This window comes from Cydia amplana, chromosome 22 (assembly GCF_948474715.1).
Source record: "Cydia amplana chromosome 22, ilCydAmpl1.1, whole genome shotgun sequence".
Taxonomy (NCBI): Eukaryota; Metazoa; Arthropoda; class Insecta; order Lepidoptera; family Tortricidae; genus Cydia; species Cydia amplana.
Genome location: NC_086090.1, coordinates 1,686,063 through 1,800,686, shown reverse-complemented (window position 1 = coordinate 1,800,686; position 114,624 = coordinate 1,686,063). Strand labels below are relative to the sequence as shown.

General features: G+C 37.9%; 2 protein-coding genes across 4 annotated transcripts; both read left to right on the top strand.

Moving 5' to 3' along the window:
- The first annotated feature begins 6,034 nt into the window (after positions 1-6,034).
- Positions 6,035-108,713, top strand: LOC134658378 (potassium voltage-gated channel protein Shal). Of its 3 annotated transcripts, XM_063514050.1 has the most exons (7): positions 6,035-7,249; positions 95,677-95,839; positions 97,340-97,528; positions 100,793-100,945; positions 102,168-102,230; positions 104,593-104,706; positions 108,536-108,713. In XM_063514050.1, the coding sequence occupies exons 1-7, from the start codon at positions 6,135-6,137 to the stop codon at positions 108,632-108,634; spliced, it is 1,896 nt and encodes a 631-aa protein (XP_063370120.1). In that variant the 5' UTR covers positions 6,035-6,134; the 3' UTR covers positions 108,635-108,713. The 3 variants fall into 3 exon arrangements, with proteins under 3 accessions (XP_063370120.1, XP_063370121.1, XP_063370122.1); XM_063514051.1 differs by lacking the exon at positions 102,168-102,230; XM_063514052.1 differs by lacking the exons at positions 102,168-102,230; positions 104,593-104,706.
- LOC134658414 (uncharacterized) lies at positions 50,571-52,218 on the top strand. The gene has a single exon (XM_063514097.1). It carries the CDS (start codon positions 50,620-50,622, stop codon positions 52,123-52,125), a length of 1,506 nt encoding a protein of 501 aa, XP_063370167.1. The 5' UTR covers positions 50,571-50,619; the 3' UTR covers positions 52,126-52,218.
- Positions 108,714-114,624: the final 5,911 nt, after the last annotated feature.

The window sequence follows — 114,624 nt, the reverse complement described above, 5'->3', positions numbered from 1 at the left end:
ATAGGATAGTAAAGGGTTTTGCGATAGGTCGCCTAAAGAACGCAAAGGATAGATTATGATCTCTTATGTCGAACGTTTCTAGTCAAACGTATTCAAATAGGTTAATAAGTTCTAATATAATTGTTCTGCGGTAATTTTAGCCAAAATGTGTATTTTTATTTTTGTTTTAGAAACAAACTTAGTCACTTGGATACACTACAAAATACCGTGTTTTTTATAATAAAAATATGTCGATGAGTATATGAAACCAATTAAAACAAAATTCAATTTTATACAAAAAATGTTTCTTAATAAAGCCACGAGAAGCCTTCTTATTTATTTAATAATTGAAAATAATAGTGTGTTCAAGTGACATTACTAAGCTTCAAATAGTTAATAGGAACAATACGCAAAAAATACACCAGAAGTATGGAGCTAGTATTTTTGTAGTTTGTACAGCGACATCTAATTACAAGTAGCAAAAATATCCGATTAAATCGGATCTGAATAGAAAAAAAAAACACTTAATTTATTTAGTATAAATGATGACACTCGCATTTTGACGCATAATATAATGATTAAAAATATACGCAAAGTTACTTTTTTAAGCAATAGGAGTTCATATGGAACTTATTTCGTGTCAAGAAAATGTCAATATTTGAACCTTTGAAGTTGACAATCGCAAAAACAAAAAAAAAAAAAGATTTTATGACAAAAACGTTTTCGTACCTTGGGAAATAAAAACTTAACCGCGCTAGTTTTTAGTGTTCCGTACAAACTTTGTTCACGGAACACTTATGCCTTGAAAAATCAGTTAAATGCGTTTTTCTCAGAGACCGTTCGACGCAGATACCTAAAATTTGGAACAGTTATAGCAATTACCGCCACTAATATTATTTGATGAATGCGAGTGTCAAAAAGCTCATTATTAATAATTGTTTCTCTAGTCACGAGATCTCAATCGATACATTCCACTGCGACAGAACGTCGGGCAGCGTGATATTACTTAAACTATACAAATAACTAGTCATAACAATCGTGTAAGAAAATCTTCTCTAGTCCCAATGTCCTTTCAAAAGGACAAAATCTAATCGAGTTTTAAACCATAGTGGAACAAAAGTAGGTTCCAAGTTCAAAACTGCAAAAATTTGTCTGGGACTTAGGAGGCTAAAACTAAAGAGAAATTGAACCTAGTCCGAGTTGTGCAAAGTAGGAAATAGATAAATAAATATCAGTAAAGCTTAATGTATGTTTTGTAACAAGATAAGACTCTTATGACGTATGTACTTAAACATCTTTTCAAAATAATAAAACTTGTTGCAATAATAATGTTGCAAGAAACATCTTTCCAAAATAATAAAACTTGTTGCAATAATAATGTTGCAAAAAGTAATTTTAAGATTATTTACATCGTTTAATTTAAGTACTTAATTTAATTTTAAATAACTTATTTATTTGATTTAAGCTAGTCGACTTTTTACCTTTTACCACCAAAGATATAATAGTGATGTGCAATTCGTGTTATTATTAAAAGAGAAATAATTTGTTTAAAAGACGTTGGAAGATGAGTAGAAAAATAATAAATTGATGTCTGTATAGACAAACTGTGTCTCGATACACTTATAAATAAACATTATTATTTTATTTATCATAGTACTTAATAATAAACGCGCATTTTTTGTTTTGTATTTAATGAAATGCGCACAATAAGTATTATTAATAATTATTGTAATGAAAAGAACTGTTTCAGCTAGTGTTTTCTGGATTATTTCGGTACAGAATGGATATTTTTGTCGATATATAGTGCGCTTTCAAATGTACATAGTACGTGAACATAATGTTAAGATTAAATGTACATTTTACAAAGAGTCTTGTTGTTTCTTTTCTTCTCAATTCCACAAGGAACTGTGTTGCTTTTGTTATGGTATTTAATAAATAAAAGTAGAATATTCTAGGTCAGACAAAAAAAGTCTGCAACGATTTCGATAGCATACGCAGTTTACACAGTGCCAGTGTTATTTATACGTCATAATTTCATAGAAATTTGACATTTAAAATAACACTTGCACTGCGTGTGCTACCAAAATTGTTGCAGACTTATCTTGGTCTAACTCTTATTTCCATTTCCAACCCTCTAACGTTTCATCCTACGTATTTCACTTCGCATTACGTATTTTACGTGCGTTTCTGGTTGAAGAGATGTCATTTTTGACACTGACATATCATATCCACAACTAATCCAAATCTAAAACCTATTATTAAAAGTAATAGAATACGCCTGATTGTGGTTAAAATACTTTTAAAGTACTTATTCTTCGCTTGACCATCTTTTCAGGGTAGATTGGGCTTGATAAGGACCTAACAGTATTTTGAGTTGCTCCCCTTATGGTTTTATATTGAAAACCAAAGAGAATTAAATCACTATTGAAAACAACAATTAATTTTAGGAGAAAGTAAAACCCTGTAGATATAGTCCTACGAGAAATTGTAGAAATTTAAAAGTGGCAATATTGTAGTGTCGTGCTGTATTTTTAGATTGATTTGAAAGGGACAACACTACAGTGTTGCCACTTTTTAATTTCTACAATTTCTTGTCGGACTGTAAATATATTATTATGCGGTTTTTGCCCTAGACGATCTGAATTAAGATATGACTATTGGCGCCATCTGACGTTTAGTTTGGAAAGCATTAATCTGTCTTACGTTGAAACGACTAGATGTCACTACTGAAAACAAAAGGTTATTTTTAGTGCCATCTATCAGCTGTCTGGGAAACTAAATTGTTACTAAGCTAGCTATTAAGAAGGTACCTGTGATGGTGTAATAATAACTGTTGGGCTCGTTATCTGTATAGTATTCCGAACACAATTTTTTTTTCCGAATATTATTTTAGAATTTTTTGAAAATTAATTTGGCATTTAGAGTTAGACCAAGATAAGTCTGCAACGATTTTGATAGCAGTGCAAGTGTTATTTTGAACGTCAAACTTCTATGAAATTATGACGTTTTTAAATAACTAACACTTGCACTGCGTATGATATCAAAATCGTTGCACACTTCTCATGGTCCAACACTAGCAGCTCATGTGCTTCTTATTACTATGACATTTCTATTCAAACGATATCTACCACAATTTAAGTTTAAACTATATTTATTACTTAGCTAATTAATTAACATTTTATCATTACCCTAAATTACACTAGGTAACATATATTTTGTTTTGCAATATAATTTATATCGTTTTATGTTGTTTATTTAAGGCACACTTGCGCCATCCCACTAACCCGGGCTTAAGCGTTTAAACCTTTAACCCAATGTCCAATTGTACTGGTAACCACGGTAACTCCAGGTTTAACCAGTTATCCCCGGTTGAACTACTTTCTTTATCTAACCCAGAAATTTAAAAAAAAATGCGCCTCACTGGGACCAATATAAAATATTGCCTTATCTATGTAAATTTCGTATCGCATTAAAAAATAAACTTTAAGCAGTTGTGTTAATGTTGCTTTTACATTGTAAAGTAAAGCAAGATATGAGAATTAGAAATTAAGTTAACCACAAGAAAATCGCGCTACGGCGGCGAAGCTCGTTTTACTCGCTGATAGGACCTGCTCTTTATATTGCATTGAAAATTGAACGCTAAATAAAACTTAATAAGGTTGATTTTAACGCGTAAAATACAGAAACATAGGAGGTTGTCAAATTAAGCTAGAATCAAATGAACATCGCTGTGCGACTGTGCGTCGATAACGCTTTTAAATTTGAACGTTAATTTAAAAGTAATAAGGTTGATTTTAAACTGTAAGTTAGTATAGTATGATAAGAGTTTAAAAATCTAAGGTGAAGTAACAAGTCGCATTTTAGTTTTATTTAAAAAGGTCTTAAGTAGCATAGCATTTTGACGATACTTAAGACTCTTTAGTAATTTTAGAGTTGAGTTGAAATCGATGCCCTACATTTAGTGCAGATTTATTAACTGCAGGTCTATCAGATTTAGTTTGTTACACTTTGATAAGGCGAGTCATTGTGGAGACCCTCACAGGCTCTTACCTATCTAGTATTTAAATAAATAAATAAGGTGAATGATTACACCAAACCCCATTGATATATAATGTAGCTGATTTTGCAATTTATTGAAAATCGGAATTGGCAAACCTCTAACTTCACCGTTGGTGCCCAACTTCGCCAAAATAAAATAATTTACCGAGAAACAGATATCCATTCAATTTATAAAAAAAAACTGCGTAAAAATAAAAAAATCTAAAATAACGTACCACGCGTCCTCAATATCGCTTTACATTTTTTCATACTACAACTAATTCCAAATCCTAAATGCTGAATACGCCCATGAAACCCATGTTACAGTTACGTCTGAAAATATACGTATATTATGGACAAAGTGACAAAAATATGTACATATTTACATTCTACTTACATCCATAACTTAGGAATAATTAATATATCTGTGATACATACATAAGTCGCACAACTAAATGCATGCACTTACCGGGATTCGAACCCGGGACTTCCTGATCCGAAGGCATGGTCACTACCTATGCTAGAAGGTCGTATATAAATATTTGCGCATTAGAATTTGAACCCGGAACCTCTAGTATTTAAGTTAGGTGCCTATTTTTACTGCGCCAAATTAATACGCGTCCTTGATCAGTCCAAAAATAAACATTCTAAATCACACAATATTAAAAGCTATATAAAGGTAACCCCTCTACTCAGTTGAATAACTTAGAAAAAAAAACAATTAAAAAATAAATATTTGTTTTAATGACCCTAAAAATTTGGGCAACACTTTAAAATCAGTGCGGCCTCCGGCAACAGCCTTTACAGACCAAACAAAAAGCCTTTTCACACTTTAAAGGAGTGAAAAATATACAAAAGGTCACTGGAGCTTTGAGGTGTGCGAGCGAGATGGGGTATTGGGAGAAAGGGGTGTGGGAGAGGGATGGGTAGCTGAAAATCAATTTATTAGGCAGTGACGTAGCGGGCGGCGCATGCGTGGTGCGAGAGTTCCCGGGCGTGGGTTGCCAGCGGTGGAGAAAATTGTGGAAATTCGATTATAGTGGAGTCCAGACGCGGACAATTTTTCGCCAATCTCATGAAATTGTCCGATCGAATCAGGCCGTACGGACGCAAACGCCAATTTGATTCCCCGATCAAATCAGCGGGTGCGTACACAAAAAAGCCAATTTTCGAAGTTAGTATCTATGGAATGCAAATTGGTGATTAAATTGTGTTTATGTGGATGCTAGATGAGATTGGCGCTAATTATCTTCCTGATCAAATCGGTCGATTTGCCCAGCTCGTCTGGATACGGCTTAAAAAAGGAATAAAATGACTAGAGTCTGTTCGGTAAGAGAAGAGCCTTGGAATGTATTGGGCCCGATACATTCCACAACTCTTCTCTTTCCGCACACATTACGGTACTTACTTTGATTTTTAAAAGTGATTTTTGGTACCTACCATAAGATTGCGACTTTAACCATAGAGAAATAAGCAAGCTTAAAAAGCTCTCTCTATACATAGATAAACATCGGAATACCTATATTAATAATTGATACAAATAAATAAATATAAAATATCTAAGAAAGGATTATAGTCAAGTTCATACACAAACAATGTCTTTTCAACGATTAGCCATACTCTTCGAAATCATATTTGATTATTAGGACTGTATAATTACATATATAATTATTCGCAATTTCTCTTATATTAAGGAGTACTATGAAGGAATGTATTTTATGGTCCTGAGTGTCCTGTACGGGCTATAGGTATTACATATACTTATAGTCAGTACAGGAGACTAATATAATCTTATATTACTCATTATACAAATTAGTAATACGTATTTTCCTTTTGTAAACTACTAAACTAAACAAACAATTAAGGTGATATTAGGCTAAAGCACATTAATTATGTAGGTAAATAATGAATAAAATTAAGATAGCTATTCTATTTTAAATCCCACACGCTATTATTTTAATCTCTACCCCCTTAAACCAGCAGACCAAATATTCACATAAGAAACCTCACTCGTATTATTTTAATCTCCACTGTAGCAACCCTGATCTGGGCGGGCGGCTCGAAATAGCCGTGGGGGGCTTCAGTAGCCACGCCGCCGCGGCCGCGACCAGCGAGCCATGGCGTCGGTCGCCGCGTGGTTGCCCTTCGCTCGCGCCGCCGCGATCGGCTGGGTGCCCATCGCCACGCACCCCCTCCCGCCCCCACCCGTCCCCAAAGACCGCCGGCGGGCAGAAGACGAAAAACTCCTCATCAACGTCTCCGGAAGACGGTTCGAAACCTGGAGAAACACACTCGAAAAATACCCCGATTCGTTGCTAGGATCCACAGAAAGGGAATTCTTCTACGATGAAGACAGCAGGGAATACTTCTTCGACAGAGACCCTGATATATTCAGGCATATACTTAATTATTATAGGACAGGGAAGCTCCATTATCCAAAACACGAATGCCTCACAGGTTACGATGAGGAGCTAGCGTTCTTTGGAATACTACCTGATGTGATAGGCGATTGTTGCTATGAGGACTATAGGGATAGGAAACGTGAGAATGCCGAACGGCTGATGGATGATAAGCTGAGTGAGGCAGGGGACCAGAGTTTGCCGCAGTTGACGGATTTGAGGCAGAAGATGTGGAGGGCGTTCGAGAACCCTCACACGTCGACTGCCGCTTTAGTATTTTATTATGTGACCGGGTTTTTCATCGCGGTGTCCGTGATGGCTAACGTGGTTGAGACAGTACCTTGTGGGCATCGGCCGGGGCGCGCGGGGACTCTTCCATGCGGGGAGCGATATAAGATAGTGTTCTTCTGCTTGGACACGGCTTGTGTCATGATATTCACGGCCGAGTATCTTCTCCGCCTCTTTGCAGCGCCGGACCGTTGCAAATTCGTGCGTTCCGTCATGTCAATCATTGACGTGGTAGCCATCTTGCCATACTACATTGGCTTGGGGATTACTGACAACGACGACGTGTCTGGAGCTTTTGTGACCCTCAGGGTGTTCAGGGTGTTCCGTATCTTCAAGTTCTCCAGGCACTCCCAGGGTCTCAGGATCCTTGGTTACACCCTGAAGAGCTGTGCCAGCGAGCTGGGATTCCTGGTGTTCTCGCTGGCCATGGCCATCATCATCTTCGCCACGGTTATGTTCTACGCGGAGAAGAATGAGCAAGACACGAATTTCACTTCCATTCCTGCTGCCTTCTGGTACACTATTGTCACCATGACGACGCTGGGGTAAGTTTTTCTTTGTTCCCATACAAAATAGTAAATATTAAAACCATAGTATAGTAGTATAGGTATATATTGAAATTGTAGCTTGATAGGGATCTATTTTCTAGGCTGGGGGCCTAGCCAAAATGACAATTGTTGATAGGAAACACCAATCAAAATTAAGTAATGTATAAATAGTCACGTTACGTTTCGTAGCATCTGTAATTTCGGTACATGTTTTATTTTTGTTTAGCGCTTGTCGATGTACGATTATCATCTTAGCTAGGTCCTTAGGTCAGAGGGGCTACCGCAAAAACCGAATTTTGCAAATTGCGGGCATTTTTTTCTGTCACTCTAATTACGCCTTCATTGGAGTAAAAGAGAAAGATTCCCGCAATTTGCGAAATTCGGTTTTCGCGGTAGCCCCTCTGTATCGACTACAAAGTTTTTTGTCTACGTCTGTTTTGTTTACATTCAACAAATAACATCCCTTAAGGGGATAAGTTCGCCTTTGTACACATTTACTATATTCTCTCTGTGTTATGTAGGTACCTACTTGTTTTGTACAATAAAGTGTTTACTACTACTATAACAAGAAAATATCTGGGAGACAGAGAGAAACATATAAAAACTCAAAAATGAGCGTTTTCCCAGAGATAAGACCTAGCTAGATCGATTTTTTGCTCCCGAAAATCCCCATATACCAAATTTCATCCTAATTGTTAGAGCCGTTTCCGAGATGAGTAAATATAAATAAATAAACAAACAAGAATTGTTCGTTTAAAGGTATAAGAAATATTACGAAATAATAAAACCATAAAGCATTAAAGTAGCACTCCAAGCAACAGAATTATGACAGAGTCTGTGCGGAAAGAGAAGAGTCGTGGAATGGATTGGGCCCCATATATTCCACGGCTTTTTTCTTTCCGCACTGACTCTACTTTTCTAACATCAAAAGTCATTCGCACTATATCGTGAAAATCCCTTATCTATTTAATTAAAGAAACAATTTAAATCGCGTGAAAAGATTAGATATTAACGTTTGTTACTGACACTTCTGACAAAAAATTATCAGATGTTTTCACTTCTATTTTTATGCGACTAAGGCCCACTAGCCCAGGGTTAACCGGTTAAACCTGGAGTTACCATGGTTACCAGTACAATTTGACAGTTGGTAAACGGTTTAACCCCGGGTTAGTGATGGGATGGTGCAAGTGGGCCTAATATTGTCATGTTTTTAACTTAATCATCATCATCTTCCTCGCGTTGTCCCGGCTTTTGCCACGGCTTATGGGAGCCTGGGGTCCGCTTGGCAACTAATCCCGAGAATTGGCATAGGCACTAGTTTTTACGAAAGCGATTGCCATCTGACCTTCCAACCCAGAGGGTAAACTAGACCTTATTGGGATTAGTCCGGTTTCCTCACTGGCGATGTTTTCCTTCACCGAAAAGCGACTAGTAAATATCAATAGTTATTTGTACAACAAGAGATCAAAGTTTGATATTTCTTCGAGTGCTTATTTTGAGTCCCGTGCAAGCGAAAGATTCTATACTATCTAATTTAGAATCTTGAGCGTAGTAAGGGACTCAAAAGCGCACGAGATGTAAATAACTTTGATCTCGTGTAGTTCACAAAACTTTTCACCTCAGCAGTGAGAACATATTAGAGAACCCGAAAAATGTATTCCTTCTTCATCACTTACCTATTCACTCATGTTTTCTTAAGATATACCAACAATTAAGTTATCACCTCAGCAGCTCGAACAAGAGTACTTTGCTACTTAAAAACAGTGAGCAAAATCGCATTTTGCTCATTTAGTCTCACTCAGTGAGCAAAATGCGATTTTGTTCACTGTTTTTAAGTAGCAAAGTACCCTTGTTCGAGCTGCTGAGGTGAAAATGATATTTCGTACATACTTAAGTTCCGAAAAACTCATTGGTACGAGCCGGATTTCGAACTCGCGATTGAAATTCGCACGCTCTTACCGCTAGACCACCAACTGAAAAATACCCAAACATAAAACCTGGATAAACCATTGTGTAAAACACCTGTCGCCTTTTAAAATGGACGTTCACTGTCGCGCAGATTGCCTCCATTAAAAGGTTACCTCGAATAATTGATGCTTACACTTTTGACCATTGGTCGACCTTATTTTCTTTAGAATAGGGTATACAATATGTCAGTTAAGTGTGTGGACGATGCACGATTTTTTTGACCAAGTTTAGACCTTAAGTCTTGCTAGTAAGGTTTATAAATAGTCAATTGTGTGTACACGCTTTTAATTTCTGTTTCGTTGCAGCGTGAAGCATAAAACGTTTGTAACGTATGGTGCCGTTTTGGATTTAATAGTACCATCGCTAACAGTGTTAACTGTACATCGGTGGACCTTATTACAAAACGCATAAGGTCTACAGATGTACAGTTAGGAGTGTCGCTGTTTTTACTGCGTATTTCTGTGTAACGAAAGTGTTGTTTTCACGCAAAAGGTACACTTGTGTGAATCTATTAGGGACTGGGGTTGATTAGAGCTGAGGAAAGCATATGATTTGGGTTTTTAGTAGATTGTTAACCAAGGGATGGAAGGCACCCATTTCGAGGTAGTTTAGCGCTCGAAGGCAGTGAGAGCGTCAATAGTCCGAGACTAAAAAGCGCCTTTCACCCGAGTTAAATATTCTACTTTTCATTTCGAATACGAGGAAAGTAAAATACATGTGTATTTAAAAAAAATATGACTAAGTATAAACTTTTATAGTATTTTTTGAGGGCACTTTCAATTAACAATTTAGGTGAAAGTATCGTTATTTGTGGAATAAGGAGTTAAATATCAGAAAGGAAATTTTACAACAAATCCATTTAAAACCAAAATTTAATTACTTATTGAAAAAAAAAAATCTTAGAAATAAAAATATTTATACACCGTTTTATCTTCATAAGCGGTGATAATAATAGTAATTTATGATCCCACGATCCCATATCAGTCCCTTGTGACGGATAAGAACAAGAACCCCATTCTTTCCCTCGGGGGTTGTATTGTAAAGACGATTAGGGGTTTTGGGGTAGTGTTCGTTGGAAAGTTAAGATGTGCTATAGTCTGCGGCGCGGCGTTAGAATGGTCGCGTTTTTATCGCCTAGCGTGTCTTGCGTCACTTTCTGACTTACATATAAAATACTTATTAGAACGTGAAAAACATGGCGATAGACGATAAATAAAGAGGTGGCCATAGTAATGTCGCTGCATGGCATGTATAAAGTATGGCAATGAATGTAATCATTCATGTCTATGAAAATAAATAAATAAATAAATAAATATTATAGGACATTATTACACAAATTGACTAAGCCCCACGGTAAGCTCAAGAAAGCTTGTGTTGTGGGTACTCAGCCAACGATATATATAATATACAAATACTTAAATACATAGAAAACAACCATGACTCAGGAACAAATATCTGTGCTCATCGCACAAATAAATGCCCTTACTGGGATTCGAACCCAGGACCGCGGCTTCACAGGCAGGGTCACTACCCACTAGGCCAGACCGGTCGTCAAATATATATATTATGACATTTATAATGACATCTCACTTTGTTGTGTTCATGTCTGTGCTAAGTGGATAAGACGGACTCTTTTATAGTATTAAACATACTAGTCTAATGCTATACTATACTGCATAGAACATTTATATTTAAAATTAAATAATAATAATAAAAACACCACATTTGACACAAATTATTACAGTGCACACACACACGCGCACAGCGCACACACACACACACACACACACGCACACACGCACACATACAATACACACACACACACACTCACTATTTGATATTGATATGTAGGTGGCGATACTAGGGTTGTAAAAAAACGGTTTTTTTTCTGACTTGAAAAAAAAACATGAAAAGAAACCGTAAAAAAAAACCGTTTTTTTTCTGGAGTACGTTTTTTTTTCAAAAGTATGAAAACTCAAAATTTGCAAGGCAGTTAATACTTTTATACGGTTGTTTTACTTGTTTTAGACTTTATGTTAACCATTAAACCAATTTAATTTAACAACTTTGATTAATAACAACATAAATGAAATCTGTAGTGGTAGTTATCGCAATTTACTGTTGGCAACACCAACGCCTCTCGTCGCCGCATCGGGGAATTCAGGGATTCCGGATACTGTACTGACATACTTACTTTAATGTACTTAGTTTTAAGTTACTTATATAAATAAATCACGAAAAACCGTTATTGTGGCATATTTTTGTTCATCTGAAAAAAAACCTAATTTAGAAAAAAAACCATGGTGCCAGGTTTTTTTTCATGTTTTTTTTCATAAATTTGAAAAAAAAAAACATTTGTTTTTTTTTTCTATTTGCAACCCTAGGCGATACCCTCCATGAAAATTATACAGTTTCCCAGGACCTGTCATACAAAGTTTCTATACATGGAGGTGTACGAAACTTGGCCATTAGCTGGCACGTCACGCCCGATTCATCAAGTTATGAAAACTTCTATTAGTCTTCATTATAGAGCCTTCACTAGCTGACACGAGATGAATGTAAACATACGTAAGGTCAATGTGGCTAATTCCGTCATAGGGACTATTCCGTCTTCTAGCGTTTTTCTCGAACAATGAACGAAATCGATAATTTCATCGACAAAGCAGCGATTGGTATTATTTAAAGCAGATGGTTTTTTATCTAAGAAATATGTATACGCTCCTGGACGGAATAGTCCTTATGACGGAATTAGCCACAATGTGACCTTACTCGCACTATTTTTTCTTTGTTTTTCAAACATTAGAAACGCTCTTTTTCTGGATCAATTTTGACCCAAATAACAAACAATTTATTGCACACACATACACTTAGGTAAAATCACAAAGTCCCTATAAAACCTCTTCTTGCTAACCTTTTGGGATTTCAGTAGAACACGTAGACTGTTTCCGGCAGTAATTTCTGAATCAACCCTTATCTTCAGGTAAAGATCGTATAAAATTTCTACTCGCTTTATTTTCTTTGTGTAGGTAACAATTTTATATTTTGGCTAGAAAACTAAGCGCCACTTGCACCAACCGACTAACCCGAGGTTAAGCGGTTAAACCGTTAACCCAGTGTCAAATTGTACTTGTAACCATGGTAACTCCAGGTTTAACCGGTTAACCCTGGGTTAGTGAATGGTGCAAGTGGGCCTAAGTAACTTTACGATTATTAGGTACATTCAAGCGGATGCTATAAGCTCAAAAGTGGTGACGTTTTTAGGGTTCCGTACCCAAAGGGTAAAAAACGGGACCCTATTACTAAGACTTCGCTGTCCGTCCGTCCGTCCGTCCGTCTGTCACCAGGCTGTATCTCATGAACCGCGATAGCTAGACAGTTGAAATTTTCACAAATGATGTATAACATGTTGCTGCTATAACAACAAATACTAAAAATAAAATCTAATAAATATTTAAGGGGGCTCCCATACAACAAACACGATTTTTTTGCTCTATTTTTTGTTGATGGTGCGGAACCCTTCGTGCGCGAGTCCTACTCGCACTTGGCCGGTTTTTTTAATTATTATATTATATTATATTATACAGAGCCCACTGTGTCCCACTGCTGGGCAAAGGCCTCCCCCCTCTCCTTCCAGTTTTTTAATTATTTGCGGTCTAACTCTACCGCACTGTTCATGTACAGTAAGCTGCAGAGATAACTACCCCCCTTAACTTCTATCTACTTCCATATTACATATTTGTTTCCCTTGGTTCCTAGTTATTATACATATACCTTTTTTGGTTTTATCTTTTACTTTTATACCAGCTGGTTTTGAGACAAAGTAGTAGTTCTAACATGTTTATCCTGATCTATTTACAGAAATTACTCAGGACGCTCTTACTTAATAAGTAAATATAGCAAAATGTCAAGGAACAAGACTGAAGGACACTTCTGTATAACGGTCTTTATACAAATACCTATACAGCTCACGGCCTATACTATTATGATCATACTAACTAGGGTTAACACGTTAGTTTTCCGGTTTTACCGGACAGTCTCGTTTAAAATTCGGGGCTGTAGGCTAAAACTCTAGATACATAATGCATTATGTTGTAATTAATTAATATCAATATATTGGAGAAATATGGCGAACCTTCTGGGCATCTTACCCATTGACAGCAATTTGGCTAAAATTGTTTACGTTTAGGTTAATCTCTTATTAAGCTTATGTATTTTTATTTTATTAGCCTATATGAGTGTCCCACCGCTGGGCAAAGGCCTCTCCCCTTGATTTCCACGACTCCTGATTTGGTGTTTCCTCCGGCCAGTTGTTCAGGAAGTTGTCCAGGTCGTCCCGCCATCTCCGTTTGGGTCTGCCCATTATGTTTGTTAATTTCTTCATTGTCAATAAACCCTGTATATATTAACAATATCATCAACATCTTTACTTATCATTATCACTCATATGAATTTGCCTATTTGCGGTATTCGTAATCAAGAAAGTCTATTTCTCTATATTTTATGGAGACTTTTTTTGGATACAGGATTTTTTTATGCTTCGGTGCTTAAGTAATGATAATTCAAGTCAATTCGAGACAACGTTTCAGTCAGTCAGTTTTGTAAAATTTTTGGACATGGCCAAATTCAGTACTTGAAAATGGGACGTCTCGGAAAACTCGGGACGTTTGGTCACCCGAACAGCGTAGCTAACTGGCTAGTGGAGCAAACTTGATTAGCTGGTAATGGCTTCTGGAAACTACGTTTTGCCTGTTAGTGTTTTGCCTCGACGAGTGAGCACTGGATGCCTCGACACTTCTGAAATGGGTCGTACCAAGAAAAAAGGGGACAGCCGCTTCTCCATACAAACGTAATCCCCATTTTCCTCTCTAGATATTGACACTGTAGGAATAGTTACAAACAGACAGTAATTGTACAACAAGCGAGCAAAGTTTGATATTTCTTCGAGTAGCTATTTTGAGTCCCGTGCAAGCGAAAGATTCTATAATAGAGTCTAATCTAATTTAGAATCTTGAGCGTAGTAAGGGACTCAAAAGCGCATGAGATGTAAATAACTTTGATCGAGTGTAGTACACACAACTTTGCACCTCAGTAGTGAGAACATATTAGACAACCTGAATTTGAGGCCGCGGCGGGTCGCTAATTACTTATAAAGAAAGTCCATACGCGTGACTTTACATAATTTTTACCTGAATTACGAAACAATTAAAAGGGTCCAATATTCCAACTGCCGTATTCGAACTTCAAGATATTCACAAGAGACGACCCGTACTAGATCCATTCTAGATACGTTATAGTTTAGATTTCAACTAGTTCTCTTTTGCAGCGCAATTCGGGCAACCAATGTCACTTTTACATGCTTTTACGATAGATCGTGTTAGATATCTATTAGACGTGAATTAGATCTCTAAGTAATATCTTGTGGAAATCGTTCAAGAGTATCTCCAGAATCGCGGAAATGTCAATTTTGACAGGATAGATCTTAAACATATCGTTATCGTATCTTGGCGATGTCTAAAAGATATCTAATAGATGTCTATTACAAAATCCGAATCGGGCCCCAAGTGTTCCAACCTTGGCGTCTGACGTGCACCTAGACATTGACCCACATGTTATCGGTGACACAAACAGACAGAAAAATGGATTTATGACATAATACTAATCGTCTTTGAGTGTTGGCACGCGCCAAGAGGCGATGATTGCTATGACTAAAACGTTATTTTCGCTGGACATAAGTACGCATAAGTGTAAGTAAGGCCTGAGTGCACGCTCGAGTTTGGCGTGCAGCGGGGCGGGGCGTGCGGCGTGCATGTTAAACAAATGCAAACGTATAGGAGCGGCCTTAGTGTACGCTGCTCAAATCCCTCGTGAGCCCGACGCCACGCTGCACGCCCCGCCGAACGCTCCGCTTCGAGCGTCCACTCAGGCCTTACACTAAGGCGTATGTGTAAAACGATTCAACGGAGCCACGCTGTCCTATCGCCAAAATTGTGTTTAAGTTTATGAAATTTATAATGTATATGTATATGGACTTTCATCGATATTAAACTTTCGTGAGACATATTTTAAACTGAGCCTGAGGATGGACCCCCGAAGGGCCCGAAACATGTCGCCAATAGCGACTAAAAATTCAAGTGAGTGAAACCGTTGTCGTATAAACAGTTTAGTATGGACTTTGTTGCCTGAATTTAATTTTAAAATAAAGAAATAAAAGCAGCGTCAGCCATTGGAAAACTAGTTTAAAGGAATTTCAATTTTAAAGGATCTTTAATCTGGAAAAAGAGATGACTAATTTGGATTGAATCCTTAAGAGTGGCATAATAATGTGCTACTATAAACTTAATGATTTCTTGGAAGATAAAAATGATCACGAATGTTATTAGTTTTAATTATTACTCATTTTATAATTTTATCTCATCTATTTTTTAACCACTATTATTAAATATTGTGTGACATAAAATTTCTTATTCTTGACATGACTATTAAATAAATAAATTAATATTATATGAGTTTTCCAATGAGTTTTTCGGAACTTATGTACGAAATATAATTTGATATTTACCACTAGCTTTTCGGTGAAGGAAAACATCGTGAGGAAACCTGCATACATCTGCGAAGAAATTCAAAGGTGTATGTGAAGTCCCCAATCCGCATTGGGCTAGCGTGGGGACTATAGCCCGAGCCCTTTCGCGCATGAAAGGAGGCCTGTGCCCAGCAGTGGGACGTATATAGGCTCAAATTATTATTATTATTACTCTTTTATTTATTTCTCTTCTTAGGTTGGTTTTTTACAATATGGATATAAAAATAAAATACAAAAACACTTACAAAAACAATACAAAATACTTATAAACATATTATAAAAAACCTAACCTAGGGTGCCGCCAGCAGCGGGGCAAGACCCAAGCTGCCGGTGGTCAGGGCTGCAGAGAGAAGAACCGGCGGACTATCCGCGCCGTGTCCAAGATCACCGCCTTCTGCATCTGACCCTTGATCCAACCACCTAGCGAGAGTCTCTCAAGATGTCGCTATTAGACCGTTATTATTATTATTATTAATATTATATACTTACCCTATAATTTCAATGTTAATTTTAATTATCAATAATATTTCCTAGACATTCATTGCTATAACATTTTAAATTACCGTCTCTTAACCATTGTTAAAAGACCTAATTTTATAATTACTATATAAATATACTGTCGAATACCTAGCATAATTTAGATTTAAGACTATTGCTGTGCCCTACCAGGGTCCATGTGAAACTCACTTTCACTATGTAACACCAATGTAACAACCATGGATGCAATAAATCAATTATGAATTATGAATTATGTGGTATGTACAAATTTTGAGTTGTTTCCTCGTGTTGATTGACAGAATTCGGAAATATAAATAATATATAAAGTTATCTAGTAATTTTAAATCTTTATTGCACAGTGATAGCAGGTACAAACGGCGGAATTCTTGAAGGCATTCTCCACCAGTAAACCAATGTGGCTAAGCCAGAAAGATTAAGTATCCATATACAACCTTCGAATCGAAAACTAAATGCAAATACCTTAACCTCGGTATTACCGCTTGTCCTGAACGCTGTTTAATCTCGGATTATTAAGCCGTAATCCCGCTAAGTCCGCGGCCACTTGCTTCGATCGATGCTGAATTTGTACTATATGTATACCCAATGATATTATGTATAGGTAGCTATGTATATCGGGTGGAACAGAACGAAGGACTTTTACGCAAACTGGGAATCGTTAAGGCTACGTACTTTATTTTTCACTTATTTAATCACGTTAATATTTCTGACGTTTTTTGAGATACAGTTTAACATTAGTGCGAAAATCTGCATGTTTCAACCCTAGCAAGTAGATCCTATTGGATCCTAGTGTAAATTTAAAATGTAAATAACTTTGTAGGGTTGTCACTGATATAACATTATTTCTTTTTAATGATTTCGTTTTACTTTTAAATCCAGCTTTGCGATTATTAATAACTTAGATAACATCCTTTCAGCTCAGTCTCTAGAAATGTTCCATCCTGTATACAAAACAATCTTAAGGGTCATACATGAACCTAGACACCGCCATATAAGACACCGTCAAATCTTGCAAGTTAAATTTGACCGACTTCCCGACTGGAAGAAGCTGAATATTTGCATGTTACATAATGTAAGTCTGGTGACAATGGAATATTATGATACCATCAAGCTGATCTGATGATGGAGACAGGAGGTGGCCATAGGAACTATATAAAACAAGGCAACCTAATTGTGTTTGGGGTTTTTAGGGTTGTCTCGATGAGTATTAGTTGCCCGTGGAAAAAAAGTACAGTCAGCGATAAAACCTTGTACCAAAAATGAAAGTTTTGCCAAAAACTTATTTAACAATGTGGAAGGTGGTACGAAGCATGTGCTGCTGCAGTTTTGGTCAGTATGAAATCCGTAGATTTAATAAAACGTCGGTATAAATTGTTCTACTGGACCGTATTGCAGGTGCAACAGATGCTGCATTTTATTTAGTGCTGCAGTGCTTTTACGCTATACAAAGGTTGAAGGTTATTTTGTCAGTAGCCCATTTTTTTTAAATCTGAAGTAGGTATAATACAACCCAACACGTAGTTTTAAAATGAGAACGAGACTCCGTTGGTATGGGAAGGTGAAATTCTGCCAAGCTTGCCGGGCACTCTTAAAACATAATCCCACCTTTCTCAGTCGGTCAAACATGCCAAGTTCACCTAATTAAACCTTTTCCCTTTAATAAACATTAAATTACTCACGCATACAAACTCCAAAAACAACCTTAAATACACTTAAACTCTATAGCATATACACCTTTTAGAATGGGAACCAATCGGTTGACATTGCGTGTTAAGTATGTTGATTTCATCTCACGGCAATGAGATTAGGTATGCTATTTGATTTATAGTTGCTAGTTTTTAACGCATTGCAGTATATTTAGCCGAATTTACAAATAGTGAAAGAGAATTAAAGCGATATTATTTCGATATTTATGACCTTAAATTAATATCAGAAGAAGGCATAATAGAATAACAGAAAATAACTTAAATAAATATACCAATTTGAATTGTTAATATAATTCTATTTAGTATTTAATACTTTCTCGTTTTGAACACATATTAACTCAAAGTTATAGACGGGTCTATCGCGAATGTATTAGCAGCGACAACGACCAGTGAAACCTGTGTCAAAACGTCGGTAAATAAAGGTAATAAAATAAATTCGCGATAGACCCGTCTATAAATGTGAGTTAATATGAACTCTATTAAGGTAAGTTGAAAAAACAGGGTAGGTTACTAGTTCTAAAAACAGGCATAAATACGATGTTTCTTAACTACTGCCAGGAGAAAATAGCACATTCTCAATGTTCTCAACATACTGATTATTAATTAGTACTTTTCACAAGCTTTTATTTAACTTAAGTAATTAGGTACAGCGGCTACCTCACTGTAACAAGAAATCCGATTAACGGCCAAAATTTACAGCGGGTCACTCACGCAATACAAGTGGCCAAAATTATATGAGTTACCCTGACCCGTTATAAATATTATTATTTTATTAATATTTATAATGCTATACTGTTATAAGTATGAAATGAATTGTTTCATTGTATTTTAAGATTCATTAGGCACTTTTCAACACTACTCTAACGACTTTAGAATGACGTTGGAATCGTGGAATGCATTTAACTATAGTAATAGCTTCTATTTATAATATGTCGTTTCCCGAGTGTTACAAGTTTATTTACAAAGTAAAACGTAGTAAATAATTACAGGTTTTCTTGGAACTATGTTTATTTGACTCTTGTGTTAATATTTCGACGCACTTCGTCAAAGTAAAGCTTCATAAATAAACTAGATTTGAGAAATTCGTGTTGTAATATTTGTAATACATTGGGTTAAATTAGGGCAAATATAATGAAGTTAACAAAGTTGAGTTGTTTTCTTGATCGAGCGAATGCTGACGTGTCTTTCTATGGAACTTGCTAACTATGTAAACAAAAGTCATTAGTAAGTTGACATTCAGAGACAATCTTAATATGGCAGTTTGTTTACATAGTTAGCAAGTTCCATAGAATGGCACTTTAAGTGCGAGCGAATGTCCCCGTTTCAGCTTTGAAAAATACTTCCGAATATACTGCTTTTCGACACCCGTGTTTGGGAAAAAAAATCAATTTTATCATTAACAGTGATATACCTCTACTTTGGTTTCAATTAATTTCTACAGGGTACATTTTTCACCGATTTTCTGTATATTTTGTAAGCAGATTCGATAAATATAAGCATTTATTTGTCGACTGAGCATTTGGAATATGTAAATGGCGATGGCGGATCATGTCATGGGTAGGTTAAAATGTTCGATGAAATAGATTTGTTAGTATTTACAAATAGGCATAACTCGCATCAAAATGACAACATAACAACTAATTTACACTTCTTTCTCCATTCTGTTCTTAAAATATGTACACGCGTTATCTAATTATATTGAGGTTTTTCACTCGATATTGGCGGAGACCCTGTCTAAAACTGAGAAATTCGTGTACAGTTTTTGATATAGAAACTCTGTAATGTAGAGATTGTAGAGGCCCAACGGAGCCGACATGTCTCATTGATAAAGGCTTCTTTTAAATATGTAAATTAAAAAAAAAACCTAATTAATTTAATGTCGAAGCATTTACCCGAATACCGGCTAATATCCAAAGATTTATTCCCACTTTTTAAACAGCTGCTGCTGTCTGGCACGTGTCCAAATTGTCACACAAGTTCATTATTACTACATTTGTAGAACGTTGTAAGTAAGTTGTGTTTTGGTGTGTTTAAGTCGTTTTAAATGGCTTAAAAGTGGGTTAAGGATCGAACAAGGTCGTCGTTGTTTGGTGTGAAAATTTGCCTGTTCTAAGTTTTCGTCTATAGGTATATTATGATAAGGATCGTACGGCTACCATCAGTTTGGCACTGACATAAACGCCGTCGAGAACGTAATTTACTTTCTATACATCTCGCTCGTACTCGTATATTAGTGCAAACGAGATGTATATAAAGTAAATTACGTTCTCGATAGCGTAAATGTCAGTTTTGACACTGTCAGTGACTCATGGTACGGGCTCTGGTCGTATTTTTAGTAAGATTTTTGCATTTTGTTTTCAGAAACGATTTTATCTGCTCTAAAATACACTATACAGCACAATCGAGGTTTGAATCTACTATTATTCACAGGTGGCTAAAAATTAACTGCATTCCCGTTGTTGCCAGGGAGCTAGGTTTTGGGATTCTACTGAACAACATATTTACCATGGGAATGGGACCAACCCCGAAATCCCTATACCTCCCTGGCAACGGGAATGCAGTAATTTTTTTGCCATTCTGTACCTATATGTAAGGTTAAGGGCCACTGGTTAACCGATTAAACCTGGAGTTACAATGGTTACCAGTACAAATTTTCACTCTGTTAACGGTTTAATCGGTTAACCCCGGGTTAGTGGGTTGGTGCAAGTGGCTCTAAGTATACGTTCAATATAATGCATCAGCAGCCGCCCGTCAGTTGTTTACCTCTGGCGTCCGCGGCTCGCAAACACGACGGTTTACGATCCAACCTAAATATTCACACAATAATGGACGTGAACGTGGCTATTTAGTCATACGGACGTCAAGAGAGCTATTCGACATGTTACAATATTTTGTCGTGATATGGAATGTCATGTCACCAATGGGTGTGACACTGAAACGCCTAAAAATATGGCTGTCTGTTTACGGACTCGGAGGAATAATTCCGAGGTTTACGGACGATAATTTTGCGTGATAAAGTCATAAGAAAACATTAATGAAAAATTGCATACTTTTATACGTTAACATGGAGATCTGTCCATAACGTTACCATGGAGATCTGTCCACAACGTGACACCTTTTCGTGCATGCTACCGGTGTTCATCGATTTATAAGACGCTATCACGTCAAAAATAAATATGACGACCATGTTTATAAAAAAACATGTCAATCTTTATCTAGAGGGCCGTAAAAGAGATAAAAATTAAAAATTAAAAGTGAATAGAAACAAAAAAGGCACCGTACTGTAAGTGAAGGACTATGAAAAAAAAGGACGAAGAATAATGTATTAATAAGTAATTGATTTCACTTCATAAAACATCGGTTTACCCTATTTTCTAAACATTTCTTTGCCTAGACTCTTCTGTGAACTTTTCACGCTTGATTACGTTTATAATATAAGTTGGGCGAAACATTTTATTTTTAAAGCGTTTTGTAACTATTTTTTACGGCAGTTTTACCTACCTATTATACTCGACTAAACAATAATCTATTTCAACAACATGTCTTTTTAAAGGGCTCATTTTTGTATGGTGTCTATTGAGAAATGGAAAAGACTCTCCTCAGCCCTGCTAAGTTTATCTTACTACAAAGATAATATATGTTTAGGAATTCTATCTTACATTACACGTCTTCACAGAAGTTGCCAAATATGTACTTATATCTCACTTCATTGCAAGCGGAATATATAATTATAACTCGCAACAAAATACCTACATAAGAAATGAATGTAAGTATCTAAGGTGCACGCAACTTCACCCAATATTATGAACTGAGAGGTGTCATTTAGGGTGACTTAACAATAAGGCTTCAATTTGCTTTTTTCTTTCTGATTTGTTAGAAGTGGCCAACTACTACATAGTGGCCAATGACTAGCAGTCACCAGTGTTGGTCGAACGTTACTTGCAATTGACCATTAACCAGTACAAATTGAACCGTAAACCGTAACGGACGAATACAGTTTACGGTTCAATTTATAATGGTTAATGGTCAAAAATGGTCAATTGCATTAACGTTTCGGCCAACACTGGCAGTCACCCTACACGAAATAAAAAGTGACCTAGTCCTCCGGTACAGTCACCTGCAATAATAATGTTACTCTTCGAAGGCCGCAAAAATATGTGACACGCTCTTATGACTCTACAAAAAAACGTGTCGATAATTTTGCGACCTTCGTTGTGTAATATATTATTGCAGGTGACTGTACCCACCTTATATACCTTTTTGACCTTTATATACCGATACTTGATACCTTATACACCGGCTTTATATACCTTTTGTGCAATGTTCACAACAGAAATCTAGTCAGCTGCGCAATAGAATGACCTAAAGCGAATCCCACAAATGAGTCATCGAACGTAAAAAAATAGTAAACATTGGCACGACGTGCAGACGGCTTCTACGAGATAATATTTAGGTTGCTTTCTGTAAACAATCGTATTCGCGATTCGTCTACAGCTAGTCTGTCGATTTCGGATGTGACATGGATTTGACACTGTTGTCGAGACAACTTTATACATTTAGAGGTCAAACTGCAACCGTGCCTTCCATAAAGGCACGGTAGCAGTTACTTCCATAAAGGAAGAATTCCGGCACGGACACGGCCCGGTCTAACGTGAGTCATCCTTAAATCAACAATGTAGGTACAAGACTGCCTGACTAATATGTGTAAACGACCTGACTATGATAAGTAAAGGTAAAATACTGGACTTTTAAAATACTTTATTTTAATCAAATTAATTACAAAATACGTTATAATTTACACTTTAAGTAAACCTATCGACAGTCGCTGGATCAAGAGAGCTCTGAAGGTCGTGCAGCCCCTTTTATAGGCTCGGTATCCCCGCCGAAGTCTGCTGCCATTCCAGGTAGGCGGGGCGGCGGCTACCTGGTCCTATGATGCAGCTCTCCGATAGGTGGCGCTGTAGCGGCTCCTCGTAGTGTCTTCGTAAGCCGCTAGGTGGCGCTTTCAGCGCTTGGCGCCATGGTTGCCAACACGGCCCTCCTGCACGGGGCCCGCCTCGGGCACCTCACGAGTTAAGATGAAATGCTGTAACATACAAAAATAATAATTAGCATATATTGTACATTTATTTGACGGAAAACATCTCGGCTAGCAAATTTTCCTCATTACTCCATTCAAGTCCCGAATTCCAGGCACCGACTAAAGGGCTGTAGCCGCACTTAGTTTTTAGGCCTTTATACATCGGAATAACTTGCACTTAAAGGGCATTTCGCCGCACTTAAGATTTTCAAGCTTAACTTGGATGGCAGTTATGATAGAAATATTTGCACGTCTTAATGATCCCGTAAACAATGCATTTTATCTTGACTCGCCCTAAAATATATAATTTTAAGTTGAACTGAAGAAATAAAGTTTCTATTTATTTTATTAGAATCGTTTTATTTTCCTTGCCAACACGGCAAATCAAAACAAAAACACATTACAGTTACTCTCGTATCTTGGAATAATCGCGTTTGTAAAATATTGTAAATCTTAGGAGCCGAACAAAACTTTAAAAACAAAAAATTAAAAATATATATAAAAATTATTAGACAATAAATGGCCACAATACATACTTTTCATTTGATTAAGCTAGGTCCCATTCATCAATTTTTATCCATGGTTTTATATTCCCTGCCGACGTAATGCCAGTGTACTTTTTAGCGGTTCTCTCACTACCTTTTACATCCGTCACCTCATATCTATCGTTACCCACTACTTTCTTAACTTGAAATGGACCTTTGAATGTAGGTAACAGCTTTCTACTTTTGCCATCATTATTTTGACTTTGGATTTTGATTAAAACCAAATCACCCTCAGTATACTTTCGTGCTTTGATTCTTGATCGGTCGAATCTCTGCTTTTGTGCTTCAGCGTCAGCTCTAATATTTTCATCAACTTTCTCGCGCAACTTAGTCACGTCTAATAATTGTTGAGAGTCATTATCCGGGGCTAAACTATCACTATCCATGCGCAATCGGTAACCGAAAAATACCTCGCTCGGGACCGCTTTAATTGTCTTATGGAATGTAGTATTCAAGCCCTGCTGTAAAGCTTTGATATACTGGTCCCACCTATCATCTGACGTATCCGCGCCGATTGTTTTTAAGGCCTCTAAAATTGTTTTATTGAAACGTTCCACTTGTCCGTTTGAACGTGGCATCCCTGTTGCTATAGTGTGCAAATGGATGTTTTTACTTAAACAATATTCAACGAATTCGTTCGAAGTGAAACATGACCCAGCATCCGTTATTATTCTCTTAGGGTTACCGAACGATTTTGAAATGTTTTCTAACTCTTTAATTGCACAAGATGATTTTGTCGATTTCACAGCAGAGATAAAAACAAATTTTGTAAACGCGTCAACGACTACCAGTAAATACTCATTTTTAGTTTTAGTTTTCACAAAAGGGCCTAGGTGGTCTAGATGTAGTGTGTGGAACGGTTGAGCGTATTTGGGAAGTGGATATAATTCTCCTTCTTTAGGTCCGCCTTTGTTTTTATAATAAATGCAGTTTAAACAATTCTTTATGTATTTTTTTACAACGTGTCTCATTCTTGCAAACCAATATTGATTTCCTATTCGCTCAACCGTTTTGTCTAGAGAGAAATGCCCCAGGTCGTCGTGATTACATTTAATTATTTGCCAAATACATTTTTTTGGCACAACCCATCGACGACCGTGGGCAGTTCTTCTGTACACTTTTCCACCTAGCAATTCATATTGGGAAAAAATAGTTTTATTGCTAGCCAAGTCACCCGATTCAATAATGCTTTTAATTTTTTGTAATTCTGGATCCTGTAATTGTACCGAAAGCAACCAATCTGATTCCGTTATAGACATAATAACCTCAGTTTCCGATTTTTCTCCGGATGGCACTGGGTTGCGACTTAATGCATCCACGTGTTGCATCCGAGTTCCTTCGCGATGCACGATATCAAATGAAAATTCTTGCGTGGATAGCACCCAACGGGCAATCCGGGGAATTATTTCTTTTTTTGACAGGGCGAATCTAACTGCATTGCAATCGGTGACAATTTTAAAAGTTGACCCCAATAGGTATAGCCGGAATTTTTGCAAGGAACAAACGATCGCCAAAAGTTCCAATTCGAAAGAATGGAATTTTTTTTCATCTAAAGTAGTCTGTCTACTATAAAAATGTACAGGTTTTTCACCTTCGTTTGTAACTTGCATTAGTATTCCTGCGATGCCATCTCTACTCGCATCTGTGTACAATACGTTTTCTTTGTTAGGGTCGAACATTGCTAAAACGCTATCTGACGTTAATCTACTTTTAAGCAACTGAAACGTCTCATCATGAACTGACTTCCACTCCCAAGTAGTGTCATTTTTCAATAATTTAGTTAATGGGGCCGAAATTAAAGCACAGTCTTTAATGAATTTCCTGAAATAATTTATCAAACCGAGAAATTGCCGCAGTTGATGGACGGTTTTAGGAACGGCAAATTTGTGTACAGCTTCTAACTTCTTCTCATTCGGCATAACGCAATCTGGTTTAATTTTATATCCGAGAAAATCAATCTCTTTTTTAAAGAAATGACACTTCTTTAGGTTTAAAGTCAGTCCGTTTTCTTTAAATATTTTTAGAACCTCCTCTAGAAGTTTTAAATTTTCCTCAACTGTTTCAGTTACTAAATAAACGTCATCTAAGTAAAGAATAACATTTCCGAACCGTAAATTCCCCAAAACCTTATTCATCATGCTTTGAAAACAGCTAGGTGCATTGGCCAGCCCGAACGGGAGCCTTAAAAACTCATAATGCCCGTCTTCTGTAACGAATGCGCTTTTAGGAATTGATTCCTCACTCATCGCGATTTGATAATATCCGCTTTTCAGATCTAAACTTGTAAAACATTTATGGCCTTGAAGTCTGTCTATCAGTTCCTCAATCCGTGGCATGGGATACTTGTCCTTAACTGTAATTTTATTCAAAGCCCGATAGTCAATGCAAAGCCTTTTTTCTCCGCTTTTCTTGTTAACAAGCAAAGCTGGGCTTGCATACGGTGATTTACTTTCACGAATAATATTATTTTCCAAAAGTTCATTTACCATCTCCCGAATTATTTTTCGATCTGGAATAGAGGCTCGAAAAGGCCTGCATTGAACTGGTTGAGGACTGGTTACATTTATTGTCATTTCATGACCGTTGACTTTACCTAATTCTTTAATGTTTGACGCAATACAACCGTCATACTTTCTGAAAAGCGCTATCAATTCGTTCTGGTGAGAATCAGCATCTAACTCAAGATCGGTCACTGTATTACAGAATTCCTTAAATGAAGACGCATAATCAAACTTCAATGAATTCCCTACTCGTGAATACATTAAATCATCGCGTTCGGTCACGTTCCTACCAATCAGTATGTCATAATCTGCTAAATCGTCCATAATGTAAAAATCTATTCCTGTCAAACAAACCGCATCGATTTTCAGATCAACTGTTATCTTGTGCGTAACTGTATCTGTATTTTGCATTTTATAGCCATGCAATGTAACAGGCAAGGGCAGCTTAATTATCTTTATATTCTGTTTTTTAACCAAACATGCAGAAATGAGTGAACAACTACTACCCGCGTCGACAAAAGCTTCGTGTTCAAAATCGTTAATACGAATATTCTTTATAAATTTGTTCCGCGGATTAGAGGTAGACACGAATTTTGTTTCATGTTTCTCTATTTTAACTGCATTCTTTTTATGATAACATTCAGATTCAGAGTGTCCTTGCTTGTTACAGTAACTGCATTGCTTTTTATTTGCAATCTTATTAACAACAACATCACAATTTGCTTTTGTATGATTACCGCCACAGTTATAACATTTGATCTGTTTTCGTTGCTGCGTGTTATTATTACGCGCGGTGGTGGATCGCTCAGATACATTAGGTGAAACTGAAGACCCAGATGAAGAAACGTTCTGACTTGTCGACGACTGTGTTTCACTTTTTGGTGGAACGTCACGAGAAATCGCGCCTACATTTTTCGCGTTTTTAGATGGTTTATACACGCGACCATGTAAATAACTTGCTAAATTGTCACTAGTTCCGAAATTGGTAGCTTCGATAGCTGCTCCTATACCGCAATCTCCTATATTACCCACAATAATAGAAATTATATCTTGTTCCGAAAAACCCAACGATAACCTATCAATTTTGCATTTCTGTTCGAAAAAGAACTCATAAAGAGATTGATTATCGTTTGGTTTATTCTCTACAATTTCCTTTAATAAGTCGAACATGTTTCGACGCCGTTGAAAACTAGATGTTAACTTTCTATTCCAATCCTCCCATTTCCACGAGGGCCAAGAACAATCGGTGCGCAAGAGAGAATCGTACCATACTTTCGCGGGACCTTTTAATTTGTTTAAAGCCTGATACCGGATCATCTCATCCTTCCATGAAAAAGTTCGCGCGTAGTTCATGATTATATTGAGCCAAGCAGACACGTCATCATTTAGTGGATTAAACTCTGGTATCATATTATTCAAGGTAGGAACATTATTTGTACTCACTGTTTGGATATCAGCTTTACGTGATACCTTAATTCTCTTTGGTGGTGGAGGTGACGGAGTCCTCCCGGTAGACACGCTAATGACGCTCGAAGAACTCGAACTTGACCGTTGCCGCTTCCGTTTAGCTTTAGAGCGTTTACTACGCTTACCCATTTGGACGAAGGTAAGAACACTTCTGATGTAAACGACCTGACTATGATAAGTAAAGGTAAAATACTGGACTTTTAAAATACTTTATTTTAATCAAATTAATTACAAAATACGTTATAATTTACACTTTAAGTAAACCTATCGACAGTCGCTGGATCAAGAGAGCTCTGAAGGTCGTGCAGCCCCTTTTATAGGCTCGGTATCCCCGCCGAAGTCTGCTGCCATTCCAGGTAGGCGGGGCGGCGGCTACCTGGTCCTATGATGCAGCTCTCCGATAGGTGGCGCTGTAGCGGCTCCTCGTAGTGTCTTCGTAAGCCGCTAGGTGGCGCTTTCAGCGCTTGGCGCCATGGTTGCCAACATATGAAAAATATTTGCGATGTCTGCAACAAGTCTGAACAACGATGGATATGACATCGATGTCACGTTTGAAAACTTTGCTATTAATAGCAGACTTTCAAACATTCCAGCAACTTTTTTAAACAAAAAAATCATTCAATCGTAATATAAGGTAGGTAAGGTAAACGTACCGGTGCTCGACGCGGTCCCAGTACATGTCATCTTGAAACTTAAGTCATTGTCAATAGAGGTGACAGCAGGGTGTCATCTATTGGGCATTAGCATGTCCAGCACTAGTACGTTTACCTTACATGTGAAAATATTAAGAGGCATTGTTGATGATAGTACCTATTCGATAGGCAATACACACAATTTAGATATATGCCTAGGTCCTAGACGTGTGACTCGTTATGAGTTTGATAATTAGGTACAAATGCTTATGGTAGGTATTAGTGCTTGAGAAAGTAGACCTAGGCTCTCTGAAACATGTCGCGCGAGTGACTCTAACAAGTGAGTCTAAACCGCAAAATTATTCAATGTTAGTATGTCTCCCAACAGTTTAAATTCGAGTTACAAATGAGCATTGTACCGAAGATGTTTGCATCATTTCTTCGTTGGATTATTAGACTGATATACGATACCTACCTATTATAAATATCATAATCAATTTAATATTTCTCAAATTAAACGATGATACCTAGTCATTAATCATTTATTAAGGCCTGAATTAAACGCAAGATTAATTAAAGTTTGAAATACGATTCAATTTTCAAACAATTTCGAAACTTGGTTCAAGTTGCTCGGACTCATTAATTTGTTTAGGTTCTTTATGTATGTATACTGCGTCATCAACCCATCACAGGTAACATAAATAAAATCATTTATTTACATAATTAAATACCAGATGGTACGTAGTTCTAAATTCCAATTATAGAGCAGCGGTTCTCAATCTTTTTTTTTTGACGGAACCCTTTTCGAAAGCGAAATACTTGATGGAACCCTACAATAAAACAATAGTTTTTAGAAGTGTATTTTTTTATTAATAAGCATAATAATTATGCTTATTTTATTATTCTAAATTATTCTAAATTCTTGCGGAACCCCTGCAGGGGTGTCGCGGAACCCTAGGGTTTCGCGGAACACACTTTGAGACTGGCTGTTATAGAGGTTCCATAATTTCCATTATAGAGGGTTTTTGGTCTCAAGGGACCGGGACCGCCTATCAACTTTCAATCGAGAGTTAATCGAGAAATGTAATCGATTAATATTCAGATTAATTCAATTTCAATCGTATGTTAGGTCGACTAAATTAATCGCGATTAAATTCATCGACGATTTGTGACGATTTTATTTTTAACTTTTTAATCGATTAATGCCCATCTCTCGTTTTAAATACTCAACTGTAGCTGCTTAAAATGTTAATTAAATTTATAATAGCATAAACAACACACAGACAACAGAAATCTCCTTTGAATAGACACATGTCCCGTGCACATGATGTATTTCCGTCACAAACGGAGGGCTAAAAATAACAGGCTAATATAGATTGAAATGCTATTGCTGCCGTTTGGAATGAAGCTTTGTTCGGACATTACTAGACTCATATATAGAGAAATAAGTTTCGAGCAACACCGGCTTCCGACACGTCGGAAGGGAGGGGCCCAAGCGATATCTTACCGTACAAATCTTTCTGCCATTTTTTTCCGGGGAAAGGTGCACACAGTCGCACTTCTCACATACTTACATACAAAATCCAATCTGTAATGATGACACAAATAATAATAAATAAATATTATAGGACATTATTACACAAATTGACTAAGCCCCACGGTAAGCTCAAGAAAGCTTGTGTTGTACACAAATACATAGAAAATGACACCCTACATAGACAAATCTTGCACACCTCAATCTGTTTTTGTGTACGGACGAGTCACAAGTGTCACAACACGCACACTAACACATTTTCGTCGAAGAAAATCTCAGTCGTTTTCTGAGAGATGAGAAGTCGGATTTATCGCTCGACCGATCCGCAATTTGTACTGGGCGAGCAAAATCGAAAATCCCACAATTACATGAGACTAAAGTATAATATGTAATTGTGTTTAAATGTAATTAATAAAAATAAAAAATAAAAATAAATAAAAATAAAAATCGTTTATTTCAGATCATTGATCCATAGCGTTATTAGTAGGTATAATCTTAAAAACTATGTTAATTACTAAAAATAATAGAACGAAATAAAAATATGTATAATATAAAAATAAAAACTTATGACTAAAAACTAAAAGCTACGTATTTGGCAGATGTGTGGCCATTGCGAGACGAGGAGCGCAGGTTGCCATGCTCTATTTAGCTCTCCCAATTGCCACCTCCACCCAAAACTTTGTAACCGGGCAGTCGAGGCGCTCGGCCAACACCCTGAGAAGACTGTTGCTGCTGCCGCGCACCCGTCTCAGCATGGAGGCGATTCTTTTCCGCCTAATGGCGAAAAAGTCATCTACTCGCGCCTCAGCGAACATGCCGGACGCACTGCAGTGCTTCGGCAGCCGCAACAGCATCCTCAAGATGTTATTATATTGAACGCGCAATGCGTTATAGGCTCGTTGTGTAAACTTCACCCACAGGCTGCACGTGTAGAATGTCTGACAGTAAGCTCTAAAGAAACGTATTAAACGTATGATACTAAACGTATTAAACGTATGATACGTAAAAAAATATTACTTACATGTGAAATGTAACACCTTCTTTTTGTAAATTTGATTGGATTTTACAACAAAAAAGCGAGCAATTAGGCATTTTTTCTGCTACTGTGTTCACTCGCGCATCTGGTCTGGACTCGGTCTAGTTTAAAATCCGAGTGCAACTAGTTTTATTACCCGCGCTAGATCAGTTGATCTTGTACCTAGGCCACAGACAAGACATCCTCTAGACTGAGCATAGTAACGCTACCCTCTCTGCCACTATATACGGTAGTTTTACTCCGTCTTCGAGTCAAAGTGTCAGAATCCCGTGCCGTGATTGGTCCGTGTCTTTGAACGGACCAATCACGGCACGGGATTCGCTCACCTCGTCCCCCCGCACCCCCGTATTTTTGGCAGCATCGGTTTCATGAAATAATTGCTCTAAACTCCGTCTAGAGGATTCCTAGTCTATGACCTAGGCAGAGGGGAAATAGTGCGAATGCCGCCTCCCTTCCGTGTTGCTCGAAGGAAATAAGTAAGCATAGAGTGCTCTTTACATACAAAAAAAAGCGCATTTAAAAAAGCGCTGGTGGCCTAGCGGTAAGAGCGTGCGACTTGCAATCCGGAGGTCGCGGGTTCGAACCCCGGCTCGTACCAATGAGTTTTTCGAAACTTATGTACGAAATATCATTTTAATCATTTAATATTTACTAGTCGCTTTTCGGTGAAGGAAAACATCGTGAGGAAACCCGACTAATCCCATACGGGCCTAGTTTACCCTCTGGGTTGGAAGGTCAGATGGCAGTCGCTTTCGTAAAAACTAGTGCCCACGCTAATTACTGGGATTAGTTGCCAAGCGGACCCCAGGCTCCCATGAGCCGTGGCAAAATGCCGGGACAACGCGAGGAAGATGATGAGAGTGCTCTTTACATCATATTCTTACCAAAACTTATTTTTGTAGTCGACATCTAGCGTTAAGTAGCGGATTTATCAGTGGGAGCGATATTCTCTGCGATAGCCCCCCCCTTCTCAGCACCCATCTAGACTGCCGCCTTGGACTAGGCCCAGGCCTAATGGGTCTTACGTCCTGGCCACGACATTGCGCGACTGGCTTCGGCTACGGCGAAAACCATAGGTGGGAATGAAAGGTCCGATCGCTGTGTCTCGCTTCAACCTATGGTTGTCGCCTTAGCCGAAACCGGTCGCGCAATGTCACGACATTGCCGCGGCCACGGCTACCACGGCTAGGCCGTAAGTGTAAGGCCTGAGTGGACGCTCGAAGCGGAGCGTTCGGCGGGGCGTGCAGCGTGGCGTCGGGCTCACAAGTGATGTGAGTAGCGTGCACTAAGGCCGCTCCTATACGCTTGCATTTATTTAACATGCCAACTCCCAACTCGAGCATCCACTCAGGCCTTACACTAAAATCTGCCACTGGGTGGAAGCCACATGTTCAATTGGAACTCACGACATCGGACTTTAATAAAAAAAATTAAGTAATTAAAATGTTCCAGCCAGACCAGCAAATCCTAGCCTGAGACCCTGAATATTCATACAATTCTGGATTTAATTTAGTCGCTGCATTCGAGCTATTTCAATATGGCCGCTGATTTCGTTAAAACCGCATTTATTACAGCTTTTAAACGACATTCGAATATGGAACTTACAGCGCTGAGTTAAGAGCTAGTTTTAAGTGTAGAGCAGTTTTGCTGCACTATTTCTTTGTTTAGTTTAGAGTGGAAAGCTTAGTTACTTAACCAGACAATTTGTAAGGCAAGTTTTGGTTTTTTAAACTGCAAGCTTTTCATTTTTCTTTACTTCATACTCGTATTATCTGATTGTGAGTTAGCTAGTTAGCTGTGTGGAAAGAATTATACTTACGCACTAAATCACTAATCACGTTTTTTTACTATTGACTGAAATATTTAAAAAAATTGAAACTGAACAATGTAGAGAAACAGTTGGAATAGTATTTAAAAAAAACCTACAATAGTTTTGTAAAAAATCTTGTTACAGTTATGAGAATAAATTTAACTCATAGAGATTCTTTACAGTCAAATCAAATATCAAATTAATTAAAACAATTTTAATTTAATTAATTTTACCCTTTCATGGATAAAATAAACGTGTTTGAACGTATGAAAGACTTAAAATGTATAAAGGGTTGGTAATGCTTAAAGACGTGACATTAATTAGTCGTTCTGCGTTCGTGGTTAATTACTGTAAAAAAAACCCCCCTACCTACATTAATATACTCGTTGCATTTTATGTTGTTTTCTCCTTTTATTTTGCCACAAGAAAACGCTCTCTATTCTATTCTATTCTAATTAGCAGAGAAAACTGGAGCGATATTCCATATTCCATAATAAACATAATCATCATCACTATAGCTCAAAAGCACCGTTAAATCTGCAGTAGCACAATCCCGAGCCGCAGCAAACGAACATTTCTACGATAGGCTGGAAAAGGCAGAAAACGCAAACACTATATACAAAACTGCCCGTCAGCGACATAGACAGACACTAGATGTCAAATGCAACAAGTATATAAAGAACGCCCAAGGTACCCTGCTAACAGCGGACAAAGACATCACAAAAAGGTGGAAAGAGTACTATGAACAACTTACGAATGAGGAATTTCCCAGTGAGCCAATGCCCCATATACCACCAATCGAAGGACCCATAGATGCTATAACCCTGGAAGAAACCAGAAAAGCAGTTGCAAAAATGAAATACCACAAGGCAGTTGGCCCCGACCAGATCCCAGCCGACATTTGGAAGAAATTAGGAGCCGCAGCTCTACCGTGGTTAACAAAGCTTTTCAACCATATTCTAAATGAGGGAAAGATACCATTGTCCTGGCGCAGGAGCACACTGTGCCCCATATTTAAGAACAAGGGAGATATAGCTCAATGTGGTAACTATCGGGGTATAAAGCTTACTTCGCACACCCTCAAGGTATGGGAAAGAATCATTGGCAGACGCATAACAGATACCAGTAGTATAACAGAAAATCAATTTGGTTTCGTAGCCGGCAAATCCACAATTGACGCAATCCAGGCCATCCGAATCCTTATGGAAAAACATCGCGCAAATAAAGAGAACCTACATCTACTCTTCATCGACCTAGAGAAGGCCTTCGATCGAGTTCCTCGGAAGCTCGTCTGGCAGTCCTTGAGAGCACACGCGATCCCAGAACGATACGTGCTGATGGTCCAAGATATGTACAGCAATACCACAACTTGTGTTAAAAGTCCCGCAGGGCTAAGTGGATCGTTTCCGGTTAAAGTGGGAGTGCACCAGGGCTCAGCATTGAGCCCCCTCCTATTTAACCTATGCATGGACTATATAACACGTGACATACAGGAACCTACCCCGTGGTGCATGCTCTATGCGGATGACATCGCGCTATTAAGCAAATCCGCCACTGGCCTTCAAGAATCACTTAATAAATGGGTAGAGAAAATAGAAAAGCACGGACTACGCGTTAGCCGCAGTAAGACGGAATACATGGTGTGCAATCATGGAGTAACAGCAGACGTAGATACTGACGTATGCATAGACGGTACACCACTGCCCAAAGTAGAAAGGTTCAAGTACCTCGGGTCCGTCATAACACCCGATGCCAATGTTGATAAAGATGTCAATCATCGAATAAATACTGCTTGGCTCAAATGGCGGTCACTAACCGGTGTTCTGTGCGACCCCAAAATGCCCGTTAAGATCAAGGGAAAAGTATATAAGACAGTGGTGCGACCAGCCTTAACATACGGAGCAGAATGCTGGACTATGAAAAAAGCCCACCAACAACAACTGCACACGAATGAAATGAAAATGTTGAGATGGGCTGGCGGTGTGACACGCCTCGCCTGGATAAAGTCCGCAACGAGCATATCAGAGGTTCCTTCAAAGTAGCTCCTATCGTAGAAAAAGTGAAAGAAAGTCGCTTACGTTGGTATGGCCATATCCAAAGACGCGAAGACGACTATGTGATTAAGAAAGTACTCAACATACCAAATTCGGCCAGGGGAAAAGGCAGGCCACCCGCCACTTGGTGGAATAACATTAAGAAAGAGATGGACCAGGACAACCTTACTACTCAGACAACCCAGAATAGAGTTCTCTGGCGCAAATGTACAGGGAGACCCGACCCCAGATAAACTGGGAACATGGGTTGGACAAAGAAGAGATCATCACTATAGCTTAATTATTGTCATATTCATCATATAATTTTATTACTACAGCTTTACTATAACATGTTTAATTTTACAGCGCATTGGCGCCCCTAGCTGTTATCCCTGAATAAATATCAATATGAATAGTAAACTAGGTGACAAAGGAGAATCACTTTCACGTATAGTGCGACATAAAATAGTAGAAATTAAATAAAATGGAACTAAAAAATTCCCGTACTAAATTGTTGCCATGTTTAAGCATTTTACGTCAAAAATGTGACGTTACTACGTAGGAAGTGGCGCCCTCATTTATTTTATATAAATTCTTGTGGGACTGTAAAATTTACCAAATTGAAATCGGTCGGTTGTATTGAGGCCTCCTAAGGCCCAGCCATACAAACGTAACATCCAAAATTTGCCACTGAAACTTGAACCTAAATTGTAGGAAATAGAGTTGATTTTGCTTTGTTTGAAAATTGAACGAAACAAAGCAAAAGCGACTCTGTTCCATTTGAACATGGGTTTAAATTACATCGAATTGAATAGGTACCTACTATAGGTAGGACCGTAGGCCTTAGGAGGATATAGCTATGATGCCACATACTGACACACATACAGACATTGGCGTCAAACTAATAAGCCTCTTTTTGCGTCGGGGGTCAAAAAATAGCTATTTTACAAATCGCAAACACGTCTGTGGTCTCACCGATTTCCCGACGTTATTTTCTCATGTCTAAATAGTTTCCCTCAGGCCTAGAATAACTTGGGTCCAATTAAGTTGGCGTCTGCGAGGGCCCTCCACAACTGGGTCGCTGTGAAATATGGCTGCTGAGCGAATACGGAGAAATGGAAGTTATTGGGCGTTGGAGGGATTTCTAGTATTCTCTTCTTCATATTTAAGAGGCAACAAGAGTGGTCATTTCTCCATACAAACGTACTCGACTGTTTCCTCCGTGGGTTTTGAGGCTAGGGCAATGATTTTTTCAACACAGATTAATAATGTCAATATCTGTGTTGGACCGTTTTGCTTTTTTTTGATATATTTGTTTTTTAAGGCGCTAGAGCCCTTCAAAAATGGCCAAAATGGCCTAATTGAGTATGCCGCAATGAGAGGCGTGGTATTCAAAACTGATATCAATTAGCCAAAAAAGCAAAACGGTCCGACACAGATAATTTCATAATCATTTATATTTCCAAATTTGGTTACGATTGGTTAAGTTTTGGAGGAGGAAACAGTCGAGTACGAAACCTCGATTTTTGAGATTTTTACGCAGGATTTTTCGCCTTGTCGTTATCGCACTAGTTTTAGGAGCCGCTTCCGTTAGCGAGACGGGCCTATTTACCTAAAATATTTAAAACTCAGCTCCTGTTTCGTCTTAAGAGCCCATCATCAATCATGATTATTTAAATTTTACGAAATACGTTTAAAAAGGGGGGCCGCTAAGTACTGTATCTTGTATTAAAGTACCTTTTGAATACATCAAACTAGTTTCTATGTTGCTGCATTCGTCAATCTATGCGTCCAAAGTTAAAACGGCCGTTTTAGTTTTGAGTTCCTAAAAAAAACAGTTTAAAACCAAATTGTTAAATTAGAATTGACCTCCTGATTCTTTTTTAAAATCTTCAGTGAATAGGTTAACATTTTCCTTGAATATAATGAAAAAAGATTCAAATAATAAAGCGGAACTACACTAATAGTAGAACGTAGCTACACATGTTTTGTTACAGTGTATCATTAAAATCATTAAAATACCCGTGTATCATTTCCCATCGAACGAGTGGCGCATAAAGGTGACATTCCATTTCCAACTGCAGCTGCACTACTGCTCCGGCATTACTGCGGCGGCCTGAACGCGTCGGTGTGATTGTCAATTTCCATAGTAAATTGAATGACAATACCGACTGCATGTAATATGGTCATTTTAACGTATTTCCGACCGCAGCTGCACTACTGCTCCGACACTACTGCGGCGGCCTGAACGCTTCGGTCTAACTGTCAAATTCCATAGTAAAATGAATGACAAGTCGGACTGCACGCAGCATGGTGATTTTCGCGCATTTGGTGTATTCTTGCAACTGCGACTGCAGACCGCACGTCAAATCTGTCACTGCACTGAAATGTCTTGGTCACAGATATCAGTAGTTCTAAGCAAAGAGGATATAACCAACTACATTCTAATATAAGAGGTCTAATCATTTTATTAAAACAACGGTATGTGTGATAAAAATACATTTATTTGGCACAATGAATATAATCTCTTTGAGCCTGATTAACCACACGCACGCGACAGTAGGTATACACTTAGACACATACTATAATTATTATCTCGGGTTCTCACAAAACAAAACGAACTGACCTGCTCACAATTCAAATACCTTCTACCATTTTTAATATTGATCGACCTTATCGTTCGAACGTCACCCCACGAATGATCGTTCAATATTCAAGATGGAGGGATCGATCACGTGACCATTCACGTGATCGATCATTACAAATACTTTTAAAAGTCACTTAGCTTATTTAATCTAGAAAAATGTTTTATAAGTACTAAAAATCTATATAAACCACACAGTATCCTTACACTAAGGAGTTTATAACACCCAAGGATAAACAATCCCGATAGTAGAGTCTGTTCGGAAAGAGAAGAGTCGTGGAATGTATTGGGCAACATACATTTCACGACTTCTCTTTCCGCACAGATTCTACCTACTGTTAATTTTTTGCTAATCTATATTAAGCCATATCACAAAGCAAGGTAGGAAACCAGAAAGAGAGCGTCAAATCCGGAGAGTTAACTTATAGTCTGGCAAACCCAATTTGCCAGTAAATATGAACAAAGAAAACTCTACTCATCGATTTCTTTTCGGTGTTAGTACTAGCCTAAGACAAATATAATATGCTTCTCTCTGTCTATGTTTGAAATGAGACAGTCCCTGACCAAACTATATTTTCCTAGGTATTAGGGGCAAAGCTTTGTTTAAAACCAAATTGATTCACGAGATAAGCAAATGGTTGAAAAAAATAAAATATTGACAGTTGCGGTGGTTTCAAGGCTTGAAGGTTAAATAAATTTTGCAGAGTACCTACAACACGGATCATCACACCAACACGAGGAAAATATTTATTATTCAGATTAATTTATTAAAAGTTATTTATATCAGCCAAAGTCAACGAAATAGCTTTCTTCATAAAGGATTTCTTGTCTGGCCCGTCAAATTTTACATGGTCTGGTCATTAACTGTTACTGTCAAGAGCGCCATCTCCCATGGTCACCTGCAACACAAGAGCAATTATAAGATTTCAATTTGCGACTGGACTATAAAATATGAAGTGTAAATTGCTCAATTATAGCATTTACAAATGCATTTATTAATTTACAGTACATATGGCCCTATTTTCACGCACTAGTGCGTAAAATAGCACTTTTCGTGCGATGTCAAAAATTTAAAGGGCCATATGTATTGTAAAACGTTGTTCGATACACGTGCGAATAGGTAATTCGCAACTCGTGTCGATTTAAAACACTCCCTTCGGTCGTGTTTTAATTTATCGCCACTCGTTTCGAATTTCCTCTTTTTACACGACTGCCCAAACAAAAAGAGTGTATTGTTTTCAGCGTTCATGTTTGTATGTATATATGTATGTGAGTTTCTTTATTCCACGATAACTTCAGAATGCCTTAACCGATTTAGATGTATGATATATCATTAGAATCCTTACGTCATCCCGGGTGACATAGGCTATGTGACGTCATTACAAAATCAATATGGCGGACTTAATACGCCATATTACGCAACCTTAAGAAAAAAATATCTTGAAAACCCATCGAGTAGGGCATCAAAATGAAGCGCTTTGAAAGACGATCAATAATATATACAATATGAGGGTTTAAGTCCAATTTTAAGAAAGTAAGAATTTACAAAATATATTAAGAAAAGCTAATCTCATAAAACCAAATATTCCTATTGTTGGGATATTAAAATGAAATGGTTTGACCGTTGATCATAAAAAAAAATTATACATAGGTATTATATTAATCATATTTTACTTGTTTTGAAACCAAGCCAATATGTTCTAAATTGCGCTAAGGGAATAGAAAAGTGTAAATAAGTTCTTTGTAGAGAGTCTGAGATTGTAGAGTCCGTCTTCAGATACAACTCTGCACCGACTTTGACGGAACAAAGTGTGAAAGTGTCATTATAACTGTATATTTTTATACGTAATTTTTATATAAAGCCCGAGATACACTTGTAAGTTTTACTTACGTAAGTAGGGACAAAGCTATTTGTTAGAATGAGATAATGATATTCATCTCTCATTCTGTAGTATAGCTGTGTCCGTACGTAGTAAGTACGTAAGTAAAACTTAAGACAGATGGGCTCTTCCTGCAACTTCCCCGAGTATTTTAATTACGAAGGCCGAAGGCCGAACTCCGCATAGGGCCGACGGTCCGAAGCGTAAGGCAGGTGCGTGCTTCCTGTAACATCCCCAAGTATCCTAATTGCGAAGGCCGAATGCCGAGCTTCGCGTAGGGCCGAATGCCCGGAGCGTAAGAAAGGTGCACGCTTTCTGCAGCTTCCCCAAGTATCTTAATTGCGAAGGCCGAAGGCCGAGCTTCGCGTAGGGCCGAAGGCCCGGACCGTAAGAAAGGTACACGCTCTCTGAAGCTTCCTCAAGTTTCTTAATTACGAAAGCCGAAGGCCGAGCTTCGCGTAGGGCCGAAGGCCCGGAGCGTAAGAAAGGTGCACGCATTCTGCAGGTTCCCCAAGTATCTTAATTGCGAAGGCCGAAGGCCGAGCTTCGCGTAGGGCCGAAGGCCCGGACCGTAAGAAAAGTGCACGCTCTCTGCAGGTTCCTCAAGTTTCTTAATTTCGAAAGCCGAAGGCCGAGCTTCGCGTAGGGCCGAAGGCCCGGAGCGTAAGAAAGGTGCACGCTTTCTGCAGCTTCCCCAAATTTCTTAATTGCGACGGCCGAAGGCCGAGCTTCGCGTAGGGCCGAAGGCCCGCGGCGTAAGAAAGGTGCACGCTTTCTGCTGCTTCCCCAAGTATCTTAATTGCGAAGGGCGAAGGCCGAGCTTCGCGTAGGGCCGAAGGCCTGGAGTGTAAGAAAGATGCACGCTTTCTGCAGCTTCCCCAAGTATCTTAATTGCGAAGGCCGAAGGCCGAACTTCGCGCAGAAAGGTGCACGCTTTCTGCAGCTTCCCCAAGTATCTTAATTGCGAAGGCCGAAGGCCGAACTTCGCGTAGGGCCGAAGGCCTGGAGCGTAAGAAAGATGCACGCTTTCTGCAGCTTCCCCAAGTATCTTAATTGCGAAGGCCGAAGGCCGAACTTCGCGTAGGGCCGAAGGCCCGGAGCATAAGAAAGGTGCACGCTTTCTGCAGCTTCCCCAAGTATCTTAATTGCGAAGCCCGAAAGCCAACTAATAGGAAATAATTATGTAGTTGCAGAGATATTAAGCCATATAGCACTTTTCAATACGTCTGGTTTTTGGGTCAGACCTAGTTAGGTTTTTAAGCACGTTTTATGCTAACATATCAAAGATCAACGTGATGAAATTTCCTTGAAGCAACTAAATTGTCTTAAATCATAAAAAATGTGGTTGGTTTGTATGGTCACTAAAATGTATAAAGTAAAATTAATTAATTAAAAATTAAAAAACACGACTGCAGTTTAAAAGCGAACTGAAAAGCTAGAAATAATTTTTAGTTATGTTAGGTACTCAACTTAATGAATGTAAAATAGAATATAAGTGTTCAGTCAGGGTCATAAACAGCAATCGGGAAAGTTTAGGCTCATTTAGGATCGTGACTGTACCTGCATATTTTATTTCGATTGCAGTCGGGGACCTTGATATATTGAAATTTTCCCATTCACAGGTCCCCGACTGCAATCGAAATAAAATATGCAGGTACAGTCACGATCCTAAATGAGCCTAAATTTAATTTATTTTTTTATTTAATTTAATTTTTAATTAATTTATTTTTTCGCACTTGTATCGAAAATAACTATTATACCTTTATACCTTTAGGTACCTGAAGAAAGTAAAATTGCTTTAATATTGAACCTCAGAAAGATAAATCTGTAATATTTTGCTAATACCGAACGACGTGTCACATCGCCTTCTCCGGAACCCACGAATCACTTTGCAAAAACCAATGAAAGACCTGATAAAAGATCCTACCAGGGGACGTTTATCGTAGACTTCTAAATCCAGCCGGCAGTGTCCGCACGTTTCTGATGGCCGAGTACCTACTCTCCACTGACTGACACTGCCGGCTGGATTTGGCTGGATCACGTACCTACGTGATGTAGGTGGATTAAGTGCACACCCCGTATACTTCACAAGCTACATGAGTCCCGCTCACGTCGGGTTGCTGTGTGCTGTTGCGGTCGTCACGCATTTAGCCAAGAAGATGGGGAAGATAATTTCAAAATGTTAGCTTACCTTAAGTAATTTTTTCCTCTGCATTAATTTCATTTGGGTAATTTGGGTGTATTTAGTCAATTATTAAGCCTCAAACACCGTTGAATTGCTTTTCATTTAATCGGTAATATTCCCAACGACAATTCAATATCAGATTTTATTGGTAGCTGCCTTGGACTGCCTCTGACTCCCGTAGAAAGGCAATCTGGTCTTCTTTTTCGTTATCATGTAGCATTATTGTAACTTGCTTTTTCTTGTAAAATATACGAAAGTAAATTAGTATTTTTATTTATACGTCTGACACTGACATTGATTGACAAGCAACACGAAAGCTGCTGCGACTGCACGACGCAACAGCAGCAGTCGCCGCCGCTGTCGCCGCTGCAGTAATGTCGCACCAGTAACGCCGCAGCGGTAGTGCAGCTGCAGTTGGAAATGGACTGTCACCTTAATAAGTAATGAGTTATTGATTAATGATTAAACTGTCAGTCTCATTAGTCGCTGGTCAAGAAATATCGTGTTTTAGAATAAATTGTCGTTCCACCTTTTATAAATTTTACTCACAACTTTCACTTCATTTCGCATGCACCAATCAGCGAGAGCGATATTCAAGGTCGTATCAAAATCGTAACAAAGTTGTTAAATCTAAATAGTAAAGGCTTGGCCAGACACAGAGCGCGACGCAGCGCCGCGTGATGCCGACGCGATGACTGTTCAAACAGGGCGCGCGCGGACTGCGCTCTCAACACGCCCTCATTGCGCGCGCGAACGCGGCGCGGCCGCGCGGGAACGCGGCGCGGCCGCGCGCCACCGCTCGCTGCCTAACGTCCGATCCGACTGATGTGACCCAGCGCGACGCGGCGGCCCGCCGCGTCCGCGCGGCGCAGCGCTGCGCGGACGCAAGGGGCCGCGCGGCGCGGGGCGCGACAGAAGCGGGGCGTGATACCGGCGGGACGCAGTCTGTTTGACGTCGGTAACCTGTTAGCATGTGCCGCGGTCGCGCGGCGCGGACGCGGTGCTGCGTCGCGCTCTGTGTCTGGCCAAGCCTTAAGGTAAGTCAGCTAAGCTCTGTCTATGTTACCTCTTCACGCTTAAATCGCTAAACCGATTTTGATGAAATGTGTTGCGGACCGGGAAAGGACATAGATAGGATAGTTCTTTATCAATTACTTATTATCTTTTCACACAGACAAAGTCGCAGGCTAAAGCTAGTCATACATACATGAAATCTATTTTCACAAGCTTTAATTTAACTCGCACTGTTAAATAGTAGGTATGGATGTACAATACATAATTTTTTATGTTATTTTGTTAGTGTGGGTCAAATCTTGGAAGCTAAATTTGACCCACTTCCCGATTTCCGATTGAGCTGAAATTTTGCATACATAATTATGTCAATCGGATAACAATGTAATATTATGTACCCATGGAACTGATTTGATGATGGAGACAGGAGTTGGCCTTAGGAACTCGGTGATAAAATGACGCAAACTAATTTGTGTTTCAGGTTGTTAGAATTGTCTCGATGAGTATTTTATTTATTGTATGTGGAAAGAAAAGTAGTCAGAGATAAAAGCTTGTCCCAAAAATTCAATTTTTGCTAAAAACTTATTTTAGATAAACTCATGACACCTCGGTGCTTTTCCCAGTATATATTTTCCTGTTGTTTTTCGGCGGCAACTAACTACTGCATCTCTCATTCACCCTTCCACCCCTTTCTCCCCTATATAAGGGTAATTAATGACATGTCGTTAGCAGTTTACGGTTCAGGGGCCGCAAAAGGGTGAAGCGGGGTTTGAGCGCCATTTGGAAATTGAGTAAAGGTTTTTTTAGCGAATTGCAAATTGAAAAGGGCCACGAGATTTTCGTATGTTGTTTTGGTCGTGAAATATCTTACAAATCCTTTTTATTGGACAACCTCAGAATAAATGTACATGGAAACACAAATAATACATGAAGACAGAGGTAAACAACAGGCGGCCTTATCGCTCTTTAGCGAATCTTTGGCCTTGGAATTTTCTTGAAATATCTTGAAATTTTCTGATTTTTAGTGAGACATACAAATATTGACTCTCGGGCGTATTCGATTTTAATAACGGGTTGAAAATTAGATCTGGATTAGATATATTATGACGTATCTGACGAATCAGTGTAAAAAGTGACGTTTTTGGTCGAAGAAATGTCACTTTTGACACTGATAGATCAGATCCATATCTTAACCAGTTATAAATATGGGAATACGCCTGTCTGTCTTGTACATATATTACAAAAAACTATAGGTATACATGATAAACCTACGTTTATCAGGAAAACATCCTTCACGACGACCAATCTGTCGGTAGTGACCCTGCCTATGAAGCCTGGTCCTGGATTCGAATCCCATAAGGGTATTTATTTGTGTGACGGGCACAGATATTTGTTCCTGAATCATGGGTGGTTCCTATGTGTATAAGTATGTATACATAATTATTATAGGTCTAGGTTTACAAACGTGAAGACATTTGTAAAATGACGACGTCGTTTGTAAACGGCGGATTCCTACAATTTACCTGCGACATATATATATCATAACAAACTTGAAGGTTACAATACTTGAAGGTTACAGGTCCCATCATCTTCCTCGCGTTGTCCCGGCATTTTGCCACGGCTCATGGGAGCCTGGGGTCCGCTTGGCAACTAATCCCAGCCAGTAATTGGCGTGGGCACTAGTTTTCACGGAAGCGACTGCCATCTGACCTTCCAACCCAGAGGGTAAACTAGGCCCGTATTGGGATTAGTCCGGTTTCCTCACGATGTTTTCCTTCACCGAAAAGCGACTCGTAAATATCAAATGATATTTCGTACATAAGTTCCGAAAAACTCCTTGGTACGAGCCGGGGTTCGACCCGCGACCTCCGGATTGCAAGTCGCACGCTCTTACCGCTAGGCCACCAGCGCTTCAAGGTTACAGGTCCCGTTCAGCCGTAACCACAATGTGGATCTATACAGAAGCCGTATAGTGAAAAGACAGTGAAATCCTGTTATCATGCAGATTTAAGCAATTTACATATGTCATATGTATTACCAACCTTGTTTTATATAAGGATTTCCGGGTTTAAAACAAAGTAAGTTTTGGCTTAAATTTCATTTTTGGTACAAGCTTTTATCGCTGACTGTACTCTTCATTACACAGGCAAATAATAGTTAACGAGACAATTCTAACAATCCCAAACACAATTTTATAGTTTGCGTTGTTTATGACAGTGTTCCCATGGCCACTTTCTGTCTCCATCATCAGATCAGCACCATGTCATCATAATATTGCATTGTCATTCGATCCTGTATGCAAAATTTCAGCTCAATCGGAAATTGGGAAGTGGACTAAATTTAGCTTCCAAGATGACCCACACCACAGAATAAATAATAGTACTAAGTACAGAAGACTCACTTTCTCACAAAACGCGTCTGTTACGATCAGCACAGATATGGCCGCTAGGTGGCGACAGCGCCACGCGCGGCTTATGGCTTTCCCCAAAATTGGGGCCGAACGGATGTACTTTTAGCTACCTGTAGCAAAGCGACGAAATCGCGGAGTGAGACACGCCTGCCCACACTAACTAACATACAGTCAGCAGCAATAGTTCCTAAGCGGGCGAGATGTTCAAAATGATCTTGCCGCGACTTTATTGTCACGGTAAGAGCGCGTTAAGGTAATTTTAAACACCTCGTCCGCTTAGTTACTTCTGCTGCTGACTGTACATAAATCGTAATAATAAGTAAAAGCTTGTGGGCATTGCCCCGCTGCTGGCGGCACCCTAGGTTAGGTTTTTTATAATGTGTTTATATGTATTTTTTATTGTTTTTTAAGTGTTTTTATATTTTACTTTTATATTCATATTATAAATCACCTAGCCTAAGAGTTCAAGTAAATAAAGAGAAAGTAAAAGCTTGGAAAAACCTAACTAAAGCTTGAAAAAATCACCCATTAAAATTTTCTGTACCAGATAGGTAAGATATCGCCGCCGGCCTCTCGCGGGCGTCAGCGAAAATGAAGGGGCCGAGATAATGGCCACTCCATGCCTCTTCACTTGAAACGAGTCTACAAGTCCCTTGGAATGAAAACGACGTAATTGTTGAGGAAAATATTGGCTTATACGACCTTTTGAAGGTAGATTATCAGACTGAAATGGGGTACAGTGTGTAATTGTGTATATAGAAGTTTTAAATAAAATTAAGTCGGTTTTATTACTGTTTACAGAAGACTTTGCTACTAAATATAGTAGTTGACCGCAGTAAAATCAGTTTATTTTTTTGAACTGTAAAAACGACTAGCCACTATGGAATCTCTATGAAATACAGAACAATATATGACGTCACGGTCAAGTTAGCTACTCTTTATAGTAGTAATCATGCATACAACACAGGTTTACACAAATAAATTATAGTAATGGAAATACAAAGGCGAACTTATCCCTATTAGGGATTATAAGATAGTTTGAGACTCGGTGAAAAACATAGGATAGTTTTTAATCAATCATCATTATCATCATCACACGCAGGGGGAGTCGCGGGCAGAATCTCTATGTAGCTCATATAAATATATGTGGCTTCCATCAGAAGGGTCCTTATTCTTCATGTGGATGAGGACCCTTCTCTGATGGAAAGCCACATAACATCATTACACGGTATTCAATATCAATATCATTTGTTATACTTACTCTTATTTGTGTAATATTGGATGTCAATGCAAAAATTTATATAAAACCAATACGCTAATGATGATGACATTAATCAAACATCAATATAATGTCATAGCACAACACAATAGCTACAATTATCCGTATTTAGGTCAACCATCTAACAATTCGGACAGGCTAATTGTGTAATTAATGAATAGGAGAACGATTCATATTGAACATTTTGGTTATGGTTTTGATACGACGTTGGCGATAGTCTTGGTGATTGGACCGCATGTCGAGCCACCTTCAAGGTTGTTGCGGCTCCTACCAACGAAGGGGAAGCGGGGACCGTACACCACTAAACCAGTTGGCCCATCAGCCGCGCCCCCCGCCGTCTCTATAGACGCCTAGCGAGCCATTAGGCTCTGAGATACACGCTCATGTGCGCGTCACACACGCAAAATATATTTTTTCATACAATGTAATCTTAAGTACCTCTGTGGAACCAGAATTAGAAGCTTTTTAAGTATCTGCGATTTTTATTTAATACTCAAGACTCCAAGCTTGAACATGGTGACCCATCGACGTGATTAATACGCAACGATTGCTTCTGCCCGAGTCGAACGGAATTTCTACGTGTGAAGAGAGCAAAGGTCCCGACAGCTACAACGTGGCAGAAATTGGACATCCCGGCGTCAACGCAGTATTCTGGACTTACGACGCCTATTGTACCTATCTACGACGCCAGTTGAACTGTACAAATATATATTCGGAGATTTACGACGCCATTTTAGAAGCTGCAGACACCCTTACTTCAAGCCCGCCGCCGGTCAGAACTACGCCGCCGCAGCCAAGGTTTAGCAAGGGAAGTGCACCATTCCTTCATATTTCCTATTTTTCTGCTCGTACTATCCTCCACCTACTTGACTATTTAGCTTTGCCGTCTTCACCCTTTGCCGTGCTTAAGTTTAATTGTATGCCATTTTATTGCACTAGTGACGTAAACATTTTTTAGCACGTATCCTCATTTAATAGCTAGTGTCAGTGAAATAATCTGATCGCTGCTTTATAGCCAAACTTAAAACCTATAGTCTTTCACGACAATTTAAGAACTTAAAACTATTAAAGAACAGAACGCTTATTTGAGTGACATTCTTATTAGTTAATTTCTTCAACTTAATTTAAACATTCCGTTATTTCATAAAGCATACTCCCACTTTGTGCTATATAGAATACTGTCTAGCGATTTTACTAATTACGCACAGTTAAATCTCAACGCAAAAAATTCCATTGCATTCCATAGTAACACAAGTGTTCACCGTGTTACAGATAAGAACCGGTCGCATCGCTCCCGGCAACAGCCACTACTCAGCTGCAGCTGCGGTGCGTTTTCCGCTGACTCCTGCATTCCGCATAGCACTGTTGCCGACCGAGCCAACCACTGTGACTGTGAACATAGGCCGGAAAAATTTACGTATTTATTCCAATATTTTATTTTTGATTTCTCATTTCCTCATTCGCTGTTTTTAATTGAAATCGGATCTTTTTCATATAATGGCTACGTTGATTCCTACTAGAACGTCCATTAAGGGGCGTATTACTAAATTTAAAAATTACATTGTGGAATTGAATGCTCAGGAAAATATTTCCTCGAAAGATGTAGACGAACTTTCGTTGAAGTTGGATCGTTTTCGTAATATGTTCACACAATTCGACCAGATCCAAACTCAAATAGAAATTGCGACTACATCTGATATGCAGTCCGAAATTGACATAAGAGAAGAGATGGAAAATGATTTTATTTCTCTTATTGCAACGGCGCAGAAAATTATTGATAAGATAGCCGAAAGATCTGATTTCGCCAGCGTAAAGTCTGAAGTTCAAAGTAACTGTGGTCATGACAATGTATGCAACGGTTTAAATTTTCGTTTGCCTGTGATTAAAATCGCTAGTTTCGATGGTTCGTATTTTAAATGGCTCGAATTTAGAGACACATTTGATTCACTCATTCACAGTTCCGACCACATCAAGCCGATTCACAAATTTCACTATCTAAATTCTTATTTGGACGGTGAAGCGGCTCAGGTGATAAGTAATTTAGAAGTGTCGGACAATAATTACGCTGAGGCATGGCGTCTACTCTGCGAGAGATATGACAACAAAAAACAGCTGATTAGCAACCATTTAAACTCATTGTTTAACTTACAACAGATTGGTCGCGAATCGGCAAAGTCCTTGCGCTATTTAGTGGATCATGTGTCCAAAAACCTACGGGCTTTAAATACGTTGGGCCAGCCCACTGATAAGTGGGACACGCTTCTTATACATATGGTCGCGAATAAACTTGATAATCTAGTAATCCGGAGCGCTGCTTTGTGCAAATTCGGTCTAAACATGATAAAAAATCCAAATTCGATATCGCATGTTTAGCGCTGCCTGTAATTAATAGCTCTTTGCCACTAGAGTATATCGATGTGTCGAGCGTCAAGTTGCCGCGTAATAAAACACTCGCTGATCCTAATTTTAATCAGCCCGGACCTGTAGATATTTTACTTGGCGGTGACGTTTTTTGGAGTCTGGTTGAAGGCCAGCAAATTGATATAGGGCACGATTCGCTTGTTTTGCGCAAATCGAAACTAGGTTGGTTAGTGGTCAGTAAGTACAATGCATTTTCAATGTTAAACGATAAGTCGTTCAATTCCTCTTTACAATGCAATCACTTGTACACAAGTGATATTCTCGACGACTCGCTTACTAAATTCTGGCAGCTGGAGCAGGTGCCCCAACCTAGTCAACCGTTTACCGATTTAGAGGCGGAATGTGAGCAACACTTTGTCACTCACACTTATCGTGACGATAACGGTAGGTTTCACGTGCGTTTGCCATTAGTTACGGAACCCGATTGTTTAGGGGATTCGTATCGATTTGCTAAAAAACGGTTCTTTGCATTAGAGAAACGATTCAAACGCAACCCTGATTTGAAAACAGCTTACCAGCAATTTATAAATGAATATGCCGAATTAGGCCATCTCTCTGTGTCCGATTCTGACATTCCGGATCCTTCTTTTTTTGTGTCACATCATTCTGTGCAAAAGCCCTCCAGCGAATCTACAAAATTAAGGGTCGTTTTCAATGGCAGTGCCCCCACCACGTCTGGCTATTCTATAAACGACCTACAGATGGTTGGGCCGACGATCCAAGATTCGTTGTTTAACATTCTTCTGAGGTTTCGTACTTACAAATATGTTTTAACTGGGGATGTCGCTAAGATGTATCGGCAGGTCCTGGTTCAGGAATGCGACCGCGATTTACAATTAATCCTCTGGCGCTCCAATGAGAACGAACCTTTAAAGACTTTAAGGCTTAACACGGTCACTTACGGATTTTCAAGTGCTAGTTTTTTGAGTACACGCTGTTTGTGGCAGTTGGGCGAGGAATGTGCAGATGAAAAAATTAAGACCATCATTCAAAATGATTTTTTAGTTGACGATTTATTAACGGGATCAGACACAGAGGAGGAATTGCGTTATATTAAAGAGTCGGTTGAGCGTGCGCTGGCAGCTGGTTGTTTTCCCTTGCGCAAATATCGCACAAATTTACCGTCAATTTTGCATGACTCACAAAACGATAGTGTAGGTGAAAATAAAGGTAGCTTGATCATTAGCTCGTCGTCGCACACGCTAGGAGTGGGCTGGGACTCTGAGGCAGATGTCATTCATTTTCCTACTCAATACTCTGCCAAGGACGGCCACCCTACGAAACGTTCAATTTTATCGGACTCGTGTAAAATATTTGATCCCCTAGGCCTCTTGTGTTTGCTGACGATTATACCTAAAGTTTTAATTCAAAAATTATGGATTGAAAAAATCGACTGGGATGTTCCCGTGCCGAGTTACATAAACGAGTCTTGGCAGGACTTTGTTAACGGGTTAGCGTCTTTAACTTCGCTCCAAATACCTCGTAATGTACTTTGCGACTCGCCGACGCATATCGAGATGCACGTCTTTTGTGATGCAAGCTCAGTTGCATACGCGGCCTGTATTTATTTAAAGTCCACTAATGAGAGGGGCGATGTTGTAGTCAGGTTGCTGTGCGCCAAGGCCAAGGTCGCGCCGGTCCAGGCTACGACTATTCCGCGATTGGAATTATGCGCTTGCCTTCTAGGCGCGCAGCTCGCGTCAGCTGTTTCTAAGACGTTGCGCTGCCAGATTGCGCAGAAATTTTATTGGACTGACTCGTCAATTGTAATCGCATGGCTTAAAACTAATCAAACCAAATTAAAAACGTTTGTTGCCAATCGCGTGGCTCATATTTTAGAACTCACCGATTGCAGTGAGTTTCGTCACGTTCCAACCGCGTTAAATCCGGCTGACTACCCATCTAGAGGGGTCGAAGCGCGTCGCTTACCTGATTTGCACATGTGGTGGACCGGGCCATCTTTCTTATACGAGCCACAAAATAACTGGCCTCAGTTTTCCGCAAACTCGGAACTCGATTTACCCGAGCTAAAGGTTAACGTCGCGATTACTGACGACTCGCAAAAAACCAATGTTATTGATTTCGATCGATATTCGAAACTTACACATTTACAACGTGCGGTAGCTTATATGCTTAGGTTTGCGCATAACTGCCGCCCTTCATCCAATAAAACTACGGGTGTGCTACAACCTGAGGAGCTCGAGGTTTCGTTCAAAAAACTGGTCGCTTTGTCACAACAGGCTAGTTTCCCCCTTGAATTGAATTTGTTGCGTGACAAGCAACCTCTAGGCCCTAAAAGCCCTATTTTATCATTGAACCCATTTTACGATGAAGACGACAAGCTTCTCAGAGTTGGTGGACGTCTGTCCTCGTCGTTTTATCCATTTGACAAACGCCACCCAATGCTGTTACACTCTAAACATAGATTGACTAGATTGCTGTTTCAACAGGAACACATCCGTCTCCTGCACGCTCCTCCTCAGCTGCTTCTAGCCGCCGTTCGCGAGACGGTATGGCCCGTATCGGGGCGCACGCTTGCGCGCACCGTATCGCAACAATGCGTCACCTGTCGCCGCGCAGCTGGCAACACTTCTGCTCCTTTGATGGGCGCTCTGCCTTCTCAGCGCGTAACGCCTGATTTTCCTTTCCTTAGTGTCGGCGTAGACTTCGCCGGTCCCTTTATGATTACGGACAGGCATGGCAGAGGTTGCAAAATAACAAAGTGCTATTTAGCTATATTTGTTTGTTTCCGGTACAAATGTTTGCATTTAGAGGCAGTAAGCACGCTGTCGACGGATTCGTTCATACTTTCACTGCGACGTTTTATCTCTCGTAGAGGGCGACCTCGCGAAATATTCTGCGATAATGGACGTAATTTTGTAGGAGCGGCCAAGGAAATTAGCGATTATCTTACTTCAAACTCAGACACGGTTTGCAATTTTGCAGCAAATGAGGGAATACAATTTAAATTCCAACCGGCATATGCTCCTCACTTTGGTGGTTTGTGGGAAGCAGGAGTCAAATCGGCAAAATTTCACCTCAATCGTATATTAGGTAACGCTCATTTAACCTATGAAGAATTGGCAACTCTCTTTAGTCAGGTAGAATCTATCCTTAACAGTCGTCCTTTATGTCCTTTGTCGTCCTCACCAAACGATTTCCAACCCTTAACCCCAGGTCACTTCATCATCGGCCGCGCGCTCACTTCGTTGCCGTCGCCCCACCTCGCGGATATAAACCCAAACCGTTTAGATAGGTTTCAGAGGCTCGAGGCATTAAGACAGCACTTCTGGCGGCGCTGGCAATTGGAATACGTCTGCGAGCTCCAACAACGGACGAAGTGGCGTGTTCCAGGACGAGCTCTTCAACTGGGTGACCTGGTCCTCATCAAGGAAGAGAATACTCCTCCCCTACACTGGCGGCTTGGACGAATCGCCAAATTGTTTCCTGGCGCCGACGGGATTTCGCGAGTGGCCGAAGTTGCCACAGTAACGGGCACTTATAAACGAGGTGTGAAGTACCTCTGCCCACTGCTGGACGACACTTATGAAGCCTTGAAGGCTGACGCCTCCAAGGGCCCCCAGGATGTTGCGGCTCCTACCAACGAAGGGGAAGCGGGGACCGTACACCACTAAACCAGTTGGCCCATCAGCCGCGCCCCCCGCCGTCTCTATAGACGCCTAGCGAGCCATTAGGCTCTGAGATACACGCTCATGTGCGCGTCACACACGCAAAATATATTTTTCCATACAATTTAATCTTAAGTACCTCTGTAGAACAGAATTAGAAGCTTTTTTAAGTATCTGCGATTTTTATTTAATACTCAAGACATCCAAGCTTGAACAAAGGTCATACCAAAATATTATCAAAATAGTAACAGGTTGTCAAATCTGAATTGGGCTCCAGGATGATAACTGGTAGAGGGGTAAAATATGTAGTACTTAAAATACCTGAGTAGGTATTAGGTATATTATACTTGAACTTACATGACAGTATCGCCTAAACGGGACTAGTCCGGTTTCCATGTATTAGCAAGGGGTATTGAAAACTTAATATCTTCACTATATTTTTTTTGAAATTCACAATACAGTTTATAAATGTATTTTTCAAGATTTCACGTAGTGTAAACAAAAATATTTTTTGGGTTAATGCATGATAGTAAATGACAAGTTTTATATATACATACTTACAATTGGACTGGGTTTCCTAATGGTATGTAAACATTTTATGTATATTATTATATATTTTAAGTAGATGCTACATACCGTATATACAGTATACATACCTACTGTATTGTCTTCTATAATTTTTTTATTAAAGAAAAAAAAATAGAAAAATATTATTTTGACGAGACGTATCTGCTTGATAAAACATAAATTTCCTTAATTTTTTAAAATATTTTAACTATAGTATATAATTTACGTACAAAATTTAAGCAAATAAACAAATTAGGACGTCAAATTCAGTCACTGACCAAATATTTCAACAAATGTGTATTTACATACACGAAACCTTGTCTCTATTAAAAGGTTTCTTGTGCAGGCCCTAATTCCAGTTGACACAGTGATATATCACTGCGTTATTGGAAAGAAAAATGGCTGCCATTTTTAAAGCGCCACGTTGCGTGGCCGTATTTCTGCTGAGAGTGCTAGCCTTATTCTCATTGCTAACGAGAATCGAAATCTTGGGTGAACTTGGAGGCCTCCTCTGATTATAAAACAGGTTATGAATTTGATCTGCAGTGGTATCATGGTCGCGTTTTTATCACCCCTGTCATGTCATGCGTCAATTTCGCACTTACATACTTGTTAGAACGTGACAGGCATGGTGACAAATGATAAAGAGCCGGCCATCTTAGGCCTTCTGGATTTGTTATGGATAAGATCTGTCAAACTTTCACTGTTTCTGGTTGTAGAAATGTCACTTTTAGACACTACTGTTTACGTACCTCGAAATATTGTACGAAGTTGTAAATTCACCTTCGCTCGGCAAGCGCCTGCAATAAGGCCCGGGTGCGGTTTTTAATGGCTTTGATTTAGTGCAAAGGGCCTTATTTTAATGAGCAAGGTCAATAGGTCAAAGCTGTATACTTAAGTGTATGTGTAAAATTTTGGGGCACAACTACGAGAGGCTGATTTACCTAAACTTAAATAGGAGGTAGTATCTCGCGAGATACTGTCTGTGTGTTAAATATTACTTTTTTCTTCAAATAATTATTATGGATAAATATAGGTATTTAGCTTAATAAACATGTTGTAGGTATGTACTTCAAAAACAAACAATAATTATTTGTTTTCTTTTTCAGGTAAGATACGAGAAATCATATATCAACTTCTAAGTAAGTGGCAAGTACTTAAATTAGAAAATAACTAGTTAAGGTGCATAGCGGTAATTCTGAAAATTTTTGGAATCACCCGACAAAATATATCTGAGCGACTGTGATAAATTTGTTTAGAATCTTTACCACATCAGCGGTTTGTATGATACACAAACTCCTATAATAAAATTCCTCACTGTATTATTTAATTTACATAAGAAACAGCATTAACAAGTATTCCCAAGTAAAAACACATAAACACTCGAGATGTGTAATTATATTTTTAATGCAAACCGCTGGCAGCGCGCCATCGGCTGTCGAATGTATCGATCTGGGATAAAAAACTATGCCAAGATTTAACTTCCTTTCTGTTTTAAATTAAGGGCTGCATTTGTTAGTAATGGCATGCGAAAGGCTGCGTTTCCACCATGTTTATTTATGGGATGGATTTATGGGATGTTTGTTAAGAACCAATTCACTTCATTTGTTTTCCTCGGTCAGCGTGTAGTGATTCTATTGGTTCTTAACACATCCCTCGCTATGTATCCTCGCATATCTCTGGTGGAAGCGCAGCCCAAGAAATGGTCAAAGGGGTTGATTCTGTTTACAAAAATAGATATAAGCTCAATACAGGTAAGTGTTGCATACGAGTACCTATATTGTGGCTGGCCTTGAAATCGGGGCCTGTTTAATGGGTCTCTACTGTTTCCCAAAAAGTTTTAAGTCATAATGTATTGTTTGCCTGCATTTTCGTTAGTCATAATTCATTTGGTTCAGAAACGCTGCACTTTTCAGGATTGCCATAAAACAAACCTAACCTATCCTAACCTATCTATAGGATAACCTTACGAAGATCCTGAAAAGTTAACGGTTTCAGTTTTATGACTAATGATAATATGACAAACAATACATTATGACTTAAAACTTTATAAAAAACAAAGGGACCCCCATACATTTACGCCTTGCGTTTAGTGACATATGTACCTACCTACCTATATGAACTCGCATTAAACACGTATCAATTGGTTAATAAGGCCCAACATGAAGAAAAGACAGAGTACCTCGCCAGAAACACTTACCTACCCATATTGACCTTGAGATTTTCATTTTATTTTGATACTACCTGTCAGTGTGCAATCAGTACAAAACCTGACCAAGCCCATAGCGCCAAAATGCTTATTAATAGGTCTTATGTTATATAGATAACAAAAAAAACAACGGGTTGCACTCCGGGAGTGCCGGCAGAAGTGAAAACTCAATTACCTACTACTGCAAAATGTCTGCAGCACTATGTATAATTGAGGTTAACGCCATCTAGCGTTATTTTGTCGCATTACTTGAAACCCCTAAGCACATCACTGTTAGTACTCGAGTTATATTAATACCAGTTAGAGCGAAACTCACTAGATTGCATTTAAATGAATAAAGAAAAACTCAATGACATCACATGTAACCGTTTTTCGATCAGGTCACGTGTACGTCTTACGCTGTCTCGAGTTTAACATTTTTTCCCCACCTCAAAAAGTGCACAGCGCCGCTAAAGAAGTTTTCACTTCAATAAACACTATCAAGATAACAGTTTTGAATAATTCACGGTTAGTTTCACTAGTCTTATATAGACCGGGATATGAACCGTGATTACCTTTAGTATTGTTTTCGAGCTCCCGATGATATTTCGACGCCGAAGTTATATGCATCTTGTTCATCGGGAGCTCTAAAACAATACTAAAGTTAATCACGGTTCATATCCCGGTCTACACATGACTATCAAGATAACCTTCTGAGCTCCTATAAACTTTAATCAATCTGTCACGGATGAGACTTCAATAATGATTGATGGGCGGGACGCCTCGAACTTTGTCTAATCATACTGATGGGCTCAGTCGGAAATCGGGTTTTGTAGGTGTTTGCTTGAAATGTAATGTTTTTGTGCATATATGTACCTATTAGATAGGTACCTTCAGGCGTATTATGGTCTTATGTTATACTAGAGACCCGCTTCGGCTTTGCACGGGTTACATAAAACTTTTACAAACTATACTCTATTGATAGGTATATTATGTGGAAACCGCATGAAAATCCGCATTTATGAACATATGTACATACATACTATTAAAATCAAACCACTGTTTCACTGTCTATAATTATAATTATATTTTCAATTTCAACCACAAGCACACAGTCATAGTTTTTCGCAGTCGACGCCATATTGGCCGCCTCCAAAAACAAACCTTTTAGCTTACGCCCTATGATAACTATTTAACGAAGATTACATTTATTACCTCTTTTGTTCATTCGTAAAATCTGATCTTGTTATCAAATGAATTATGGTGTATGTTCAACTTGCATAACTTTAGTGATTCTTTTAATAAGTATTAACTAAAACATAGAATTCTATACCGGATGCCTCAGTGCAATCCTGTGTTAAAATGCTACTCAATGACCTTATTTTGTTTAAAATTTAGAAGTCTAATCAAAATAGAAATTATTTAATGGCAAAAGGAGTGTTTTACTAATAATATTGCATGTCAATTAAGCAGCATTTCTAACAATCGGCCATCCTGAGCTTTGCCTGACCCTAGGCAACTCGAATAAAAGAGATAGAAACAAAATATTTCCTAAAAAAAAATATCTAATACAATGACTTTGATCATGACTCACTAGGTATGCTGAACAAGTAATAACAATACATAACCTATTGTTTACAAATGCCCTAATACATTTTAAGAGAAAACTAAATGTTAATGGGTAATTATCACATTTTTTTTTTTATTTTTTTCGTAAAAACGAGTAATAATCTGAAATTACACTTAAACAACGCTGTGCATAAATAGTTTGTTTTAACATTCATATAACAAGCTTATTTTTACATTCATTGGCATCCGAGAATAACAAAAAAAAAAACAACTCAACAAATTTACTTATGACATTTTCGGCCATCCTACATCTACATTGGATGTCCTCATTCAATTATTTTTATTGTTATTAGTTACATATTAATAATTATAACATTGACTAATTATTTAAAATTTTGGTATGTATGCTTGGCAATCACTTATTACGCACCACCCCCATAAAATAATTGTCTTTCGTTTCATGGTGAACGGCGGTTTTGTACTTTTCAAATCCCTCACTTTCACTTATACACAAACTGGTGACGACTCCTCCGAGTTGTTGCTAACTTCATGTAAATACTCCCAGATGTCGCGTCTAGTAAATTGCCATCTTGTGTCCGGTACACGCACCAGATCCAGCATCCTCCGGTATGTTATACACGTACAGGATGTAACGGCGTCAGATAATTCGTCTTCTCGCATAGTGCATGCCCTTGGTGTAACTTCATTTGAAAAGTAGTCTTCTTATCACGTGTCACACACACAGGATGTAACACTGTTCGGTCAGTTGCCGTCGAGCAGTAAAAATATTTGAAGTTTCCATCATGTCATATGTCACACATACAGTGTTTGGTAAGTTATTCTGTCGCATAATACACACACAGGGTGTAAGAAAGAACCTTGTCATGGCATACCCACACAGGGAGCATCCATCTTTAGACAAGCATAGTTGGTGCTGCTTGTTACCGCGTTCTCACACAGGGAGCTATCGGCCTCAAGCGAGCTTATTGGGTGACCCCTGTTACCGCGTTCTCACACAAGGAGCTATCGGCCTCAGAGGGTCCTAACGCTTGTTACCGCGTACCCACACAGGGGGTATCGGCCTCAAGCAAGCGTTTCAAGTAGATGATGCCGCGTACGCACACTGGACGTAGCAGCCTCAGCCGAACTAAGTGCTGTGAAGTGGTGGTGATTTATCTTCTTGTTGCCGCGTACACACACAGGGTGTATCGACCTCCAGACGCCACCACGTCGCCTCAGCGCTCGGACGTATGCACTCAGTTTCGGAATATAAATCGTTATACTTTTATATATACCATGAATATGAGTATAGATATGTGTACATATTATATATATATATATATTAGACTTTGTGTGAAATTAAGATTAGATACATTATCTTTATATGTTAACTACTATGTAAGTATTACGTGGCGAATAATAATTTTATGTATATAAGGGAAAACGTACGTGTCTAAAAGTATAATTAGCGAGAAATAACTATTTATTCGTTATCCGAGTAACAACTTTCGTTTTCTGCATCAGATTCAGTAATAGGGCCTAGCCTTATCCAAGGTTTTATTTTATCCGCGGAGTACACGTTTTTATATTTTCTAGTCGAGAACCCATCTACACTACTAACTTCGTAACGGTCATTACCCAATACCGCGGTTACCTTGTATGGGCCACTATAGGGTGGGACTAGTTTGTTGCTACCCCCAATGTTGCGAGAGCTCTTTAAAACCATAACTAAGTCTCCCTTTTTATATTGTTTGGCTGAGCAGCGTTTGTCGTCGAATCGAGCCTTCATAGATTCTTGCTGTTTTTGTATGTGCGCAGACACCTGTTCCCGTGTAGTGTTAATATTTTCGTTCAGCGTTAGTTGTTCCGAAATGTCGTGTAAATGGTTTTCTGACAAGTTTACTGTTTCTTTACCGAATACTACTTGCACTGGTGTTTTCCCTATACCTTTGTTAAGGGTATTATTGAGGCTCCATTGAACCTTGTTAAGGTCTCTGTCCCAGTTACGATCATCTTTATCAATATTTAGAGCGGTCAAAGAGCTTAGTATGGATCTATTATAACGCTCAATTTGACCGTTCGCACGAGGTGTTGCTACAGCATTCTTCACATGTCTGATCTGATTAGATTCGATAAATCGTTTAAACTCAGCCGAAGTAAAACTGGTTCCACGGTCCGATACAATCACTTTAGGAGAACCAAACAATCCAACAAATTCACTCATGATTTGAATTGTTGTCCTACTTTTGGTGTTTCTAACTGCTCGCAAAACGATAAATTTGGTAAAAGAATCTATAATTCCTAAAATATAGGTATTTCCGCTTTTACTTTTGACAAAAGGACCAACATGGTCTATGTGTACGCATTCGAATGGTGTACTTGGCTTAGGAATAGGGTGTAGAAAACCTTGCTTTTTACCGGCTGGGTCCTTTGCATAGGCACACGGGATGCAAGCGCGAACATATTTACGGACAAAATGGGCCATGGCTGGAAACCAATAGTCTCTGCGCATTTTTTCTAACGTTTTCTCGAATGAAAAGTGACCACTTTCGTCATGACATAGCTGACAGATTTTCCATCGAGCATCACGTGGTACCACCCACTTCCATTCGACCCCAACCTTCCTGTATATTTTACCATCTTTCAATGAGTAATTCTCTCTTATGTCTTTCGCTTCGGTACAGTTTTTATCTAGGACGCTCTTGATTAGTTTCAGTCTAGGATCGCTCAATTGTGCAGCTATTAGAGAGTGCTCTTCAGTGACGATACTCATTATGCCAAGTTCCGTAATATTGTTGCTTTCGTTGGGTAATGGATTTCGACTCAAGCAGTCTGCATGTTGCATTTGTGTGCCTGGTCGGTATTCAATTACAAAATCGTAGTCTTGGACTAAAAGCCACCACCTAGCTATGCGGGGAATAAGATCACGTTTCGTGAGGGTCGTACGTATCGCATTACAATCCGTCAATATCTTGAACTGAATGCCCAGCAAGTATACACGAAAGCGATTTAAAGACATTACGACTGCTAAAGTTTCCAGCTCGAACGAATGCATATGCTGCTCTTCCGTGGAAGTTTGTCTGCTAAAATACGCAACGGCCTTGAGTGGTGATTTCTCATGTTCCTTCTGTAGTAACACGCCACCAATTCCCAACTGACTCGCATCCGTGTGAAGTTCGGTCAAGTTCTTGGGATCATATATAGCTAAAACCGGTCTGGTAGTAAGAATTTCTTTGATTAGACTAAAAGCTTTAATTTGATCTTCACCCCATACCCACGGTGTATTGGCCTTTGTTAGGGATGTTAAAGGTTTAGCTATCGTTGCAAAATTCTGGACAAATCTCCTAAAGAAGCTAGCCAATCCAATAAATTGACGAACCTCATGGCAGTTTTTGGGTACGGGAAAAGAAGCAACAGCTTCCGTTTTACGCGAACCCGGCCGTACTCCGTCTGAGGATATTTCAAAACCTAAATATTCAATTGTCGTTTTGAAAAAATGACATTTACTCAAATTCAGCGTCAAATGTGCCTCTCGTATTATTTCTAACACGCGGTGAAGCTTCTCGATGCCTTCTTCGAGTGTCTTAGAACCTATGATGATATCGTCCATATAAGCTAATACACCTGGCAATTTATTTTTATTTAACAATGACTGGACCATTCTTTGAAAGACGGCCGGCGCATTAGATAACCCGAACGGCATTCTGTTATATTCAAAATGCCCATCTGGGGTAATAAAAGCTGTCAGATGCTTTGAGTCCTCAGATACTGGTATTTGGTGATATCCTTGTGTTAGGTCCAACGTGGTAAAATAGCATTGTCCCTGTAGATTATCTATTTGATCGTCAATAAGAGGCATCGGATATTTGTCTTTGACGGTCTTTCGATTAAGAGCTCGATAGTCTACACAGAGACGTAACTCTCCATTCTTCTTAGCTACCAAAATTATGGGACTCGCGTATTCCGAGCTTGATTCGCGTATTATGTCGTTAGATAGAAGTTCGTTAATAATGGTGTTTACTTTTTCTCTCTCGGACAGGGATAATCTGTAAGGCCGATATGTTACCGGGGTTTTATCATGCAGCTTAATACGCAATTCCGCAAGTGAGGTCTTCCCCAATTCACTAGTCGAAAAGGCAAAACAATCCCTGTGGCTATTTAGTAACCTATGTAACTCAGATTTGACCTCCGATGTTAAATTAATGTCAACATTTATTTGATCGCTTGTAATCGCAGCGGCGTCGTTTTGAATACGTCTCACATTAACTATAAAAGAATCGTCATTTTCTGTAGACACTACCACTCTGGGTACTCCTATACCTCTAGCTAAAATTTTGTTTTTAGGTATCACTACTTCTTGGTTGTTTAGACTGATTGCAATCAAACGTCCTACACCGTTAACAAAGGGGTAAAGTCCTGGTAGTACTAAATATTCACGACCTTCGTCCAGTCTTATGTCTGGGTTAATGCTAACAAACCCATTATAGTCTCGTGAAGAGATCACCTCTACTATAGTGTCGCTTTTAATTCTGGTTTCGTTAATAGTTTTTAACACGATGGAATTAGATTCGTTGGACGTAACTTGATACAACGTTAACTCCTTGTCAGTCTTAAAAGCCCTAACGGATGGGAGCTCAGTAAGTGTTTGCCCTATTAGAATATCACTTGATAATAGTGAAGCCGGTACTACGTAAGCGACTACCTGTACGTCAACAAAGTCTACTATGACTCTAATTTGAGTTTTAGCACCCGGAGTAATTGAACTATGGCCAAATCCTCGTAGCTTCGGCAAGTCGTCTGTACTCAGATTAAGGCATAATTCTTTGCATTTCTCTTCAGTAATTAAGGTACACTCGCTGCCAAAATCAATGTACCCGGTCAATTCCACATTATTGACTTTGACTTGTTTATAATATTTAGAATCACTGTTGTAGGTACTTGCTATAAGAAAAACTTTTTTTGACGTGCTATTGTCATTGGCATTAGATGATCTTTGAGTTGTGCAATTGTTTTCTAGGTGGCCATATTTATTGCACTTGGTGCACTTAACAATACCTTTGGGGCATTTAGGTACCATATGCCCGGGCTCTCCGCAATTGTAACAAGTTACCGAACGGTTCTTTTGATTTGACGTATTGTCTTTTGAAGACTTATTATCAGACTTCCTGGAGGAGTCTTGGTAACGATCTGAATTAGTCTTTTTGAAAGTGGAACTATCACTGTTCTTATGTGTAATGTTTCGGAAATATTCAAGGACCTGATTGGGGTCATCGTAGTGAGCCCCTTCCACGTGCATACGAATATTATAATCATAAATACCGTGACTTAAACAATCCACTGCTTGACGACCCTTAAGTTGACACCGATTTATGAGCATAATTTTGTCGTAAAAATACTCGACTAGAGTTTCATTACGCCTACTCTTGCGGTTCAACATTTCTACTAGCTGATCAGCATAATTTTGGTCGTCTGGAAACGCCTTTAGTAAGTTTTGTTGCCACTCTGCCCAATTGTATTTAACTGTAGTCAGCCCATCGTACCACTTCTTTGCTAATCCCTTAAGTTTCGGTAAAGCATAATATGTAGTTTGGCGCTCAGACCAGCCGTATATTTCTGCTGTCTCGTTAACTTTTGTAAGCCAATTTTTCATGGTTTGGTTTCTCGAGTTAGGGTCAAACTCTGTAATAATATTTTGTGCTCCAGGGATATGCGGAGCGTTCCCACGCACACCTCCATTTTGTAACATGCTGATTAGTTTTTCTACTATTGAATCGCTCGTCACCTCTGTACATTTGTCTTTACTGTCCGAAGAATGTACTGATTTCGAGCTATTTAATGAAGAAGCCCGGTGGCTTTCATTTCGTGCAATCCGCGAGGACGAACGTGGCGAACGAGTTGCATTCCGTCCTTCTTTAATAGTGGCCATATTACTGCGTTCTTGATTAGATCGGTCAATCACACGCGAACGGCTTCTTTCAGGCGATGGAGTATCTATGCGCGACCTGCGCTCTGTAGGTGCTTTACGTGAAGGAGAGCGGCTCCTAATTACTCTAGGTGACAATGACTTACTAAGATTCCGACGCGACCGGATTCGGCTCGTTCTTGTTGTCGGTGATTGTGAAACATCGCGGGAATACCATGATCGCAATGTAGAACGAGAACGCTTGATTGATGACGCCGAATGTGTGTCGCGTGAAGAGTACGACTCGCGTCTCAATCGTCGATTACGACGTTCACGGGTACGACGACGTGACTCTCTAGACTCCTTGGAGTCGTGGTTGCGTGAGCGTCGTCGCCGCCTTTTACGTGTTGAATGATCAGAGTTTTGTCGTTCACAGGACGTGTCTGTGCGCATAGGAACAGGGCCCGAAGGCGTGAAGCCTCGATCTGACATCTTACTTATAATAATAAACTATGTGTTTAAGTTAACAGTATGAAGCAATCACAACAATTATTTAATCAGGAATTTTTTTGTTAGATCAGGTAAGAGTAATTGAATGAGTTCTTGACTGCACGACTGTACGTGGCAATTTTCTATTAAAATGTTAAGAGTAGTTGTAACACGAGAGAAGGAATAATAGCTAAGGTAACGTAATCGTTCTGTATTAGGTACAGGCAATAAACATTAAATATTAAAACTAATAACTCTTAACTAAATCGACTAAGATATTTACACTATTGTACATATAATACAACCGAAACCGAGCCATATATATGCCTTCTGGAATTAAAAGTTTTATTTTAATTCATGTATAGTCATTTGTGATTCCCAAAATAATACCAAAGAATAAGTAAGTACTTAGTGTTAGTAGTTGGGGCACTATTGCCTTATTATTTCAACTGGATCTCTTATCAACTGACATAGGTATTAAACTTTATTTTTTTTTTCAATAAAACTTGAAATATATTACTATGAATAAACTATTTGATCAATGAAATGCATATAGATTAGGAAATGGTTATCAGTAAAAGTAACATTCATAAAATATTGTTTTAGGCAGGTACAATACAATACTGCATGCACTTAAGCGGATAGTTCTTAAAAAAAAAACAATATTGAACAAATTTCATTAATAATGCCGGCTGTACCTTTTATGCACAATCTTACCAGAAGTCAAACAATTTCAAAATCTTCAACTAGGTAAAGTTGAAGCAGTTCAACTCCATATAGATGCACGCTGAGCTAAATTCAAGGTTATTAACAACACTATACTTATATGATATTTAGGTATATAACTAGATAAAACTTTTATCAAAATGAAATTTCATTTTTATGCCTAGTTTACTATTTTATAAATAAGTTTATATATATATATATATTGTGTGTAAGGTCCGCTCCATAGCAAGCGAACACTCAATAACCATAAGCTTTTGCAACTTCAAAATTGACTGCCCACGGAAAGAATGCAGTGCACATACCCCGCTGTCAGCAATGTTTAAGTTCACCCATTTACAATGCATGGAAAAACTTCAAACAATATTAAACGATCAGTCCACGTAAAATGAGTAACGTGATCTGTCTCAATCGCTTAACCATGATAGGTACTGCCCGCATGTCATTATGCAAGCAAAACTAAATGTATCAAAATTTGTAACTCGAACAACAATTTTGACCCGAGACAGATTAGTGGATCCGCCTCCTCAATGAATTATGTACACTAAAGATTAATGCAAAATAAATAAATAGACTTAGAACATACCATGTATAATGTCATGCGAAGTCAAAACTGCGATTGTTCTAATATCAAAATTATTTGACATTGTAACTTGAACCCTCCGGTCACAGCAATAAGATTCCTATTTCAGACTCAAGCTAAATTCGGCTGAGCGAATTAGTTTACAAAATTGGAACTGTCAATACGTTGCAGTTTGGTAAATATGCAAATAACTATGTAGCTTCAATTAGGTCTACTATAATTTCATGAACACTTGAACAGACAGTTTACAAAGAACGATTAGACCAACATAGCATTTTCCGAAATAAAGCTCGATAACATTTTCCGAAATAAACAAAAGGAAACATTATCACAACTGTATTTTAGATAATGAAATAAAATTGTATCTTTAATCAGCATATTAATTGAAAACAAATACTTATCAAACACTAGAAGGAGGGAAAAAGGTTGGTCGTTTTCGGTTGAACTAGCCGGTAGCCGGTTCATAGAAACGTAAACATAAACAATACAATTGTCACTTACCGGTCAAGACGCGGTTAATCTGCAAATACGTACGTGGACGTAGATGTTCCTTGTCACTTCTGATTTATTAAAATCAAACCACTGTTTCACTGTCTATAATTATAATTATATTTTCAATTTCAACCACAAGCACACAGTCATAGTTTTTCGCAGTCGACGCCATATTGGCCGCCTCCAAAAACAAACCTTTTAGCTTACGCCCTATGATAACTATTTAACGAAGATTACATTTATTACCTCTTTTGTTCATTCGTAAAATCTGATCTTGTTATCAAATGAATTATGGTGTATGTTCAACTTGCATAACTTTAGTGATTCTTTTAATAAGTATTAACTAAAACATAGAATTCTATACCGGATGCCTCAGTGCAATCCTGTGTTAAAATGCTACTCAATGACCTTATTTTGTTTAAAATTTAGAAGTCTAATCAAAATAGAAATTATTTAATGGCAAAAGGAGTGTTTTACTAATAATATTGCATGTCAATTAAGCAGCATTTCTAACAATACTTACACACAAACGTCACAAACAGAAAGACGCGGCGGGGGACTTTGTTTTATAAAGTGTAGTGATTGATCAATTTGATGTCAAAATGTAGGTTAGAATTGACCTCTTGGTGATAAAACTTTTCTCAATCTGTGACCCATTACTATTTCAAATGTAAATAAATTTCACATTTCCACTAACAGTATTATTAATAGCCAGTAATTGCGAACATTCGCATCTAATTCAAGCGCACGCGTCCAAATGGTAACATGCAGTTTTAGTGCACTCGATTTATCGTCTGTCGCCGGCCTATGACGTCAATGCAACTGTAGGTAGGTACAGTTTAATGCAATTTCGGAGAATATTTAATTATAGTGTAATCAAATATGCACGGCGAATACCAGTAATCGAGTAGATTTATAGGTAATAATACAAGCACTGATTTAAACTTTCATGATCTAAACACTATTATTAGCTAAATAAAACGGGACTGAATAGATACTAATATAAATGCGAAAGTGTGTCTGTCTGTGTCCGGGAGGTACTTAAGTCATGCGCTAACGCATGTCCTCAGAGTTGGGAAGTCCTAATTGAGCCAAACAATACTCGTGGCGTCTTTATTACCAATTTTCGGTTTCGCCTCAAATTGTTACTCATGCCCATAGTCTAATACAACATGGTCTTCTCTTCCCAGAGTGACACAAGACTACGTCACAATAACATTGCCATTTTATATAGCGCTATCGCATATTATCATATAGCTCTGTCGCATAATGACGTAGACTTGTGTCAGTCACGTGGTCGCATCGTGGTCGGAAGAGAGTACCAGGCGGAGTATATTATTATACCATGCTCACGCCACTCGCCTTTTTTGACCTCTAAAACGGTTGCATAAAATACTATATTTTATAGGACTTGCTATAAAAAATGAATAGACATAGACAAAAGATATTATCTTATATCGCTAATAATAGGAATCCCTATTTAGATCGTAATAATCATATATCGATATTCGTGTCCCAATTTTAGCCCACTAAATATAACCATCGCCGCTGACGTCAGCATTGTACAGTTCGCTGCATTTAAAGTGCAGCAAATATCGGAAATAGCGGAATGTTTTTAGAGTAAAGCTTTTGCTATTATTAAAATAGCGGTTTCATTAATTTTATTGCGATGCGCTTTGGTTAAGAGACCAACACGTAGTGCGGTTAATGGTTGAGTTATTTTTATCATTTCATCTGTATTTTAACCCCCTGTGGCCACGTAGTCCGACTGCTTTGCCTTACTAGTCGGACGACGTGGATTTATTTTTCCCGTTGGTTCGTCTATCGGAGTTGTTTTGTTATGTTAAATTATTCAGTTAGATATATATATAACAATAAAAAAATGAATGAATAATGACTTTATGGTGAGAGTTTCTAGTCCGATTAATCGATCTAACAGGAAAAAAAGGCCAGGTAGACCGATCACTCGAACTAAGCAGAATTGCAAATCCATGCAGGCCGATTAGTCGATCTAACAGGAATTAAAGAGGCCAGATAGACCGATCACTCGGGTGACATGGAATTGCGATTCCATGCAGTCCGATAGACGAACCAACGGGAAAAATAAATCCACGTCGTCCGACTAGTAGGACAAAGCAGTCGGACTACGTGGCCACAGGGTTTTAACCTGTGTAAGTATATTAATATCAATTAGTTGGTAGTGTGTACCTAAACCTAAAGGATTTTGATTTTGAAGTATTGAACTGTACTTCCCAAACAATGTAACTATGTAAGACATATCCTTTGATATTTTTGCTAGTCACTCTGAAATAAGGGCCTCGCCCTACATGCATCCGACGCACCGTCACGGCAGAAGTGACCTACAAACTTAATGATTTACTGAAATCTAAATTCGATCGTCAACGGCAAGCGAAAATCGTTATCGTCGTTACACTTTACACTCATTTAACTGGCAATAAACTAGTGTTTGTATTTTGCGCTCAAACGCAATGGAAGTTAGGGTTAGTTTTTATGATGATTTCCGTAAGTCTTGAAGGTCGTAGTCGTTGAGGTCAAGGTCGTCATATTTATCACTACATACTTAGTATAAAACAAAGTCGCTTTCCGCTGTCTGTCTGTCCCTATGTATGCTTAGATCTATAAAAATACGCAACGGATATTAATACGGTTTTTTTTAATAGATAGTGATTCAAGAGGAAGGTTTACGTATAATTTGTTAACCCGTGCGAAGCCGGGGCGGGTCGCTAGTTTATACATATACCTACTTGCATAGAGCTGCCCTCTTATGAACGCCATATTGGGGATGAGCATCCGCAGTGCGGTACAGGACCGACAGCAAAACATGTTTATTGAGCTCATAAATATGGCAACACATGTCGTTCGTACTTGTTCATCTGTGTACGTTTTTGAATATTGATGTTATAAGAAGAAAACGGGTTTTATTTCAACTGTTACAATATTAACGATTTGAGTACAATTTACTATTGGCTTTCATCATAGGTATAGTTTTTAATAAGTAGAAGATTTATTTCAGCTGACTGCATGTATCTAAACCCATTAACGGTCAAAATAAAATAAAATAAACCGGCGAAGTGCAAGTCGGACTCGCGTTCCAAGGGTTCCGTACATTAAGTCCGAGTCACGCTTGACTGCACATTTCTAATAGGTTTTCTTGTCATCTATAGGGAAAGAACTATATTTTGTGTATTTTTTTTCAAAATTTTAGACCCAGTAGTTGCGGAGATAAAGGGGGGAGAATGGACAGACAGACAGACCCACGAGTGATCCTATAAGGGTTCCGTTTTTTCCTTTTGAGGTACGAAATCTTAATTAAACTCAATTTGAGCCTCATAGTCAACTTGAAGTCCAAAAAATTCAGAATAGGAAAAAGTACAAAAATATGATGTTATATGGTAGTCATTTTTACCTTATAATGTGCCCTATAAAGGGTTAAATAAAAAAAACGTAATCCAAACAAAGCTTATAAAAATGTACCTACAGATTGTTCCCCCATTAGGTCAGAACAATTAGTCCGCGTCAGGACAATTTGATTGGTTGTTAATTGGCCAATTATTGATGGTCTGTGTGAACCGTGTTCCATTTACCCCAGTAATGGGGTAAAATTGACTGATTATTGCAAAATGGACCTTTTTTAAGGGTTTATTTTAATTTTAATTAATATTGCTAACGTACGTACATGTAAGTAAGAATTGTATCTAAATATAATAATGAAAATGGATAAGGGCTGTTTCATATTACAATTACCTATGTAATTTATTTAATTTTTACACGACGGTTTGTGTTTAGTTATGTAATCGGTTATATTTTTAAGTATCCAATTGGGTATCTATGTAAGTTTTTAAATGTAAAAGTAAAAATATACTTACTGTCAAATTAAACTTTATCATTTTTGATAAAAAAAAATCATACAAAAATATTTCGTTGTTGACCGTACCAGGAATGGGTTAATTAACTTACGAGGGTTTTAATTGAAAGGAAAATCCGTCGTTTCGTTAACGGCTCATATTTTATAAAGTCCATTTCCTATCAAAATAAAAAGCGAAATTCAAAACCCATGGTATCACGTTAAAAATGCACGCCATATCTGTAGAAACGCTGTAGGCACAAACCCTTTTTGGTAAACAATATGGCGACGAATACATGATCTATTTATGCGTAAATGAGGTGGATAAATAATAAAGTTCATTTTTTTACATATTTTAATGCCAAATATGTTCGCTTTTTGTATAAGTACATTAAGTTATTCTTTTGTGCAATAGGTACTTTGTAAATACATAGGTACTAATATAATAAATGCGAAAGTGTGTCTGTCTGTTACCCCTTCACACTTAAACCTAAAGAGTAAAGTAAGTATATCTTAAACCGCAGAACCGATTTACTTGAATTTTGGTATACAGACACTTTGAGTTCCGGGAAAGGATAATGTTTATCCCAGAACTCACCCCTCAAGGGGGTGAAAGGGGGGTGGAAATTTGTATGGGGGATCAATAACCGCTGAACCGATTTAGATGAAACTGGGTATGCGGATAGTTTGAGCTGTTGGGAAGGATATAGAATAATAATTCCCGAAATCATCCCTTAAGGGTGTAAAAAGTGGGGTGGAAATTTATAGAGTGGACCATTTTCGGGATGAATAAAAAACAGATTTGTTTGAAAAGTAAGGTACCCAAATTACTTATTCCACGCAGACGAAGGCGCGGAAAAAACTAGTAAATATATAATAGCTACTAAACATATACTGATATAATCATTTATTTACAAACAAGATATATACAGTGTATTACTAAAATAAATTAAAAACTAGCTTAAATCTAAAATAGGCCCTTGAGGCATTGTACCAAGGATGCTGGCGACATTTCCTCGCTGTATCGCAATGCTGATACGTGGTGCGAGGTAGCCGCCAGCTCTTCGGTCACCAGTTACGTCAACTAGACGCTTCGCGATTTCTGCGAACAACTTATGCGCGCTGGGACCCCATGGACCTAGAGTTTCAACTCCAAATGGTACAAAATGGTACTCTCTGCCGAGGCTCTTATACTACATAAAATATGCACACAACTCAATTAAGTGTCACGGCTCAAGAATAAAAGGTAAAGAAAACGCCTACCTTACTACCTTTCTAAAAATTCTACCTTAAACCTTTTAGAATAATTTATGCTGTCGTCAAATGGATATACAGTCAGTAGCAGAAGTTGCTAAGCGGGCGAGGTGTTCAAAATTACCGTGACACGCTCTTATTCTCTTAACAATAAAGTCGCGTCAAGATCATTTTGAACATCTCGTCCGCTTAGCAACTTCTGCTGACTGTACATAGTGTAGCTTATAACAACTGTTTATATTTGTGAAAATAAGTAGAAAAACAATATTTCATGCATAGTGAATTGACTTAATCTGATATATGTATTATACATACTTACTGTCTCCGTCGCACTAATATGGAAGAATGATAGAGAGATATAATGACTACATTGACTACTCTACGCTACGAACATAAACGATTGGCACTTTGGCTAGGCACCCTGGAGTTGCAGGCTTCCTTAGGCTACGGAGACAGCTTACCATCACGCGGGCCGTAGGCTTGTTTGCCACCAACGTAGTATTAAACTTAAAAACCTATAATAATATCTTGAATTGAAAAAATAAAAATAAAACAATTCAAGTAGGTACCTACTCGTACTTAACAGAAAAAATCCCTAGAATGTACTAACATCATACAAAAACTTTAAGAATATTGAATCATACAAAGAAAATTGACAAAGTAATCCTAATAGACGATAGTATTGCAAGCTTTCTATTACGTTCCTATCGCCAGCTGAGAATACGTTTGGTGCCATATCCATTTTTGAGCAAAACCGTTTTTAGGGTTCCGTACCCAAAGGGTAAAAACGGGACCCTATTACTGAGACTCCGCTGTCCGTCCGTCCCTCCGTCTGTCACCAGGCTGTATCTCACGAAACGTGATAGCTAGACAGTTGAAATTTTCACAGATGATGTATTTCTGTTGCCGCTATAACAACAAATACTAAAAACAGAATAAAATAAAGATTTAAGTGGGGCTCCCATACAACAAACGTGATTTTTGACCGAAGTTAAGCAACGTCGGGCGGGGTCAGTACTTGGATGGGTGACCGTTTTTTTGCTTGTTTTGCTCTATTTTTTGTTGATGGTGCGGAACCCTCCGTGCGCGAGACCCACTCGCACTTGGCCGGTTTTTTGTGATTTCTAAAATAACAATAAATAAGCTATAATTAACACTAATCGGTTATTGAAAAATAACATATTTCAAAAATGTTTAGCCATATCCGCATTTTACTATATTTACACTCTGTTAACAGAAAATTATCACAAAAGTGTGACATATCCAAAACTTTTGTGTCATATCATACATTGTAAGATTAACATCAAAAACGATGCTTTTATTTTCTAAGAAATATTCCTTTTTTGTTACCACATTTCCTTACACATTTGGTAACAAAAAAGGAATGTTTCTTAGAAACTTTCTGGGACATTTTGGGAAATGTAGTGGAAGTTGTTCAGCTTCATGTACTTTACCAGAATACTTACCAATTTTTATAGAAATCTAAGATGTGATCGAAATGTACAAACTTTTTGAGAATTGCTCATTATTGATTTCCATATGTGTATAAATAGTAAACATATGTGCCTAAACGATGTATAAGTTAAATACTTAAATACGTATGGCACAAACGTATTCTCATCCTACGCTATAGTACCTATAAAGTCTATTTTTTTATTCGGTAGACTAAAATGACATTTCGTAGTATGAACATCATGTGTCATTTCATACTATGAAATGTCATTTTAGTCTACCGAATAAAAAAATAGACTTTAGTTTCACCCTGTATACAATTTGGAACAGGCTGCATGACATGCGAATAACGTCCATATATCGTCTATTGTGTTATAAATACCTAATGCTTTGCATAGACGAAGGCTTTTCGGCCATTGAGAAATGGGGCGCTATTTGTTCAATATGTCCTATAATAACAGTTTTATGTTATTCTAGTTATTATGTTCTCATGACATTTGTGTTATTATAAGAAACTAGCTTTTGCCCGCGATTTCGTCTGCAAGGAATTAGTTCCAGCAGTAATAAGTATATCGCCTGGACAAAATCTAATAGCAATAATTTTAAGCATAATGTTTTATTGCTTACACCAATTAACAGGCAATTCATTAATTTTCTCATTTCCACTTTCCACCCCCATTTTTGACCTCTTTAGGGATGACTTCCGATATAAAAAGTATCCTATATCCTTCCCCGGGACTCAAACTATCTCTATGCCTTTAAACTAAAACCGTTCAGCGGTTTAAGCGTCAAGAGGTAACAGACAGACAGACAGACACACTTCCGCAGTTATAATCACTATACATAGTATGAAACAAAGTCGCTTCCTGCTGTCTGTCTGTCCCTATGTATGCTTAGATCTTTAAAACTACGCAACTGATTTTGAAGCGTTTTTTAAAAATAGGTAGATAGAGTGATCAATCCTCACCTTCAAGAGGAAGGTTTATGTATAACTTGTTAACCCGTGCGAAGCCCGGGCGGGACGCTAATATTATATTATAATATGGATACGCTATTCAGCTATACCCCGAAAACCATTACGTACCGTATGAACTTTACTTTGTCGCCGTTCTTTTTTTTGTAAGTTTAATTTATGTGTTATTAGATGTAGTAACTTAAGTTTTGCTTTATTATTAATATGTTTGATTAATATTTTAATTTGATAATTCGTACATATAGTATAACTTTATGTACTTATCTGTCTGCGACATCACGGATAAATTACCTACTTACGCTTTTAATTTCTCTTCGAATTATTAGTGTACTAGTTTTTGCCCGCGACTTCGTCTGCGTGGAATTAGTTCCAGCAGTTAAAGTATAGCGTCTAGATAAAATCTAATAGCAATAATTTTGAGAATAATGCTTTATTGCTTACACCAATTAACAGGCAATTAATTTATTTTCTCACTTCCACACCCTCTTTATGGATGATTTCCGACATAAAAACTATCCTATGTCCTTTCCTGGGACTAAAACTCTCTCTGCCACATTTCAACTAAATCGTGCACCAGCGCCGGTGCTACACCGCGCGAGCGGGACAGTTCCTATCGACAAAGTTTGTTATGCAGTGTTGTTAAGTCCCCGTACAAAATTTCACCCCTTTAAAAGATGATTTCTGGGATAAAAACTATCCTATGTCCTTCCTCAGGACTCAAACAATCTCTATACCCATCTAAATCGGTTCAGCGGTTTAAGCCTGAAGAGGTAACAGACAGACAGACTTCGTTTTATAATTTTAATAGTATGGATTTTTGTCCAGATATGGATTGTAGTCTAATAGTGCTTTATCTTGTGTATTATGTAAAATTACTTACCTATTTAGTTATTAAAACAAAGGTCTACATCACTATTAAACAATCAAATAAAATCACTGAAAACCAGAACAAAATATAAAACGCTGATTCCAAGAATATAATTCCCCCCTATCCCCATAAAGCGCATCCCATTTCCCCCTATCATAAAGCATGCAACGTAAAATACTGCCAAGTTAAGAAGTTTATTTAAAAATAGCTAACAAAGTTGCGCGGGCGAAGTTCATTTTGATCTGGAAACTTTGGAGATACGCGAGGCCTTTTATTATTGTCCCATTTTACAGAAATTGTGCAAAATACGGGCCACAATTGTGTAGGAGTGCTCTAGATTTGTTTGATATGTATATTCATACTAGGTACTTGTAATATGATTACGCTACTATATTGGATTATAGGATTTTGACATTGAAAGATCAGATTCATATCTAATCCATCTTTATTTACAAACAAGATATATATAGTGGTATTACTAAAAGAAATTAAAAACTAGCTTAAATCCAAAATAGGCCCTTGAGGCATTGTACCAAGGATGCTGGCGACATTTCCTCGCTGTATCGCAATGCTGATACGTTATGCGAGGTAGCCGCCAGCTCTTCGGTCACCAGTTACGTCAACCAGACGCTTCGCGATTTCTGCGAACAACTTATGCGCGCTGGGACCCCAATGTTTGGGATGGGATTCACATCCTATCACCAAAATTAGAATACGCCTGCTAGTGGGGGTCCCGTCTGGATTGTGTCCAACGTTTTAACATCTAATCCCGATCACTACTCATCGAATTACAATGTCCGCCGGAGTTAGGGAAGTTGATTGATTCATTTATATTGATTGAATATTTAAGGTTATTGGTCTACTGAACCTATACATACATATATATAGTGTTAAAAGTGACGTTTTTGGTTGAAGAAACGTCACTTTGTCATGTCATACTGACAGATCGAATTCATATCGTAAAATCTGTCTAAGCTAATAAAAAAATATACGAGTATAATCATTTATTTCAAGCTTTTGCTCATATCACACTTACATAATATTAACATTATAAAATTCGGACGAAATTTGACACACGTAGGTAAGTTAACATAGGTACTAACATTAAAATAGAAAAAAATAATAATTGAGTGATATTAAAATTAAAAATAAATCAGGTCTCATTAAATGTCATTTATCGTAATTTACAAACGACGCATGCGACTTTGCCCAGTGGCCAATTAAGTATGGGGCTGTCATTCATTACATTAGCCTCGGCGATCGTCCTTAGAAGGCTTTTGGCGCTGCCAACAATAATAAATGACATTTATTTTTAAACATTCATTCCAAACACACAGACATTCCAAAAACAATATACGTATGTTTCCAAACATTCCTCCCGTATTCCGTGTAAAGGAGAAATAGTCGAAGTTGCCCCGCAGTTGCCCCGAAGTTGCCTCGAAGTTGCCCAAAACTTTGTATCGCGCAGCAACTTATTGCCGCCGCTTTGAAATTGGGTTACGGTTTAGTTTTCTACCATTATTGTATTGTATGATATTTGATATCATGCAATTAAGTTTAATTAAGACTCAGAGGCAAAATATAAGTAGCTTTGTTTTACAAACATTGGAAATTATGTGCATGTTTACCTAGTCGGAGCAAATTTATTTCAAAACGTGGTAAAAAGTAAATAGGTAGGTACTTAAGTGTATTGTTATACCTATTATTTACCACTGTCGTACCTACGATAAACTTATTCTCTGTAAAATTGTTATTAACTAAAAATTAGTATGTTATGTAAGTACATACCTAATATAGTATTTTATGCAACCGTTGTTTAAGAGAGGTTAAAAAAGGCGAGTGGCGTGAGTAACAATTTGAGGCGAAGCCGAAAATTGTTAATAAAGACGCCACGAGTATTTTTTGACTCAGTTAAACAACGTTGCATACAATACTTTTTCTACGACCAAGCATTTACTTTGAAAAAAAATTGTAAATTTAACAAATATTTTTCATTCAACAAAAATAATACTTTAAACAAGTGGAATCATATAGGACATATATGTAGGTAAACAAACCAAAAGTTTACAGCTAAGATACGCGACCCGGCCACCGTGCCCCGCGCCCCACGGCCGGTTGGTCAGCGACACCTTCTTGTAACTCATGAGGCCCTGGTACTTGCTCTTAGTTAAATTACAATTTTGGACAGTTTTTTTCTCGATTTTGGCCACAGTAGCCTATGGAGACTAACAAGCAACGCTATGCGGTGTTTGTAGTCTATGGATCTTGCTATATTACGGGTGTCACATGCGCGTTTCTGACTTCTGAAGCAATTTTATTGTTTCTACTAGACTCATCTGTCAGAGATGTCAATTAAAATTAGGTTGGCAACAATGTATTTCATACAATATTTTTTAAGTGGTGATTACACGAAGTATCGTATAAGTACCAAAAAGATACTGCGTGTATGCATTAATACTTTTGGGGAATAGACTAAACACTTGTCTTGACAACTATAACATAGGGGTTTAAAGGTGTGTGTACGACCTTTTAAATGACAAATAAAAGTACGGGAGTAGAAAAAATCAATAAAGTAGATTCGGACCACGTCAAAAATTTTTTATGCAAAGTTTCAAGCATCTACCTAATACCTACCGAAAGTGCTCGATATGCATGCTTATAAAACATATGATTGCCGGCTCTCATCTCTATTGACAATGACCTATGTTTAAAGATTTTACTTTCTCTACCAACATATATAGCCAACATATTTAGGTTTTCGCCACTGGGGGAACTTCCTCTTATATAAAAACTTGTACCAAGTCATGATCGCTTGGTAGGGCGCCCAAAAGACTTGCCGCATATATTACCCCTCTGGATAACAACATATTGGTTTGCAAGATATATTATTGCAAGAAAATTATAGATATTAACTTGAGGAGCCACCGTTCAAATTTTTGCTTTATTTCAGGCAATCGTAAAATCATATTAGTACCTATGTCTGTATACCTAGCAAATTAAAAGTACAAAAGACAAAAGCACTATAAAACAATAAAGAAAGAGAGGGGGCACATTAAAAATGCGTAAACAATTGTCTCTGTCTAATTATACGCCTGTTTGTTCTTGTTTACGGCGGTTTTACGACTGGTCGGTCTATAACTAGAAATAAGCGCCACTGAGACTTGCATATTGTACTCGTGCGTGCATATAAACTTTCCATTGTCTGTGGTACTACGGTAGAAGCGATGGTGGCCTAGCGGTAAGAGCGTGCGACTTGCAATCCGGAGGTCGCGGGTTCAAACCCCTGGACGCCGTTAGGTAGTACACAAATCACACAACAGCGCGCTAATTTATTTATTGTTAAAACCTATAAATTTGTTGAAGGAATTTTTAATTGGTAGTGCGAGACCTTTGTAAGCTACATTTAAAGACTCAATAAAGTACTCTGCTAAGGACTTAAAAGACTCGGAAGTATTTTAAACGCCTAGTTCTTCAAATTTTGACTCAAAAGACTCAAGTTCCTAACACTGCCTATATGCCTGTTTACAAACAACATAACATTTTGTGCTCAAAAAACAAAGCATCAGTATTAATCAGAGCAGCAGCCGACGTGTTAATAATTAACCCGTTAAACATCGCGTAATTAGCAATTTGCGAGTACACCTGCTGGCTTAATTACACGGCCTGGACAAAGTGTATACCGACTAGGCTGTGATGGCTGTTTGCTGAAACTGTGTCAATTTTCAGCCAGATTTAAAATTTAAACTATACAGCGAGGAAATGTCGCCAGCATCCATCCATATAGCTTGTTTGTAAATAAATGATTTTAACCATTAATAAAAAACTATCCAAGTGCCAATTAGGCTCACTTGCACCATTCCACTAACCCGAGTTAATCGGTTAAACCTGGGGTTACCATGGTTACCAGTGCAATTTGACACTGGGTTAATGCTTTAACCGCTTAACCCCGGGTTAGTGGGATGGTGCAAGCCTAGGCCCACTTGCACCATCCCATTACCGGGTTAATCGGTTAAAGCTGGGGTTACCATGGTTACCAGTGCAATTTGACACGGGTTAATGCTTTAAGCGCTGAACCCCGGGTTAGTGGGATGGTGCAAGCCTACTGGCCTACCGCTTGTCTCCAGTGGTTGGTAAAGAGGTTGCGCAGTGATTGTTAAGTAGGTACATTACATACTTAATTTTCTTGCTACCCAAAGGTTGTCTGGAAGAGATCGCTTTTTAGCGATAAGACCGCCTGTTGTTGCACAGTTTTCTTCTTCTATTTCGTTTTCTGTGTATTTTTTACTTTATGGTTCACAATAAAGAATATTTACTTGCTTACTTACTATATAGTTACTTACAAATGAATTATAAACCTGCCAAAACTTACAAGTCAAGTTACTAGTCGGGCGAGCGCCGAACTAACTAATAATAGGAGTCGAAGTGGTCGCCATGGCCGAAATAAGCTGGAAGGACCATCATCATCATCATCAGTTGCACCCAGGCCAGTGGTTGATAGTGGGTCACTAAAAGATACATCGAAAAGTCACGTCATTTCCACCAAATTTCGAATGGCGTTTTTATAAGCGGTCCCCCTAGTTAATAACGTAAGTTTTAGGTAAGGTTAGTACATAGGTACATTTATTTCATGCATATTTACGTCACACATTGAATCCTTTGTCTCACGAATACATTTTTGTGACATCTGAACGTTTCTGGGTCACGCAAACAATGGAAGGCAAAATATTAGACGCACGTACTGCCAGGGGAGGCTTATGAAAAATCGGGGGCGGAGACGAGATGCGGCCCCAGAGGGCCTCTCTTGCCTCTCTGTCGCACTTGTAAATTCGTACGTAAGTGTGACAGGGAGGTAACACGTCGAACGTGGTTCGCGGTAGGCCCTCTGATTGTGACAGCCACGTAGGCATGTTTTGACATTCTTAAAACTTTGAGAAATGGCAGCGAAATCGCTGTAGGTACCTTTTTTTAACCGACTTTTGGCGTAGGGACTCCATATTAAATTTATGTTAAAATTATTTATATTACATGTACCTAATTAAAAGGGTATTGCGATTTAGACGTGTAATGTTTGTTGCCGTATTTTGAAGATTAGCTTTGATAATAAATAAATAAAAAATTGTAGAATCTTAAGTACTATAAATACAAACCAATAGTATAAAAAATAAAAAATAACTACAACTAAAATAGTTTAGTTCATTTTTGAGTTAATTCAACTTGTTATTATGATCGTGTGCTGACCAGCTATCATGGTCGCATTTTTATCACCTGTCATGCCATGCGTCACTTTCGCACTTACATATTTGTTAGAACGTGACAGCCATGGTGACAAATGATAAAGAGTCGGCCATCTTAGCCCTACTGTAATGTTTAGATAGTAAATGTTGTGTTAAATATCTGTTAAATTATAATTTAATTTAAAAAGCTGATTGCTAAATCTAAAAATAAATAATACTAATCTTAAAATAAAATACTAAAAAAGCGGCCAAGTGCGAGTCGGACTCGCCCATGAAGGGTTCCGTATTTAGGCGATTTATGACGTATTAAAAAAACTACTTACTAGATCTCGTTCAAACCAATTTTCGGTGGAAGTTTACACGGTAATGTACATCATATATTTTTTTTAGTTTTATTATTCTGTTATTTTAGAAGTTACAGGGGGGGGGGGGACACACATTTTACCACTTTGGAAGTGTCTCTCGCGCAAACTATTCAGTTTAGAAAAAAATGATATTAGAAACCTCAATATCATTTTTGAAGACCTATCCATAGATACCCCACACGTATAGGTTTGATGAAAAAAAAAATTTTTGAGTTTCAGCTCTAAGTATAGGGAACCCCAAAAATTTATTGTTTTTTTTCTATTTTTGTGTGAAAATCTTAATGCGGTTCACAGAATACATCTGCTTACCAAGTTTCAACAGTATAGTTCTTATAGTTTCGGAGAAAAGTGACTGTGACATACACGGACAGACGGACAGACAGACAGACAGACAGACAGACATGACGAATCTATAAGGGTTCCGTTTTTTGCCATTTGGCTACGGAACCCTAAAAATATCCCCCTGCGGCATGGTGCCGTAGATGTTGGCAGCATTTCCACGCTGTACCGCAAGACTAATTCTTTGAGCGAGGAAGCTGCCAGCTCTGCGGTCACCGGTGACCTCTACTAACCTTTTAGATAGTAATAAAAGCTGGATTTCAAAGATCATATCCGAAATGGTGGATAGAATAAAAGTTGCGTTCAACTATAAGAACACTATTAGTGTTTGCATTATGAATTTCGAAACGGCGAATAATTACGTAAAAATATAAAACTATGCGCTCGCTTGATTTTTTTATGTAATATTTTAAGATTTTCCTAAATAATAGAATAACCTATTATACTGTATGTTTTTTATTCTTACGAAAAACTAAAAAGGCACCTAGATATAGTTACAATTACCTACATTAAAAACATGTCGAAATTGTTGCCAAACGAAACAGTTGGCTAAAGATTTGTTGATCTAGTCACCGAATCCTGCTACTATTCTGCCACAAAATACCTACAATACACAGTGATGGATTTTTGCTCCACAAGAAATTTAATATTCTATCTCAGTATTTAATGCGTTTTAATTGCGTGCAAGAAGTTTTAATTCCATTCCAAAATGTAGCACAGAGAAAATGTTGCATCCACAAAGAGTAGACGTATAGAATGTAGATTACTATCACTACACTTTATAAAACAAAGTCCTCCGCTGCGTCTGTCTGTTTGTGTGTAGGTATGTATGTTCGCGATACACTAAAAAACTACTGAACGGATTTTCATGTGGTTTTCACATATCATCAGAGTGATTATTGAGGAAGATTTAAGTATATTTTACGATTTTGATCTTATTTTGATACGACCTTGAAAATCGCTCACGCTGATTGGTGCATGCGAAGTGAAGTGCAATTCGTGCGTGAGATGCGCGCCAATCACTAAGACGATCGTCAATGTCTTATCAAAACCAATTGAAAACCATAACAAATAATTAAATTGGAATCGATCGATACTTAAGTACGTCTACATAGATAAAAGTGCCATTATTCTGTCTTTTAAAATATGTTCAATTTCGCTGTAAAGTCTCTGTTTATATTTCTGTCAATTGGTCGGTTAAAATATCCGGTCCTCGCCCCGAACGAGTCAACATCTCAATCATTCGGTTAGCTGTTGAATGAATGTCTAAATCCTACGCTCTTGCACACGTGTTCTCTTGTAGTGGATACGATCTAGACGGGTCTAGATATTGTCGTAGCTCATGCCAAGATATTAAGAATCATTCGTAATTTGGTTGGATTATGATAGTCATAGCCATAGTACAAGCTTTACTTAGTTTGGGGCTGGTTCATCTGTGTAAGATGTCCCCTGATGCCTGATATTTATTTAAGTATAGCGACCTGCCCCGGCTTTGCACGGGTTAACAAATTTGCACGGGTTAGCAATACATAGGTAAACTTTCCTCTTGAATTACTCTATCTATTTAAAAAAACCGCATCAAAATACGTTGCGTAGTTTTTAAGATTCAAGCATACGGGACAGACAGACAGTGGGAAGCGACTTTGTTTTATACTATGTAGTGATGATAGTTATACTCGTATAAAATACGTAGATTGTGCAAGTATTATATTATTATTGCTATCAAATATAGCCGGTCAAACAACTTTGTCAGTAGAAAAAGGTCAGATCAAATTTTCTACGGGAAGATAACCCTTCGCGCCTACATTTTTTTAAATCGCCGCTTTTTTCTACTGACGGAAATGGCTTGCTATGTCAAGTCCACAGACTTGTCATTTTCGAGCTCATGGTCAAGTCAATAGTCTGACTATGTCAGGGTCAGGATAAATCGAAATAGTGAAATTTCACCTCTCTATCACTCTTGCGCATCACACTCATACAAAAGGATACTAGCGATGCTTTTTCTTCAGAAATCCAACAAACACACAGGAAAACGGAAAAGTCACGTGTTACAACGTGGTCTCCGTCACAAAATGGTGTTTTCGTGAAGTGGCCATGTTTTATCCGCGGCGATAAACTCCTCTGTTTATTGTTGCGTAGATTTAGTGCCGTATTTATGACCGGCGTAACGCTTTTGAGGTCGTCGTATCTATGTTTAATTTTTTCGTGTCGAACGTTATACTTTCGTTTTGGTTTCTGTAAGAAAATCTACATACGAAAAACCAAGGTACATTTATGGTTCACAAGTACAATACGTAATTAAATATGAATAACAATGTTATTTTTTGGTTTTATCTGTGTTAAAATTTTAAAAAATAGTATGTACTGCCAACTTTATCACGTCACAGCAACTACCCCCACCACTTTCGCGCTTGTCATCTCATATATTTGTGTTCAGGGCATTACCTAAACTGAATGCATCGACACCATATTCACTCATATCCGAGACGACATGAGCGAAAACAAACCTAAAGCCTGTGCGGCCGGCTACTAATAGACTTGTCACGTGAAGCCCTATGCTTGCTATGCTTTTAACTAGCTAGCTTATCATTTATCAAATTCAGTTTAGTCACCTCTCGCCCCGAGGAATCATGGCGCTGCCAACATCAACAGTTTTCGACATCGATATGTTTGTCGTCCGTCACATCAGGCGCGACTTTGTTTTTGTAAGTTTTGGAGGTGTCGAGTTGTTTTTGATATATTTATGTATTTCGTAAAACTATCTAATAATGAAGAATAAGTCTTGAAACGCGTTTAACCGTTCTTTAGGCAATACCCGACAATCCAATCGTTGCTCCAAAATTGTCTCCAAAATTAGACCAATATTTTTTAAATTTAAAATTATTCAGTAGGTACCTATATCGTGGTAGGTATATTATTATTATACTATCAGGTCTTAGATTTGCATCACTACCTACTATCACATTGTAACACTTAAATGAAGTTGTGATATAGGTAGTTTACATACATACCTATGTAAAAACTGTAGAAGCCTAATTACCCAGTGGGGAGCAAAGTAAGGAAATAGGCTACATGACAAATTTTCATTTATGGTATCAATCAATCAGGTTTGTTTTTAGAATCAAATGTCTCTATGGGACCCATTGCATTAAAGCAATACGAAAGTCAGAAATGATAGTCAAAGTCCGACAGTAGAACTTCACTCGCGAAACGCCTTCAACAAATTGATATGTGAATGTGACGTCCAAGTCACTGAGAGCGCATCTTGAAGTATGAACAAAACAAGAAAATTGCATTTTTGTCGGTGAAATATTGCGTTTATGTATATGGTTGCTATACAATCTTTTTTGGGTAAAGGTGTGAGGAATCGAATGGTATCCTTACTTATTTCGTTTTTGGAAGTTAAAAAAAAATTAAATTTTGAAACTTTCAGGTGCTGTATTTTTGTATTATTTCCATATATTTTTTAAATTTCCACAATGTTGTGATTAATTGCTCATTTGCTATCTATTTTAATAGATTTTGTTATAAAATTCAACATGTGTCATCATCCCTATTTTATGGCATGTGCTTTTTGCCACCGTTGTGGTTAAACATGGGTAAACAAGATATAAAGTTTAGTTTGTCATTTCTCGCCAACGTCAATATGTTTCGTCACCGATACATTCCGACAGTCATACCTATAAGCTACTATTTATTTTCACAGCATCTCGCTACGACGGGCTGTTCTAGAAATATTTATTACCCGATAGGTTGACGGCTTTTACGATTTAAAACGAGATTTGTAAAGACGTAAAAATGAAAGAATGAAAGTCTCGGAGACATAATTTATTTTTCACCTCAGCAGCTCAAACAAGGGTACTTTGCTACTTAAAAACAGTGAGCAAAATCGCATTTTGCTCACTGTTTTTAAGTAGCAAAGTATCCTTGTTCGAGCTTCTGAGGTGAATACTTAATTATTGGTATATCTTAAGAAAACATGAGTGAATAGAGGTAAGTGATGAAGAAGGAATACATTTTTCGGGTTCTCTAATATGTTCTCACTGCTGAGGTGAAAAGTTTTGTGAACTACACGAGATCAAAGTTATTTACATCTCTTGCGCTTTTGAGTCCCTTACTACGCTCAAGATTCTAAATTAGATTCACTCGCTACGCTCGTGAATCTAGTATAGAATCTTTCGCTTGCACGGGACTCAAAATAAGCACTCGAAGAAATATTAAACTTTGATCTCTTGTTGTACAAATAACTATTATAGGGCTTACATGCCTCGGGGTCGTTAGTTGGGCCTATTAGGGTATTTCGTCTTCCTCGCGTTATCCCGGCATTTTTATCACGGCTCATGGGAGCCTGGGGCCCGTTTGACCAATAATTCCGAGAATTGGCGTAGGAACTAGTTTTTACGTAAGCGACTGCCAGACAGTCATCTGAACTTCCTACCCAGAGGGGAAACTAGGCCCTTTGGGATTAGTACTGATTGGGATTAGTCCTGTTTCCTCAGCATGTTATCCTTCACCGAAAAGAGACTGGTAATTATCAAATGATATTCCGTACATAAGTTCCGAAAAACTCATTGGTATGAGCCGGGGTTATATCTGTGGTCATCACACAAATAAACGCCCTTACCGGGATTCAAACCCAGGACTAGCGGCTTCTCAGGCAGGGTCATGAACTCAGGATGAAAGAAAACTAAGTACTTAAACGGATATTTCGTATAATAAATTTAAAAACCCTTTACAGTATTCGTGGTCAACAGGAGCCTACTCTTTGGTCTTAAATAATTAACCAACCATCTAAAAATAGACAGTCCCACTACCCATATAATATGTATTATTTTATTACCTATACCCATCTTAAACTTTTCCTTCTTAGACATTCTTTTTTATATAAGTTCCCCATTATCCCTAAGAGGACGTGCCCCATTTCTGGATAAAAGTTATGATGGAAGTGATAAAAACTAAAGTTTGCTAAGCCATCGATTTGACCCCCATGTTAAGTACTTTAGTAGTTCAGTCGTCCACATATCGCTCTATATTGTAGCACACTATCGTGGTAAAATATGTAACTTTTGATCGTCCATTTGAATTTGTTCGATTACTGAATGTTTCTTCTGTATTAGCAGAGTAGCAAATAGCCTCTCTTGTATTGAAATTAGGTTAAGTGAGCCACTGTTCTCGCCTTGACCCTAACAATTTATTATTTATTTAAAAGTAAAAAAAAATATCGTTAAGTAGACAAATATTGAGCAAAGACACGTGATGATTTCCAAACATTATCCCTTATCTACATAATAATACTGAAGAAAGGCCTGGGGCCTTACCATGATGTCCTTATTGCGATTCTGTTTAAACTTCATGGTAAGGCCTCAGGTCAAGAGCACCCTAAACCGGCGAGCGTGTATGAGGAATGTTATGAAAGTAACGGAAGCGAAAGAGATATGTCAGGATCGTAGCAAGTGGAAATCCGTGGTCTCTGCCTACCCCTCCGGGAAATAGGCATGATTATATGTATGTATGTATGTACTTATTGGGGTTAACGATTAACTATTGTAACCTTGGCTACTCTCTTAGAACTTCTTAAATATGAACTATTATACAGTTAAAAGGCATTTCCCGCATTTTGACGAAGCACAACCGGAAATGCTGGGGCTGGTCGGAGCGAGTGTAAACATCTGAAAAATGCGCGCTCATAAACAAACCGGCTTATCGACTCATAACTGTATATGTGCGCGATTGATGAAAGAGGAACGATGTGTTAACTATACACCTTAACCCTTAAAGTGGTAGAAAAGGGTTCATTGGTTCAGGCATGTACCTACGGGACTTAAGAGAAATGTGACATAACTAATTTGGTTCGAAAAAAAAGCGTATAATATAAACAGATTCGGTGAAACATCATCATCTTCCTCGCGTTGTCCCGGCTTTTTGCCACGGCTCATGGGAACCTGGGGTCCGCTTGGTAACCAATCCCAGGAATTGGCGTGGACACTAGTTTTTACGAAAGCGACTGCCATCTGACCTTCCAACCCAGAGGGTAAACTAGGCCCTTATTGGGATTAGTCCGGTTTCCTCACGATGTTTTCCTTCACCGAAAAGCGACCGGTAAATATCAAATGATATTTCGTACATAAGTTCCGAAAAACTCATTGGTACGAGCCGGGGTTTGAACCCGCGACCTCCGGATTGCAAGTCGCATGCTCTTTTACCGCTAGGCCACCACCGCTTTTCTGAAACATATCTAGTAACATTATTTTAAACGGGTTATTAACGTTATATTAAGTCGAATATATATACACTCGACTTATTTCGATTAGTTTCTGAGAATTTTCAACTGGAGCCCTGACTGCACCGGCTCTATCTGCTCTATCGCGCGACGTTTACTCAAAAAAGTGTATTCGTTTATGAAATTTTATATGGAGATAATTTGAGGACCAAGGAAGGACATAGGATACTTTTTATCAATCATCATCATCATTATTCCACTCAGATAAAGTCACGGGCAGAAGCTTATCGTACTTGTAAATATAACGGGTGGCCTGTGGAGGAGCAAAATATTAAACTGTAGGCTGTACTCCTCAAACTGGCCAATTTTTGTTCAGCTACTTTTAAAATAGTTAACTTGTGCGTTTATTTTTAGCTCACTTTAAAGTTTTTGAAGTTGTTGAACAAAAGTGTCATTTTTTGTTGCTCATGTTACAAGCCCCATCCGGCTTATACATAATTATACATAGCTATCCGTAATTTCGTATCAAGTGCGTTCTTCACATGCTGATCCGATGTTTGACTTTTCAATAGCCCACATATCCGCTGAAGTTTCTTCCCGCCCCCAGCCATGACGCATGCAACTGCGTTTGTTGTCTATGATAAACAATATGCCATTTACGCTATAATTTATCCCAATCATCCGGTAGATAATTAACCTGTCAGATCCCAGTGGCTCCAATATGAGCCGGAATTGTATGGATTTGAGAGGTCCTGGGAAACGAGGGGTTAATGATGGAACAGTGTTATTACGAGGGAGTGAGAAGAATTTCTGTAACAGTTCAATTCTAGTAACCAGTTATGTTTGCAAAATACGTCAAAGACTAAAGGAGGGGGAGGGCATATGGCTAGTTTTAGTGTCACGCGGACCGTCCGTGCGGATTGCCAAATTATATGAGAAAGCTGGGACCACTCTAAAACGCTCCCTGAACTTAATACATATTGGTCCGGTGCGGAGCGATCCGCACGGACGGTCCGCGTGACACTAAAACCTATAGAAATGTTAACCTTGTTCGAATTTGGAGGTTCTTAACTCAACTGGGGAAGTACCTTAACCTTAGACCAGGTTACACTCACTTGAATTTTTAGTCGCCATTGGCGACATGTTTCGGGCCCGTCAGGGGGTGTGTGGCTACCGCCAGTTTGGCACTGATATAAACGCCGAGAACGTAATTAGTACGAGCGAGATGTATAGAAAGTAAATTACGTTCTCGATAGCGTGTATGTCATTTTTCACATTGACAGTGAATCATGGTACGGGCATGGCGGGCACAATAAATAAGATGATATTTTTTTTGTTGATAATTATCAGAAAGTGTGCGTTTGTATATCAAAGATTAATCAGGATATTTCGAAGATAATTCGTTTTTTTTAGTTAACTGAGTGTAATTTAAATTTTTAATGACATTTTGTTAAGAAACATTTAAGCTATAAATGAACGTATTTTTGAGCCACCCTTTATACATATTTTCCAACGTGGTATAAAACCTTGGTTTAAAAGCGATTACCAAAATTGTATCCGGTATGTCTTAAAGTTCTTACAAACTGTTATCTCATTGAGTTCATAGCGTAAGGCTATTTATAACAAGTTATTTCTTTTTGATCCTCTTGAAGATCGCCCTTGACTCCGCAGTAAACACGGTATAGGTATTCGTTATTGATACGGCTATGGTGATGATCAAGGCTATTCATGTCATCGCGCCAGTTAAGTAATTTAAAAAATAATAGTACCTATTATGAGTCCAAATATTATTATGTGGAAATACACTATGCATTATGGTATGGGAGACACTAGCTGGTGACCGTCCACAGTCATGTGGAGGCATATTGTGCAGACGCACGTGCGTGAATTTGAAGCCAGGCGACGCTCAGAACTCGACACTAAGCGTGACGAGCTAAAGGCCAGACCACCTGTGGTCATCACCACAGAATAAATAATAGTACTAGGTACAGAAGACTCACTCTCTAACAAAACGCGTCTGTTACGATCAGCACAGATATGGCCGCTAGGTGGCGACAGCGCCACGCGCGACTTATGGCTTTCCCCAAAATTGGGGCGGAACGGATGTACTTTTAGCTATCTGTAGCAAAGCGACAAAATCGCGGAGTGAGCCACGCCTGCCATCACATATAATTACGTCGGAGGGGTGCTGACCAGCAGCGAGTGTGGCCGCACATTTGCTGCAAAGATTGGCTACGTCAGTCACCTGAGAGCGCACCAGCGACGCTCTCAGCGGTAGAAAGCAGTCGCTGTGACCGAAAACGACTAGGAGATGATGATGATGATGAAGTGTACTTATACAAAACAGCCGGCCGATTCACTGACGAAAGGTGAATTTTAATATAAAACTGATAAATGATCTAACAGAGAGATCCACAGTCATAGATTAATTACTCAAACCAGTTCTACGTTAAACTTGACCTATACCCGGGAAGCCATACTATCAACAGCATATGAAAATTCCTCGCTCAACTCCAACGTAATAATAAACACATCTAAAGTCGCATAAACAACATAATTTAAGGCCTGTGCACACCGACTTGCGTGTGCGTGACGTGCACGTGCGCGTGCGCTAAAATGTTGGAGCCGCACACGCACACGTCACGCAAGCAGTGTGCCGTCTCTCATAAGGATCTGTATACTACAACGCTGCACGCGCACGTGCACGTCACGCACTAGCAGCCGGTGTGCACATGCCTTTAAGCCACATATGTAAACAAATTTAACACTTTTACCTATTTTAATTTTGAACTCTATTGAAATTGGAATAAGGCTTATTTTAGCCTGGTTGGTAAAAGTTTAACCTTGGTAGGGTTCATCTGAAAATATACAGAATGATGAAGTGTTATTTTTACATAATAAATTTAGCTGTCAATGTTTTTCAAGAGTTATTTTAAGTGTGTGTTTATTATTATACTAGTGGCATTGTGAACTGTAGACCTAGCGTCTTAGCGAACATAACTTAAGAGTTATTAACTGTAAGGCTCTGCCATTTCGAAAAAAAATCCAAAATTAGGATCGGATTTGCTCAAAGTGAAAGGTTGACCTTCACTACTAAGGCTCGGTTAATAAATAGAAAAGACTGACCAAGGATGTTATTAACATTTTAGTTATTTATGTAGGTACGTGTGAAATCCTTATACCTACTAATTATACTACTAAATATAAGTTATTTATTTCGGGCCCATGCCCGATTCGGATTTTGTAATAGATATCTATTAGACATCGCCAAGATACGATAACGATATGTTTAAGATCTAACCTGTCAAATTTGACATTTCCGCGATTCTGGAGATACTTTTAAACGGTTTCCACAAGATATTACTTAGAGATCTAATTCACATCTAATAGATATCTAACACGATCTATCGTAAAAGTGACATTGGTTGCCCGAATTGCGCTGCAAAAGAGAACTAGTTGAAATCTAAACTATAACGTATCTAGAATGGATCTAGTACGTGTCGTCTCTTGTGAATATCTTAAAGTTCGAATACGGCAGTATCTTGCCAGCTTGAATATGCACAAAAATAGATTGAAAACATAATAAAGAAGTTACCAAATCGATTTCAAATTAAGTATAAAATGTTTAAAACCAATTATTAATAGCCATAGCAATGCATGCATATTTTTTTGTGTTTCCCTACACACTCATAAGAGTCATAAGTATTACCGTCAAAGTATAAAACTTTGCCCTTTAAACATAACTTTGCCCACCGCGTCACAGATCAGTAAAAGCGAAATAACTTAAAAGTACCTAGTTACAGACACACTTTCTGAAGAAAGTGTAACTGTTACGCGGTGATCAAAGTTATGGTAAAGGGCAAAGTTTTATACTTTCACGGTACTATTATAACAACCGTGCCCACGCTAAATAATGCACAGCCGATGACAGGATCGAACTATAATGGACCTGAATTGCGACTGCACCGCAATTGCTGCATTTATGCATTATCCGCAGTTGACGTAATGGCATTGCTGCAAGAATGTTGCTATTGATTGCTATCGGAATGCAGTACACCTATTTTTTACAAGCTTTTATTTAACTTGCTATGTTTGTATGTATTTATGTTCAGCAGACGACGCCCAAATTGCCAAGTGTCGCAAATATGCATTCATGAAAACGAATTATGTATTTGCGGCACTTGCAATTGAAACTCTCGGTCCTTGGTCGTCAGACACCAAAAAACTAGTAAAAGAAATTTCTACCAAACTAGTCTGGGTGTCTGGCGACCTATGAGCTGGCGCATTTTTTGTACACAAACTCAGCCTCACTGTGCAGAGGGGGAACGCGGCAAGTGTCCTGGATACAATGCCCCAGGCAAGTTTAGGGCTAGATTTTTGAAGTAATCATTTTGTTATTCAAATTTACCATGTAAATATGAAGCGTTAAATTGACTAAATATAAATGATGTATGTTCGAGTCAAATCCAAGTATTGTCCAAATATTTATAAATAAACATGTCCCGGTTTTATAAATAAATTACAGTGTCAACTGCACATTCTGTTGTATTCTGCTTCGGTTTTGTTGTTATGTTCTGGGGGCCGATTTTTGGATTTCGATCGCTCGATTTCGTCACTCGAAAATCGGTGGAAAACGGCGAAATGCTAATTTTTGAAATACGAGCGATCGAAATTTGGAATCTATTGGTATTGACCACTCGATTTCAATTCTTTTAGTAGAATTTTAATGCCTAGTAGTGGAGATATTACGTAATTAACGAAATACACGAAATCGAGTGGTCGAAATTCAAAAATCGGCCCCCTGTGTTGTTTTGTGTTTGTTTTAAGTGTCAATGGGTACACTGAAAATCAGCGTCGTAACACAACTCATGTGCTACGACACATGCTGAGTGTTATCCTTTTCTGGAACCCCTCGCAACATTGTTACTTACCTACTAATTTACCTAGATTTAAGCCTATCTTAGTGTTGTTGTGTATGTGTGTTTCGAATAAATTATCATTCATTCATTCATTCATTCAAATCTTGCAAGCTAAATTAGATTCCCATTATTCGATTAAGCGGAAACTTCACATCACTACATAGTATAAAACAAAGTCGCTTCCTGCTGTCTGTCTGTCCCTATGTATGCTTAGATCTTAGATTTACCTGTGGAAACTTGTAATTGGCTCACTGTTTCCACTCATGTAAGTGTTCCTAACAAATAAAATAAAAATAAATCTTTAAAAGTACGCAACGGATTTTGATGCGGTTTTGTTAATAGATAGATTGATTCAAGAGGAAGGCTTATGTGTAATTTGTTAACCCGTGCGAAGCCGGGGCAGGTTGCTAGTATGAGGAGTATGTATATATAAGTAAGGTGGGTGGCCATGCAATATTATGGTATGCTATTATTAATATCTAATCTGATGATGGACAGGGACACAGAAGGTGGCCATAGGAACTCTGTGATAAAACAACGCAACCTAATTGTGTTTTGATTTGTTAGAATTAATTCGATGAGTATTTAGTTGCCTGTCGAAAGAAAAGTACAGTCAGCGATAAAAGCTAGTAAAAATATGAAATTTTTGAGAAAAAAATATTACATTTAGAAGTAAACTGGGATAGTAAAGACGATTTCATGATACCAATGAACGTACAAGTTTTCCCTTCATTCGGCAATGTCTAGAATATAATTATTATATCCTCAGGTGATAAGCAAAACTCACTAATTACTAAAAAAAGTTTTAACACTATGGCTATGAACTTGTGGTGGTAATTCACTAATTACCTCCTGAGGTCAGGTGACAAGCAAAACTCACTAGTTTTGCTTGTCACCTGACGATATTTGATCCTCTTTTTGTATTTTTTCATAATAAGTACGTATACACTTATTTAGAACTTTTGACGCTGTAAGGGTTAAAATCTTCTAGTGATTGTTAAATTTCAAATTATATTTAAAAATCATCATCATCGTCAGTATAATCAGTATTTCTTTTACTATGATATAAAATGTTAAAATAAGTAACCAAGAAAAATTCTCTCAAGGTACCTACCTATAGTAAAACCATCACATACACTAAATTTACAGTAGTAGGTAATAAAAAAACATTTCTGATAAGAGATAACAAAATCCTTGAAGGCTAACCAAAATACACCCGGAAGCATATTTTATCACCAATAAAAACTTTTAGAGTATACCCAAAATCTTTTCCCATCTACCGACGCATACGAAAAATACCATTATGAAGGATTTCCCTACGTAAGTCTTTAGAAACAAGGTACAACTCGGAGTTTTTAAGCGGCAAAAATAAGTTTGTAGAGTTTAAGCTGTTGCAAGATTTTAGCTCTGAATTGGTGTGAAAACTTTTTTAAATTTTAGTGCTTATGTCTTTAAGTTTGAGTAGGTTTTTGGCTGGCACAGTTAGTTTTGTACTAATGTCGGATTATGGAGAAACTGGTATAACCGAGTTAGCAAACTAGAGGACTTTTGAATCGATTAAACGACTTTGATATTCAGGAAGTTTTTTACGCAAAAAGATCGTAGCCGGGTATGAGCCGGGTTCAATTTTTTTCAAAGGATCCCACACAATAAATTTAATAATACTTGGTACAGAAGATTCACTCTCTAACAAAACGCTCATTTTCGACAGATATGACCGCTAGATGGCGCAAGCTCGAGCACGCGTCCGTTCTGTAGCGGTGCGCGGCAACTACCATGCAACTACTATGGCTAGGCACCAAAATTGGTGTGGGCCGCATGTACTTGTAGCGACGCAACGAAATCGCGGAGTGAGCCACGCCTGACAATGTCAAAGCTTTCAATAATGTACGTTTTTTAGGGTTCCGTAGCCAAATGGCAAAAAACGGAACCCTTATGGATTCGTCATGTCTGTCTGTCTGTCTGTCTGTCCGTCCGTATGTCACAGCCACTTTTTTCCGAAACTATAAGAACTATATCTACTGTTGAAACTTGGTAAGTAGATGTATTCTGTGAACCGCATTAAGATTTTCACACAAAAATAGAAAAAAAAACCAATACATTTTGGGGGTTCCCCATACTTAGAACTGAAACTCATAATTTTTTTTTCATCAAACCCAATACGTGTGGGGTGTCTATAGGGATAGGTCTTCAAAAATGATATTGAGGTTTCTAATGTAATTTTTTTCTAAACTGAATAGTTTGCGCGGGAGACACTTCCAAAGTGGTAAAATGTGTCCTTCCCCTGTAACTTCTAAAATAAGAGAATGATAAAACTAAAAAAAATTATGTACATTACCATGCAAACTTCCACCGAAAATTGGTTTGAACGAGATCTAGTAAGTAGTTTTTTTTTAATACGTCGTAAAACGTAAACCGCAATTTACCTTCTTGCTGCTACGGAACCCTTCACGAGCGAGTCCGACTCGCACTTGGCCGCTTTTTAAACCCCGTCGCGCAAATCCTTGTTATTTTTGACGTTCTCAAATCTAGACCAGGTAAACACAAAAACACCTTAACACCACCAATCGTAAATTCCTTGACGTCAATGAAATGTAAACAGAGTTGGAACAAACACTGGGAACGAAGGATTTGTTTACTAAGCAAACGCTAGTAAGTTAGCTTTAGGGTTTAGAATCGTGAAATTATAAAGTTAACTTTGCGTTTTGTTACGACTTTTGGCATAGACGTTTACTACTCAACATTGATAGATACAATTGATAAATATACTGAGACAATTTTAAAATAATATAAATGAAAATGATTAGTAGGTACGTGTTGTACAAATTTTCTAAAACATTTTTTTTTCAGTAGGTTGTTTTTGAGTTTATCGCGAACATATATACAAACAGACAAACACGGCGGAGGACATTGTTTTATAAGGTGAAAAAGTGATTTATTTACCTTTCTTTATGTCATTATTACCTCGTTCATTGTAATATTTTAACTTATCTTCCGCCTTTTTAAGAAAATCTTCTTCAAAAACAAACAGCAAATAAGTATTGCCATCCAGTGGAGCAATGCGGCCAGCCTTATGGGCACCCTACCTAATTTTTTTATTTAAACTTTTTAATTTAAGCGTTTTTATTATTATGTTTTGCGGGGTATGACTATATTTTAAGAATAACTCTGTATTTTATTAAATAAATAAATAATAATAAAAATGTTTTACAATAACAAGCAAACAATCCGTAAATTTCCGGAATGAAACGAGAAACGGAACTCGATTCCGGATTCTTTCAAAGTAGGTAATCAACTCTCTCTGGCAGCCGGCCAAATGAACCCGCGATTGATGTGACAAGTTCCACAACTTCTGACAACGCACGTGTAAAACTTACGAGATGAGACACAAACACAACAAATGTTGGATACCTGATGAAATGTTGACGGTTTGGACATGTAGCATGACTTGATTGGTAATCTCGTTGTACTCGTATTTTGCTGGCATCGTTATTAAGTTAAAAAAATATGGTTGCCCGTAAAGTCGGTTTACGGACGATAATTTTGCGTGATAACGTCATAAGAAAACATTGATGAAAAATTGCATACTTTTATACGTTACCATGGAGATCTGTCCACAACGTTACCATGGCGATCTGTCCACAACGTGACACTTTTTCGTGCATGCTACCGGTGTTCATCGAATTATAAGACGTTATCACGTCAAAATATGTATGGCTAATTTTAGTTTACTTGATTAGTTCCAGTAAATAACCTTTTTTGGATCTTAATGTAATGGCCCACTTTTAAAAAGGAGTACAAATTCAGGGAATCAACGTTTGTCTGCATAATACACAGCCCGACCAAAAACAATGGAAAACACTAATTAACGATAGACTATTTAGAAACAAGAGATTATCAGAAGAATCATAATTTGTATAATAAAAGCGTTAGTAGACACGAGTTTACTGTCACTATGACATAATGGAGGTGAGATGAAGCTATAAATTTTGTATAATACGCTCCCGAATATTTAAAACTCGAATAAAATGGAACAATTCTTAATTTTTAAATAAGTTGACTAGTTTCATTGTGTTGTCAAAATATTTAGTATTCTTTTTTGACGTTAATCTCCGAGGAGACATTAAAAGTCAGTGGCATAGAATAGAATAAATTTGTATTACAGTAGGTAACGTTTATATGTATATAAAACTAGACGGGCCCGCAGCTCCGCTCGCGTCAAATGAAATAAAGAGTTTGTCTTATGTTTAGTTATATAAATACCGATATTATTATGTATTGAACCTTGCCAGGGTTTATAACTGTGGTAGGGACTTTCTATTTGTAACCGATAGGTATTTGGATAACTAATTCGCAAATTTCTCAAAAAATTATGTGATTTGATAAAAGGCAAGATTGTATTTTTTCATCTACGTAGGTATTTATTTAAAACTTGTTTCAACATAAAATTATTATTAATTTTTATAAGCCCAATTGCAAAAACGTTCATTAGATTAATTTCCGATATATATATCTGATGGTGACTGTTCAGCAAGAAGAAAAAATCCTACCTGATCGAGTCGTATCGTATTACGCGAGAAAACAGTTCCCGAATTGCTTATATCTGTAAAGTCATTAAAGTATAATTAACATACACACATTATTACGGGCTGGTGCCCGTGGTATCCCTTGAACTGATGGGCTTCATATTAACATTAACTTGCTATCAACTTTGTATTTTTGATTTTGGCCCATCTCGGCAGCCCGTTCCCCGGACGAATGGCAATGTTTGCCGAAGCCGTGAGAGTCAATCTGAATAAGATAACTCAAAAAGAAATTTAAAATAATAAAATACAAATTATTAACACGATAATCATACGATAATACTAATTTGATTGATAAGTCATATATGGCATAAGTCACTCGGATGGGCATAGACTAAGGTTGAGGTTGACAGCACTTTTTATTTTATTTCGTATAAGAAAACACCGCAATAACTGTATACCAACATGACAAACATAAACATTTGGTATGTCTGTCCACATCAAATAATTTTGTCTGTAGCACCACCGAAACGAAAGCAACCGAATGTTGCCGAAAATGGTCGATCATCGTAAAATGAAGATTGTTATGAAAATTTCTTTTGGTTATTGTAAATTAAATACGCATCGTAAGCGATAGTTTTTATGCTCTAGTTCTATTCTCGTATTTAGATAATAGATTTAAACAGTTTTTTCTTATCATACGTGCGTCGTATTCGAGAAACGTGTCAAAAACTTTTTTAGAAATTTGTAAGGCGCCATCTCGCTTCTTCCCTCGTTTTTTATCCCGTTCTGGTTTTTCAATTTTATATATATAGATGAGGAATCTTTAAGAATTTTAAAACTAGGCTTTTGATTATTTACATAGGTAAACCACATCATAGGTCATATGTAAATTATAGAATTTAAAGATACTTATTCTCAGGATTGCGATAAAAAATCAGGACAATTATAAAGATTGTTGCTTTATGGACACCGTTAGGTACAGTTGAACTCAATAACTATACAAATCTAACCATAACCCTTCTTTTCCAGATACGGCGACATGGTCCCCGGCACGATCGCGGGCAAGATCGTAGGCGGCGTATGCTCGCTGTCTGGAGTGCTCGTGATCGCTCTGCCTGTGCCGGTCATCGTGTCCAACTTCTCACGGATCTACCATCAGAACCAGAGAGCTGATAAAAGGAAGGCGCAGCGGGTAAGAACGAACATACTCGTGCGATTATCTTATCCAGGCGCCCCTGAAAGTATGTTTAAGAAGTTGGCGCATTGGCCAGACTTGTGGACATTTTAATTTTGAATTTCGTAATGTCCTTTAATTGTTTAATCATAATAAACTCCCTGTCAGTGTGTCTACCTTCTCAAGGATCTACCATCAGAACCAGAGAGCTGATAAGAGGAAGGCGCAGCGGGTAAGACTCATCATTGGTCTTCTCATTCAAACTCCCTAAACGCGTGTCGTTAGCAAGAAGGGATATCTGTTGAACCAACGGTACTTTTTTGGAATTCGTAATGTCCTTTGAATGTGACGTGGTTAAAATATGTTGGAAGTGAAATCCAACATAATAATCGTAATAGTCAGTAATAGTCACTGTGTCTACCTTCTCAAGGATCTTAGAACCAGAAAGCTGATAAGAGGAAGGCGCAACGGGTAAAAATCTTCATTGGCCTTCTCCCATTCAAACGTCCTAAAACGCGTGTCGTTAGCAAGGGATATTGGTTGAACCAAAGGTCATTTTTAGGAATACGTAATGTCTTTCGATTTTTGAACTGTCATCTAAATTTTGATATGATGCATTCTACAATCATAAACTTTAGCCGTAAGTACATAGCGGTTGAAAGATCGTAGGCGGTGTATGCTCCCTATCTACCATCTCGCGGGTGTACTGTCAGAAGTTCTGACAGTACACCTACTAAGAACTGTCATAATCATCGTAATATATTCTGAATAATTCTTATTGCAGCGCCGACGAAATGTTTGGGTCGTTTATCAGTGGGCACTGGGCACACCCAAGGAAAAGCTTTTAAATTCGTTATACCCGTTTACTATTGAACTTGCATTAATTAATGTACCCGAAGCTTCTAAAGTGACTCGACAGATACAAAATCCTAAAAAAAAGCGATCCTTAAATACATCAACTGCCCTAATTTTAGATCTACTTTTAATACTTCGAGTTAAATTAATGCGGTAGACCTTTATTAGAACACCAATACTTAGTTACAATTACAATTCGTCATCGTACGCTGTATAGTTTATCTTCCTACAATTGTTCCCGTTTTGTCACCTATTTATAGTTAAACGCTATATTAACTCTTAATGAAAATCAATAGGGAATATTACGCGAAACTCTGCGTAGGGGGCGCCACTAGGTACCATAATAAGTCACAATCTTAGGGTCTACCGCAAACGAAAGAGTCTAAATTTTGTTATTTAACCTCTCTATCACTCTTGTATATTGGGGCGATAAAGAGGCAGATAGCTGAGTTTTAATTTTCGCGTTTCCCGGCAGGCCCTTTGTAAACAAACCGCCTTAAATTGATGTATCAGTCATATTTTACTGTCTGTGAAATTGTCAAAAACAGTTTAAGGCACAGTGTGTATAAGTTACTCTATGGTTTATGATGGGAGCTAGTGCTGCACTCTGGTGGCAGAACATTGCAGTAATACCCTTTTAATGTCTACTTTATCAAATTCCAGAAAGCCCGTCTCGCCCGTATCCGCATCGCGAAGGCATCTTCCGGCGCAGCCTTCGTCTCCAAAAAGAAAGCCGCCGAGGCTCGCCTGGCTGCGCAGGAGTCTGGCGTGGAGCTGGACGACGCTGGACGAGACGAAGACATCTTCGAGTTGCAGCATCACCATCTGCTGCGCTGCTTGGAGCGCACCACGGTGAGCACGACTGGCCAAGTGTTGCCTCCAGGTTGCTGGTTTAAAATATTGGTGGTCGAGTTTTGCTTGAAACCAAACATTAAGAGGATACGCCAGAGAGGCTACCGCGAAAACCGAAATTCGTAAATTTCGGGGATCTTTCTCTTTTAGTCTAATGAAGGCGTAATTAGACTGACAGAGAAAAATGCCCGGAATTTTCGAACTTCGATTTTAGCGGTTATAGCCCAGGTCCAGAGCTTAAAATTTCGATGGTCGAGTTTTGCTTAAAACCAAAGATTAATGGCTCTAACTGAGGACCTGGTGGTGGTGGCAAAAATGAATTTCTACATTCGGGTCTCTATTGTTTCCCAAATAGTTTTAAGCCATAATGTATTGTTTGTCCGCATTTTCGTGTCATAATTCATTTGGTTCAGAAACGCGTCACTTATCAGGATTGCCATAAAACAAATCTATTTAACCTAACCTATCTATATGATAACCTAACGAGAATCCTGAAATGTTAACGGTTTCAGTTTTATGACTAATGATAATATGACAAACAATACATTATTACTTAAAACTTTATAACTTATGGGAAACAATGGGACCCCTCTTCATTCATTAGGAGCATTATCCTTACAGCTACGTAGGTACTTGTAATTTTTGAGCAAGGTCATTAGTAAAATAACACTAACCCATTACACAGCTTATAAGCTTTAATTCAACATGTAAAGATACAAATTGTAGGCTATTGTTACACTACTAATTTGTCACACAAGCTTTCACATTACGCTAACCATAAGCTCAATTTCGCTGTTAAAATTAATTGGATGCTAAATTATTTTGATATTATGTCATATGCATTGACCAAGGAAATTAAAACAAATACCTTTTACGTCACCCTAGGCCCGTAAGTAGGATTTTCTCCCCGCTACGCGAGGAGAAAATTTCACTTCCTGGCCAAGGCAAGACGTAAAACTTTAGACAAACCACGGGCAGTAATTCGTAAAGCCCCAGATCGCATATTTATGGCCCTCACCTTCGGTTCGGGCCACAAACACCTGCGATCTGGAGCATTCACGAATTCACCTCCCTAGGTATGTAATGTACTATTACAGTACTTATGGCGCTAATTTACCACCCTAGTGCGTGCGTATGTACTGTAAAACGTTGCACAATACACTTGCGAATTTCCTACTTTTCGCACTTGTATCGTAATCTACTATTAACGGCTAAATGGTCACTGTGAAATAAGACAAAAAGGTAAATGTTTTAGACTCCTTGTTCACACCTGTTTGAAAATTGACTGTTTTATATTACACATGTATTCACACCATTTTCATTTTCCCAAAGGTTAGCTGGTAGAGAACGTCTTACGCAATAGGTCCGCCCCTTGCACTGTAAGTTTTATGTGCAATGCTCGTAAAATTGGTGTTGTATTCATACATATTTAAAACTTATGTTAACATAAGTTTGTATCATTAATGTATATATCACTTGACACTCGTATTTTTGAAAACACAAATATAACCAAATAAATCCATGGAAAGGGATGATCAAATATAAAGAAAAACCGGCTAAGTGCGAGTCAGACTCGCGCACGGAGGGTTCCGCACCATCAACAAAAAAAACAAGCAAAAAAACGGTCACCCATCCAAGTACTGACCCCGCCCGACGTTGCTTAACTTCGGTCAAAAATCACGTTTGTTGTATGGGAGCCCCACTTAAATCTTTATTTTATTCTGTTTCTTTTAGTATTTGGTGTTAGCGGCAACAGAAATACATCATCTGTGAAAATTTCAACTGTCTAGCTATCACGGTTCGTGAGATACAGCCTGGTGACAGACGGACGGACGGACGGACGGACAGCGGAGTCTTAGTAATAGGGTCCCGTTTTTACCCTTTGGGTACGGAACCCTAAAAATCGAATGTGCTATACGATGTAGTTCATAATAAAATTATGAACTAAAACGGTGGAAACAATTGTTTTCCATCGTATTTCCTCGGAAAAGTTCGTACTTCGTATTTGTCATGCCACTTCAGTCAGACAACATGCCAATCGCTAACGCTCCGTAGCGAACGAAACGCAACTGTCACTGTCACACTAATATGGAAGAGTGATAGGAAGACATAAAGCGATTCGATGGCGAAGCGATAGCAATTGTCGCTTTGGCTTGGCCTTCAGTACTTTTAGTACCGATACTGACTGAAATAGCAAGTCACAAGTCACGTTCGTACGTTTCCTTGAAAATACGTTGGAAAATAATTATGCACTAGATCTGTACCTACACTTATCGAACGTTGTAATTATAACCAATCACATGATTTTTTGAAGGCCAGGCTTGTAATTAACACGCAATAACAGTAATAAGTATCATGAGCAACTCTTTTCATGGATTTTCTAGTGAAGAGTGTTTATCTAAAACACCTAAAACATAAAAAATATCTACATTACTTTAAATTATATATTTGGCGAGTGACGAAAAGGGACCTAGTAGAGTTTTCACATCACAACAAAATTAAGAGCCACCCTACACTAGCGTCTCCCGGGCGTCGGCGCCGTCGTCAAGTGAACTCTATGGCTGCTACTTGACGCAACGTTGGCGCAACTGCGCAGCGACGCCATTTTCCATAGCGCTGACTAGACGCCGACGCTCAAAGACGCTTATGCGGGGTGGTCCTAACACACCACTACATCAGTACAGTACACATTCCATGTTCCATTTAGTTTGTTTGTTTTTCTATTTTATTTTGATGTTAACAAATCGAACTGAGTAGTTAGTTGCGTTCTTACGAGTTGTCTTTGTATATTATTTATGGTTACGAAATACATATTACGAAATGCATGTTAAAATTAGGTAAATGTGAATTATGTACTTTGTTGTTTGTGATATAACTAAAATACCTGCCCAGTTACTAAAACAAATCATATCCCCAATATTATAACAAATTAAATACAATTATAAATATGGCACAGATACGTGTAAATATTATTTACCTACGCTACTACGTTCATTTTGATTTAACGTCTGCAATAAATATGACAGTTGAAAAATAACAACATGTCAATTTCTATTTAAAAACGAAAAACCCATTTTTTTAAAACTTGAAACTACCTAGATATCTTGCATCTAAAACGGGGATAATTAAGTAAAGCCTTTTGCAAGAACATCAAATAAAAAACAACATCTCAATTCTTAGTAATTCCATTAAAAAATATCAAATCATGATCTGTACGATTTCCATACTCTAAATTTATTAAAAAAAACTCATACCTTTTTCCAGGATCGCGAGTTCGTGGAGATGGAGAACCCATTCAATGGGGCGGTGAAGCGGCCCGGGTCGCCGTCGCCGCTCGCGTCGCCGGCGCACTCCGGCCGCGCGCCTGCGCTGTTAGCCTGCTGCGCGCGCTGCGGCTGCTGTCCGCAGAAATACCAGGTGATTTATGGAAAAAAACAATAACATTTAAAATACTGTGGGACAAATATCTTGCTAACTAAATTTTATAAAAATGAACCAAACACTTCAATAATGTTGCACGAATAATATTGAAGAATAAAGTTACTGGAATGCTCCTAGACTTGCAACCCACATAGTGCCACCCCACACTAGTGTCTTTTGAGCGTCGGCCTCTAGTCAGTGCTATGGAAAATGGCGTCGCTGCGCAGTTGCGCCAACGTTGCTCCGAGCAGCAGCCATAGAGTTGACTAGACGCCGACGCTCGGGAGACGCTAGTGTGCGGTGTCCCATACTCGTAGTTCCCTAGTAAAACAAAATTAAGTACCTACTATCTTATTTAATAAGTTACTATTGACTTCCGTTTTTCTATATTAATCGGTAGATTGTAGATTTATATGTCAAAACGAATTTCTGAAGTTAATTTAATTAGTCTAATACAATATACTGTACCTGCATTTTAATTATAATACTCACCATTCAATAAATACCATACATACAAACACATAGGTACCCTTTATTCATAAGTAGGTAGATTTAAAAGTAATATTTTCAGTTTAACTTTGATGAATTTTGTTGATTAGCGTATAAGTCACTTAGTCGATCTAGATATATTTTGATGTATTTTAAACTACTCATTTATTTTTAAATAATGATTAACAGATAAATAATCTCATATGAGCGATTTCCAATGTTTTGAATGAAAACTTTTTATTTCAGAACATACTTTATTAATTATTATTTTTATTCAGTTTTTTGATCCTCATGATTATAAAAAAAGTTCTAAACATCCCGTTTCATTTTATTATATAATTATTTTTTCCATTTATAGATTATAAATATTGTATTGAGACGAAGCAATTGAATTTCAATTTTCCATCCAAAATTGTTGACGCTAACTTAACTTATTAAAGCTACCAAAAAAGTTAGTTCTGGTTCTGAGACAAAAGGCTTTTTATTAAAAAAGTTTTCGATCCGATCCGATATTGTATGCGGATGGCCCATGGACAAAAACAGCGGCCAGACAGTTACAGAGCGACAGTTCTTTTGTTTGAAATTGATTATTTTGAGCAATAATAATTAATTAAATTATTAAATATATATAAAAAGCACTTTATAAACTTCACTTCTTTATGGTCGTATCCGACATTGATATCGGATCGGACAACGTGAAAACGCTCTTATTATGACATTTTGGCGACAGAAGCGCCGTCGCTCGGTGCGGTGCGTCAGTCCTATCGGACTCGTCTCTTGCCCGCGTCGTGAGGTACTATATGTTGCCTTACTGAGCACTATGTGGACACTTTTGTTTGCCGTACCTTTATGTTTCTATGGCCGATTTTCTTAGACTACTACATGTTTCTTGAATTTGAATAAGATGAGTAGAAATTTTGATCAAAATCAAAATTATAAGTGAGAACAAAATACATAAAAGTATTTTATGCAATAGTTACAAAGTAAGAGTTGGTAGTTACAAAACAAGATCTGGCTAAGTTTTGTAAAAAACGCCATATGAAAAATATTTTTACAAAAAGCGCCAGAAAAATATTTTCATGTTTTCTAGCCTATTTTGTGTTCCACTGCTGGGCAAAGGCATCCGCCACTCATCATGGTTTGGTGCTGTAAAAAGCGCCGACATCATCCCGCTATCTCTTTTTTGGTCTGTCTCTGTCCTGGCTAATCTACGGTGTCCATTCGGTAGCCAATTTGGCCCACTGATCTGGGTCTTCATTTATAAACTGAAAATCTGTTAAAATAGTTAGGTACACAATGCTGTTTATGCGTATAATAAATCTTACATAGATAACTTATGCTTTGATATTTTTTTTTCTCGGCCATAGAAACATAAAATTGCTCGTTCACAAAACCCTTAAAACCTGGGGTCTTGTCGCTTGCCCCGTCATGTTGGCCGTGCTAGGTGTATCTCGTGCTGCAATATTGTATATCAGTAACATTTATTATGCTAGATATAATATAGAGACACCCCATACTGGCGTCTTTTGAGCTTCGGCGTCTAGTCAGCTCTATGGCAATTGGCGTGGTTGCGCAGTTGCGCGAACGTTGCGTCGAGCAGCAGCCATAGAGTTGACTAGACGCTGACGCTCGGGAGACGCTAGTGTGAGATGTCTCATAAAGAGGTGTTTTATAATATCTTCCATTGGATAGACTTGCACTTCAAAGTACTGGATTAAATGGAGTTAGTTAAAAATGTTTATAATTGTATCGAAACGACATTTAAAATTTAACAAACAAAATTAAACAAAATATGTTATTGTACTCGTATCATGGGGATATGTGACTACAAACATCTCAACAACTACATATTCATAAAGTAATTTAATAAGATTTTTTTGTTACTAATATACTTTGGTTAAAGTTTTAAATATATGTATTGTTATTTTATTTTAATCGTTACAATAGCATCTTTTGTGATAAAACGACATTATAAAAATAAAGCTACATTTGCTTGTATCCGAACACAAGATATTTTATAGCTTATCAAAGGACTTAACGGTAAGTATTGGCTCAAAAATATTTAGCCAAATAAAACTATATTTACTTTATTTATGTATTTTCATATTATAACCATAAATGATCTTCATTCATCATTTAAAATACCTATTATCATAATTTAAAGTTAAAAATGACTCCATTAATTTGAGTCCAATACCAATATTTTAAATAATACCATTAGTATATAAGTATATTGTATTTACAATTACACACAACAATACTTGTACTTTGTAATACGTAGCTTTGTGTTATGCTCAACTTAAATATAAGGTTTTTATATGCTCTTTGCCTTTGTGTCTTTAATGCCTTTGTTTGTTATTATTTTCGCTAATTTATGTCTGTCTATAATTTTAAGACTTTTTATTATTCTTAAACTTCAATTTATTCTCATTATTTTTGTAGACCTTCACTCACACGACATACAAATTTTCATTAAATTTAATACAATAATATTAAAATTACTCTTTTTGCAATTGTATACCTACTTTAAACTCTATTTCAACACTCATTGTATGTTTAAATAATTTTGCTGTGAATTTGAATGTAATTTGTTTTAAATTGGTATTTTAAGTCCAAAAATATTTTCCTTATTTATATCGAAACTCGATAGGAATAAGAATTATAAGCTCCCGTGATAATCATCATTTTAAAACGGGTTACCCATACAATAATAGTCGATTATCGTCGACATGTTTTGAAGCACGCTCCGCGCACTCGCAGCAAGTATTAGGGCCACCCCACACTAGTGTCTCTCGAGCGTCAGCGTTTAGTCAACTCTATGGAAAATGGCGTCGCTGCGCCATTGCGCCAACGCTGCGTTGAGCAGCAGCCATAGTTGACTAGAAGCCGACGCGCAAAAGACGCTTGTGTTGACGCTCTTAACGTCAAACCAAATTTGACCCCGTCAATACGGTCTGAAGGGAGCGGTTTTGGTTGATGATCCTCGAAACGGAATGAAATTACATTATATCGAGCGATAATCGAAATAATTACTTGAGTAGCCCAAATAAATACTAATCATAACTTACAATGAGTGTTGTTATCGTTTCTAATTCCAACCAAGCAGTTTCACAGTACATTTCTTCCAAAAACTCAAAGCTCCAATTGGCTGACAGGTACTGCTCTTAGATTCGAGCAGGAAGGGCAGGAGGGGCACCCGGAGGTACACTGCGACCTCCAGACCGAGCGATACTTCGGTGTCGGCCGCGGCCAGCGAAGACCCTTTACCAGTAGGTGTGCGGTGTTACCACGCAGCGAAGCTAGGCTAGTTATGCGTGCCATACTGAAAGTTTCTGGATTCTGATATATGAGACGACTTATTTTTTCTAAGTGGCCAGTCCAGGAATTTTCAGTATGCCCTAAGTATGAGTAGGGTAGGGATGGTGACGAAGCTAGGCATAATAGGTATACGTAGGTCTCAAGTAGTGACGTTTCCGATGGCTGGCGAAACAAGATGCTAAAATGACACATTGCCCGAATTGGTTCAACTGGTCTGTCATTTTAAAACAGACTGCTGATTCGGCTATTAAACTGTAACTTTAATAATATATCTGGGATCTACGCAAAAGCAAATATTAAATGGCATCGGGTCTTTGTTAGAGTTATTTTAATTTGAACTGATAAGAAATACGAGTAATACTGAAATATACATTATTATTACAAAATAAGTCAGAAATGGAGGGTTAGATAGGTAGGTAAGTAAAAGATGTTACACATTAATCGATTTTTATACTGTTTTTTTATAGTACGATAATATTATACCTCTGAGATCTGGTTAGTCAGAAAGTTACAGTCATTTCTAGGTTTTTATAAATACAGGTTAGATTTTTCTCTTTAAGGTTTATGATCGCTGTGTGGTAATAACCGATAAATTGTATAAAAAAGGCTTTTAATGTCTGCAGGGTGTTGGCTGCTATAAAAATTGTCGCTTCATATAAAAATGGTGTCGCTTTCAGTACGAATCTGACGAAGGCCAAGGATAGAGGACTATAAGAAAGATTTGACCCTCATATTGTATGCTTAGCGAAAATTAACTTGGAACGTGGATCCGCGTATAAGGAAACTATAAAAAAAACTTGAGGTACAATAAATAAATAGGTACATACAAAGGTAAATAGTCGATTATGTTTTTGCTGAAGCGTGCTAACTTTTTAAAATATTTTTTTTAAGTATGGAAATTAGTCTCCATATTCCCTTACAGAATAATGGTCACAAGACCTAAATCTACACTCAATATTAATTTGACTGAAAACTGTTCCGGAGGCCTAAGTCAATTGTACATCGACAAACAAAAAGATAAGATAAAATGTGCCGCGATGGCTTGTGTTACGAAAATTTACGTGAGCATTTCCATAGCTTACATTATTTAAATTTCAATTGGCATGTTTTATTAATGATTATTATCTTGACAAGGCCCCTTCAAGGTTTAATAACGTACATATAACAGCCAAATTATTTATCCGAAATCATTAATCTTCGCTGAACGTACAAAGAGGGCTTATCGGTCAACCCTTACGCTGCGTCTTACGTAAGCGAACAACTCGCGAACGCGAAGCGAAGCGGCGCAGCGCGGCGCGGCGGGCCCACGGCGTTCGCGTTCGCAACGAGATCGCCCACGTAGGACACTTCTATAGGTATCAAAGGATTGGTTCACCCCGCGCCGCATAGCCTCGCTTCGCGTTCGCGTGTTGTTCGCCTACGTAGTACGCTGAGTTGGTGCCAACCCACACTAGCGTCTCCCGAGCGTCGGCGTGTAGTCAACTCTATGGCTGCTGCTCGACGCAACGTTGACGCAAATGCGCAGCTGACTAGTCGCAGACGCTCAAAAGACGCTAGTTGTGGGGTGGCCCTTAAGTTTCTCTATCATTGGCTTTTGCTTAATACTAAAAGTTGTACCCAGTATTTTTCAGTACGAAGTATCCTGTATTTAAATGTTGTATTTAATGTGATTTTTATTTATGGGCTTGCTGCTGTGCTAAGATGTTGTAAAAAGCAAGTTTTCGTTTCAGTATCGTGAAGTGTAAAATGTATTTATTGTGTATTTCAGTATCTTATATGATGTTATATTGTTGTTATAAGATCGTCTTATTCTTGAGATATTTTAACAAGTTATACCGAAATTTGCGGTAGCAAAATTGAACTGTTATAAATGATAATAATTTTATAAAACGGTTATTTTTTAAATCTTGAGAGGGTATATTTTATCTGAGCATATCGGCCTTATTAAAAAAAATTGTTCACTTCTGCTGAGCAAGACGTGCAAAGGAAATTTCTGTGTCTGCATAAAAAAAATTAAAGCAAGAGGATATAGTCTGAGGTTTTTTTTCGCTCGTGTACGATTAACAAATATATTTTTGTCAAGAGAGTAGGATACTGTCTCTTATTAGAAATTAGAGTAGAAAAAAAGGTTACCGCAATTTTGGGTGTTATTTAATATTAAAATGTAAAATATTTTTTAAACAACAAGAATGAGACGAGGTTTCAAGTAGATCCAGGAGTGTTGTAAATGTATTTAAATCGGATGTCCTTCAATGTTTGTAAATTATTTGCTAATTATGTTGAAACTCCCAACTGTGACAAAGGTTTCAACAGGAATGCCAACACACCGCACACATTATATATAAAATGGCGTTAATATAGCCATTTTATAAGCAGTGTTATATGTTCATCGTAGTAGAAGCATATTCAGTAGAAAAAAAGTAAATTCTTTAAAAAAATGTTGATTACCCCTGACCATTTTATGCAGTATCATCATTAACATACTTTACTTTATAGTAATGAAATAGAGTATATGATTTGTCAGTCAAAAGTAACACAGTATTGCATATAGTAAGGACGCTAAACACGAAGAATTTCATACATTGACATGCCGTTTCCTATCTCTATCTCACGCGCATAATTATATTGCTCTCCCGCACGCACGTTGGCATTGACCTCCGATTAGCAAGACAACAATATAATTTGATAGAGATAAGAAATGGCGGGTCCATGTACGTAATTCTTCGTGCAATGGAACATGACAGTTGATAGGTCAGAGGTTCACAACCTTGTGTTAATTTTTAAAATAGACAAATTAAAACCTTGACATCCAACGCACACATTTATTGACAGGAACATTTATTTGACACGTTACACGCTATTGGGTCTACATAAAAAAAAACTGTATATCTCTAATTGGCATGACTACACCAAAATTATTACTCATACACACAACAATTTCACTGCTACTTGCCACTTTCAATTTTTTTTGTATTTTACACTTTTATTTTTTAAGCTTGAGCATTATGTCGTGTCGATTAAGTATTTTAGGTAGATAAAAACGTAGTTAGGTCTAAAGTAATGTGTATTTAAATGTATCCGCTTAAATAATACCGATTTATATTCAGATATAACAAATAAACTATGTTTTAAATCTACATCTAAGCCTCTTTTTTACACTCGCAATAAAATGTACAAACCAATTTATTTTTATTGTATTTATTAATTATAAGGTCCCTAGTTTTTTTTAAAGTAAATGTCTGTATAAACCTTTTTTCTTTTCAATTAATAACAAAATTATAATTAACTTTTGGTTTATTTTGATACATTTTTATTTCCATGTGCACAAATAAATAAGTTGCAAATATTTTAAAATTTAAGTACAGAACAATACAGATTCGTCCAAATCTAGCAATATTTCGCTACCGTTTCATTTGTCATTATTAAAATGACAGTAATATTAAGATGTCCAATCTACAGTCCAATATATCCAGTCAAATGATAAATTTAAGAACTGCGATATCAATACAGATGTACATACGTATACTAAAAGAGAATTTCGCAATAAGACACGTTCGTGGCGCATTAACTAGCCAGAGAGGCCACCGCAAAAACCGTATTTCGCAAATTGCGGGCATTTTTCTCTGTCACTCTAATTACGCCTTCATTGGAGTAAAAGAGAAAGATCCCTGCAATTTGCGAAATTCGGTTTTCGCGGTAGTCTCTCAGCTATGGCACCTCTTGAGATTTGTATTGAAAAATCAAAACCATATTTTAACACAGACATTTCTCTCATTCCAGCAAGCATGCGGTAAATACATTCCGGCGGGGAGCACAGTCCAGGGAAATCAGACGGGCGTAGCGATGGACGGCACATATTTAGTGGAGGCGTCATTTTAGGGTCCGTCCACCAGCCACATGGAGAGCTACGTTTAGTCCGCACGGACCCTGTACGGACCCCCTTACGGAACCCCGTACGGCACCCGCATGGTCCCTCGTACGGAACCCCGTGCGGAACCCGCATAGTCCCTCGTACGGACAGTGGACACCCGTACGGAACCCCATACGGAACCCCCTACGGACCCCCCTACGGAATCCTGTACGGAACCCCGTACGGACCTAGTACGGACCCCGTGATCAGTGAGGGTGAAACCCAAGACTATATTGACAACAATTATTAGATGTATGTATAATTACGTCTTTATCTAACATGATACTGCCTATGAATTATCAAGTTTATATCGATGTGTAGGTACTTGATCTTGGGTGGATTGCTTAAATATACGAATTTAATATTTTATAAAAATATAACTATGAATATATAAATTAATTGTGTTCATCAAAACGCATCAGTTATAAATATTTTTAAATAGCTAAGTAAGTATCTTTAATTAATTAATTTATTATCATGCTCTGAAAATTTCCACGTTAATATGTATTATGTAAATACCTATTACGAAATTGCATTGTATTATAATTTGTAAATACTCCAGACACGATTGTACATTGTTAAATTCGTATATTTAAGTACCTAATTTCAAAAAATATATTTCCGATGCAGAATGTTAAATCAGTGTTCTGAAAGCAGTGTTTCTTGAAATGGTACAAACTCCTTAAAATATTATCTTATCTTTTAACAGATATAATGAAAAAAGTAATATTTTGTTATAAAACTAAACCTAATTAAAAATCTAAATCTAAAGAGGGCCCCTGAGGCATTGTGCCGAAGGTCCTGGCAGCATTTCCTCGCTGAAACGCAATGCTTATCCGCCGAGCGAGGAAGCTGCCAGCTATTTTGTCCCCAGTGACATCCACCAGCCGCTTGGCCAAATCTGCAAATTATTTGCCAAATGTTTTAAGATGTCCAGTTTAAGAAGTTTGTACAAACTTCTGATTACGAAACACGCTGCAATTGATATTTCAAATGATTACCAACTTAAGAGGCTGGTTCAGATTTAGTCATCTCAAGAAAGACAGATGAAGAGGAGAGATGAGAAGATTATAGCACAAGAGGTAGTGCCGGGTTTCTATACCAAAAAATATTTATAGAAACAGCAAATATCGTCCTAGCTATTGTAAATTGATATGTTAATATTGATTTACTTTTTAGCTAGGTATACTTGTTTTGTGTCATGTTTCTTGTTTGGAACAAATTTGAAGCATGACAATTTGTAAACTATAATGAAAATTTGACGTTTTTGCGCAAAACCATCTACCATCACTTCGAAGATCTAAAATCAATGTGAAATCAATCAATCAATATGTCTGTGTGTGTGTGTGAATGTCAATCTAAAATTTTTGGTTGAGAAGACCATCATAGAGAAGGAACTTGTATTTGTATACCTACGTACTTCGCTTCTGTAAGTGGAGTAGTATGTGTAAGTACAGGCGCGAGAGTTAGAAGCGACAAAAAGCTTGAAGATGACGACGTTCTTACCTGATAAACGCTCTCCACATTGACCTTATCTAAAACCAGTCTCTAAATAATTTCCTATCAGTGTGTTAACGAGTAGTGATACATGACAGTATTATAAGGATTTAATGTTGTAAAGGTGACTGAAAAAGTCTTGTTCTGACTCGATTATACGAATGTGAATTCTCAAATGGCGTTATTCATAAACGGCTGCTAACTTAATCAGTTGATGATCGTCGTTTGTTCCTATCTGTCGTTATGCTATAGAAAGGGACAAACGACGATCATCAGCTGATTAACTTAGCAGACGTTTATGAATAACGCCGAATGTTGTAAGCGTCAATGCAATAACTTATTACAAATTACGAAAAAATTAAGTTGTGAATGTAAATGAAGATCAAGATGTATCGGTATTAAAATAAATTCAACATCTACTAAAGAGCATGATACAGTTTCAAACATAATTGTGTTGTTTAAGACTTTTTCATGGTATCAAAAAAAAAGTCTGTTCTTATTAAGAACAATTGCTAATATATCTTAACCATTTCTATTTACATTTCATATAGGTATTGATTGCCGCTTACTACAACCGAGATAAGTTTGGATTGGGACAGAGATGAATTTACCCATCGCTGATATGGATTAGTAAGGAAAGATTTCAAATTTTGGTCTAGTCAATAGTTATTGAAATCATATCAATATTAGCTGATTAGGTTACTGGTAAACTTTAAAGTACATTTTCAACTTTTAATCGATTAACGTATGATGACAATGCCGCTGTTAGATTTTGAGCTGGTTCCGGAAAACGGTTTACGATTGCGAGCAACGAAAGTAGACAGTTATTGCTGTTCCGGAAAACGGCCTGCCCTCCACAGCTAAAGTTTGGAATGAACTGTCGCCCGCTGTATTTCCGGGCTGATACGACTTTCAAACCTTCAAGGAAACAGCGTATAGATCTTAAAAGAAGGCATCTATGGTGTTGTTTGTATCAATGACGGTAATTGCTTATCATCAGGTGATTAGTCTGCTTGTTTGCCTTCCATGTCATAAAATATCCTTATGACTTAAGCCGTATGCCTGACAGCTGTTCATCGGTAGAGTTCAGAATGACATGCCAGCAAAACTTTTCTGGGGATGGCTCTTAGTCTATGTTAAGCAATCGTATGTTTCGGGTGGCGTTTACGCCATTTTAGTCTGCAGATAAAAGTTTTATGTAACTGAAATACGTACATTTCAAATACAACGCTAGCATTTGCAAAGCGATAGTTTTAAATATTTCAACAATGATCACAAGTTTCTGTTTTGGAACAATTTTATTAAATGTTCCAAAAACTAGTACATAAGTTTATCGGATGGACTAGATAATAATTATAAATATTAGTAATAGTGTTCAGTTCACGTGTTCCTAATCTATCTGAATATTCAATTAATATTGTTCACAATTCAATAAAAATATCCAAATGCAAACTCAATTTCGATAAAAGGCTTTGCAAAGGATTTATAATGACAATGGACATAATAATAAACGATTTAACTACTACGGTTAATCTTTCTAAATTTCGTGCTGTTCGGGAGTCCTTCCTCAGGTTGAATACCTTACGGCTGCGGTGCGACGCATAAGAGAGACCCCACACTAGCATATCCCAAGCGTCGACTTCTAGTCAACCGGTGTGTCTGCTGCTCGACGCAACGTTGGCGCAACTACGTAGCGACACCATTTACCAGAGCGCAAACTAGACGCTGACGCTAAAAAGACGCTATGGTGAAGCCTCTTTAATGTATACCAACCCTCCTAAGGGCCACCCACACTAGCGTCTTTTGAGCGTCCGCGACCTGTCAGCGCTATGGAAAATGGCGTCGCTGCGGTGTTGCACCAAAGTTGCGTCGAGCAGCAGCCATAGAGTGGACTACACGCCGACGCTCGGGAGACGCTAGTGTGAGGCAACCCTAAAGTAAAAGTAAACTTTATCCGTGGTAAATAAATATTGTAAAATAAGCGCGTTTTAACTTCCTGATTAAAATTTGTTTTGAATCCACTAGCGATCTAGTGCCTTCGAAGATTATTTCGGAATAATTAACGTTACTCTGTGTTAGTGAGTATAGAGTATTAGATAACTGGCTCGAGGTATATTGCCACGCTGTAGATAAATTCCGTGATATTAAGTAGAATCAGGGTGGATTACCCAGGGTATAATACCTATATGTATTTCCATTTTATTTACGTTTCTCCAGAAATTTCCTGCCTCGCACAGTTAAACTGTGGAATGAACTGTCACCCGTGGTCTGGACCGATACGGCTTTCAAACTTTCAAGAAAATACCGTACTCTCATCTTAAAGGGCGACAAGTCGACAACGCACTTCAATCCCTCTTGTTTTGCAGGCGTCCATAGGCAACGGTAATTGACGGTAAATTTTTTGAGGTCCCTTTAGATGTTAGGTCTATTACGATCCTATGAATGATATTTAGTAAAACCGCCCAGAGGCTCGGCTCTTTCTAGACAAAAGTCATAGTGGATCACTTGAGGGATCTCATAAGATATTTTAGTCTAATACGAGTATAATACCCGGGTGATCCACTCAGTGGATCCTACTGGATATCACACTCCGTTTTAATGGAAAACGTGGTAATGCAATGAATATTGTACAATGAATAAGAAATTGAGATGGTAGCGGTCCCTTGTATGATATGATAGTGATTCTAGTTATACGTTAAGGGCTGAAATGTCGACATTTTGTATCAAAATTTATTTTTTGCTACAAAGTGTGACATTACGGACTCGTTATGGACTCTTATGAATGCAATAGTTCGAAAATGTTAAATAGATAGATGAATTTATGTGGTTATTCTAGAGATTTATTTAAATTATATGTTAAATTTAGTATTAAGACGAGATGTATAATGACGGTATTGCATTGGATGCATTTTAAGGTTAGGCGTAGGTTTTATTTTGTAGTTAATTAATACCGAATTCGATGTTGAAAATTTCTTCCATAAAATTGCCACAATTTCTACTAAAAACTAATATTTAAAGTGGTGTAGGTAAGTGTTTAAAATCGATAAAGAAGTAAATAAATTCTCAACTTTTTTCCAATGTTTTTTAACTTTCGGTGTTTAAATATATTTAAGTTATTAATCAAAATGGCGGGCGCCTATTTGTATACTCAAATTCACTAACCTAACCTGACAGGTGTTTTTAAATATTCCAGTATAAATACAATATATACGTTACTGTATTACGCCCTAAAGAAAATTTAATGAAAGAAATATTATTATGTACAAATATTATTATCCTAAATAGCGCTTTGCCATTTTCTTGGTCTGTCAAAATTCCCTGTGATTTTTAATGGCTGTTTGGTTTTCTCTTTACAAGAACTATATATTTTTTTGTTTGTTTGTTATGAGACAATACAAGAATAAAGGCCTAAGCACTCAGATAATTGAAATTGTTGCCAAAATGGTACCAAACTTTAAACGTACGAACCAATTCTGCGGAATTTATATTTTATTTATTACTAAAATAATTGTATGAGAGACATGTCGAATATTAAGAAAAGATGAATAAGAATAATTTTCTATTAAAGTTATATGCATATAAATAATATATTTACATACAAAACAAATGTGAAATAATAAAACTTTAAAAGAACTCACAGTAATGTATAAAGTACAAAATAATGTTAACTTCATTCGAGGTGCACATGCACAATGTTTCGTGTATTTTAATATTAATTAATTAATTCAAAATATTCTTACAATTTTAAAACGATTCTCGCAGAATTGGTTTTTGCGTGCATGCAACGGATATATTTTCTTGAACACACAACACATTCAAAATGTGACTGGACTTCGTTTAAGCTGACCCTGCACCGACTTCAAGGCCACCCCACACTAGCGTCTTTTGAGCGTCGGCGTCTAGTCAGAGCTATGGAAAATGGCGTCGCGACGCTGCGCAGTTGCGCCAACGTTGCGTCGAGCAGCAGCCATAGAGTTGACTAGACGCCGACGCTCGGGAGACGCTAGGGCGGGGTGGCCCTTAACACAACGAGTAGTGCGTGAGTGTCATTATAAACTTTACATTTTCATAGATTTCAAGAGAATATTTTCGATATACATGCCACAATTATTGGGAAATTGAGTTCTACAAATCTTTATTCTTATATTAAACTCATTGAGTACACAATCTGATAGCACCACAGTTATGGGGTATTATTATGTAACTGTTGTATAAAATACTATTATATTATAAGGAGGACTTCCTATAGTAGGAGAGTCCTGTATAATTACAAAACAGAACAGTATTTTATATCAATAGTTACGTAATAAGCAGACATTGGTTTATAGGGGCGTTTGTGAAAAAAAACTTTGAACGGTATCTTGTATAAAGAAAAAGTATGGATAATTAAGTTTATAGATATATTAGGAACGACCTATCTGTCATTAAATTTCGCCCCCTACAATCTTCGTCATCAACTTTA

Excerpts from the sequence above, each read along its gene's own strand:
- LOC134658378 (XM_063514050.1), top strand. The coding sequence starts at position 6,135 with ATGGCGTCGGTCGCCGCGTGGTTGCCCTTCGCTCGCGCCGCCGCGATC. Across the intron at positions 102,231-104,592 it reads TCTCTTGCCCGCGTCGTGAG|GTACTGCTCTTAGATTCGAG; the intron begins GTACTATATGTT and ends ATTGGCTGACAG. Across the intron at positions 104,707-108,535 it reads CCAGCGAAGACCCTTTACCA|CAAGCATGCGGTAAATACAT; the intron begins GTAGGTGTGCGG and ends CTCTCATTCCAG.
- LOC134658414 (XM_063514097.1), top strand. The coding sequence starts at position 50,620 with ATGCTTAGGTTTGCGCATAACTGCCGCCCTTCATCCAATAAAACTACG.